Source organism: Taudactylus pleione, unplaced genomic scaffold (assembly GCF_031769625.1).
Source record: "Taudactylus pleione unplaced genomic scaffold, aTauple2 ptg001228l, whole genome shotgun sequence".
NCBI lineage: Eukaryota > Metazoa > Chordata > Amphibia > Anura > Myobatrachidae > Taudactylus > Taudactylus pleione.
Window position 1 is genome coordinate 253,445 of NW_028285628.1, and position 144,179 is coordinate 397,623.

At 43.3% G+C, this 144,179-nt stretch overlaps 1 protein-coding gene and 1 non-coding gene across 2 annotated transcripts; one reads left to right on the top strand and one right to left on the bottom strand.

Annotated features, from left to right (window-relative positions):
• The first annotated feature begins 1,786 nt into the window (after nucleotides 1-1,786).
• On the top strand, nucleotides 1,787-95,397 carry LOC148450992 (cathepsin E-like). The gene is made up of 9 exons (XM_088462408.1): nucleotides 1,787-1,842; nucleotides 3,482-3,638; nucleotides 11,118-11,235; nucleotides 32,840-32,958; nucleotides 42,570-42,769; nucleotides 43,778-43,900; nucleotides 44,715-44,856; nucleotides 60,238-60,336; nucleotides 95,218-95,397. Exons 1-9 carry the CDS (start codon nucleotides 1,787-1,789, stop codon nucleotides 95,395-95,397), a joined length of 1,194 nt encoding a protein of 397 aa, XP_088318534.1.
• A 30,789-nt stretch (nucleotides 95,398-126,186) lies between these two features.
• LOC148450993 (U2 spliceosomal RNA) lies at nucleotides 126,187-126,377 on the bottom strand. The gene has a single exon (XR_015875186.1). It is a non-coding gene; the product is annotated as a U2 spliceosomal RNA (small nuclear RNA).
• Between the last annotated feature and the right edge of the window lie 17,802 nt (nucleotides 126,378-144,179).

Sequence of the window (144,179 nt, forward strand, 5' to 3'; positions counted from 1 at the left end):
TATAATCCGGCCCTGGAAGGAGGGCCGGGAAGACAGTCACCAGTGCTGTGCTTGCGGCAGGGTATGGTCAACCTCAAGTGCTGCGATAGCATCTGATGTTACCCGATGTACCGATGGTTGCATACACTTCCTGGACATGACGTGCACAAGTGGGCATCTTAAAACAGGCTGGTGGGTGTCTGCATACACTATGTGATCGCTCTCTAAGAAATACTGGGCGTGCTAATGCATTGCTATGCGATAGCACTGCCACCAATTTGCATACACAACGTGCGAGCGATCGCATCTAGCGAGTGGCTCTGAATCAGGCCCTTAGTCTTTAGGGCATGTATGTATTATAGGGTACTAAGTGGACTAAGGTGTTCCAAATAGTCATGTTTCATTAAAAGAAGGTCAGCTTTTTATTTATTTATTTTAGTTAAATGACCAACATATCTTGAATTATAATAAACAAGAAAAAAACAGGCGCTCTATTTTAGTCTCATGTATACTACCCTAATTAGGGAATTTAGGTACATATAAAACCATCGTAAAATCCGGATGTAGTGATGTGACCGGCGGCCGCAAAGGCCGCCTGTCATAATCCCGATGCCGGAATGCAGAACGACGCGGGCCTGAGCAAGGATAAGTAAGGGCGCTTATGGGAGCCGTTGGGGGGTGGTTAGGCACCCCCCGGAGAGGGTTAGGGCTAAGCTAGGGGAAGGGGGGGTTAAGGTTAGGCACTTCCTGGGGGAGATTAATGTTATGCACCCCTCCTGGGAGGGTTAAGTTTAGGGTGCTGGGAGGGTTAGGTTTAGGCATTAACGGGGGGAGGTTAGGGTTACGCACTAGGGGGGGAGGCTAGGGTTAGGCACCCCTAAAGGAGAGTTAGGAGGGGGATAGGGGAGGAATAGCTGTACTTACCTCCGCTGTCAGGATTTCCTCCCTTCGGCCAGCTGCTATTGGGATTTGAACTGGCAGCTATACAGCCGCCGGCAATACAATCCCATTCCAGTAAACGCAATATAATTCAAATAAAATAAGTAAAACCATACAGTAAAATCGAACATCAAATCCCTTCTTAAAATTAAACAAGATCGAATTTGATTTGAAAATTGAATGCAAAATAGAATCTTAGTAAATTTGAGATTTGCTAAGGGATTTTGCTGTTCAATTTCAATTCGATTTCAGGAGATTTAAGAGATTCATAAAAATGAATCTCAAATCGAACTTTAGTAAATTTACCCCCTGGTTCTGATCTGTTGCCAGTTCGGAAATCGGATTTAAAAACCGAACTTGGGTTTTGGATTCAGATATTTAAGCTGTTTTTAATGATTTTTATCGATTTTTAATACATTTTTATCGACTTTTATCTGAATCCAAAGCGTAAACTAAAACACTTAAGAATGGTTTTGCAAATCTAAAACCAAAATACAAAGGTGAATCCAGATCCAAAACCAAAACCCTGGGGGATCCGCGCACATCTCTAAATATATAGTATTTAGGCTTATATATTTTGGACATATTGTTATTCAGGCAAATATAATGCTCTATTGTAAGAAATTAATCTACAGTACTTTGCTAAATAATATCTAGTTACAGCAACATCACCAGGAGTAGTGTGGCTCATCCTCTCACAAGCTTTTAACCTTGTGAAATGTGTAAGAACTACGGAAATCAGTCATCTGTTTACCTTGCAAACAGCATTATCTGAAGTATATGGGTTTGGTTACAACAACCAATGATATAAATAAGATTTTTGTAGCTAGCCTTATGCAGTGTGTCTGAGCTCCTGCATATGCAAACGATGAAGCAAGTACTTGGTGTCCTGCTATGTGTGGCTTTCGTCCATGGGGTAATACGGTGAGTGGTCTGTCTGTGTCCCTTTGTGATCTTTATAATTGTGCTTTGGATAATATTGCAACCACTTCATTTACTGATAGGAAGCATATTATCTACACCTTTACTTGGGTACCTTTTTTTAATTTGAGTAAATCTATTTCCAATGGGTAATAGTACATTTGAGGCTAAGGACTGTATTCCAAAAAAATAGGTCACTCTAAGGACTACTCAACTCAACATTGTATCAGGAAATCTTATGAAGCCTGTGGTGTGTATTGTAATATTGCTTCAATCCTTAAACTCTAGCTCCAAAAGCAATGTTGATCCTACAATTTTGGACACCTTTGAGATGCAGCTGTGTTACATTTAATTTGTCAGGATCATACCTCCTAACATATGGGATTCTAAAATAGGGACTAGGCATGCGTCAGATAAAGGAAGGTGGCCTTGTGGGGAAGGGTGTAGCTCTGTGCACATCACCTATTCACCATTACCTCTGCTATACAGCAGTGGAAAGGAAGTGCTCCCCCCAACCCTCCCCATCCCCTCCCCCTTGGGGCAGTGAGGCCTATGGGTGGGACAGTTAGGACAGTCCCCTAAAAGTGGGACTGTCCTGCCCAAAGAGGGACAGTTGGGAGGCATGGGCTAGATAAGTATATTGTAATTGTCTTTATTGATATCAAATACAGCTTTGCAACATATTACGATTATATTTCAACCAGCCTTTCTTACTATTTGTAAAACAAAACAGTTGAAATAAGTTCATTGTGCGCACAATAACATCGCATGCCACATTCATGCATGGTAAAGTACCCTTGTATTTCACTAGGACAGTGGCACCATAGCGAGTGGGACATACATTCCAACATCCTGCCAGTTCTATCTTGCAAGTCAAATAACATTGACTTGTAAGAAATATAAGGGCCTATTCATCATTACTAAAAAAATTATGGCAGTAATTAGGTTTAGAACTCGCATGGAGTTCTACCTTATTACCGAGGGAATTCATCATTCTTCCTCTCCATATGACAGCTTTTCAGAAGATAGATATATTTCCCTATCTGCTCTACCTTGCCGCAGCTGTAATCAGTGCAGCGCATGCATCGTTACATTCACAAAAGCGACGCATGCGCAGCACTGATTACAGCTGTGGTAATTTTGTGTCCGTCCACAGTTTAACTAAAATAATAAACAGTAATAAGGAGACTTTCAACTATTCCAATAAACCCCAGAAGAGACGTCTGAAAAATGGCATTTTGATGGCAGTACTATGAGCCTGTATCTCACACTCATCAGTGCAGGACAGATGTTTGTGGGTGGCACTAGCAATCACTGTAGAAGACATCTCAATATAACAATGATTGGTGACAGAGAGAACTTTAGGGAGTGATTCCTTGGAAATAAATATTCAAATAAAATGACTGACATGGCTGGCATGTAAATTACATTTCCCAGAAGTCCTGTATTTTTCGAAACATATATTTGAAATTTTTTTCACAAGAAGCACTTGTTAGGAATCTCCTTATTGCTTCTCATTCTAGTCAGTACGATTTATTGAAAAACAAAAAAACAAAATGCATATATAAACTTACGAAGGAAGGAAGTGTTTCTGACTTATTCCTGATCTGTGGTTTCTTAAGAATATTTTTCTACACAACAGAATTCCTCTAACGAGACAGAAGTCAATGCGGAAAGTTCTGAAGGAGAAAGGGCAGCTCTCTAATCTATGGACAAAACAGGGGAACGAATTTCTGGAGTATGGTGGCTCATGTACCTCTCCGGAGACTGCCAGTGAGCCACTTATTAATTACATGGATGTGAGTATTATGCAGCAGAATGGGCGTAGCTATAGTGGGTGCAGAGGATACCATTGCTATGGGGCCCAGGAGTATGGAGCGCCCCAGACCCAGGTCATATAGTTGTCTCTCAAGTTCCCGAAAATGTCCAATAAGCAATTAGGTATGTCCTATTGCCTGCCCTGAAAAGGGAGATTGTCAGAGCTCATATAGTTGGCAGTCTCTGTCTCTCCCTCTCAGTAAAGCTCCACACTGATACCATCCATCTCCAGCACTTCCATTTCACCCACACAACTACAACTGAGTTACTCAGTGAGCCCGGAACTGCCAGAGAATAGGCTTCTCCTTGATTACAGTCTTTGTGAAGTGAGCTGGGGGGTTAATCTCCGAGATTAGGATTGTCCCAGAAAGGGACTGTGTACTGAAATTAAGAAAATATCCACTCAAAATAAAATCTCCTTTATTAGGAATTATCCTTCCTTTGTCTTTACACTCACTGTAGACTAGAATCTTCACAGCCTTAGAGGCCCTGCAGTCATCGCGCTACCATGTAAGATTTCAAAGCCGCCAATAGGTATGGAGCACTAGATAAGACATTATCTAGTGACATTTCATTTTCAGTAAGTGGTGTGTATAGTAGATGTTATAATGCTAAGTGGGGTGTATATAGTGGATGTTATAATGTATGGGGGCAATATAATGCAGTGTAATCTAAATTGGGGCACTATAATGTGGCATAATATGAACTGGGGGCACTACAATGTGGTATATTATGAACTGAGGGCACTACAATATGGCATAATATGAACTGGGAACACTACAATGTTGCATAATAAGAACTGAGGGCACTACAATGTGGCATACTAAGAACTAGGAGCACTACAATGTGGTGTAATATGAACTGAGGGCACTTCAATGTGGCATACTATGAACTAGGAGCACTACAATGTGGCGCAATATGAACCAAGGGCACTTCAATATGGCATAATATCAACTGGCAACACTACAATGTCACATAATATGAACTAAGGGAACTACAATCTGGCATAATATGAACTGGGAACACTACAATGTGGCATAATATGAACTGAGGGCACTACAATAAGGCATAATATGAACTGTAAACACTACAATGTTGCATAATAAGAACTGAGGGCACAATAAATGCGGCATACTAAGAACTAGGACCACTACAATGTGGCGTAATATGAACCAAGGGCACTACTATATGGCATAATATGAATTGGGAACACTACAATGCCACATAATATGAACTGAGGGAACTACAATATGGCATAATATGAACTAGGAACAGTACAATGTGGCATAATATGGACTGAGGTCACTACTATGTGGCATACTATGAACTAGGAACACTTCATTGTGATATAATATAAACTGAGGGCGCTACAATGTGGCAAAATACTGTATGAACTGGGAGTACTTTAATGTAGCATAATATAAACTGGTGGCACTACATTTTGGCATGATATGAACTTGTGACACTGTGTGACATCATGTGAACTGGGGGAACTGTGTGGCATAATGTCTACTGGTAGCACTGCAATGTGGCATATTGTGAATTGGTGGCACTAAAATGTGGCATAAGATGACCTGACCCCACTGGTATAATATGAACTACACCACTACTATGGGGCGCCACCACTATGGGGCACAAAATGAACTAGGCACTACAGTGGGGCATAACATGGACTAGGGCACTACTATGAGGCATAAACAACTGCTGCAGAGAGAGGTGAAACATTAGAATGTAGGCTCCTTCAAAATGTTGCTATGGGTCCCACAAAGTCCTAGCCATGCCCCTGTGCAGCAGTGTAACTAGGACTGTGTGGATGTTACTGACTGTCTGCTCAGATATTGTTGGTGTAAATGTACAGTTTTAGTTTTAATACCAGCACAAATAACTAATTTTATATATAACTACAAATCCTACAACACATACACGTATGATAGTTGTAGTAAATGTGCAATTATCAAATTATCAAAAAACATAAAACAAAAGCCTAAAATATGACAAATTATGCTGTAACTTTTGGACCCTGTCTGGCCAATAGAGTCAGAATACTAAATGATATTATCCACGGTCAGGTTTTCCCCACATTCACAGACATGCAGGAAACACTCTCTATTCCATATAAGAACTGTTATCAATACCTGAATCTCCGCCAATAAAGAATAGGCTGACAGTCGGATCTTAAACTACTTGTGGATCATTGACCCTGAAGGGCGATGGTACTAGGGGCCTTGTCTCTACCCTGTATGCAGAATTCAAGTTGTCTGGGCCAGACTTTAGGGATCCACATGAGCTGCAGTGGCAAACGCAGGATTTCTAGAGGGGGGTTTCCAAATGCTTGATTTTAGAGTGAGTGTGGCCAGTCCATGAAGAGGACATAATTAGCACTTATCCAGCTTCAATATGCATCATACAAAGTATATTGTGTGTCATAATTCCAGCATATACAGGACCATCAATCACAGTAACCCATTAATGCAGCAGTAGGCCATCCTGCCTGAGCTGAATGTTTTTATTTTAGATGTGGGCACCATTCCAGAGTATTAGAGCATGTCTGGGGGAGCAGCAGAAGAACCTAGCACTGCCCTGGACATATATGTACATATTGGGCTCTATAGCAGCACATCCCTAACAGTGACAGTTTTCCAGATCTCCTCGTTGGTGCACAGGTTATTTATTACTGACTGATACATGTTAAAAGTTGCACAGGTGGTGCAAATTATTTAATTTATGATACTGAGAAGAAAATGCAGCACTAGTAAAATTCTGTTACATTACTATTTCTATTGTGGTCATGGTGTGGGCTGGGGAGGGGGATTTCCAGGCAGACGGAAACCCCGCTGTGTTTGCCTATGAGCTGACCTGGGAGGTAAACCTGGTTGAAATACTAGATAGTAAAGAGGACGATTTTTGCTGGATTTAGATTTGGTTATAATTAGAGATGAGCGGTTCGGATTCTGTGGAATCCGAACCGCTCCGAACATTGGGGATCAGAGTCCACCCGAACGCTGTTCGGGTGTTCCCCACCTGACTCGGATCCCCGTTCAAGGCCGAGCCACAGCTCCCTGATGTCAGATTCTTGCGAGAGAATCCGATGTCAGGGCTCCTCTAGTGTAGGGCAGACCGCTGTGATAGCGGCCTGCCCTACACAGACACAAACACACAGCCGCCAGCGGCAGATGTGTTTGTAATAGCAGCCAATGAGAGTCAGACAGACTCTCATTGGCTACTGTACGGAGGGAGCCGGTTGGAGCTCACTCATGAGCTCCGTCTTCCGGCTCCCTCCTCAGCGCGTGACAGCAGAGCAGAGCGGACGGCGGCAGGAGCTGGGATTGAGGTACGTTTTCTATTTTTTTATGCGTGTGTGTAAGGGGGCATTACTGGGGGGGGCATACTACTACTGGGGGCCTGCTAGTGGGGGCATATTACTACAGGGGGCCTGCTAAGTGGGGGCCTGCTAATGGGGGTTACACTACTACTGGGGACCTGCTACGTGGGGGCACTACTACTACTGGGGCCTGCTAGTGGGGGGCATATTACTACTGCGGGCCTACTAAGGGGGGGCATATTACTACTGGGGGCCTGCCAAGGGGGGGCATATTACTACTGGGGGCCTACCAAGGGGGGCATATTACTACTGGGGGCCTGCCAAGGGGGGGGCATATTACTACTGGGGGCCTGCCTCGGGGGGGGGCATATTACTACTGGGGGCCTGCTAAGGGGGGCATATTACTACTGGGGGCCTGCTAGTGGTGTGCATATTACTACTGGGGCCTGCTAAGGGGGGGCATATTACTACCTGGGGCCTGCTAATGGGGGTACTACTACTGGGGGCCTGCTAAGGGGGGGCATACTACTACTGGAGGCCTGCTAAGGGGGGGCATAGTACTACTGGGGGCCTGCTAATGGGGGGCATACCACTACTGGGAGCATGTTAATGGGGGCACTACTACTGGGGGCATGTTAATGGGGGCACTACTACTGGGGGGCATGCTAATGGAGGCCCTACTACTAAGGGGACTGCATAGGGGGCACCACTACTGGGGCCATTGTGTAAGGGACACCACTGCTTGGGGCATTGTATAAGTGGCACTACTACTGTGGGCATTGTATAAGGGGCATTACTACTGAGGGCTTTGTGTATAAGGGTCACTACTGTGGGCATTGTATAAAAGGGTCACTACTGTGGGCATTGTGTAAAACGGCCACTACTGTGTTCATTGTGTAAAAGGGTCACTACTGTGGGCATTGTATAAAAGGGCCACTACTGTGTTCATTGTGTAAAAGGGTCACTACTGTGGGCATTGTATAAAAGCGGCACTACTGTGGGCATTGTGTAAAAGGGGCACTGCTGCGTGTCGTAACATAAATAAGAGACACTACTTTATGGTGTAATGTGAATCAGGGCCTATGTGCGGTGTAATGTGAATAAGATTGTGCACTGTGACTCCTTGGGCCGTAGCCCACTGGGTTAACAAGTACTGTGATTCTGCTGGCCGTACCCCACTGGGTGGGTGCACTACTTTTCATTTCTGCCACTGCTGTGTGGCACACATCCCTAGTTATAATTCGTTGTTCGGTTATGGTTTTGGTCTTGCAAATACGCTGTAACTGGTTTTGGTTTTCACAAAAAAAACTAAAATCACATAATTTGGGTCTTTTTCTGTTCCTAGAGTATTATTAACCGCAATAACATTAATGTCCAGACATTTCGACTCAATTTTGACCATCTCACAATATTGTTCACCAATATAGGCCAAAGGCTGGCTGGCTAAACTAAGCAACAGAGCAGCGCACAAATACACTGCAGCTATTTCTGTTTACAAATGTTTTGCAAATTAGTAATGTATTAGCAATCACCAATCGAACCAACTCACAAGTACCTGTACTTTCAATAGAAAACAATCCAACACAGAAATTTATTAAGAATCATGTGGAATATCATTGCCCTAAAGTAGTAATAGTTAACAAACAAAACATAAAAAACCCAAAACCATGTGTAAAGTATCAACAGCAGACGTGAATGCCCCCTACACAAGTGCACATGCACCCAGCACATGCCTATTCTCAGTGCCTCCATCCTGGGGGCCGTGGACCACTGATGACCGGTACTCTGTCCCCATGTAAAGCCCTGATCAATCAGCCTTTTTGTTGGGCAGTTCCCCAAAGCTCCCCAACCATAAAAACAGCGTTCCGTACCTGCGAGTCAGATATAGTGCAGGTTACAGTGCCGGTTGGATATAGTGCTGGTCGGATACAGCGCATGTTGCATACAGTGCGGGATACAGCTTGGGTCAGATACAGTGCAGGTCGGATACAGTGTGGGTCAAATACAGTGCAAGTTGGATACAGTGCGGGTCGGATACATTGTGGGTCAAATACAGTGCAGGTCGGATACAGTGTGGGTTGGATACAGTACGGGTCGGATACAGTGCGGGTCGGATACAGTACAGGATACAGTGCAAAACGGATACAGTGCGGGTTACAGTACAAGTCAAATACAGTGTGGATTAGATTCAGTGCAGGTTGGATACAGTGCTGGTCGGATACAGCGCGGGTTGCATACAGTGTGGGATACAGTTTGGGTCAGATACAGTGTGGATCGAATAGAATACAGTGCGGGTCAGGTGCAGTGCAGGTTACAGTAAAGGTCGGATACAGTGCGGGTTACAGTGCAGGTCAAATATAGTGCGGGTCAGATGCAGTGCAGGTTGGATACACCAATGGTGCACTTACTGTGACAGAGGGTGCTGGCATTGTCCTCAGTGCCAGCAGTGTAGGAGTGCCGGTGGTGTCCTTTGTGCAGGGGTGACAGCAGTGTAGGCAGTACGTGGGCGCTGGCTGTGTTCTCAGTGCGGGGGTGCCAGCAGTGTTGGCAGTGCAAAAGTGGCAGCAGTGTTCTCAGTGTGGGGGGTGCCGGCCCTGTGGGGGTGCTGGCAGTGTTGGCAGTGCAGGCAGCGGTGTCCTCAGTGCAGTGGGGCCCGACATCTTGCGTGTGTCTGCCCCATTGGCACCCTGCTGGAGATGTGGTATAGATATAGGAACACTTCTGCATATGTGGTGGAACTGCCTGGTAGTCACTACCTTCTGGAGAGATAGTAGGCTGAAATATACCTCTCAGCCGCGAATACTCTCAAATACTTCCTCTTGCCACTAAGCATCCCAGATGACACACATAATCAACATACGTTAACTGGTTTGACACATAATATATGCAGTCACATGCCAGTTAGTATCAAAATGGAAACAAACAGAAGTCCCGAATATACGGGAGATTATATCCAACGTTTGGCACATATACACTATGGAATATATGACTAGCATTCTACATGACTCCTCAAAGAGATTCTCTAGAACATGGAAAATGTGAACTACTCATTTTAATATCCCTTTGGAGTTACTGGCAATTTTAGAATCCTATAAACCATGACTCTAGCACTCTCACACATAATAAATATCTGACATTCAGTAGATGGCTGGGTCTAGACCAGCTAGGCCGACCTCCCTATTCTTTCATAACTGCGGATGGCCACCCCTCAACTTTTACTTATCCTCTTTCTTTAAGCTTTATAATGTTTGTCTTTGTTATAAAATGTTAAAATTAGATGAGTAGACACATATACAGGTCTTTTCTAAGGAGGTTTTGGGATACTTGCTATTCAGAGGAATTTCTGCTCTATTATCGAAAAGACACTACTTAGCATAGCTCAACATGTATGGTCTATAGTTGTTTATGTGGAATCAGTATGTTTGACAGCCGGACATGAGTCCGGCGGTTCAAATCCCGATGCCGGCAGCCCAATGCAGAAGATCTTGACAGCGGAGGTAAGTTAACTATTCCTAACCCTCTCCCCCCCTAACCCTCCTTTAAGGGTGCCTAACCCTAACCTCCCCACTAGTGCCTAACCCTAACCTTCCCCCATTAGTGCCTAAACCTAACCCTCCCCCCCATTTGCCTAAACCTATCCCCCCTTCCCCTAGCCTAACCTTAGCCCTCCCCGGGGAGGGTGCTTAACGCTAACCCCCCCATCCCCGGCTACATGGATACTTACCCCTGCATTGGACGATCGATCCGGCATCCTGACGGGGTCCAGATGTCGGGACATAGGCATCGGCATTTCGACGCCTATGTTAAAACCCTTGACGGGATTATACTGTCGGTATTGAGACCGGCTGCCATGCGGTCGACGGTCTCATAACTACATACTGTTTATGTTACACATATACTGTATGTTGATGTTATGTTGGAGCCCTGCATAGGTCACTTGTGTACTGTCTCTTATCCTTTAAATACAATTTCCTTTTAAATATAAAAAAACTACAAAACATAAAGTTTATAAAATAATTGACGGTGTTAGAAGCCTGTCATAACAGAATGTGTAGTGATAAGTGTTCCTTACAATGATTACTACTTTGTGGCATCTTGGCTAAATACAGTTGTTGGATTTTCATTTCTCCTACCCCAGGTGGAGTATTTTGGGAAGATCTCCATTGGTGATCCAGCTCAGGCATTCACTGTGATTTTTGATACCGGCTCCTCAAACTTGTGGATCCCATCTGTATATTGCACAAGTTCAGCATGTAGTAAGAGAGCTCTATTACTTATTTCCTGACATATTAATCCAATGGACTGTAATGTAAAAAGCAGTCTATTCAGCTTTCATTGTGCAATCTTATATTCCTTGAGCACAGTATCTACAGTATAATGGTAATGAAACATTGGACAATGTATGTGTATATGTGATAAGAATGAATTGGGAAGGTGGATAACGAAAGTTTTGTGTGTACAACCTAGAGTGCCATCCTTTTCTACGCTTATATGTGCATGGTTCAACCATGTCTTAGTTTGACCAGCTACAAAAACACAAACCTCAGCGCCTGTTCTGCACAATTATTATCTAGTTTGTCATTTTTTCTATCCCACACCTGCAGCAGGTAATTAAGAGGAATTGTCAACCTCTAAGAAAAACTAAAATAATTATGAAAATTTACTGCGGTGGTGTGAGGAAAATACAACACATATATGATATCAAATTATTTATATTATTTATTAATAAACTAATAAAACCGTACACATATAGCTATACACTTGGCATTACTATATCTTAACTTCCTAAAAGTTCAGCAAAGATAATTTATCAGTAACAGCTTCCAATATATAAATATTAGTTACATTGTATTATTGCACTTTTACCTCCATTCATAGCTACTTACAATAAACTTTGATTGACAGTTCACATGCAGTACGAGCTTAGATATGAATGTTCTTCTTTATTTCACCAAAAAGTCTCAGAACTTAAATGGAAAGGGCCTTAGATATCTTTAAATGTTATAATGCTCATCGCAGCCGCTATAAAGATGGAGCAATAATACAATGTAACTAATTTTTATATGAGTATAATACTTTGTATAAATTATCTTTGTTGAACTTTTATTAAGATATAGTAATACCAAGTACATAGCTATAGATGTATGGTTTTATTAGTTTATTAATAAATAATATAAAGAATTTTATATAATATATGAGTGCTATTTTCCTCACACTAGAGCAGTAATCTTTCATAATTATTTTAGACTGACCACCTATATATATATATAAATAAAGAAATAGTGAACGCACAAGTGAAAACAATAATCCTGTGAAGAAAATATATATTTATTCTAAAAATCACACCTCATCTCATATATGAGTGGCTGCTAGGATAAAATAATCGAATATGGTTAGACACCATATGCACAATCCAATATATCAAATAAAAAATTCCAAGCGCCAAAATAGTGTTCTAATCATAAAATAATACGTTAAAAATATGTGAGTTTGAAATGGAAAAACAACTTGTCTTTATTAGAAAATCTTCAGTCATCTGACCAACCGTGATTCATACATTAAAAATAAAGAACAGGTAAAATATAGGGTGTATCGTTTTTAGTACTGCATCAATCAACAATAACTATGTATCATAGGAGCTGCTGGAACTACAACAAGTCCCATATATATATATATATATATATATATATATATAGTACTCCAATATTTAGATATACAACAGTTTTATTTACATAAAAAAGAAAACGAATTTTGTCCACAAGTAAATGCAGGTAGAGAATATACAAGAGTGAATTAGTAAAAAAGCTTATCTGTCCATAATGAAGGGTCCAGGATATCAGGGTTGCAACGCATTTCGTCTATCAGAAGTCTATAAGACTTCTTTAGCGTTCCCGCTAGGCTGTTTTAGCGGGGCGCGGTGCCCTGCCCTCCTTCTGGAGGTCAAAAAGCGCCCTGCCCTCACAGCCTGCGGGAGCCGTTCTCACCCGCGGGACGCAGTGTCCCGCGGGTGGAGAAACATGCGGTGACCCTGTCACCGCCGGAGAATAGACGCCGGACGCATGCGCCCGGCATCTATTCTCCCTGTCTGCAGGGCTTGGGGGCTGCCCGGCGTGTCCGTAAGTGCCGGGCACGCCCCCAAGAGTGACGAAGAGGGGACGCGTCTTATAGACACGCCCCCTTTTCCGATGACCACGCCCCCTTCTCAGACGCGCGCGCGCCGTCGGCGCGCGCACGGTCATGCCCTCTCTAGCTCCAGGGCCCTGCCTCCCGCCGGAGCTAGAGGGAACACTACTTCTTCAAGGGGATATTAAGGTAGAGACCTTGGGACATATTTATACCTTTATCAATTAAAAATAGAGGATCCACATGGGCCAAACTTAGAAACCTCACTTCCTGTCAAACACCAGACACGAAGTAAAGTGACATCTATTTACATCATACAAACTACAAACATTAAGACCTTACTAGACACATACAATAAGAATTTGACATCTATATGAGGAATTAATAATTTAAACATATATATCGGCATTCATTCTACTACTGGAACGAGTGTGTGCCGTTAACTTCATCCCTTCCGGTTTGGGGAAATGGAGAGCCTACTTATGAGTCCGCTTTGGCTGGTACGCTATAAAGGGCTTCACTTCCTATCACTCACATGAACACAGCACAGCCCGAACATCACTTCCTGTCCGGGCTTGAACTGGAATGCAGCTCTGCCTGAACGTCATCTCCTGTCTGGGCTGGAATGCAATTAGCGTACCATCACTTCCTGTCTATATATGTGTGTATGAATTATGGAGACAAAAAAATAAATATCAGAATTTTTGTTTGTCCGTTTCGAGATCACGTAAAAACTACAGAATGAATTTGGATTATGTTTTCAATATTGTATAGCTTAGGCATCTAGAAAGAAACTGAGCTATGTATTATCTCAATGTGACATCAGGGAGAGGAGCAATAAAGGAAATACCAGATGCTTGGCACTCGGCATGTGCAGTGTGCAGGCTCCTCAAGCCTAAAATTACTAGATGTATATAAATATAATTTTTTGAGGACAAATATACTTTTAGGGACAGTTTATGAACTATGGAGACAAAATAATTTTTAGCGGAATTTGCACAGGCTCCTCAAGTCCAAAATGACTATATGTATAATAAATATATATATTATATATATATATATATATATATATATACATACATACAATATATACATATATTGCACACCTCGAACACAAACAGTTATATATGTATGCATATAGAAATACATATATATATATATATATATATCTCAAGATCTATTTCACTGGAAAATCCAACTATATATTAAGCACTAATCAGGCAGCTTATCTTGACTCATGAAGTTGCAGTATACATGTCAATCCAGTAGATGGTGGACCAAGACAAATACTACATAACATAGAGTTGCACATGTTACTTGCAACCTTTTAATGTTACTGTATGTTAACTAGCAATGGATTTGGGATCTACAAGATAAAATTTGTTTGACTAAAGTGAATTTAGAGCATGATTCATCACAGATCACAATTTCAACAATGTACGCAGATCGACCCGTCTGTGTACTGCGCATGCATATGCACCACAGTACGCATGCACAGGCCAGTATTGCGATCGCACTGTTATCACATATGCAGATACAAAGCCATCGCAGAGTGAGTGATGGGATGTCAGCGTTTGGGGGTGGTGACAGGGGAGTGGTCGGACAAACGCAGGCATTCCTGTCCATTTGAATGCCATTTCCTGGGAGTGCATAAATTAGCCACTGCGATGGCATTCGCAGCTTGAGTACTCACTGCGTGCAACAAGACTTGCAATTTCTGAGACAGATAAGACCTGCTGTAATTCTGCGTGAGGGTCCAATGTTACTTGAAGTTACCGATGTATATGCAGGACTGTGAGGTCTTACGGATGTGAGAAAGTGGTAGAGGGCATCTCTATGCTGGCTGAGTAGTTGCAAACATTAGCATAGTTTTGCAGCAGAACTGTGTGTGTAATCGCAGCTGCGATAGCAATAGCGATTCATAATGAATTAGGCCCTTAGAGTGGACTGTGAGATGGATTTCCCCTTAAATTGGATTTTGTGGTTTACATAAAAAAATAGAAAATTGTGGATTCTTATTGTTTAAAAAGATATTTTGTGATAAATAAAGAAAACTAAGGTAGTGCCAATAGACAAAAATACAAACAATTTAATAAATCACAATATTAGAAACAATTGGAAATCAATGTATCAAATAATGCACAAATGTACTGGCAATATGCTGGAACTAGTCAGACAGGAAAAAAGTCTCTCTGCAGTGTCATTAATATCCCCCTAAGATGAATTTTCAATGAATAAATAGGTTTAAAATAGGTTTAAAAGCTGGTTCTCATATTGAACAGTCACACTGAATACCAAAGTGTTTGGTCCCCTGGATAAAGGAATAGTAGATGATAGTGATATAATTGCAACATGCAGGGGAGCTGGTTTTGAATCACTCCGGAAATGATAAAAAATGGAGGGGCCATGGTATATTTCCTGTCCGGTGCTACGGCTCACCTCTGATCAGCTTTCTGTTTAATCGCCTCCGCTGTGTGCTCTCAGTCTGTGCACGCTGACCACCGCATCTGTCTGTGGACGAGTGACTCGCTGTGTGGTCTAAGCAGGAGCCAACGTGGTGTCAAGGGCTCCAATCAGCAGTAACCAAATCGGTAAAGCGGTAGTGTGTAGTGAGCCAGAAGGGGGATATTGATCATCCGAATATCTCCATCTGAAAAAGCCCAATAGCCTTAACGCGTTTTTCTGGGACGTAACTCACAGTTTCTTTAGAAGGAGGGCTTGAATAGCCTACATGTCCATGATAAGTTTATATAGGCTCAACAATCACACACCTTTCATTGACAAACATTTTAATAGGCACCCGTGCTAATACCATAGTCTCACTTAGCAATTAACTAAGTAATAAATCAAAATGCAAACAATATATAAAAGTAAGAATAAACAATACAAAATGTGTACAAGAAAAATAGACAGCATCACATATATAAACAGAGATGAATGAGGTTTAAAGTAAGGACAATTGAATCTACAAGACACACTATATCCATGTCAATACATACATATATATAAAAGAATGTTTAAAAAGACAGATTAATTTATATGTATGTGAGGTGTAGCTGCATATGATGCACTGAGGATACAAATCGGAAAATACATTTATACTCATGTTTCTTTAAATATATGTATTCATTCATTTTTAAATTATCTTATTCTATAAAATGAACTACAATGATATACTATATTAGCGCAATCGTATTGAATATATCTGGTATATAGATTTTAATGAAACATCATTTTAGATTACATGGTCATACAAATGAATTACCTTATATATCAGTAATCCATTTGTCAAAGGATTTTCCCTCATATATGATTTTCTAACAGGTGATTAACACCTCAAAATGACAAATAACTGAAAATATCCAACCTTAAAATACAATCTTAAAATTTTTTGAGCACTTACTAGCAGCTTCAGTATTATACTAATAAAGCCCCCATAGACAAAGCTGTAATATTATAGTAAAAAATAATTAAATAAATCCATAAAACAAAAAATATGAAAATATTAAAAATATGTAAATATACAGTAATAAATCGAGGTATTACTTTCTTTATGCTGCTGCTATTTTCAGACGGAGATATTCTCCTTCTGGCTCACTACACACTACCGCTTTACCAATTTGGTTACTGCTGATTGGAGCCCTTGACACCACGTTGGTTCCCGCTTAGACCACACAGCGGCCGCGAGTCACTCGTCCACAGACAAATGCGGTGGTCAGCGTGCACAGACAGAGCACACAGCGGAGGCGATTAAACAGAAAGCCGATCAGGGCTGAGTTGAGCCATAGAACCGGACAGGAAATATACCATGGCCCCTCCATTTGTATAATCTCCGGAGAGATTCAAAACCAGCTCCCCTGCACATTGCAATTATATCACTAACAGGAACTATTCCTTTATCCAGCGGACCAAACACTTTGGTATTCAGTGTGACTGTTCAATATGAGAACCGGCTTTTAAACCTATTTATTCATTGGAAATTCATCTTAGGCGGATATTAATGACACTGCAGAGAGAATTTTTTCCTGTATGACTAGTTCCAGCATATTGCCAGTACATTTGTGCATTGATACATTGTTTTCCAATTGTTTCTAATATTGTGATTTATTAAATTGTTTGTATTTTTGTCCATTAGTGCTACCTTTATTTTCTTTATACTGTATGTCTTGTTTTTGGTGGGTTGCAGTTCTCACTTAGTGAAGCAGCTTTATAGACAATTTAGTTCTTAAATTGACCTTTTTTGCGCACTTGATCCCTTTCTTTTATTTTGTGATAAATGTCTACAATGTAAAATATGCATAGATGCCACGTGAGCGAAACTGTTGGCAAATGCAAATAATGGAATGCCAATCAGTACCAATGTCATATTGTACCAGTGTCTATGTAAGTGCACAGTGTATTCAATTTCTTAAAGCATATATCACTGGGCTTATTCTATAACCTTCCCCTCTTTATCGGTTTCCACTAATCGGGGTACACACTTTGTCTAGGCAGATATCTTGAATACGAACACATGTTTGAAGTGTCTATAATTCTTCTAAGAATATAAAAAATTGTACTACACTAATGTCTTTTACTGAGCCCACCAACTGAAGCGTCTGTAGTCCACATGGCCGGCGGTTCAAATCCCGACAGTGGCATCCCAGCAGCACTGAAAATCACGATTGTCGAAAGGTAAGTACTCACTAAACTATTCTACCCCCTAACCCTCCCTTAGGGGTGCCTATCCCTAACCTCCCCACTAAGTGCCTAACCCTAATCCCCCCTCTAAGTGCATAAACCTAACCCCCCCTTCCCTGCCACCTAAACCTAAGTCCCCCGGGGGGGTGCCTAACCCTAACCTCCCCCCAGGGGTGCCTAACCTTAACCTCCCCTTCCCCTAGCCTAAAGCTAACCTCCCGAGGGGGTGTCTAACCCTAAGTCCCCCCCGGGAACCCTAAACCTAACCCTCCCCTCTCCCGCAGCTGTCCACGGCCGTCGCCTGGCTTACCTTCGATCGGTAAGCCGGGTGTCGGGCTCCCGGTATAGGTAAAATGACAGGTATCGGAATTTCGACGCTTGTCATTTAACCCTTGCCGGGATTATACAGTCAGGAAGCCGGCGGTCGGGATTCGGTCCATCGGCTTCCCGACTGTTTCCCAGTCCATCCTATGGTTATGTTTCACCATCCTTTTTTTATGTTTTTGATATTGTCCCTAGTACATTTGAGCCCCTGCTCTGGATGGCACACTTAAGTCAAGAGATAAGGGAAAGGTCAGAAATAATCTTAACTGCTTCCATAAATAATATGAGTGGTGTCTCCCTGCCTGATTTTAACCTGTTTGTATGAAATGCCAGACTGGCTGGTGTTAGGATTGTGCTGTCAATACAGTTTTTGTTTTTTTTGCACTAAAAGTTTTTATTTAAATCAACAAAAAAGAAGAAACACATCCACAGTATTCCACAATGTTAATTTATTATACAACATAAAATAAATCACAAATAATATAAGACAAGTCAAAAATATATAAGAAAGCGGGGTGGGGTTCCCGACTGAATGCCTGCCGTTTGAGGGCGGCTCCACTGACATCACTCGTGATGTCAGTTTTGAGCTTCCGGCTCTAATAGAGCCGAAAGCTCACTGGGGCTTGCGGTAGACGAGATCCTACCACAAGGGTCTCGTCGCAAGCCCCGATGGTCGCGATGGTCTTGACCATTGTGACCATCAACCTGGCCGCTCGCTATAGCTGTGGGTGGTCACCCACAGCCTAGCGTGCGTCCAGGGGGCCGGCTCTGAACATTTTGCGAGTGGCTCTGAATGAGGTCCTAATTGTATACCCTCCCTTTCCCAGTCAGCTGTGAAGCGTGGCAATGTGGAAAATGTGTCTTCAATAAGTAATTTATATCCATAAGAGAGAATATGTTGGGGATGGGACTGGGACTGACACATCAATTCAAAAGTAGTCGGGAGTCTATGAGCAGCCTCTCGGATCGATTTACTAGACAGAAAATGTTGGCTAAGGAGATATCTCCAAATCTCGGAGGTCGGTAGATCCCAAGTCTCCCGAACTTGGGGCCTGTTTCAGACTAAGTAACATATTTTCTATTTAAGAATAAATAAGATTGCCTTATATTAGTTTTATTGCCCCAGATGAACGGTTGCTTTTTCTTGCTCTGTATGTTTAACATGTTGCAGGTGCATATGATTTTTAATCAATGAGCAGCTATTTAAACCCTACCTGCCATACACAGACCTTATTCGCCTATACTCCTGAGGAAGCTGGTAGCTAATACACCAGCGAAACGCGTTGAGAGGAATATCTTTGCATTGACTATTTACTGGATGTGTTTTGGACTTCACCATTAACCCCTCCTATCAAGGATTTCGGCGTTACGAGACACCTGGTTGTTTTCCATTTATTGTTCCTATGGATTGGCACTAAGGGTGCTTCAGGAACCCTTGGATTATACATCACAGACTAGAACCAAGGATGCCTAAAGGAACTCCTGGAATACATACCACAGACTGGTAATATCCCCCGCTGCTCAATATTACCCTTGGGACATTAAGGAGGGTGTCCTATTCCGGTAATTTATTGATGAGAACTATTTTTAGTTGTGCTATTGTATTTGATTCATGAATTCAATCAATACTATATAGCTATATTCCACAGCTGTATAACTGCCTATTAGGCGATTTATCCATTCATCGGAATATTTCTGAAAGTTTTACATCTATTTTTTCCATTTATTTATTTATTGTTATGTGGATGTATGTCTAATTAAATGTTAATTATTTTTTAATTACAACCGTTCATCTTGGCATACTTATTTACAATTCACCATATTTATTTGTTTATTGCCTATATATTTTTAGCGCTGGTTTTTATATTATTTATATTTTCCTATTATCTTTGGGGACTGACCATCCCTTTACCAGCTGCTTGATTGACAGCGCGTTAGTTTCATCCAACTAATTATTTTTACCCTGATTCAGACCCGCTCGCAAGCGGGTCGATGGCCGGGCAGTGCGTATGCACGGCGTGCACACTGCGCGTGCGTGACACCCACAGTAAGCGAGAAATCACTCACTGCTGGACTCACTACAAGATGGGGTGGCTGTCGATGTTGATCGACAGCTCGCCCCGTTTTGTAGGCGGGGAGAGGGGGAGGGGGTTGGCCAAACGGAGGCGTTCCCGAAGGAACACCTGCCATTTCGGGGTGGCCCTACTGACATCACGAGTGATGTCAGTAGTGAGCTTCCTACTCTAATAGGGTCTCGCCACAAGGGTCTCGCCGCAAGCCCGATGGTCGCGACCATCGTGACCATCACCTGGCCGCTCGCAAAAGCTGTGGGTGGTCACCCACAACTATGTGAGCAGCCAGGAGGCCGGCTCCTAAAAAAAAAAAATGCCATGATTCAGAGTGAGCGCTCTGAAAGAGCGTCCATCTCTGAATCAGGGCCTTGGTTAAAAGAAAGCACCCCAGATGAGGACACCAGCTGATCGACACGCGTCACCACAACCTGCATCCAATTTCGATATGTGGAGAAAATCATCCCTGGGGGTAATTCCAGATTATGAAAAAGTGGGGTCATAGGAGAGATTGTAGAGGAAACACGTTTTTTTCCTTAATGATTTCCAAAGAGTAAGAGTCGGGCCTACAGTGGGGTGAGTAATAAAGGGAAGGGCCTGTAACCACGCTGTCAATCCAAGGCATGCTGGGAGACTGTGGCTCTCAAGCCTCACCAACTGTCTGTCATAATCTGGTCGGGTCCATTTAGAACTACTGAGGGCTACCGCTTCAAGGTAAATAAAGAAATGGGGCAACTGAACCCCCCCCAAGTGTCTACGTCTGAAGAGAACTTCATGTCTAAAGCAAGGCCGTCTTCCACCCCACACAAAGTCTCTTACCAAGCAGTGAATGTTCAGAAACCAGCTCTTAGGGACGTAAATTGGGAGGGTCTGGAGCAGATAAAGTATTCTAGGAAGTATATTCATTTTGATTATACTCGCCCCAGCAACCACGAGAACGTACCCCGATGCCAGTCCCGAAGTTCACTTCAGATCTTTGTCAAAAGGGGTAAAAAGTTATCTGCATACAACCTGGACAGGTCACGGTTCAACCAAATGACTAAGTATTAAAGCTCTGAGGGATGCCAGGAGAAGGGGAAAGAGGCCTGTAAACCACTGTGGGGGGGGGGAGTGAAAGGTTAACTGCTATAAATTTGTAGTAGTTTATTTTGAAATTAGAGAAAGCACCAAAGTCCCGGAACTCAGAAACTTAGGACCTCATTCAGAGCCGGACGCTATTTGCGCTCGCTCGTTCAGGAAAAAGGGGTGGCTATTCAAATGAACCGTTCGCTCTTTGTGGTCTGTTCACGCCTCTAGGTCTGAACGAGCGAACAAAACATGCGGTCGTTTTTTGGAAAACTACGCCCCCTGGCCACTCGCATCCTACATCATGTCCGCTATTTATTAGATTAATCGAGTACATCGACCAGCGTATGAACTGCTCGCTATTCTTGTGGTTGGTTTTTCCTACCGCAATCTTGCGAGCAGTTCTGACTAAAAAATAACCCAGTGACGTGGTCAATGACGCTGCTGTATTAATTATGCACACCCTTAAAACGCCCGTTTTGACCTTTAAGCACGCCTGTGTTCTGAATTCCACTCCCCGCTTTCAAGCACCTTCCCGTTACCACCCACATACGCCTCCTCCTGTAACTCAAAATAGCAGGCATTCGCTATTTAGCGAACAAACGATTTTCGGCCGCACTGACTGGTTCACGCATGCGTATTACGATCCGTACGCATGCGCAGTTGTGCAAACATCGCTCGGAACGAACGAGCGGCCGCTTACGAGCAGCTCTGAATCAGGCCCTTAGGTACAGAAATAGAGGGGTTGGTAAGGACGGCCAGAAGGTCGTCGGCAAACAAGGCCAGCTTATATTCCCGCCCATCTACAAACCACCCAGTTATGTCAGGGTTTGCTGTCAATACAGTTTGAGTCTCCCATATCCAAATATTCCAAAAACACGGAATCTTCTGAAATACGGAATATTTTTAGCATGGACTGAGATAGTGAAGCCTTTGCTTTTTGATGATTCAAAGTACACAAACTTTATTTAAGGGATTAAAATATTGTATAAAATTACCTTCAGGCTTTGTGTATATGAAACATAAATTAATTTCATGTATGTACACAAACTTTGTTTGAGCCAAAAAATTATGGTAAATATTGTATAAAAATTACCTGCAGGCTGTGTGTATCAGATGTATATAAAACATAAATGCATTCTGTGTTTAGATTTGGGTCCCTTTCTCAAGATATTTCATAATGGTATGCACATATTCCAAAATACGGAATATTCCGATACCCAAAATACCCCTGGTCCTAAGCATTTTGGATATGGGAGACTCAACCTGTAGTACCTTTGTATGAAACTAAGGGCCTGATTCAGACCCGGTTGCTAAGCCATGGACTCACGCTATGGGTGATTATCACCCATCTGCGCATGCATATTCGGCAAAATACGCATGCGTGAACCAGTCACTGCGTCCGAGAATTGTACGCTCATAGTACAGACTGGACGCTACTTTGAGTGACAGAATGTGCCGTTTGTGAGTGGTAACAGGGGTAGGTGCTTGTGAACGGGGGAGTGGTGCTGCGAATGCAGGCGTGTCTGGGCATCAACACATCGACAGCACGCCCCCTTTGGTACGAGACCCGGCGCGACGGCTTGCCCGTCGCTATCCGGTCTCGCGCATGTGCATGACTGAGCCGGCTCCGTCGTGCGCATGCACTCTGGGCCACCATCGACCCGGTTGCGAGCGCTCAGCGCTTGTGACGGGGTCTGAATCAGGCCCTCTGGCCCTGATTCAGAGCCGGACGCTCTGACAGAGCGCTCGCTCTGAATCAGGGCCGAGCTATTTTTTTTTTGAGCGGCCTCCTGGCCGCTTGCATAGCTGTGGGTGACCACCCACAGCTATAGCGCGCGGCCAGGAAGATGTGGTAGGGTCTTGTTGCATCAAGCCCCAGAGAGATTCGGCTCAAACAGAGCCTCCGGGAACGCCTCTGTTTGGGCAGCCACTCCCCTGCCGGCCCGCCCACCAAAGGGGGCGTGCTGTCACTCAACATGGACAGCACGCCCCCTTTGGAACGAGACCCGGAGCAACGGATTGCCCGTCGCTATCCGGGTCTCGCTCATGCGCACGACGGAGCCGGCTCCGTCGTGCGCATGCGCTCTGGGCCACTATCGACCCGGTTGCGAGCGCTCAACCGGGTCTGAATCAGGCCCACTGTGTGCAGCTCCGATTGTTCTCGATGGTTCTGATTAATCATACACTTCCTGAAGATGACGTGTGTTAAGAAAGAAAAGTGGGCGTCTTTATACCTGCGTGCCTTTGCTCTGCCGTCCCTCTCTAAGACATAGATGGCGTCCTTACACCAGACAGTGCGATCGCAGAATTTGCATACACGGCCCCTTTTGGCTGCGAGAGAGCACAGCTTAGCATTCGGGACTGAATCGCCCCCTAAGTACATACACCCAACGTTATATATGACTCCAATTGTTAAATACAAAAGGACTACTCCCATATTTAACTGTTTTATCACAAATATTATCACTGTTCAATTAAAATGTGTAAATCATTTTACAGTAACTTTATAAGCAAGCAATATGGAACTTTTTAATATCACATTAAACTATGTAAAAGAATAAGCTGATTTATGCAAAATCTCCTAAGCTGAAATGCTTTACTGGATATTAGAAAGAAGTTGAACCTTACACTGGCAAATTTAATTTGTTGAAATATGGAGTGCACTACTGCGCTGCCTCCATCTATGTCCTGTTGAGATATTACAACAGGCTGAGAATTAGGGGTCTATGTACTAAGCCTTGGATAGAGATAAAGTGGATGGAGATAAAGTACCAACTGATCAGCTCCAAACTCTCCTGAATTTCTTTTATCATGAATAGCCCTGATACTTAATTCTAAAAAGTTGGTGAAAATATTTATTTTCACCTGCTTTTGTAGAAATCAAGTGATGATGAATAGACCCCCAAGGCTTAATACATAGGGGTCTATTTACTAAGTCTTGCATTGAGATAAAGTGAATGGAGATAAAGGATCTCATTCAGCCCCGCTCGCAAGTGCCTGAGCGCTCGCAAGCGGGTCGATGTTTGGCTGTGCGCACGCACAGCGGCCGCACTGCACATGCGCAAGCCCCGGAGTGAGAGAGAAAATCTCTCGCTCCGGGGCTCACTACAAAATGGGCGGCTGTCGATGTTGATCGACAGCTCGCCCCATTTTGTAGGTGTGGTGGGAGGTGGTTTCACAAATGGAGGCGTTCCCAAGCGAACGCTTGGCGTTTGTGGGCGGCCCCACTGACATCACCAGTGATGTCAGTGGGAGAGCTTCCTGCTCTATTAGAGCTGAAAGCTCTCTGGAGCTTGCGGCAGACGAGACCCTACCACAAGGGTCTCGTCGCAAGCCCCGATGGTCGCGATGGTCTTGACCATCGCGACCTTCATCCTGGTTGCTTGTTAAGGCTGTGGGTGGTAACCCACAGCCTAGCAAGCGGCCAGGAGGCCGGATCATTATTTAGATGCGACCGCCCTCATTCAGAGCGTGCGCTCGCATCTTGCGAGCGGCTCTGAATTAGGCCCAAAGTCCCAACCAATCAGCTCCTTACTGCCATGTCACAGGCTGTGTTTGAAAAATGACAGTTATGAGCTGATTGGTTGGGACTTGATCTCCGTTCACATTATCTCAATCCAAGGTAGTAAGTAGACCCCTTAGACCCCTGATGTGCTTGAGTGATTACACTGGAGAGACAGCAGGTGGCGCTGTTACGAAGTGTTGTTGTTGTGTGGCACTCTACATATGGTGATGTACTCTGTTACAGTAATCTTCCAGAACCAGAAGATGTGGTGTGAATAAGTAATGTCTGTTGTTCATGTTAACCTGTCATGTCTGTATGCTGTGATAACCAAACCAGTTTATTATAAATGCCTACTGACAGAGAATAAAGTAGAATTGATCTACTAAGAACACCTCTGCTAACATGTTCCACTTCGGAAGTATTAAGCTTCACCAAGATGGCTGCTGGTTTGGTCTTCTGCACTTCTTGTCACTGTGTTCGAGTGCCACAGTGGAATACGGACGTGTTCCACTTAGCTCTGTGAGACCCTGCTATATATCACTACACATATCCGGCTAGATCCTGCACATACTGTGTATAACCACACCACTACCCACACACATGACTGGCTGGTCTTCTGTGTCCTCCACTCCATCAGATGCTGTGTGTGTGTGTAACTGAGTACGGCTGCACAACCTGGCTGCCACACAATAAACCATTGGCCTAAGCGATGCGGTGCACTGAATTATTCCCTTGTGTATACTATTTACTCTGCTTACCACCATGGAATAGTACACACATATCAGTATTATTAAATTAGACCTCCTATTAATGCATAATAAGCTGTGAGCAGGGTCGGACTGGCATGGCAGAGGGCCAGTAATTCCTCAGTGGGCCCTACTGCAATAAGGCCCACCTCTTTCGGTGAGGGGGCTGGGCTTAGCAGCTGTGATTGGAGGGGGGTATTCGGCAGGAGGGAGGGGGTGCTGCCCAGCATGTTGTGGTTCACTCTGAGAACATGACGGTCCCAGTCTGGGCACAGAGCATTATTTTGAGTCTCTAATTTCACCGGTCCTGTCATTGCTAGCTATACACTTCCTGACTTTGGTTGGCCCTTCACCTGAGACCAGCCACATCCACCAATGACCTGCTCCCGTCCTACTCTGGTTTTCTGCATCCTCCTATCAGAGAACCAACTGTAACTTTCTGCTGGTTTCCAGACAGCAATGGTAGCACTGAAGATTACATACACCTTTGTCTCCAGTCAGCTCCCACTGCACATTACAGGATTCTGCATACAGTACAGCCTACAAGCTGAAAGTTGTAGGAAAAATAAGTGGGACTGTCATTTTTACTTTTGTAACTGTGTGCCTCATTTATCAACAAGTTTTATTATTCACAACAAGTGATAATACTTGTTGCGTATGATAATGGGTCTCCAGCCAATCAGCTCCCAACTGCCATCTGTTTGAAAAATTTAATGTTTAGCTGATTGGCTGGAGCACCATGTAGTGGAATAACATCACATATAGGGCTCTATTTACTACAATCCGCATTGGTAATGCAGATTGTAGTGTGATATTACCGAGTGAATTCGCATTGCGAATTCAGGCAATATCACAGGGATTTACTACAAAGCTCTGTCCCTGCTAATCCCCTTTGGAGCCTTATCATGGTATTTTCGCAAAAAATACCGTGATTAAGTGCCCGCACATGCGCCAACCGGCTGCTACCCCCCCTGGTGCGAAGCCCCGCCCCCAGTGCTAAGCCCCGCCCCCCACAATCGCGGACCCCCCTCTCCCTTACTTACACTTACCTGCATGCTCCAGGCCTCCGGTGATGTTCTCCATTCCTCCGGTCAGGTGATCTCCCATACTGCACTGGGCCCGATCACCTGATGACCGGGCAGCAGTGCACTGTGGGAGACCAGCTGACCGGAGGGGAGTCATCACCGGAGGCCCGATCACCGGTCCCTGGAGTCAGGTAAGTAATTTTTTTTTTTACTATTTGTTTTTTCTTTTTTTTTTACAGTAATCAGCTTGCGGTCTGTTTAGACCACACAGCTGATTACAGGGACCAACTCCCGGCTCTGCTCTCCCCGTTAGAGCAGGTCAGGAGTCCGGTAACTGGGGGAGACCCTGGATAACGCCACCTCAAGGTGGCGTTATTATCACAGGGCTTTCCCCGGTATTTTTTTCACATTTATTTTTAGTAACTATGGTCAGATCACATTTCCCATTACAGTTATGGGAAATGCGATCTGCTTACTAAAAATAAGTGATACTTATGGCTTGGAGTAGAATTTTACGAATTCTACTCCAATTGCCCTGTAATTACTATAGGCGATACTAAAATAATGTGAAAAGGGTGTGAAAACACCCTTATTTTTAGTAAAAATAATGTTGATAAATAGAGCCGATAATAACAGATATTTGGTAATTTAAAGGCACACATCCACAAGATGATTAAATTGAGCGATTGAACGATTACGATATCGTTAGATAATCGTTTGAAAATCATTTGCAGATTGCTGGTTGTTTAGACATCTATCATCGTACAGATATGTTGTACAACTTGATATCGTCAGGTTCAACATGTCTGCAGATGATTGATGTGCCTACACTGAAGGACTGCTTGTTCAGTGAAGGCACATCACAGACAAATGACTGCACAATTACAATGTCGTAATCATTCAGTCTTTTGCCTGTCGTCTAGTGGATGTGTGCCTTAAAGCTTAAACAATTTTATTGACAATGGGTAACCTGCAATCCATTAGCTGTATGATACCTATAGGTGTAATTTTGTCCGTCATTACAGCAGGTGGATAGACGTATCCTGTTACTGTTGGCGCCTAGCATTCCTGAGTGTCTGTTCCTGCACCTCCTCAGTGATCAGGAACCAGGCGCTGCACTGTGATGAAGGTGTGCAGCGCTTAGCTCCTGGTCACTGAGGAGTTTTGGTTCACCCCCTCTGAGGGTGACACCCAGTGCAGTCCACACCCCCCGCACTCCCTTAGTGATGCCACTGGATGTACATATTGTAAATAAGAAGCATTATCATGCTTAAGGAAGAATGATGTACATAATCTGATCAGATAAAGCCATGTAAATGTGAAATGTAGCAATATAATCTTAATCTGTATTTCACAATATTTCTGAATATTTCATCTAGTATGTGATTATTTGAGTATTTAATTGTAGTTTTGAATATATATTAACATTTTGTATCATAGAGGATTTACCATACTGTATATATAGTTTTTGTCCTATGTGCAAGGTATGGCTATTAAACAACAAGACTGTACTTGTAAAATATAAAACTTACTAATTGAGTTAAAAGGGAGTGGGGGAACACTGACCTTGTACTATCCCAAAATGGTTTTGCAAGTTTCACCGCTCTCGCACAGATAGTTTGCTGTAACACAGCATTCTAAGAAGTTGTGTTTTTGCCATGCATCGTAAAAATGCTTAGTTCATGGGTAAACTTAACATTATTTAATAAAATGCCCACCAAATCCTTCCGTATGCTAACTGAGGCCTACGGGGCAGATTGTATGTCACATGCACATGTGTTTGAGTGACACAAAAGATTTAGTGATGGTCGTGAGTATGTCGAAGATGATGAATGTCCCAGAAGACTTAACACATCAAGAACAAATGAAAATGTGGAAAAAAATTCAGAAAAATGTTCAAATTGACCGTTGACTCAGCATCTGAATGCTAGCAGAAATAGTAAACATCGACAAAGAAACTGTTAGGCAAGTTTTATAGATTGTGGTGCTAGAACACCCTTCATACTCCCCATATAACACTGTGTGACTTCTTTCTTTTCTCTAAAGTCAAATCTGTACTCAAGGGAACCCGTTTTGCATCATTTAGTGAGGTAAAGAAAAAAACATTTGGAGCTTTTGGGACAGCTGACAGATAATGAGCTACAGCACAGCTTTGACCAATGGAAACTAAGAATTCAGTGGTGTTTGGATGCAGAAGGAGAGTACATACTGTAGAAGGAGAATGGACTTAAAATGTACTCAATATAATCAAGTTCCCGGTTCAGGGGCTTAATGTGTTCATTTGGGCTAATCTATTGAACCACTGGATGGATTTTGATGGGGTTTTCACTATTCTATACTCATTCTATATGGTCGAGGAAGGTTTACGTGTATGAAACATTTATCTGTGACAAAAAAGGAGCATAACAGTGACAATTTTAGTGAAGCAGTCACAGAAAAAAATCTTGCACCAAGGTTCTAAACAGGAACTACCCATGGTGCTGAAACAGTGTTGTGCTGTGTGAGTGAGTGAGTGACTGCTGCAGGGGAAAGGGCTGCACTTTGATTGGCTCTCTGAGACAGCGAGAGCAAATAAGAGCTCGCATTGTGCCCTGTTGCTTACCCGAAGCATAGAAAGGGGAGACAGTCATTTAATGAGCATGATTACATCTGAGGGAGACAGAAAGTGAGAGACAGCCTCCAATGAACCCATGAAGATGCCCTAATGCAGACACAGTAGACAAGAAGGAGCCAGGGGATGCATAGCAATCAGGAATTAAAAAACACAAACAACCATCGGAAACACCATCAAATGATTTCCATTTGATGGTGGAAAACATGGGACTGCCACCATCAAATCGCAAAAACACTACCATCGGAGCAAAACATCGGATTTCGGTGTCCATCCCTACGCTGATCCTGCCGGCGGACTCCAACCACCACTCCTCCACCGTGAAGTGCTCCCTCTCCAGCGTGATGTTTCCGCTCAGCCACACACCTTCTGTGAACAGAATGCACTTCCCATGGAAGTCAGCACTGTTCTCGGACAATGGCATCACGGCAAGGAAGCTTAACAGGAAGCAAAGGCAATACAGGGGACATTGGGCCTGATTCAGATCAGGTCGCAAGCACTGAGCTCTCGCAACCGGGTCGCTGGTGGCCCAAAGTGCATGCGCACGACGGAGCTGGCTCCGCCATGCGCATGCGCGAGACCCGGATAGCAACGGGAAATCCGTCGCTCCGGGTCTCGTACCAAAGGGGGCGTGCTGTCGATGTTGAGTGACAGCACGCCCCCTTTGGTGGGCGGGCCGGGGGAGTTGCTGCCCAAACGGAGGCGTTCCCATGTGAACGCCTCCATTTGGGGCCGGCCCCACTGACATCACGAGTGATGTCAGGGGAGAGATTTCGGCTCTGTTAGAGCCGAAATCTCTCTGGGGCTTGCGGCAACGAGACCCTACCACAAGGGTCTCGTAGCAAGCCCGATGGTCACGATGGTCTTGACCATCGCGACCATCTTCCTGGACGCTTGCTATAGCTGTGGGTGGTCACCCACAGCTGTGCGAGCTGCCAGGAGGCCATTCTTAAAAAAAAAAAAAGACCAGCCCTGATTCAGAGCGAGCGCTCTGTCAGAGCGACCGGCTCTGAATCAGGGCCATTGTGCAAAGAGGACATTGCTAATCGCCATGTTCGGCAGCCAGGGAGGGGTGCTCATGGAGGCTGTGTAAATATGCACAGGTGCCCCAGCCCTGGGGACATGCTGCTGATAATGCTTACGGTAGCTGCAATACAAATCTGTCATCCATGATCCTCCTGCCCTTACCAGCACATCCCAGTGGCCAGGCCCCAGCCAACTGCAGGGTAGCAGCAGAGGGGGGTTGTGGTGACACTGGTGAGATGCAGGGGACAGGAGTAACATGCAGAGGCCTGTGGTATGATGCAGGGGACTGTGGTAAGAGGCAGGCGTGAGAAGCAGGGGCCTGTGGTGAGACGCAAGGAGCTGTGGTGTGTTGCAGGGGGCTGTGGTAAGAAGCAGGGGCCTGTGGTGAGATGCAAGGGGCCGTGGTGTATTATATGATGCAGTGGTGAAATGCTGAGGGCAGTAGTGAGAAGCAGGAGGCTGATGTAAGATGCAGGGGCAGGAGTAAGATGCAGGGGGCTGTTGTGAGATGCAGGGGACTGTGGTGACATGGTATAGGTTGTTATGAAATTTAGGGGGCTGTGGCGAGATAAAATTGCTCCTGTGTGAGACTGGGGCAGGTTGCTAGTTAAACATAAATTATAGCACTAGAGCGTACTGAAATTTTTTTTCACATCTGGGAGGGATTCATTCATTCTTTATCAGGGGACCTTAAAACTCAGTTACATAAATGTTTTCACTCCACAAGTTGGTATGAAACCAGATTGTTATCGGGAGATGCACCATTTGATATGCAAACAACGATTTCTTAGATCTTGGGGGATGTTCCGGCCGCGCCTATTGATTTTGACTTTGATTTTTGATCCTATTATGTTTCTCACTATTTTTCTGTTTTGAGAAATGTTGGTCATTTTATATTTGTATGTATGCATGTTAATATACATGTAATTAATTTTTCGATTATACAATGTTAATTGCGACACTGTTGAAGAAAGTATATAATTTTTGTATTATTTTCCAAAGTTCTGAAATAAAATTAAATTTAAATTTTTTTTTAAATATCTGTGATTAGAATCTGTGAACTGATTTTTATGGCTTGCTGATGTATTGGCACCATTAGACCCAGTTGTGAGTAACACATAGAAGTTCCATTCCGCAGTGAGCATTGGCCCGCAGCTTCGCTTGCGTGGATGTCTGTTATTGCTAAGCGGAACTAATTTTACAAAGACAGTAGTGGCGTCTATTATTGTGATGTATATTTTATATTGTAGACATTGATTACAAAATGTCTTTGTAAACAATAGGAATACACAGTTTTCCATTTTTTTTTATGTGAACCACAAAATCCAATTGAAGGGGCAATCAATCTCACTGTCCAGTCTAAGGCCCTCATTCAGACCCACTCGCGAGCGGCTGTCCGCTCGCAAGTGGGTCGATGGTCTGCACTGCGCATGCGCACGACGGAGGGAGCTCCGTCGTGCACATGCGCGAGACACGACGAGCGAAGGACTTTCCTTCGCTCGGAGTGTCTCTTCAAAGGGGGCGTGCTGTCGATGTTGACTGACAGCACGCCCCCTTCGGTGGGCGTGCCGGGGGCGTGCCTGCCAGACGGAGGCGTTTCCAAGGGAACGCCTCCCGTCTGAAGCCGGCCCCACTGACATCACTAGTGATGTCAGTGGGAGTGATTTTGGCTCTGATAGAGCCAAAATCACTCCTGGCCTTGTGGTTGAAAAACTCAACCGCAGGCTTTTGCTTGCAGTTTCGATGGTCGCGATGGTCAAGACCATCGCGACCATCATCCTGCACGCTCGTATATGCTGTGGGTGGTGACCCATATATTATTCTACAAATGCTGGCACTGATTATTATTATTAGACTAAAGAGGGCACAGATTATATAGTTTTAACTAATTTGGGCAAAGTGCTGTGTCTGGGAATCTGAGAATGCATAATATACTGTGTCCTTTGTGGGTTGGTCACGTCCCTCCCATTGATCACCACATCTACCCAAGGGTTGGTCTCACTGCAGTGGGCCCCTGTGGTTGCATTTCCCTGGTGGGCCCTTAATGCACAGGCTGACACTGGCTGTGATTTTACTGCCCAATATAACATTCAGAGAATATGTAGATCCATGATTCGCTGGACACCCCAGTTCAAATATCATTGTGACTGTAGACAAGTTCAATTTGTCTCCCTGTACCCCGCACACCAAAAATAGTCACCAAAATATAACTATAAACTTAAGGTGTCCACACACATGGCGATCTGCACACGATCAGCCGATGTGTACGATTTCCCTTGAAACTCTCCCCGGCAGCTCAGCACACGATCTCCACACGATCTGCACACAATTTGGTGTCCAGTCTTCAAACGATCTCTCCTGCAGTCAGACTTTCACAGTGCATCGCCTTCTAGATTGTCAGATCTGCCATACTGCACGGCAGATCTGAAGATGCGATGTGCGACCAGCAGGGACGCGCATCGCATCGTGATCGTGAGTGAGGACTCACGATTTCCTCACGATTGTGGCATATTTTACACGATCTGTCGTTCCAATGCGTCGGAATTGGCCAGATCGGGTAAAATATCGCTATGTGTGTGGGCACCTTTAGTTTGGCAGAAAAAATTATGTGTATTGTAAATAATGCATCTAATATACAAAAACAAGTAATAATTATGAACAATATTGTGTTATGTTTATGCAGTGAGTCACTCAAGGTTCTACCCAAGTCAGTCTAAGACCTACATTACTGATGGACAACCTTTCTACATCCAATATGGAACTGGTAACTTAACAGGCCTATTAGGAATTGATCAAGTTACTGTAAGTACTAGACACTGACATATTGCGAAAAATTAAGGCTAATATCAACTTAACAACCATCTGGTGTTATACCAATCCATTCCATTTATATGAAGGTCTAGATTTATTTCTGTCCATTAAATGTATGCAATCGTCAGATCTGGGTTACTATTAGAACAAAACATTTTTCCCATGCACATATTTTTAATTATTAATATTTCCTATATCTTCCAAAGAACTGTTTAAATTGTAAAGCAAAATCCCTTATGCTGTTCTCTTTTTAACACTATTTAAATTTGTACAATGAGCTCAGTTGTGTGTCATTAAGGCTGGGTACACACGTAAAGATTTCTGTCCAACCTTCCAACTACTTGATTGGTTGGAATGAAAATCTGGTAACGTATGGGAGTAACTGATGATCAGCAATTTGCTCCTAAATGCCAGAAAACAGATGAAAATGGTCGTCATACAAGTTTGTTAAATGTTTGATCTAAACAATTTGTTCAAACAACAGTTTTTGTCCATTTTCTGGTGTTTGGGAGCAAATTGCGGATTGTCATTTGCTTTCATACCTTACCAGATTTTCATTCCAACCAATCAACTAGTTGGATGGTTGGACAGAAAATCTTTACGTGTGTATGTACCTTTTGTGTTTACTACAGTAAATCTGCAACTTGTTTTGAAATACTTTTTTGGATCTTTTTTCATATTCATTTCTATACATTTAATTTAAAACAACTGTTACATCCAAAGTATATACCAGAGGTGGGGAACTTTTTTTCTGCCGTGGGCCATTTTGATATATATAACAATATTCGCGGGCCTGGTGCGGTCCATGCCTCCTCTGTGTGACGCCACATGGGACGGGGCCATAATCACCGATGATTATAACAGTGCCCAGAGCATCCTGAGGATGCTACGAAGAGCTGTAAGGGCAGCAGTGTGACCGTCTGAAGCATCTTAAGGACGCTCCAGGTAGCATTGATGCATAGATTCTTGCTACAGTGTGCCATTCTAGGCACCCTGCTAGCCAGATGAGGCTAGCAGAAAAAAGCTCAGAGGGCCAGACCAAATGATTCTGAGGGCCTTATATGGCCCACAGGCCTGAGGTTCCCCATCCCTGGTATATACAGTATATTAATGTAGATAAAGCTCACATATAATCATGCAATCATGTGCAGTTTTTAAATGTATGTGATATTTCATCTCTTGCATAGAATTGTTTTTACATGTATAGTCTATATTGTTCAGTGAAGCATAGTTTATGGTATATATCTGGCCTGGCTTTTGCTCCAACTCAGAGCAAGTTATCTCCTTTGATCAGCAGAGCAATTAAGTCAGTTGTAGCCTGTCTTAATCAAGGATACCACTCCTTTATATTCAGTCTAGGGGCAGCTGGAGCTGTTTGCAGCTGGGGTTAAAAACACCAAGTGTTAAATGCACAAAGTGTGATTACATAACAGTTAATCAAACAGTTGAACAAACATTGACCAACATCTAAGGTAATTTCAGATTAAGAAACTGATTGCTTTAAAATTTGACTAAAAATAACAAACCTAACACTCACCATGTACTACACATTTCTTTTTATCAACTCTTTCCTTTGTATTTTCTCTAAGGATATAACATCCCTAACTCTCCCTGCATCTCCCCTCTCTGGGCACACTGCCGCCCTATTGAGTCACTCACCTCCTCTAAAAACTAATGAGCTTTCTTTTCATCAAAAATTGACAATTACAGCCTCATTGTGTCACTATAAAAAACTTTTACACACCTACAACTATATCTACTTCTCCATCCTTCTGCTTTTATTATCTGGTGACATATCACCAAATCCAGGCCCCTCACACATACAGCGGATTTACTATGGAATATATATCCTGCAAACCTCACATGTCTCCCATCACCCTCCAAATCAATAAATGTGCCTTATAGAATTCACACTTGATCACAACTTATTATTTTACATCTGAACATCTCTTTACAATAACTGCTTTCACCAATTTCGATATTTACCTGAGACTGCTGGTTCACACGTTAACCACACTCTCTAAATAGCCCTTCACGAAGTGGCTTCTGCCACCCGTCAGACTTCACGTAAACTGATATAACAGCCATGGCTCTCCACAAACACCTACAAAAACTGCCTCTTAAAGTAGAATGTCAGTGGCGTAAATCTTAATTCAAATGACTTCCACACATACTGTAAAATAGGAATCCAGCCATCTGTCATCCTAACCCTCTGTCCCACGCTCACTGTCTACCCCATCTGTGTCACCCCTGTCTGTCTGCCCATCCCCTTTAGAATGTAAGCTCTCACGAGCAGGGCCCTCTATCCTCTTGTGCTTATCCTTTCTTTACTTATACTATCTGCTCTATACTCAAAAGCACCTAAACCATGACTTTTGCCATCCTGCTTCTGTTGCAGCAGTTTATATACCATGTACTTGTCTTGTAGTGTCTTAAACTGTATGACACTGTTTTCTTGTTCTGTTCAATTGTTTATGTACTATGTTTCTGTACTATGTAAGGCGCTGCGGAACGCTTGTGGCGCCATATAAATAAAGGATAATAATAATATAATTTCATTAATATACTAATCACTATCTAAAACTGCTGCACAGTATTAGAACTACTATAAACAAAAAGAAGGTGCAACCCCAACTAAGAGCAGCCTTGTGGACAGAGCCCAGGTGAGAGCTAAGGAGGCAAACCAGTCAAGTTGCCAGAGGAGACTGTGGCAGCTATAGAGCCAAAAGTGCCTGGAGGCCAGTGGGGGGCCAGGAGGCCAGTGTCTTGACCTGCAGGAGGCAGCAAGGACCACAAAACTCTGAGTGTGTTTGCGTGGAGCTGTAGCAGCCAACCTGCAGGCCGGGAGACTGGGTCCATACTTGCAGGATCCAGGGAGAACCATAAGAGAGACTTTGTGTGAAGGCCAGGAGGCCGTGTCTATACCTGTGAAAGTCAGGACTGAGACTTTTGAGAGACTGTGTTACATTTGCAGACTAGTTGCCTATTATTGTCAGGGTTCAAGAAGTGAGGTAGTGCCCTGCAAGGGGGCTAGGTTAGTATTATGCAGCTCTAAAGGTCATAATGAAGATACATTTGGAGAACAGGTACTTCAGAGAAAAAACAACAATATTAGTTAAAAATATTGTCACTAGGTGGCGATGTGGTGATACAAAGCATTTGAAGAGCGCTACAGTTGCTAAGGTAACGCTTTACCGAAAAACGGTTCATCAGCCGCACTCTGATCACTGGACTTCACCACATGTTTGTGGGGGGTTTTGAAGATCCTGTTGTATCAGGAAAGATGTCATACAGTACCTTGTCAGATCTGAAACACAGCATTAGATGTCATGTGTTAGCTGTTGCACCTGACATGTTACATTGTTCCATGAAGAATGCTATTCTTTGAGTGGAAGCTGTTGTTGACCAAAATGGAGGACATATTGAGCAATTGTAACTCTCTTTGTGATTTGTATCATTACCTGTTGAGAAAATATGAGATATGGTAAGAACTTACCCTTGTTATCTCTATTTCTACGAAGTCCATAGGGTTCCACAGGATACCTTGGGGTATAGGTGTGACGTCAGTCGCAGGGCACCAAAGAGTTAAGCTTTCAGCCTCCCAGGATGCACTAGGTCCCCCTCCTATACCCCGCCCCCGGGCCAAGGCACCTCAGTTAGTTACCAAGCCATAGGCCGGAGGAGGAGAAGGAAGAGAGAGAACAAAGATCTGGACACATACAAGAATCACATTCTCACCAGATGGAGACGGAAAACCGGTGACCAGAGCAAAGCCCATCTGCAGCACAGGTGCGACAGGGCGGGAGTCCTGTGGAACCCTATGGACTTCGTAGAAATAGAGATAACAAGGGTAAGTTCTTACCATATCTCATATTTTCTACTTCAGGGTCCATAGGGTATCCACAGGATACCTTGGGGATGTCCCAAAGCAGTATCCTTTAAGGGTGGGGACGCTCCTGTGCAGAAAGGAGAATCCGCCGCCCGAAGGAAGCATCCTGAGAGGCGAAGGTGTCAAACCTGTAATACCTCACGAAGGTATGGACAGAAGACCACGTAGCAGCCTTGCAGATCTGAACTGCCGAGGCACCACGTCGAGCTGCCCACGAAGGACCCACAGACCTAGTGGAATGAGCCTTCAGAGAAGGAGGGACCGGTAGGCCTTCATGAAGATAAGCTTCAGAAATAGCCATACGGATCCAGGCTGCCAAAGTTTGCTTTGAAGCAGGCCAACCCTTTTTACGGAAGCCAAAGAGGACAAACAAAGCGTCCGACTTCCTAAACGAAGAAGTGCGGTCAACATAAGTCCTTAAGGCCCGCACAACATCCAAAGAGGCCTCACCCACGGAAAGACCCGGTGAGTTAAAGGCCGGAACAACTATTTCCTCGTTAATATGAAACTGGGAAACAACTTTGGGAAGAAACTCGGGCCGAGTGCGGAGCACTGCCCTGTTCCCATAAAAAACCAAGAAAGGGGGTCTACAAGAAAGAGCCCCTAACTCAGAAACACGTCTGGCCGAAGCAATGGCCAGAAGGAAAACAGTCTTAGCTGTTAGCCATTTAAGATCCACTGAGCCCAGTGGTTCAAACGGCGGTCCTTGGAGAGCCCTCAGGACCACAGCCAAATCCCAAGGCGCCACAGGTGGAACAAAGGGCGGCTGAATGCGGAGAACACCCTGCATAAAGGTGCGCACATCCGGGATTGTAGCAATCCTACGGTGAAACCAGACAGATAGGGCCGAAACCTGTACCTTCAAAGAAGCAAGGCGAAGCCCATGATCTAGTCCCGCTTGCAGGAAGGCGAGAATCCGAGACAGACGAAACTCCCGCGGTGCATAACCTCTCGGTCGACACCACTGGAAGAACGTATGCCACACGCGATGGTATATCCTCGCGGAAGACGGTTTCCGAGCTCGTAACATGGTACGCACCACAGAGCTGGAAAACCCCCGGGACCTCAGCATGGCCGTCTCAACAGCCACGCCGTCAAAGACAGCCGAGTCAGGTCCGGGTGAAGGCAAGGACCCTGAGACAGAAGGTCCGGTCGTAGCGGCAACCACAGAGGAATGTCCACGGACAGACCCTGAAGGTCTGAGAACCAGTGCCGTCTGGGCCACGCGGGAGCTATCAACAGGAGCGTCCCTCCTTCCTGTTTGAATTTCCGGATTACCCGTGGAAGGGAGACCGGAGGGAACAGGTATGCGAACCGGAACGTCCACCGGACGGACAGAGCATCCACCAGAGACGCCCCTTCGTCTCTTGTGCGAGACCCGTACACCGGCAACTTGTTGTTGTGCCGGGACGCCATGAGGTCGATTTCTGGAAGACCCCACCTGTCCACCAGTAGTTGAAAAACGTCCGGGTGCAGGGACCATTCCCCCGGATGAACGTCCTGGCGACTTAGAAAGTCCGCCTCCCAATTGAGCACTCCCGGGACGAAGACCGCTGATATGGCCGGAAGATTGCGCTCCGCCCAAACCAGGATCCGAGAGACCTCTACGAGAGCCGCCCGACTGCGAGTTCCTCCTTGCCTGTTTATGTAGGCCACGGTGGTAGCATTGTCCGACTGGACCTGCACCGGGCGACCCTGGAGAAACCGCTGTGCCTGCTGGAGAGCATTGAAGACCGCACGGAGTTCCAAGATATTTATTGGAAGCTCCGCTTCTGTCGGCGTCCACCTGCCCTGGAACAAGTGTGGACCCGAAACTGCTCCCCAGTCCCGAAGACTGGCGTCCGTTGTCAACAGGACCCAATTTGGAACCCAGAACGGACGTCCCTTGTTGAGGTGGGTCGTCTGTAACCACCACATAAGGGACAGGCGAACCTCCTGGGTGAGCACAATCGTCTGGGACTTCAGAGACTGAGTCAGCCCGTTCCACTTGGACAGGATCAGGTGCTGCAGAGGTCTGGAGTGAAACTGGGCGTATTCCACCATGTCGAACACCGACACCATGGAGCCCAGTAACCTCATCGCCGAGTGTAAGGACACCCGGCGGCTGTGCAGACAACTGCGCACCCTTGACTGTAAAGCAGAGATCTTGTCCTCCGTCACGAAGATCCTTTGCTGTCCCGAGTCCAATAAGGCTCCAAGATGCAGAATCCTCCGAGACGGGATTAGAGTGGACTTCTGCCAGTTGATTAGCCAGCCGTGCCGTTGCAGCAGTGCAATGGTCAGGTCCAAGTGGCGTAACAGGAGCTCTGGAGATCCTGCCACCAATAACAGGTCGTCCAAATACGGCAACATGCGGACTCCCTGCAGCCGCAGAGAAGCCGCCATGACCGCCATCACCTTGGTGAAAACACGTGGTGCTGTTGCCAGGCCAAAAGGTAACGCCCGAAACTGGAAGTGGTCGCTGCTGATTGCAAACCTGAGGAACTGTTGATGGCGCCAAAGAATAGGGACATGCAGGTAAGCGTCCTGTATGTCCAATGACACCAAGTAGTCCCCAGGTTCCAGCGCCAGAATGATGGACCGTAGGGTCTCCATCCGAAACTTCGGGACCCGCAAAGACTTGTTGAGTGCTTTGAGGTTGAGAATCGGACGATATGACCCATTGGGTTTCTGTACCAAAAATAGATTTGAATAGAAACCCTGGCCCCTCTGGGAGAATGGAACCGCCACTATAACTCCAGCCTGGAGCATAGTGTGCAATACCTTCCGCAGCTCCGTAGCCTTGTTCCGGTCTGATGGGAGACCCGTGGTGAAGAAGCGAGCCGGGGGTCTGTGCCGGAAGGAGAGGGCGTATCCGTGGGAAACCACCTCCAGAACCCAAGTGTCTGTCGTAGTGGTCGACCAACACTGGGCGAACTGTAGCAGGCGGCCTCCCACCCTGGGATCCCCCAAAGGGAGGCCCGGACCGTCAGGCCGCAGGCTTGTCATCTGGCTTGGGGGCCGGACGTCTGGTACTCCATGCCTGCTTCCGGGGCTTGACCGATTTCTTAGGGCCAGCCTGTCGAGGAAACGACTGTGGTTTGGGCCTGCCCTGGGCCCTAGATGACCGAAAGGACGATGGTCCCGAACCAGAAGGAGCAGCGGCCGACGGGAGACAGGCAGATTTGGCTGCCGCCAGCGTGGCCACAATCTTATCCAGATCCGGACCGAAGAGAACTTCTCCGGTAAACGGCAACGCTTCCAGACCTTTCTTGGAATCTGCGTCCGCCTTCCAGGATCGCAGCCACAAGGTGCGACGAGCAGCTACCGCTGCTGAAGAAATTCTAGACACCAGAGTACTAATGTCTAGAGCCGCCTCGTTGATGTAGGTGGCCGAATCACGGAGATTGCCAATCAACTCCGCCTGATCGGCCGGACAGTCGGATTCAAAAGAAGCCTCTAATGAATCCGCCCAGCGCTCCATCGCTCTGGCAACCCAGCAAATGGCCATAGCCGGCCGTGCTGCCCCCCCTGCAAGGGAATAAGCGGACTTCAGGCAGATTTCTACCTTGCGGTCCGTAGCATCCTTAAGGGAGGACATGGATGGCATCGGCAATGTGGCACTACGGACAAGACGGGTCACGTGAGAATCCACCTGTGGAGGGGATTCCCACTTCGCAAAATAATTATCCGCGAACGGATAAGCCACCGCCAGGCGTCTCTGCGGCTGGTATCTTTTGCCAGGTTGTTTCCACGCCTCCTCTAAATGGTCCACCAACTGACCCGAAAGAGGAAAGACTGTGGCATCGCCCTTCACATCTTTGAAAAAGGCATACTTAGATTTAGCCGCTGGGGGAACTTCGTCCTCAATCACCAAGGCTGTGCGGACCGCCCGAATAAGTCCAGGAATATATACTTTGGACTTAGCATCAGCGTCCTTAGTATGGAGAGGTTCCTGATCGTAAGGATCTAGAATCTCCCCATCATCAGACGTCCCTTCGTCATCCTCATAAGGAGCGGACAGAGACGCCACCGGCCTTTTATGAGACCGCATCACAGACTCCCCTTGCAACACATCCGACAAGTGCTGTACAGAACTCGTCAGGGAGTTAACCCACGCTGGCTCCTGAGAACCCGGGAGCGGGGAAATAGGGAGACTGTGGGGTACCACCAATTGTCGTGGGAACCCCTGCATGGGTGACGACACCACAGACTGCTGGGACAAACCCATCGGAGTAAACGCGGGCTGCGGAGCTAACTGGCCCACTAAAGCTGTTAACGCCTGAGCGAAACAAGCCCAGGGTGGCTCCTGTACCGGTGCTGTAACCGTAATAGGCCGCGCCATGGACAAACACTGCCGGCAAAGGCCCTCCGCGCTACCCTCCCCCTCCGCTAACGGTACTTTGCACGTGGTACACTGTAGCCGGAGGGGAAAATCACTTTCAGACATGATGGCACCACGTATGTGACCTCTCTCACCAATTAAGTATTAAATAGGCGAGAGACCACCCTGCAGCACCGCACCGCAAGGGCTTTAGCAGAAAGAACAGGGACAGTAATAAAGCTGACAGTTTAGAGAAGAAAAGATTACAGGCAGCAGCGCTAGCACAGTCACATACAATGCAGAAAAATAACAATTCCTGCACTAACAGCGCTGATCACTCAACTACACAGACACAGGGCCTGGTAGGACACAGCGCTGCATACACAGACCTGACCACAGCGGAGGAGAGGTATGCGGGGGGACCCAGACCACGATGCTTCCGTCCAGCGCTTCCAGCAGCGTTCACCATGCGTTCTGGAGAAGATGGCCACCGAAGAGCAGAGAGGAGGCTGGCCTGGGGGAGGAGCGCTGCCACAGGACCAGTCGGCAGCATGCAGAGAGGGCTGTGTGCAGCGGGGGAGGCGCCGGCTGTGAGACAGGGAAGGCGCGCTCCCCTGGCATGCATTTAACCCCTGGGACGCCGCAGCGCTACCGCTCTGCTGCGGTCCGCTGTCCCAGGGGGTAGTGGAAGCGCAGGTTGGTCGCCTGGCTCCACGCTGCAGCCAGTCCCCAGGGAGCCCCCTGCCTGGGGACTTAGGACCATGTGATCAGCGGGGACCCACCGCGGGACCCCGCTGCTTACCTCTGTCCCCCTTGAATCCGGCCATGGTCCGGAGCATCTGGGGTCACCGCTAGCTGTGACCCCAGACGCCCACCAGCATCCCCGGATCAGTACCGGCGTTCTGGTACCGGCGGGGTGTAGGGAAGACAGCATGGACGTCAGGACTGACTGTCCATGCTGTTCATCCAGTTGTGCAGCCACAGCTGCATGAAGAATAAGCTTCAGGGGCTCTTCTAGCCCCCACTCCAACAGGTGCACCCGACTCCGGCCGGGCACCAAACTAAACTGAGGTGCCTTGGCCCGGGGGCGGGGTATAGGAGGGGGACCTAGTGCATCCTGGGAGGCTGAAAGCTTAACTCTTTGGTGCCCTGCGACTGACGTCACACCTATACCCCAAGGTATCCTGTGGATACCCTATGGACCCTGAAGTAGAAAATGTTAAACTGATAAAAATATTTATTAATGAAATGGCTAAGGCATCCACTGAAGTACATGTTGTCCAAATATCTCTTCAACACGAGTCTTAGAACTTGACTTCATAGTGCTGTAAAAGTTACTGTACTCTTAATTTAACACTAATTCTTGTAAGGTAAAGTAGGTTTCATTTGTCATTATTTCCTGTCTCCTAGGTTCAGGGTATAACTGTGCAGAAACAGATGTTTGCAGAAAGTGTGTCAGAGCCAGGTAGCACCTTCCAAGATTCTAATTTTGATGGGATTTTGGGCTTGGCATACCCTTCACTGGCTGTGGACAGTTGCACTCCTGTGTTTGACAACATGATCGCTCAAAATTTAGTGGAATTGGCAGTTTTTGGTGTATATATGAGCAGGTAACATTAAAATATTTTATGATTTTTGGCTTAATATACTGTAAATACCAGATACATTAATTATATTTTGCAACTTAGACTAAAATATTCTATTCCAATATGCATTTGTGGAGGGTGGGAATTGAGGAAATAAATGATCAGTTACTACAGTTGATGCCGCTATATTGCTGACAAAGATATGAAAGATCTATATGGCCACTCAACGTCAAGAAAAGTTCAGATGAGAAAATTAATTTAGACCAGAGTTTTCCCGTCCTCACCTGCCCCATGACAGTCCAGGTTGTAAGGATAAGACTACTTGAGCACAGATGGTTAAATCACAGTGACTTAGGTACTAATGAAATGACCTGCTGTAATCGAGCACAAATATCATTAAAACCTGGAGTGTTTGTGGGCTTTGAGGAATAAGGGGGTGATTCAGGTTGGGACGGAATTGCAAAGCTGCACGCAAACAGATTTTCAATTCCGTCCTTGCAAATATGCAAATGCAGCAGGAGGTGTATGATCCCAGCACTGCAAGTAAGGTCGCAGGCTGGGATAATTGATGGTGGACGGCGCCAGCAAGCTGAGTAAGCCTCAGCTTACTCAGGCTGGCCGGCTTGCGAGGCCAGGGAACTGTGTCCTTGGGTGCAGATCCTGGCCTTGCCACTCGCCTTTCTGGGAGCGCTGGGTGTCACCACCCCTGAAATAGAAGGGCTTGCATGCGATCACGCAGGATCCGATCTGCACATTCGCAGAACAAGTCCTGCACTCGTGCAGAATGATGAATCAGCCCCTAAGTTTGGGAAACACTCATTTAAACTGTTCACTGCTTTTTAGTTTTTTGTGTGACATCACAAATTGACTCACATTGATGTTAAATACTCAAAGATCCAGGAATTTATATAAAGTGAAAACAGTTAGTATAAGTATTTTCATTTTGTTTACTTACAATTTATTCCATGAAAGTGTAGTTATGTAGATATGCAAACTTTCCTTTTAATAACATATATATATTTAATTTCCCAGGGATTCTAACTCCCCAGAGGGTGGTGAACTAGTACTTGGGGGCTATGACACATCTCGCTTCTCTGGTCAGTTAAACTGGGTGCCAGTTACGGTCCAGGGCTACTGGCAGATCCAAGTTGATAAGTAAGTACAGTACATGGTTAATAAAATCATCACTACAAGCTTATATTTATAAGGGTGTCAAAATGATCTTTATGTCACTATTCTCTCATTTAAGTCTCTCAGTTTTTATGCTCTTTAAGACCAGGTGTAGTATTTTATATAATAAGGTGCAAAACATTAAAGATGGTGATATGTTCACACTAGAGCTAAAATGCAATAGGCTTATTTGTGTTTCGTTCTAGTTGTCAGCAGCCTTTGATGAGGTGCAGTGAGATCGTCTCCATTATATCCATATCCAAGAGAAAATAACATGAATAGTGCAATAACTTATAAAAGGTTTGTATAGTACAAAAAAAAGGGGAATAAAAAGGCGTACATAAAAGAAGATAAAAACAGTCTTATTTGTAGAGACCCTAATAGGGTGTCTGGAAAGAATCAGTATGATGGAAGGCGCTTTCTCTTTGGATATAATGGAAATAATCTCACCGCACATTATCAACGGCTGCCGACCCCTATAAAGAAACACGGATATGTCTATTGAATTTTAGCTCTGGTACAAGCAAACTGTATCACCATTTATGTGTTGTTGATGTTTTGCACCTTACTATCTAAAATACTACACCTAGTAAATGCCTGTCTTCCACTTTCACATATTTTTACCATGATCTGGTGGCTATAGTTGTTTCAAAACCTAATATCAATGGGTAGAGCAAGAAGGCAAATCAATGTTCTGTTTGATTTATGTAATGATCTGCATCATACAATGCATAGTAATAATAATAATAATAAGTTAGTAATTTAAAGTGAGTAAATTCCTATCTCAATTTTCCTCCAGCATTCAGGTAGATGGTGTAGTGATGTTTTGCAGTGAAGGTTGTCAGGCTATTGTAGACACTGGGACTTCTATGATAACAGGTCCATCTTCTGATATTCAGCAGCTGCAAAATGACATTGGAGTCACTGGGTCAAATGGAGAGGTAAGAGATAATAATACATAGTCCCCTTATTCCTGTGTTTTGTTACTATTCTCCATTCCTGTTAAGGTTTTGGAGGTGATTCAAATTAGCGCGATGTCGAATAGCCCCAGGAAGGAGTTCCCAAAGCTATCACTTGACTTAATTAGTACCTCGATCAATTTGATTTAACCACCTGTGCTCAACCATGGATATCTTTAAAACCTGTACTGTTAGGGAGCCTTGAGGACAGTGACTTGGGAACCTCTGTATTAAGCATCAGTATTACCAAACCACATGCTTTTTGGTGCTATGATGGGCTGTTAGAAAATAGCACAATTTACTAACGTTCAAACAGCAGATTAAAATATATGAATCAAACCTATAAGGTCTAAAACCATAATCCTGATTTTTAGATCTGGCAGATAAACAAACTTTCCATTCATTAAGCAGATACCAAACCGCATGGCAAACTGCTGCTTTTCTGTAAAAAAAATAAATTAAGAGGAGGCTGTGACAGATGAGGTAACTCATGCTGTTTGCGCTCTCATACCTGTATAATGGGAACAAAAAGATTTTATTAATAAAAGCATCGGGCCTGGTCCTTCAGGGGGAGACCTGATCAGTTTCTTGTACCTAGAGAGGACCAGCCCGATGTTGGGTAGCACAGGTGTCCTTTTGTACCTTTGATCAGTGGATAATGAGTAATTTAGTCAAAACATAGTTCATGGTGTTGTATCATAACTGTGCCAGCATGCACTGTTGTTCGACGCATATTAGGGGATGTAGTCACAAACCCGGCACATGGGATGCCGTTGCTTAGAATACCAGCGCCAGAATCCCGAAACCTGTCAGAATCCCTACTCCAGCATCCCGACCGCCTCTCTTCCGAAGGTAAGTAGTGGGGGGGGGGCAGGGAAGGTTAAGCTTAGGGTTAGGCACTAGGGGGAGGGTTAGGCACTATGGGGGATGGTTAGGTTTAGGTACTAGGCAGGAGGTTAGGTTGAGGGTGTGGGGAGAGTTAGGGGTAGAGGAAGGGTTAGGATACCTACCAACAGGTGTCGGTATCCTAAACCTGTCGGGATGCCGATGTCGGGAGTTTGATCACTGGATCCCAAGCGTCGGCATCCTGTACCCAACCCTATATTAGCACTGTCCTAATGCCAGAAGAGAGTGCACTACAATCACTAAATAAATACATACTATTGCCCACAGTAGAAGAAATCATTTATAGTACCCATGGTATATAAACAGTTATTTATAATGCACCCAGTAATATTATATTTCTTTGCTATTGCCCCAGGAGATAAATAATTTATAGGGGTAAACAAACATAGAAATACATACAGTATAAATGTTCTTGTGCCGAACTTGTTCCAACGGAATAAAGTCTGTATATGACCGTCCTTATAGGTGAGTGATGATTAATACTCCTCGTTGTAAAAAATCCTCAGTGGATAATATGCAAAAAAAACACATAAAATCTCCATGTTAATAGGCAAAGATGTACTGATCAAAATGTGCTGTTAACCCAAAATTGGGTAAAAACTCCCCAAAATATGGAAGATACCAAAACGTGTCTAATTAATAGAACAACATCAAGTCCATAGGACCATAGTGCAAGAACACCTCCGTGGTTAAATGGGTGTAATGACACTCGTATGGAAGCTAAATATTCAATTTAGTGGTGACTTCATATATAGAGGTATCTTTATATGACACACGTGTAGATAAATAGCATGCAGGAACCTACATAAAGTAGATGCTCACATTTGTAGCTTACATGGATAAATTCAATTGACGCATATCAAGGTATCTTTGATCTTGAAATAAATCCCTCATAAAGAAATTCCACTGTACAGTGTCTTCATATAACGATATCTTAATGTGTCACCCATGAGAGTAGATGGCATGCAATAACATACATAGAGTTGATGCTGACGGTTGCAGCTTACATGGATAGATTAAATTGAAGCATATCAGGGTATCTTTCAATCTCAGGGTGAATCCCCCATAGGAAAATCCAACATATGGGGAAACAAAAAACTTCCAATAGTGTAGTACCTCAGATTAAAAACAGGTTTAATCACAAAATAACGGATGAGATGATGAATGGCACCCGGGTGTCTCTTGCACTGTAAATGTACTCAAGGTCCTGCTGGGACTGGAAAGCTTTTCCCTGTCACTCCTCCGACATGTTTCGACACTGGGTGTCTTTTTCAAGGATGGAGTGTGTTATAAATGAACGGGGTTTATATCCCCCAGAGGCCGGAAGTACCGGACCGGAAATGGCAAGCCTCTCTTACTGATCTATGTGATCATAACACATAGTAGTATCTAAATCGATTACATAAATATAGATGAATACTTACTGGCAGGTGGCCGACAGCAAACTGCGGGGATGCCTTCTGACACAGACCGTCCATATCGCGGTCATGTGTCTCCGTGATCAATAAAGAGTTGTTGAAACATGTGACCAGATGGACCTATCAGAGGCCTGTTTGATGATATCAGTGAATGGTCACATGTCCGGATCCAGTGATGCCATGTTGCTAAGCAACATGCAACACTGATAAAGCTCTACATGCTCAAAGATGCAAATGCATTCTGTCACATATAATCATTAATAGATTAATATAGAAACCATTAAAAAAAATGGGATACTACTATTGGATAATCAGGAATAAAAACTGCTTGCACTGGACGATGTGCCGCAGGGTAGATCTGGATATACAAGACTACACAATGAGTGAAAACACATGAAAACATGGAAAAAAGAAAAAGAACACAGGTGGGCCTAATATAATCTTGTGCGGAACATAAACTGACAAGAGACACTCGGATGTCACTTTGCAATCACAGATATAACCATAATATTTACAAAACAACATTTTAACTCGAAATCATGGTTTAAACCCTGTGGTTTAAGGGTGCCCAAGTCATAAATGCACCTCATTTCTCTCTGCGCTAAATAACTATCTTTGTTATTGGTTCTCCAATTGTCTTTTACTATTGCAACTCCACAAAACGTTTTGATACCTGTGAGTGACATGATGTTTTGCTTTAAAGTGGTTCAAAAAGGGGTGACTGTCTAAACACTTGACGATGTTCCTAACGTGTTCAGCCCACCTAACCTTCAATTGACGTTTGTTTTACCGATATAGACCATATCACATGCACCCTCAATTGCATAGATAGCATAGCGAGTGTTGCATGTGATAACGTCAGAAATTTTCAGTGTTTTCCCTATGGTGTCAAATTCAGTAATTTTGGAACACGGGCTATGGCAGGTCTTACATAGTTTGCATTCCCCGCATCGGTAGAACCCTTTGTTCCTGGGGAGTGATCTCTTCCCGTCCATCGGGAGAGCACTTGAAGTAATATTGTCTTTCAATGTTGGAGCTCGTCGGTAAATGAATTTGGGTCTATCCAGCAGCATCTTGCATAATACCTAATCCTTCAATAAGATTTTCCAATTTTTCTTAATAATAGTTTCCACTCTTTTATATTGTGTATTAAACCTTGTACAAAAAGCCATATTATAATTGTTTGTATTAGACTTCTTATCTTTATACTCTAAAAGTTTGTCTCTATCTAAATCAGTAATTTCTTTAAGATTGGAGACCAAAACATCATTTTTGTAGCCTTTATGTCTAAATTTATCCACAATATCTTGTGCCTGATTTTGAAAAGTATCTCTAATGGTACAATTGCATCGAAGTCTAAGTAATTGACCTCTAGGTATATCTTTGAGCAATTGTGGGAGGTAATTACTAGTTCTATTAATATACGTGTTGGAATCTGTGTTTTTTTTTAAATTGTACGTAACTAATTGCCCATTTATGATCTTAATTGTGAGATCCAAAAAATGTACTTTAATTGGATCACATACAAACAGAAATTTGATGTTTAAGTTATTGGTGTTGAGATAATCACAAAATTTACACAAAATACTTAGATCCCCCTTCCAAATAAACAGAATGTCATCTATATATCTCCACCACTGCACCAGGTTTGCGCCCCAGTCATGACCCGTCCAGACTTGGGACTCCTCCCATTTGGACATGAAAAGGTTGGCATAACTGGGCACGAACCTGGTGCCCATGGCGGTGCCGACCCCCTGTTTGAAAAAATGGCCATCAAAATTAAAATAATTATTTTGTAAATTAGAGGATCCCCTCCAACAGAAACTGTTGTAAGCCTGAATCCAAGTCAGTTCCCAAGAGGGTCTGTTCTACTGCTTTGATGCTTTCTTGATGTGATTATCATGTATAAAGATGTAACGTCGGCTATTACTAGAATACAATCATCCTCCCACATGATATTTTTAAGTTTATTAAAGATATCCTTAGTGTCCCTAAGGTGGGATCTTTCCTTGTAGACTAAAGGTTGAAGACGGTGGTCAATATAAGCCGATAAATTGACTGTGATAGAATTCGTCCCTGTGACTATGAGACATCCAGGGGGGTTAATGGTGCATTTATGCACCTTCGTTAACAAATATAATACTGGTACTGAATATTTCTCATTAATGGGAAATCCAGCTACTTCCCTGTTGATCACACCCCTCTCTGTATATTGTTGTATAATAGCTTTTATAGCTTGTAAAATAGTCTGTGAGGGATCAGATCTCAACTTATGATATGTAATACCATGATTTAATTGCCTATAACATTCATTAATGTTGTTGTCCCTATTTAAAACAACTACACCCCCTCCCTTATCTGCCTGCTTAAATGATAAGTTCCCCATTTTCTTGTAAAGTTTTAAGAGTCAATTTCTCATTGGCCATAAGGTTATTGGTATACTTCTTCTTATTGTTGTTCTTAAGGTCCTCTATATCCTTTATAATACTTTGGTGGACAGATTCCACAAAACAGCCTTTAGCATAAGAGGGGTAAAACGTTGATTTCTTTTAGAATTTAGAAATTCTTAGATCCTCATCCTCACTGTCCATGGATCAAAAAAACTTTTTCAATGTCAGTTTGCATACAAACTTTTTTATATCAATAAATAAGCCAAAAATATTAATGTCATTGGAAGGAGAGAATTTTAGGCCCTTAGATAATACTGATATTTCAGTCTAATTTAATATATGACCACTTAAGTTGAAAATCTTGACCATCCCATTGTTCTCCATATTCCTGGAGACTCCATTTTTCTCCTTCTGTGGGCTAACATGGGGGGGTATTTGATATCTCCCTAATTGGTTTATTAGGAATACCTACATAGAACCTTATCTATACTTCTACGTTTAATTTTAGATTTTGGTTTTCCCGACCTTTTTCCCCTTTTAGTTTTTATATGAATATTATTTTTTATGTATGTATTGCCAGAGAATATTATCTCAATCTCTTTGGGAACCTGCCCTTCTCTAAAAAATTATCATGGTCCTGTAAATCGTCAAATCTATTTGAAGTGGGGATTTCCCATCTTCTACGGTGATAAGGTGAACTATATGGATTCCTAAAAGGATGAGAATAATGAGGATTCTTATTTTTATATGAGAATTTCCTCTTTATCGGAGTCCAATTATATTCGGATTTAACTGGTGCCGGTGTCTTAAAAGGACGGTCCGATCCAGACAGTAAAGGTCTCATAAAGGAATAATTTCCTTCTGCTTTATTGGAGGCTTTTTTTTTAAATAAATTTTTTGGTTCTATTGTTGTTCTTTCTGAATGTTTGTGAATCAATCCTCACTTTATTGGATGGTAAATCCCTATATACCTTATTAAGGGTGGGGGAACTCAGACATAAATTCTTGTCCCTCAAAAATTTATTTTTATTTTTGATTATGTTTCTTTTATTCTTTGAACTATACGTACCTCAATTCTCTTATAGTCCTCCATGTCTGTGAATGGACTCACTAATAATTCTAAATGGATGATCTGTTCTTCGAAAACTGTTAGCTCCTTTGGTCTCACTCACTGTGTAGTCCGGTATATCCAGATCTACCCTGCGGCGCACGGCCCAGTGTGAAGTTTTTATTCCTGATTATCCAATAGTAGTATCCCATTTTTTTAATGGTTTCTATATTAATCTATTAATGATTATGTGACAGAATGTATTCGCTTCTTTGATCATTTAAAGCTATATCAGTGTTGCATGTTACTTAGCAACATGGCATCAATGGACCATTCACTGATATCATCAAACAGGCCTATGATAGATCCGTCTGGTCACATGTTTCAACAACTCTTTATTGATCACGGACACGCATGACTGTGATATGGACGGTCTGTGTCAGAAGGCATCCCAAAAGTTTGCTGTCGGCCACCTGTCAGTAAGTATTCATCTATATTTATGTTATCGATTTTAGATGATACTATGTGTTATGATCACGTAGATCAGTAAGAGAGGCTTGCCATTAGGGATTGCCATTTGCGGTCCGGTACTTCCGGCCTCTGGGGGATATAAACCCTGTTCATTTATAACACACTCCATCCTTGAAAAAGACACCCAGTGTCGAAACATGTCGGAGGAGTGACAGGGAAAAGCTTTCCAGTCCAAGTTCCAGCAGGACCTTGAGTACATTTACAGTGCAAGGGACACCCGGGTGCCATTCATCATCTCAACCTGTATTTTGCAGATCCTGCTATATCCAACTTCTGGTACGGATGCTATACTCCCATTATTTTATTATTGATGTGATTAAACCTATTTTTAATCTGAGGTTCTACACTATTGGAAGTTTTTTGTTTCCTCATATATTGGAGTTTCCTATGACCCTGAGATTGAAAGATACCCTGATATGCTTCATTTTAATCTGTCCATGTAAGCTGCAACCGTGAGCATCAACTCTATGCATGTTATCGCATGCCATCTACTCTCACGGGTGACACATTAAGATAGCGTTATATGAAGTCACTGTACAGTGGAATTTCTGTATGAAGGATTTATTTCAAGATCAAAAGATACCTTGATATGCGTCAATTGAATTTATCCATGTAAGCTACAAACATGAGCATCTACTTTATGTAGGTTCCTGCATGCAAGTGTGTCATATAAAGATACCTCTATATATGAAGTCACCACGAACTGAATATTTAGATTCCATATGAGTGTCATTACACCTATTTAACCACAGAGGTGTTCTTGCACTATGGTCCCATGGACTTGATGTTGTTCTATTAATTAGACACGCTTTGGTATCTTCCATATTTTGGGGAGTTTTTACCCAATTTTGGGTTAACAGCACATGTTGATCAGTACATCTCTGCCTATTGACACAGAGATTTTATGTGCTTTTTGCATATTATCCACTGAGGATTTTTTACAACGAGGAGTATTAATCATCACTCACCTACAAGGACGGTCATATACAGACTTTATTCCGTTGGATCAAGTTCGTCGCAAAAACTTTTATACTATATGTATTTCTATGTTGTTTGACCTTGACAAGTTTTGGTGACTTGTCTTTTAGTATAGCCTGCTGCCTAATTTGTTGCGCCCAAGTGTGGGTCAACCATTTATATATTAGCTACAATTTATAGGGGTATATTTATCAAAGTTAATTTTTCTGTTCGATTTAGCTCACCTCAAATCGAAAGTACAAATCCCTCTTCAAACCCACATTTACTAAAATTCGATTTTACAAGCGTTTTCTAAATTGAATTCGATTTGGTTCGTTTTTGAACAGTGATTTGATGTTCAATTTTGCATGTTCATGTACAAATCGAACACCAAATCCCACTTCAAAAGGAACTTCAAAGCCCCAATAGAATGAATAGAACTGCTTCATGCTTTAATTTTCAGCAAGAACAGTTCGTTTTGAGACAGATACATGCATACATCAGTGAGATGCATGCATGTATCTTACTGTAAAAAGATTAGAAAGAGTTAAAGTAAAAACAAAAGTGACATGGGTCCACCCCTAAAAACACAATCAGCCCCGGACTTTTCATAGCCAGTCCTGGTTGTGTAAGTACAGGGAAAAAATTGCGTAGGGTTCCCCTGTACTTAGAACAACCAGCACTGGGCCCACGTCCTGTCCTGGTTCTGGAATTACAGGGGAAAAAATGGGTAGTGTTCCCCTGTAATTTCCACAACTAGCACCTATCACCGGATTCCCCAGCCGAAACATTACCCCTGACCGCTAGTCAGCCCAGGCCATGGTTCCCTGGGAAGTTGGGGACTCCCCAATAAAGGGGTCCCCCTCTCCAGGTCACCTCAGGCGTAGGCTGATAGCCCGGTGCTATCCCCGCCACTCCTGGGTGGTGGGTTGATAGTGTAAGTGTAGTGTAAAATAAGATAAGTGTAAACATTGTCTTTACGAGTAGAACTGCAGGTCCCAGAAAGCCTCCCCCACATGCTGGTACTTGGAGAACCACAAGTACCAGCATACGGGGCATTAAGGGCCTGCTGGTACCTGTAGTTCACCTGTAAAGAAATGTTTAAATAAACACAATACACACACACCGTGACCAATACATACATACAGTCAGGTGCATAAATATTGGGACATTGACAGAATTTTCATATTTTGGCCTCTATTCACCACCACAATGGCTTTGAAATGAAACAAATAAGATGTGCTTTAACTGCAGACTTTCAGATTTAATTTGTGGGTAATTACATCCAAATCAGGTGAACGGTGTAGGAATTACAACGGTTTCTATATGTGCCTCCCACTTTTTAAGTGGCCAAAAGTAATGGGACTACCAACTCAAAATGTATTTCATGGACAGGTGTGGGCTATTCCCTCATTATTTCATTATCAATTAAGCAGGTAAAAGGTCTGGAGTTGATTCTAGGAGTGACATTTGCATTTGGAATCAGTTGCTGTCGACTCTCAATATGAGATCCAAAGAGCTGTCACTATCAGTGAAGCAAGCCATCATTAGGCTGAAAAATCAAAACAAACCCATCAGAGAGATAGCAAAAACATTGTGTGGCAAAATCAACTGTTTGGAACATTCTTAAAAAGAAAGAACGCACCGGAGAGCTCAGCAACACCAAAAGACCCAGAAGACCACAGAAAACAACTGTGATGGATGACAGGAGAATTATTTCCCTGGTGAAGAAAAACCACTTCACAACAGTTGGCCAAATCAAGAACACTCTCCAAGAGGTAGATGTATATGCGTCAAAGTCAACAATCAAGAGAAGACTTCACAAGAGTGAATATAGAGGGTTCATCACAAGATGTAAATCATTGGTGAGCCACAAAAACAGGAAGACCAGATTAGAGTTTGCCAAACAACATCTAAAAAGCCATTACAGTTCTGGAACAACATCCTATGGACAGATGAGACAAAGATCAACTTGTACCAGAGTGATGGGAAGAGAAGAGTTTGGAGAAGGAAAGGAACTGCTCATGATCCAAAACATACCACCTCATCAGTGAAGCATGTTGGTGGTAGTGTCATGGCGTGGGCATGTATGGCTGCCAATGGAACTGGTTCCCTTGTATTTATTGATGATGTGACTGCTGTCAAAAGCAGCAGAATGAATTCTGAAGTGTTTCGGGCAATATTATATGCTCATATTCAGTCAAATGCTTCAGAACTCATTGGACGGCGCTTCACAGTGCAGATGGACAATGAACCAAAGCATACTGCAAAGGCAACCAAAGAGTTTTTTTAAGGCTAAAAAGTGGAATGTTATGCAGTGGCCAAGTCAATCCCCTGGCCTGAATCCGATTGAGCATGCATTTCACTTGATGAAGACAAAACTGAAGGGAAAATGCCCCAAGAACAAGCAGGAACTGAAGACATTTGCAGTAGAAGCCTGGCAGACCATCACCAGGGATGAAACCCAGCGTCTGGTGATGTCTATGCGTTCCAGACTTCAGGCTGTAATTGCCTGCAAAGGATTTGCAACAAAGTATTAAAAAGTGAAAGTTAGATTTAGGATTGTTTAGTTTGTCCCATTACTTTTGGCCCCTTAAAAAGTGGGAGGCACATATAGAAACCGTTGTGATTCCTACACTGTTTACCTGATATGGATGTAATTACCCTCAACTTAAATCTGAAAGTCTGCAGTTAAATCACATCTTGTTTGTTTCATTTCAAAGCCATTGTGGTGGTGAATAGAGGCCAAAATATTAAAATGCTGTCAATGTCCCAATATTTATGCACCTCACTTTATGTATTAAATGTTTACACTTATCTTTTTTATACTACAGCCCAGGGGTGGTGGGCATAGCCCCGGGCTATCAGCCTAGGCCTGGGGTGCCCTTGGGAGGGCGACCCCTTTATTGGGGGGTCCCCAACTTCCCAGGGATCCCTGGCCTGGGCTGATTAGCAGTCAGGGGTAATGTTTCTGCTGGGGAACCCGGTGATAGGGTTTCCCTGGCTGTGACATTACCCCCATGCTAGTAAGGGTCCGGTGCTGGTTGTGGAAATTACCTCCGCATTATTTCCCCTATAATTCCAGAACCAGATCAGAGTCCAGTGCTGGTTGTGCTAAGTACAGGGGAACCCTACACAATTTTTTCCCTGTACTTACACAACCAGGACTGGCTATGAAAAGTCCGGGGCTGGTTCTGTTTTAGGGGGGGACCCCATGTCATTTTTATTTTACTTTAACTCTTTCTAAGCTTTTTATAGTAAAATACATGCATGCATCTCACTGATGTATGCATGTATCTGTCAATCTCAAGCTAAGGCCCTAATTCAGAGCCGCTCGCTAGATGCAGTCGCTCGCTTGCCCAGCAAGGCAGGTGATCGCATGGCAAAGCATTAGCATGCCCACTATGTCTAGGTGTGCGATCACTTTGTGTATGCAGACGCCCACCAGCCATTCATAAGATGCCCACTTGCGCACGTCATCTCCTGGAAGTGCATGAAAACATTGGTACATCGAGCACCATCGGATGTGCTTGCAGCACTGGAGGTTGACTATATCTTTCCGCAAGCACTGAGAGCACTTCAGTGTGAAATACAACCAGGTTACGTGTACTATGATGCTGCCTTTTAATTATGCACGCCTCTGAAACGTCATTAAGATTCTCAGGCAAGCCTGCGTTTGCACCTCCACTCCCCCGTTTCCAGTGGCCTGCCCCTGTTACCACCCACAAACGGCCTCTCCTTTCACTCATTCCACTGGGCTGTCTTTGCTGGGCGAGCGCTTCCCGATTGCTCGGACTAGTTCGCACACACGCACTGCGATGTATACGCATGCGCACATTAGCAAACATCGCCATCAACGAGCTATCACTTGCTAGCGACCGGGTCTGAATCAGGCCCTAAAATCGCAAGCATAAAGCAGGTCTATTCATTTTGGGAATTGAAGTTCGATTTTGTGCTCGATTTCAAACCGAATTATAGTAAATAAGGGATTTGTGTGTTGGTCTATGTAAAAGTAACAATGTTTTCCTGATGTTCCATTTTGAGCAGGATTTTAGTGAAATTCGGATTTATGTTCGATTTTACATTCGATTTTGCCTTTAGTAAATCTCCAAATGAAAAATCTATGAAAATTGAATGTGAAATCAAAAAATCAAAATCGACCTTTTGTAAATATACCCCATAGTGTCCCAGTAGTTTAAAAATTCATGTAACTTGCTGCTGGTAGATATACAATTAATATAGTGCCCCCAGTTGTATTATACACAAAATGGGAGGAGTCTGTTTCTATATTGTGTGTTTTATTTTGAATTTCCATATGGATTTTTGATTATGTTGGACCAAGAAACAAAGATTTTATGTAAGTATTTGGTATGGAGACATCATTTAATTAAAATTATTGGATTATATTAATTTCTTCATAAAGACAGTAATAATATTTTATTATTTATACAAGAGGCACTACAATTCATTATACTGTAATACTGGGGGTGCTATAAATTATTAATCTACCAGGCCCAACTTAGATTAATTAAAATACTACTAGGGGCAATATAAATTATTCATCTACTAAGGTCACAATATTTATCTAACGATAACTATTGTGGCATTACAAATAATTTATTTACTGGAGGCAATATCTATCTATATATATATATATATATATATATATATGTATATCTATCTATATATATATCTATCTATATATATATCTATATATCTATATATATATATATATATATATATATATAAAATCAGATGTCCAGACTGACTGACTCATCAATGCCCAGGCCAAACCCCTGGACATAGAAACATGAAATTGAGGAGTATATTCCTTCCATGACGTACAGTAAGTATTTTTCAAAATTCGACTCCTAAGGGGGTGAAATGGGCTAAAATGTTTCCTCCCCCTGTGCAATATTCTGCCCGACTTTCTCATTGTGGATGTAGCACAGTTCTATATTTAAACACCAACTGTCATCCCAAGTGCTGCCAAACATCCTTGGCAGTTGTTGTGGCTTCTATATTTGAATTGTGAGGGAAGGGAATGTGTTACTAAAGAGGTGAGAGAGGAAAATGTGTTACAACACAGTTGAGGGAGAAAAAACTTGTTATTACACAGTTGAGGCAAGGGAATGTCAAATGTGTTACTACAGGATGAAGGAAGGGAATGTGTTACAACAAGGGTGAGGGAAAGGAATGTGTTACTGCAGGGGCGAGGGTGGGTGATGTGTTACTACAGGTGTGAGGAAGGGATTGTATTTCTACACAGGTGAGGGAGGCGAATGTCGAATGTGTTACAACAAGGATGAGGGAGGGAAAGGTGTTACTACAGAGGTGAGCAAGTGGAATGTGTTAGTACACAGGTGAGGAAAGGTAATGTCTTACTATAGCAGTGTTGCATTACTATAGAGGTAAAGGATTAATGTGTTATTGGAGTGGTGAGATGGAAAGGAAACCATAATTATCTAAGGTCTACCCGGGTGAAACCGGGTTCATCAGTTAGTTATTTATATATCTACTGAGGTCAATTTTATTATGCATAGTTGCAAACTGTACCTAAATTTTAATGACAATCCCAGGGTTTAAATAAAGTAATGTTTCCATTTTACACAGGGTTAGAATCTAGTGGAGCTTAGTAAAGCTGGCCAAATACAGGTCATAGCAGCTACTTGGCCCATCCACCAAGCAGTCATATCTCTTTGATGTGCCCAGAGGGGTGGAAACACTGGAGATAATGGAAGGCGATCTCCTCTGGGCACCAACCCTGATGGGGGCGCACTGACCTCCATTGCTCCAGGTTCTGCTTTATGTGCCTCAAAGCAGGAATAAGCAAGGAGCCCAGGGGACATGTGCTGCAATCCCCCCTCTCCCAGGGCCGTCACCCTGGAGTCTGGTCTCTAGGGACAGATCTCCAGCAAGGAAACTGTATAAATGTACATTAAGGAGGGAGGGGTTATGCACTCTAGCCTCTGTCCTACCACTTTTGTTGGTTCTTACCTCTCACACACGTGGACCTGCTTCCGTTGCTGTTGCTGAAGGAGTAGCAAATAGCAAGAACGGAAGACCCTGATCATCAATAGGTAGTGTTTGTGTTCTGGAGTGTTGGTAGTTAATTAGGGGAGGAGTGTTGGTATGTGTGCTACTGCTGGGGTGTTAGTAGTAAATGCAGGGGGGGGGAGTGTATGTCTTGGTGCTGATAAGGTGTTAGTATTGAATGCAGGAGGGTGGGGAGAGGGAATTGGTATGAAATACCAATGGCTGAATAGCCGGCGGTTCTCATACTGATGATGAAAGCCCGATCAGCTACAATCCCAATTGGGGCTTGTAAGTAACTTAACCCTCCCTGGCTCCCCCTAACCCTAACCCACACTTGGTGGTGCCTATCCCTAAAACTCCCGGGGGGGGGTGCCTAACCCTAGCCTCCCTCCGGTGGTGCCTAACTCTAACCCCCCTCCCTGCAGCCTAACACTCCCAGGGGGTGCCTAACCCTAAGTCCCCCCAGGGGTGCCTAAAACTAACCCTCCCGCAGTGAACGCTAAACTGTCCATGCTTACCTTCATTCAGGATGCCGGCTGTCGGGATTTCGGCATGGGGTTAAAAATAGGCGCCAGGATTTCGGCGCCTATCTTTAAACCTGGGTCAGGCTTCCCTTGTCTGGATTTAGATGGCCGGCATCCTGGCCGCTGGTAATGTAACTGCATCCCGGGGAGAGTGCATCTGGCTGCTGCTGTAGTGTTAGTAGTGAATGCAGAGGGGAGAGTGTTTGTTTAGGTGCTTCTAGGGTGTAAGTAGTGAATGAAGGGGGGAGAGTGAGTGTCTGAGTGCTGCTGAGGTGTGAAGAGTTTGTCTGGGTGCTGCTTTAGCATTTGTCAGTGAATGCAGGGGAAAAGTATGAGTCTGAGTGCTTCTAGGTTGTTAGTAAATGCAGGAGAGCAGGGTGTGTGTGTGTGGGTTCTGCTGGGGTGTTGGCCATGAATGCACGAGGGAAAATGCATGTACGGTTGCTGCTAGGGTGTTGGCAGTGAATGCAATGGGGGATAAGTGTGTGTCTGGGTGCTGCTGGAGTGTTGGCAGTGAATGCAGGGGGATAAGAGTGTGTGACTGGGTGTTGCTGGGATGTTGGAAGTGAATGTAGTTTAGGTGTAGTGTGTGTGTTAGTGATGTTGGGACTGGGGTTTTGGTACTGCATGTGAGCATGACGGGGAAGTGTGCAACAATGACTCTTTCTCCTCCAGGCTCAGACTCTTACCACTGCAATTAAGTGTTGCCGGGCAGCAAAATATCACTGAGCTGCTCCTTCAATATTTCCTTGTTAAGTAGCAGCAATAACTGATTTTGTATTGGCACAAAACCTGCAGATTCAAAATTTGTTAGCCCCACTTCTTAATGAATAGGGGTCTGTATGTCTTTATTTCCCTTTATTTCCCAAATGAATACTGGACTGTTATTAACCCCACTAAAAAAGTTGAATTGGTTAAAATTAAACTATCTCTATCATATAAAAGGCACAGATAATTGGTGAGAGAAAATTTTAAAAGTTTGATTTTCAGAGCTTTTACACATTCTCCATAGAAAGCTACGATTACAGCTTTTGTGTGCAGTAAAAGGGGGCCTGCAGCAGATATCGGCAACCCTCCAAAACCAGACATTTTCAGAGGATTATCCATTTTTTATCATGATAAATTGGCCCCTTATGCTGGGTACACACTAGACTAGATGATATGTCATCCGATCCCGCAGATCGGAGCAACATAGCGGGTACATCGTCTAGTGTTTACCCATGCGGGGTTCTGCGGGTCGTTAGCGTCAACGCCCTTCAGCCCTACTGCAGGGCCGATGGGGGATGTCGCTAACGATGTCATGCAGAATGCAACATGACATGTCCCCCCCGTCAGACCCAGCATCAGCAAGCATGTATGTACATGCCGCGTGCCGGGTCCTGCCGCTGGCAATGCTAGGTACACATTGTTTAATGTGTACCCAGCATTAGAGTTAGGAGTAAATTAATCTAGAAGGTTCTATTTTTACAAACTGAAAGGGAGCAAATTGTAAATGTGCAGACAGAGAGCCTAGATTGGATACTTAATTCTTGATCTGTATGTCTATTTTTCAGTATGAAGTTAATTGTGATGCCCTGAGTACCATGCCCAATGTCACATTTGCAATCAATGGTATTGCATACACACTCTCAGCTGATCAGTATATGCTTGAGGTAAGTGTATCTTCCATATAAACTGCACTTGAATGTCTTACTATTCTTATGAATTCTTAGGGTCCCAGACAGTAGAACTAAGAAATGTCATTATTAAATATTATATGACATCGCTAGCCATTCATAGACTTGGTTAAACATTGCTTCTTATTCTCAACGCATTGACTGCAGCCACGAGAATCTTAGTAGGGCTGCCCGAAAGGGCTGTCTGTCCTGTGCATGACTGCAGGTGGTGCTTCCAATGGGAAGCCACCTCCAGTCACAGTGTAGCCAGTGCAGTCACAGACTGCACTGACTCACTGAAGTGGTTAAGTTTACTGGGAGGGCTGCAGCCTCTAGGGAAAATCCGTGCAGGGGTGCTGCCTGTGTCATTTATCAAGGGGCTGTTGTCTCGTTCAGGGGTGCTTAACCCCCCTCCCCCCCGAGTGTGAAAAAAATAGTTTTTTTTTTTCTGTGTGTGCGCGTTAGCCACATTTATCAGCAACGAAGGTGCACAGGGGTGCTGCCTGTGTCATTAATCAAGGGGCTGCTGCCTCATTCAGGGGTGCTCCTCACCGCCAGTGAAAAATTTTTCTTCTGTGTGTGGTTGTGTTAGCTGCAACTTAGCTGCACTATAATTGCTTGTAAACTGCTGTAAGACCGCAGAGAGTATGGAGGACAGTCACATGACAGGAGATCAGCATCCACATACCAGTCTTGTAGCTGCCAGCAGCAGTCATGATGATGATGCAAGGCCATCAACGTCATCTATGAAGGCTGATGCACCAGGGCTTAAGTCAGGCCAGGTAAAATCAACTTTTATTCTGTTAAAGAAAAAACAAATCTAAAGCTAAGTTAGTTTTAGAGAAACAAAAAATTGGCAATATGCCATTCACTGCACAAAGATGCAAGGAAAGGATAAGGCCTTGGCCTTTATGTATGACTGGTGGTTCTAGTGTTGATGATTTAAGCCCTTCTGCTTGTAGGAGAGGTCCAAAAAATGTTAATTATTAAGACGAGTAAGACACGGGAACCAACTGTGTGCTCCAAAAAGTCACAGATCCCCGAGGAGAGTCCAAGTATGTCCACGGTTGCCATGTGTGAGCCGGACCTTTCTAATACTGTACTTGAAGAGGAGCTTCCTTCCACCATTTGTGTGCCCTATCCAAATGTGGGGATGAGCAGCACAAGTCAACATGCTGATGTAGAAATAGAGGATGCTTCTGTGGAATTGCACAAGGAGGCTGAGGAGTATATATGTAGTTGGTGATAACAACAAGGATGATGAGGATGTTGATGAGGATGTTGATGCCGAGGATGTTTGTGTAAAAACTGTAAATCAGGCAGCAGTTTTTGCCTATGGTGGGAAAAATCCCATTGTTGCCATGCCTGGGCAAAGGACCAAAAAAATCCACTTCTCATGTGTGGAATTATTTCCACCCAAATCCAGACAACCTTTGCCAAGCCATTTGTAACCATTGCCATGTAACAGTGAGTAGAGGTAAGGACCTTAACCATCTAGGAACCTCCTCCCTGTCATGTCACTTGCAGCGCTTTCATCAAATTGGAAAGGGTATTTCAAATTCTAAAACTTTGGGGACAAAAAAATTAACAACAATCGGTCCAGTGTCACCTAGCTGCTCCCTTCTATCTGGATCCAAGTACCTGCAATCTCCACCACCAACACCTGCATCATCATCAACATCCTCATTCATGTTCGGAAGTAGTCCTGCATCCAATTTCATAAGCATGACTGACTCCTCTCCTATCCGTGATTCCTCAGAAGGATCCTTCAGTGCTATGCCTGTTGCTGCTGCTGGGGGTTGATCTTCATCCCAGAAAGGGATCAAGAGGACTACTACTAGTAGCAATTTAAAAAAACAATTGACTATGAAACAGTCCTTTGATAGAGGAAGTAAGTATAACAGCTGTCACCCAGTTTCACAGCGGATCACTGACGACATGACGGCTGTGCTAGTATTAGATGGTGAAATAATAGAAAATTAGTATGATAGTGTGGAGGAAGTGCAAAAGGTGTCCTATCTGACGGTAATGAGGATGTTGATGATGAGGATGTTGTTTGCTTCAATCAACCACCAGTGGTAGCAGTTCTTGTTCATGATAAAAAGAAAGCCAGAAAAGCCACGTCTTGGGTGTTGAATTATTTTAATCTAAATTCTGACAACAGTTGTGAAGGCATCTGGTCAATTTGTAAAGCCAAAGTTAGCAGAGGAAGGGACGTTAACCATCTAGGCACCTCCTCTCTGTTACGTCATTGCAGCAAGTTCATGCTATTTGTTTAACAAAATTATAATAATTTGTAATTTAATAACAAGCAGTCTAGTATCAGCTACAAGTGGTTTGGACCAGCACATGCAATCTCCGCCACCAACACCCTCATCATCAACCTCCTCCTTAATAATTGAAGGTAGTACTTCCGAAAAATGTTTTATGGGGGCCCAAACAAACCAAAGAGTTCAGCCACGAAAGTGTCAGTCCTAGTCACTAAAGTACTTGTTTTGTTAAACTGTGCATGTCCTTTTTAATATCCCACATAAGAGTGGGTGGGAGGGACATCTTGCACCTCTTTTCTTTACATTTTGCACAATTTGGGGCATTGCCGACTGACATTATTATGGTTTATTAAACTGCCATCCTGTCTGCCACTACTGTGTGGCAATGTTTCATAGATGTCCTATATTTTTTTTAAACGGCCGTGCATTTGTGCCGCTGCTCTGTTGCTTACTTTAGCCAGCCAGCTCGCTGCAGCCTTTGGCCTATATTGGTGAAAAATAGTGAAATCAACATTGTGAGCTGTGAGGTGGTTAAAAATGCATAGAAATGCCTGAAAATGATTGTTGTTATTAATGTTAATAATACTGTAAGAACAAAAATAAGCCCAAATTATGTGGTTTTAGCTGTTTATATCATTAATTTGGAAAAAGTACAGATCCAAAAACCAAAAACAAAACCTAAAAACAAAACACCAAGGAAAAATTATCTACAACCAGATCCAGATCCAAAACCAGGAGAATCCAGATCCAAAACCAGGGAAGATACAGATCCAAAACCAAAACACGGGGGTTGGCGCACATTTCTAGTTGCTAGTAGTTCTTCATTGTATGCCAATCGCTATTGTACTAGTCAACTTTAAAGATCAATGAAATCATCAGGTATAAAAATGTTTGCATTAGTCTCCTCTGTATTTTGTCTTTTAATATAGAGAATACTGTACAGTAACAGTAGTAATAAAAACATCCACATATGGAAGCATGGACTACTGGCAACTAATCTGTAATTACTTATTTCCTTTTTTTCTGTGAAAGAAGTAACTGAATTTCCAATGCATGTGTGAATAGTACAGACAGCAGGAAGTAAAATATAAATAAATAAATAAATACTGTTTAATGGTAATTTATCTCCTCTATAAAAAAGGGATAATTTTCTAAATCTGTTTACATACACTAATAAATGCATAGGGGTTTGGGAAGCAGACTTAGATAAGGCAATTGATAAACACACAAGCAATAAGATATTTGTAACTTGCATATAAGCATGACTCTGAAAGGGGCTTACGTTTAGATCTGATACCCCGTATCTGGCGTACCTATAATTGGTGCAGAATGTACAGTGCATAATTATATGCACCTCTCGGAGCTGCAGTAGCAGAAATCACTGGGAACAGTGTGGTGGCCATTTTCCTAAAGATTATCACATGCGCAGAAGAGAAGTCACCGGTAACATAGTACGGTCGCCATGTTCCCAGAAACTTGCACATATGCAGTAGACTCTAGCACTATGCCAGCATGCTCTTAATTCCAATTACAATTGAATATTCTCCTTCCTGGGGCTATTCAACATCTAACTAAACATACATCTGCCATGACCCACAAATTCGTAACCTGTTTCTTTACTGCATCCAAGTAGACTTTAGCTTAAAAATCACTGAATACAGACCTACCTACCTATATACAAATGCTCACACCTAACTTACAAAATCTAAAAAACATATAAGGGGTCTATTAATAAACAAAGCAAAAAAAAATTCCACTTTTTGCTTTTTTTTTAGCTCCATATTTAAGTGCTGAGACAACCCTTGTGGTAAAGGGTTATCACAGCAAGTAGATTTCAAACATCTTCCGTATTTGCAAAAGATGTTTGCATCGTCTGCGCATGTACCAATCAGCGTTGGTGACGTCAGCCCGACGCTGATCGGAGAAACGTCTTGTGGAGCAGACTGTAGAGGAAGCTGGCAGGGGAGCAGGAGCTGCTGGGTAAGCAGACGTGACGGAGCCGGCTGGGGCAGCAGAGGAAAGCTGGAATAGAACGCCTCTTCCCTGCTTTTCTCCATTTCTACGGGTATGAGGGCACATAACACCATCTAGAAATGTTATGTTCTCAAAACAGAAGCTTCTCTTCTCTCATCTATATAAATACAATCCCTGCACAGCCCCCATTAAATCCAATGGGAGCTGCAGATATGTGTTTGAGAAATGAAAAGGGGTAGAAATCAGTGATTTTTTCACGTAATTAAATACAGAGAAAAAAAAGTATGGCTTTCTCCAGCTAAAATACTGGTCAAATGTCATGTTTTTGTTTATTAAATAGACCCCTAAAATCCATACTTGCCCACAGGGAGACTCTGAAATAGCAGTAATCTCCCTGTCTCCCTGAAGAGTCTAACAATCTCCCTGATTGCACCTTACCCCCATTATGAAGCGGTTATATTAAAAATAAATATTCAAATGTGATCATTAGTGTCATTTCCCTGCATTGGTTATGAGGCACAATGATCCCTATAGCTACATGTATTTTCTGTAATGTATCAGTGTGTTTTCATCAACAAATAGATCTTACTAACTGCTTTTGGGTGCAGTTACATTTGGATGTAAGGCAATGTTATGACACACCTCAGATGTAGCAGGACACACCCACTTTATCGTGCGCTCATAGGTGGTGCTTTCACAATCTCCCTGAAATGCTTTTTCAAAATTAGGCAAGTATGCCTAAATCATAATCTGAATTCAGATTCTTCGATGATCACTAAGGAAGTGGAGGAAGGGTGAAATTAGAAGTAAGGTAATGCTATACCTCCCAAATATCTCACTTTTGGCAAGACAGACCCCATTTTTGAGTACTATCCCGTTGTCTCATGATCAGGATGCACATCCCGATTTGCAGGGGGCTGGATTTTGGGAGATGTTGCACTACCACACACTGTGTAGGTGTCTCCACAGAGTTCTGCATAAAAATTAGATTTTGTTTAAAAAACCCACCCGTGGTCATGTCCAGCAGCTGAGACCCCGGCATTGGGAGGTATGTAACTCTAGGGTCCCAATGTCCACATTTCTAAACATTACGGTACAGGAAACATTGCTCGTGTTTGCAAAAATAATAATGTGTCAGAGATGCATTGTGCAAGACGTTTACAACAACATACCGGTATGTGTTTCTGCACCTTCACATTACTTTATTTGATTGGTTTCTACACTGCCTTCTGCAACTTCAATAAATGTTTTCATTTACCTTTCTGGCCTGTTGTTTTTTAACCATGTTGTTATATAATCCAATAAATGTCTTTACTTTTGTTGTCCTTTGTGTGGGTAATGTACAAGGGACAAAGGCCCTCATTCAGAGGCGGTCGCTAGAAGCGATCGCTCTCTCTGAATGAGGGTGGCCGCTTCTTTTTTTTAGTGCGGCCTCCTGGTCGCTAGCTAAGCTGTGGGTTACCAGGGTGATGGTCGCGATGGTCAAGACCATTGCGACCATCAGGGTTTGCGACGAGACCCTAAGGTTGGGTCTCGGCAACCGCATGCCCCAGGGAGCTTCCTGCTCTAAACGAGCAGGGAACTCCCCACTGACATCACTGCTGATGTCAGTGATTCCACCCACAAAACGGCAAGCGTTCCGTTAGGAACACCTCCGTTTCTGTTGCCACCCCCCCGCCCCGCCTACAAAACGGGCCGAGCTGTCGATCAACATCGACAGCCGGCCCTTTTGTAGTGAGCTCTGGAGCGAGAGAGTTTCTCTCTCGCTCCGGGGCTTGCGCACGCGCAGTGCGGCCGCTGCGCGTGCGCAGGACCAAAACATCGACCTGGTTGTGAGCGCTCAGCGATTGCGACAGGGTCTGAATGAGGTCCAAAGTGTTTTTTTATACGAAGGCCCCTACACAATAGACAATATTTTGAACAGTTTGGCCGATTCCAACACATAGGAACGACAAATCGTTCGAATTGTCAAGTGTGTACGCACTATGCATGCTCCAGCGGCGTCGTTTTTAGCATCTTCAGATATTGTGTACATGCTGGAAGATGTGTCAATCTCATTAACGATTCACTGCAGATCGTGCAGTGTGTGCGCAATACCAAACGATGAACTATATGTCGTTCCGACCTGGCCGATGCAGACGTCACTTGACTGACACTCCCCTCCTTTATTTTGTGTCCGGATTGTCGGTGGAAAGAGCAGCAGCAAGCAGCATCCAGGCAAGATCACCACACAGCATCTATATCGGTAAGTATATATTCCTGCCTCTATACTGCTGGTGACATCCTGCTGACCACCAATGTGTATTATATGCCACTAACCACCAATGTTTCTTATATGCCACAGACCACCAATGTGTATTATATGCCACAGACCACCAATGTGTATTATGTCACTGACCACCAATGTTTCTTATATGCCACTGACCACAAATGTGTATTATATGTCACTGACCACCAATGTGTATTATGTCACTGACCACAAATGTGTATTAAATGTCAATGACCACCAATGTGTATTTTGTCACTGACCACCAATGTGTATTATATGCCACAGACCACCAATGTGTAAATATGTCACTGACCACCAATGTTTCTTATATGCCACTGACCACCAATGTGTATTATATGCCACAGACCACCAATGTGTATTATATGCCACAGACCACCAATGTGTATTATGTCACTGACCACCAATGTTTATTATATGCCACTGACTACCAATGTGTATTATATGCCACTGACCACCAATGTGTATTATATGCCACAGACCACCAATGTGTATTATGTGACTGACCACCAATGTCTCTTATATGCCACTGACGACCAATGTTTCTTATATGCCACTGACCACCAATGTGTATTATATGCCACAGACCACCAATGTGTATTATATGCCACAGACCACAATGTGTATTATGTGACTGACCACCAATATTTATTATATGCCACTGACCACCAATGTTTATTATATGCCACTGACCACTGTCGAAGCCGCATAATTGGTTGAGACAGAATCTGTTAAAATTAAAAATCTGCACGATGCCATTTTGCGAATGGCAACAAGACCCCATTTTGCGAATGGCCGCACAACGCCATTTTAGTGAATCCCACAATATCAGTACATACGGCGATGCTATTATTTAGCGTCGTGCGATTCCCACGCAATAGAACAATGTTAAAAGTCCTCATTATATAAATACATACATTTACTAAAACATTTAATATGAACAACCCTGCAAAACACGTACCACGGTGTACTCCACAAACACGTAGTCGCACAACGCTAACTAGCGTCTTTTCTTAATATCCTTACCGTTTGCACACTTACATAGGAAGGTTCCCTAGCATTTGAGGTTAATATCCAAGGTTTTATTCATTATTAATTATGTAATAAAGCGACTGTATATAAGATCTCAGGTTTAGTACATGATAAGCAGACCGTGTTTGGTGCCATTCTGAACCACTGTTTATTTGTAGATTTCCATCGGTTCCATCGGCAAGGAAATCGCAACATGCGTCTGCAAATTATGGATCATAGAGAGAAAGGCATTGAAATGTACTCTGTAAATGTAATGTAATTAGCCAGTTTAGACTTGTTCTTTGGCAGGAAAATAGAAACAAAAAAGCTATTGGAGGCTGAACTATTGCAATATAAACTGACCTATGAACTACATCTTAACAGAAGAACCAGGAAGAAGAACCAATGGGATTATGCAAACTAGTTCTATTGTATTGCCTATCTCTGTAAGGGTATATATGCAAGCTCTCTGAATCTGTTAGTTAGTCATAATTTTCTTGCTATTGACGGAGGCTTCACCTTTGATGCCGGAAATCTGGATCCAGAGCGCATGCATTTGTATTCGACTGTACCTTGTGATTGTATAATTTGTTTGCACTAATTGTATTTAGATCACATTGTGTAACTATCTGCTTTTTGGTGAATAATATGTTTTTGTGCTTTGGAACCACAATCAAAGTCTGGAAAGCAATTATTTCTTGTGCAACTTATAACGCTAAATAACGACTTTTAGAATGTATAGATAGGTAGGAATCAATACCACCAATGTGTATTATATGCCCCATTCCACCAATGTGTATTATGTCACTGACCACCAATGTTTCTTATATGCCACTGACCACCAATGTGTATTATATGCCACAGACCACCAATTTCAACAAGAGCCACCACAGTGCAGCCTCCATCGACTAGGTCCATAAAAAAAATCCAGAATTTGTGGACAGTGTTCCTAAAAGAGCACTAAATAGTCAGTGGTGACAGGCAACATCTACCATTCAATGCTCTGGTGTTATGAGCTGTTACGCTTCACCCTGGACCAGGACCCTCAGCGCCCATCTTGGAGCTCTATCGATCCTAAGCTGGAAGGAGAAGCCGAAGATTTTGGGGAAACATCCAGTGTTGATTTGGTAAGTGGAGACACAGTGGAAACACACCATGCCAAATGTTTAACAATCCATAATAAAGATCACATTTATCCTCCCTAGTTTATTTGAGGCAGTCTTCCTGCCATGGCACTGCTCCCACTCCATTAAAATAGGTCAGGTATTCCTCCCTGACCTGTTTTGCGCGTGCTGTGCCCATTTCACAAGCCACTGTTGATGCAGCAGACAACCACCGATCCAAGTCCCCTGGTTGTTCTGAGTCACCTGGCATAGTTGTGCCTGCTGTCCTATGCTGGATGGTTTTCTGCCTTAGAAAATTATGCAGGAGACAGCATGCCAAGACGACCCAGTCTATCTTGTCCACACGCACACCTTTGTTCATATTCGTAAGCAATACTTCTTCAGTCCTCCACAATTGTAGGGAACTAGAATAAAAAAAAAAAGACTTCAACCCTTGACCTGGACAATGATGTCACCCAGGATCTCAGCAGCATCATGGAGAGTGAGGGGAAAAGCTCAAGCCAAGCAAGATCACACCCCCCCCAAAAAAAACAGTGACATGTGGCCAGCAAAAAGAAGCGCAAACTAGCACCGCTGTGGATCAATTTCTGCAAAGGCTGAAAAGATGCTCCAAAGCCCTCCCGACCAATTTGACATCCTAGCCTCACATTTTTGGAGTACCATACATCAAATGGTCCTGGAGCAACAGCTCCAATTTGAGAGGCTGGCCTATGATTTGGTCATTCGTGGGAAAAGTGGGCAACTAACGCCACATACATTTATAAGTGAGCCTCAGCAACATCAAATTGCCCCTCCGAGTAGAATGATGGCTCCCACCTCATCAAACCCTAGTCCCCCACCCACATATCAATCCACATCTCCCATTGTCATCCATTAATGGAGACACAGGAGGAACCTTCTCAGTTTTATAATTTTTAAGAAGTGTGTTATACTTTTGTACCCCAATTATCAACAAGTTTTATCATTCGCAATAGCTGATTTTACTAGGTCAATAAACGCATGCATAAGGGCAGCTTGAAAGTGCTGTAATTTGAGCTTACGGCACGTGTTTATTGACCTATTCAAATCAGCGCCCCAAACACCATATATCATAGAGCACCAAAGTTATTGGGACTGATAAAACGTGTTGATAATTTAACTTATAATGTTGTTAACATAAAAATAGATGCACATAATTTTTGTTTTTAAATGCGCACATTAGGGTGGTCTAGTTAGTATTCTACAATTGAAAGTTTTACTCTATGAATATGTAAGCACATAGTTTTCAATAAAATGTGCATATGATGATGATGTTCGTCCAAGTAAGATGACGTTTAGCCTCTTTCTGAGATCCGTTTTTTTGGAGGGAAAAATCCGAACTCAACGTGCAAACTCGAACCTATCCGAGCCTGCACATCCCTAATATATATATATATATATATATATATATATATAAAATCCAGAAAACCCGGCACTCATAACCTCGGGTCAGGGATACTTGCTAGGGTGCCTTTCCAAAGGTGCATAACGCTTCCTCCACATAGCATAGAACAAACGGACGGCACTCCATAGACTTGGTTAAGATGAATAAATTGGACCATTTTATTCATCTTAACCAAGTCTATGGAGTGCCGTCCGTTCGTTCTATGCTATTTATATATATATATATATAAATATATATATATATATTTAAAGCACTAATCCACAGCACTCACCATTCCTAGATCTGGGGTGCAACATGGTATGTGACCACATTGTTTAAATAGAATATATATATATATATATATATATATATATATATATATATATTATATATATATATATATATGTATTGCGTGACATTTTATACATATATAAAACATGAAAAAATGCAGCCATGATTTAGGATGCATAGTTTGTACGTTTCTATTAAAAAAAAAATTCTTGCAGTAGAAATAAAAGTGTGTTGTCTTTGCTTACAATAAAGTACTGCTGCCTCAGGACAGTAATGATGGCTTTGCAGGTCTCTTGTATGACGAGGCCCAAAGCTTGGGGGCAGATGAGGGAGCCAAACTTCAGGTCAGCAAGGGATCTTCCTGTAGCCAGGTACCTCAGGATAGCAATCAGCCTCTCCTCAGCAGAAATGGCCCTCCGAAACTTGGTATTCTGCCTCCAGATGTAGGGAGTCACCAGACACAGCAACTCCTGGAAGGTGGCGTTATCCACGCGCAGGAAGTTGCGGCATACTTGCCTACTTTTGAAAACTAGTTTCAGGGAGATGGCAGTAAAAAGTACCGCTCTCTGCGATGCGCGCCGTCAAGGGGGCGTGGTCAGCTCTGCCCAAATGGCGTGTCTAGCTCCACCTATGGGCGTATATATTGCCAATCGGGTGTGTTTTTAAATTATTTATGGTCAATGCTGTAGGCAAAAACCAGTGCTGGTGGCTGTCAGTCTACTACTTTCCAGTCTCATTGCATGTTATTATGTTCTAATACCTCTCTTTAAAGAATGTTAAACCCTTGGTATATGGGAAAGTTTCTATCATGTCTCCCCCTTTCTCATCTCTAATCCAAACTATACATATTAAAATCGTTTAGGGGTTTATTCATGTAAATCCCGGGAACCCATTTGTTACTTTACACTATATATAGCATCAGTTTGATGGTACATTACCTGAAGGGGAACTATACGTACACACCTCTAATGCGATCCCTTCACTTCTCGATTAGCCCTACTACGCATGAGTGGTCTGCGCCAAATGTTAACTTGCCTCTGGGCCACTGGGAGGAACTTATGCCACTGTCATGTACAGTATGGGGGAATGAGTCCTAAATGTGGAAGCTTCTTCCTACATTATCTGTGATCTGTGCATGTCCTTGGAGTAAAAAAGTGAAGATCTGTGTAAACTGTGCACAAATTAAAATACATTAACTATTTAAGTATATCTATTCATCGTAAATATATATCTTAGAAAGCTCAATTGATCGGCCAATATATTGTCCACTGTGTATCAAGCATAACTCTCCTGAACTACTAATGGTTTTTCTATATATGGCTTTCATTCAATCAGCAATACGGATTACTTTGCACAGATCACTTTATTCATTCAAAGTAATAAAAGTAAAATGCGGTCAAAACTCTGAAAACTCCAGACGGCCGTGCATGCGTAAATGACCGTTCACAATTATACATGTATTTGGTATTAATAAATGTCAGTTTGCATGCGATTAGTGGTTGGATGTATTGCATGCAATATGCAATGCATGATACTTCCTGCCCATAGTCAGTTGAAGGGAGGAGTGTATAGGGAAATGTTAACAGATCTAGTACAAAACCTGGGAGCCAACTAAGCACCCCCCATCACACACACACACACACACACACCCATACTTGCCTATCCTCCCAATTTAGCCGGGAGCCTCCTGAATATCAGGTGCCACTACCGGCCCCCCGAAAAGGCAGGCAAGCCTCCCGGCAGCCATCAACCCCTCCACCCCCCCCCCTCACAATTGAATGAGAATCCCCCGCAGCGGGGGTGGTGACACAATTCACGCCAAATCACGTCATTTTGGCCCCACCCCCTGCTTCATAATCCCAGGATTCTTGGCAGTGTAGCGGGGGCGGGGCCAAAATGACGTGATTGCGTTGCCATGCCCCACTCCACCCACAAATGCCAGCTACGCCCCCTGATATTACCGATTTTGCCGATCTGGCTGCCCCCTCCCGGAAGGTGCAGCCAGACTGTCGGCATCTTTGATACACACACACACATTTACCTCTTGGAAGTGGGGCCCTCCTCCTTGGTATTGCACTTGCTCCCCCCTTGCTTCTTGCCCCACCCGAATTGCTACTTAGCTGTCAGATTGTTAATGTGGCATCTTTGGCTCCTCAGTCTGAGAGTGTGGGCATGGCTATAGATTCAATAAAAAATAGTCGTACAACACCTTAGCGCATCCAGGTAAGGCAGCCTCTAGCAGACACATGTGGGTTCCTTATACCCCTAAAAACAGACTTGTGACAAATATACAGTATATCTGTGACCACCAGGTTGCGCTCAAACCATAAAAGAAACAAAAATCATTTTACTTTTTTTGTTGGGTCCCTTGTAGAGCAGTGTAACAAGCAGGTTTCAATATATGGGGCTCTATTTATTATCATCATTTTTACTAAAATAAAGTGAAAAAGGGTGTTTTCACACCCTTTTCACATTATTTTAGTATCACCTATAGTTTTTACAGGGCAATTGGAGTAGAATTCGTAAAATTCTACTCCAACCCCTAAGTATCACTTATTTTTAGTAATCAGATCGCATTTCCCATAATTGTAATGGGTAATGTGAACTCGCTGGTAGTTACTAAAAATAAATAGTGAAAAAAATACCTAGGGAGGCCCTGTGATAATAACTCCATCTGGAGGTGTTGTTATCCAGGGTCTCCCCCAATCTCTGTTAAAAAAAAAAAAAAAAAAAAAATTTACTTACCTAACTCCAGGGACCGGTGATTGGGGCTCCGGTGATGTTCTCCCTCCGGTCAGATGTTCTCCCATGGTGCACTGCGGCTCGGTCATTAGGTGACCATGTCCCAGTGCAGTATGGAATGTCAGCTGACCGGAGGCATGGAAGACATCACCGAGCACCGATGACTGTAGGTAAGTGCTATTGAGGGAGGGGGGGTCGCGGGGGGTCTCAGGGGGTCTGCGATCGCGGGGCATGAGGCTTAGCGCCGGGGGTAGCAGCGGCGGCCGTTCGGCGCATGCGTCGGCACTTTGTCACTGTGTTTTTTGCGAAAATACCGTGACTAGTGTGCACAGGGGATTCGCAGGGACAGAGCTTTATCGCAAGCTCTGTCCCTGCTAGGGATTTGTAGTAAATCCCTGTGATATTGCCTGAATTCGCAATGCGAATTCAGTCGATAATTTCACACTACAATCTGCATTACAAATGCGGATTGTAGTAAATAGAGCCCATGGAGAGAAAGTGACAAAATCCAAAATAGTATAATAATGCTAACATAGACACATTTATTATATCATGGATAAAAAAGTAACATAAAAACACATAATCATATAATTAGGCTCTAAATGGCCTTCAAAACAAAATAAACTTAATGAGGCTATGCAAGAGCCAGTTATTAAAACAATGGGGGCCCCAAGCCCTGCGTACCTGAATAATGATGTCATAGGCGTTGTTTTTGCACTGCTGACAATCCGGATAATGCCAAGCAGTGACTAACAAACGGGTACCGGTTGTCAGGTTCCAGGGTCCCTCCTTGTAGTGGATATATCCTGCTATCATTGTTGCGTTTCGGGCATACCACACTCTTCAGAAGAATGCAGAATGTGTTCCCTAAGTGGTCTTATATACCCCTATCCAGGAAATTGGTTTGTCCCTCCTCTGACCCGAAAATGCAGCAATCGGAAGTGACGTGGCCCGCCACTTCCGGTTTGCGGCTCCCAGCGTCTGTACAATCTTAAGAAGATCTTTCTTCTTAACCCTCATTCTTCAGCACTTCTCTTTATGCTTCCATACCAGAGGGATGCTTCTAATGTAGTGCCACAGATAGCGCTGTTTGCCGGAGTTGTAACCGGAAGTAGTCGGATGTAAACATCCAGTTTTTCTCTCAAAACCGGAAGTGGATGTCTCGTTGCCATGGAGAATGTGTAGCATCATTTGGAGTGCCTGGAAATGATGGCCTTCATTTTAGTAATCCACATAGATGGATATAAGAGAGAAGAGGGTATGAATAAATATGTAAACATGTAAATAAATATCACTTCCTGTGCAAAATAAATGGTGAATATCCCAAAAATTGTGTATTAAACCTAAAAATATATAAGAAATATAAAATATAAGAAATATATATATTATGCATAGAAAAATATATACTTTATACATAAAAAGCCGCATCTAAAAATATATGTACATAAAAAGCTACGTATAGTATGTATAAAATATGTATTAAAACATATATAGAGATATAGGAGAATGAATGAATGTAAAAGTGCAAGTGTGCCCATTAAATTAACCATTTAAGTTCAAAATCCTTGTTCAGTCCATCGGGTATTAATCATTAATGAATCAATTCGTTCTTTGCAAGGTTGGTCTCCACATCCCTATCTTTCCACGTGGGTTTGATATGTTGTATGCCTATAAAGTTAATAATATTTCTTGGTGAGCAGTTATGTAGTATTTTAAAATGCTCTGATAGGGAATGTGTTTCCATTCCTTTCTTGATATTACGTATGTGCTCTTCCATACGTGTGTTCAAACCCCTCGATGTTCGTCCAATATAGTGTAGTCCGCATGAACATTCAATAAGATAAATTACATTAGTACTTCATGAGCCACAGCGGTGGAAGCCTTTAGCACGTATTGGGTTATTAGTAGTTAAATCTAAAGCACTCCATATCAATTTACTTTTCAATTTGTCTGCTCTGCAGTAAATAAAATGCAGTTTTTCTGCAAGTGCGGTTTTTAAAACTGGATCTTTCTTTAAAATGTGCCAATGGCGATTAAAAACTTGTTCAACTTCTTTATAATGGCTTCCAAATTTCATAATAAATGACCATTCATTGCTCTTTTTCAACTGTTCGGCGTCTTTGGGTCTCAAAACTTGGTCTCTTTCCAGATTTTGTACCAGATGTTTAGTTAGTTTGATTTGATCCTTTCCATAAGTTCTAGCCAAAAAGTTATTCTCCATTTCATTCATCTGTTCTTCAACGATCTGAGGGTTACTACAATTCCTTTTTACTCAAATGAATTGGCTTTTTGGTACCCCGTTGAGCCATCTACTGAGATGCTTGCTGTCTCTATTGATAAAACTGTTAGTGTCTGTCAGTTTTTTATAGCATTTTGTGTGAAGGTGGTTGTCTTCTATGTACAGGTTCAAATAAAAAAAATTACATGTATTTTTATCAATATGGAAGGGTAAATTTTATGTCCAATGAGTTGGAATTGCAACCTGTGCAAAAGTTGTTCAAATCCTCCAAATACCCCTTCCAAAAGAAGAGGACGTCATCTATGTATCTATGCCATTGCACCAAGTTCGTCCCCCAGTACCTGCTACTCCAAATGTTGTCTTCTTCCCATTTTGCTAAAAACAAATTAGCGTAACTGGGGGCATACTTTGTGTCCATGGCCGTACCGACTCATTGTAGATAATAGTTGCCATTGAAGAAAAAGTAGTTATTATTTAAAATAAATGTAATACCTTCTTCAATAAAAACTATGCATTGTGGATTCATGTCTGTTTTTTTTAAATGCCATATGGTGGCTTTAATGCCTTCATGATGATCGATAACAGTATATAGGGAAGTGATGTCCGCAGATATCATAAACATCTTTTCACCCCACTTAATATTTTTAATCTTAGTAAGGGTATCCATAGTGTCTTTTAATTATGACTTAGTGTTCTTCACAATTGGTTGCAGATGATAGTCTATAAATTCCCATAAATTGCTGGTTATACTTCCTGTCCCACAACTATTGGTCATCCTGGAGGATTGGGTTCACTCTTGTTGATTTTCGGTAATACATAAATGGTGGGCATCAGTGGATTAGTAGTGTCTAGGAAATCCTTTCGTCTTTTGTGATCATATTTTATTCTTTACTTTCTTCAAGGAATTTGGTGAAAAGATTCTTGGTTTTGTTTGTAGGATACGATTTTAAGTTTGGTATATGTGGTGGTATTGAGCTGTTGGTAAATTTCCTTTTCATACTCACTTTTATCCTTAATGATAATACTTACACCTTTGTCCGACAGTTTTATCACTATGTTTTTTATCTTACTGCAAAGTTCTAATCACCATTCTTTCTTTTTCACTTAAGTTACATTTACGGATATATTTCTTATTATTGATCGCTTCTATATTGTCCAGGATACGTTTAGTAAAGCTTTCAATGAAGTTACCCTTCACATGTGTGGGATAGAAGGAAGATTTTTTCTTGAATTTAATGGGAACTGGTTCGGGAGTCATCTGTGTATTTAGATTCCTGGTTAAGGAAATATTTCTTCAGGGTAATTTTCCTAATAAATTTGTGGACATCAATATATGATTCAAATGGGTCGATCTTGCACGTAGGGGTGACCTTGAGTCCTTTTTCTAACATTTTTTCTTCAACTTTTGTTAGAGTTCTAGAGTTCAGATTAAATATTCTGCAAGGTTGCTCTTCAGCAACCATGTTGTTAGGATCTTTTCTTTTTCTTTTTTTTTTCTCCAATGCTCCCCCTCTCTTCCCTCTTTTTGTTTTCTTCATTTGTTCTAAGGTCTTCTTCCCCTTCTCCTTCCTCCCCGCAAAAAAGGAGATGTGGATGTATATGGTTCTTGGTCACCCAAAAGTTCATACCGATTTTTATTCTCATAGACAGGGTGTGCATAATTGAGTGTTCTTCTATCATATCTCTTTGAGGTATTCCATACTTCATATTTGTAACTTGGTTTGTACTGTTTCTCCTGATAATTATTTTGATATGTTCTTGGTGGGTATGTATGGAATTTATTTGTTGCCCTGTATAGTCAGAATGTTCTTGTGAAACTCTTAGTTCATCTCTAAAATGGAAATCTTTATGGTAGGGGAATTTATTCTTCATCATCGGTCTATGTTCAATGAATCGCGCTGGACTCTCTTCCTGTTTTCGTTGGTTTTTATCAAGATTCCTCTTTTCCTTCTTCTTTTCAGTTTTCTCTTTCTTTAGGAAGTCAAGTCCCTCTGAAATTGTGGTCACACATATACTGTATATTTGTCACGATGGCTATAGATTGTAAGCTTACGAGCAAGGCCATCTTACCTGCTATTACACAGTCTTCTTTTATCTTTCTTTAGGAAGTCAAGTCCCTTTGAAATTGTGGTCACACATATACTGTATATTTGTCACGATGGCTATAGATTGTAAGCTTACGAGCAAGGCCATCTTACCTGCTATTACACAGTCTTGTTTTATCTTTCTTTAGGAAGTCAAAGTCCCTCTGAAATTGTGGTCATATACATATACTTTATATTTGTCACGATGGCTATAGATTGTAAGCTTGTGAGCAGGGCCCTCTTACCTGCTATTACAGTCTTGTTTTATTACTTTTTGCTTCAATTGTAAAGTGCAATGGAAAATGCTAGCACTATATAAGTAACTGTTGATAATAGTAATAATAATAATAATGACTGTGACATCGTAATGTAGTCAAACGCTACTCATCCAGTGTAACTCTGATAGGGATAAACACCGGGTGTTCACATTTGTATGAAACAAGGCAAAACAAATTGTCACAAGACTCGCAATAATAGTAGATTTGGAAATTGCAACATTTAGGCTATAAAAGTAATCATGCATGTTATAAGAAATAAAAACAATAAGCTGTAAGTAAAACTGTATGTACATAAGTGTACAGAACTCAAGCTAAGTTGACTTCCCCTTTTAAACATAAACAATGATATTTTATTATTTTCCCTGCATTACCTCACAGCACTTCTAGATGGTGACAAGCTTCCATGCAGATTTATTTCATTTTCAGCTACAGTGCACACACAATGTCAGATATTTTGCACGATTTGCTGATTTTGACGCATCAGAATGACAAATCCTGCAAAATATGTGCAAATTCGTAAGTGTCCACTCACGAGCACGATTCCGATGCGCGTACTAGGGGTTGTACATCGCATCTTCAGATCTTCGGTCCTGCTGGTAAGATCTGGCAATCTCATTAAGGATGCACTGGAAATAGATAAGGATGGATGATAAGTTGTTAGTAGATCGTTTGTCAAAATGAACACTTTATGCACAATATTGTCAGTCCAGGGCTGCCAGGGAACTGCCGGTTAGTTCATGGGAAATCGTTAATGACATTGCATCGTTTGCGAGTCGTCACCTTTAGAATGTGATCACAGTGACAGATAACGAACCTTAAAGATAAAACAATGTGGGGTCGTGGCTTGGCAGCCATACTGAGAGGCCGCATCCTTTTAGAGCTCCTGGTCCCAGAGCCTATACCCGGCTGTAAAGCAGTCCCAGCAGGGTTAATTGTGTTCCAGTTACATCAACAGGGTGCCCGAGTTCAGTGATGACGGCCGTGGAACCTCCTGGAGTCTGAGGCTCAGCCTGTTACAGTGCCTGGACACCGTAGTGTGGATCTGTACTTGCCGCCTCCACTTCCGGACCAGACAGCCTGTCTCCGGCGACCTCCCCGTGACTACCCGAGTCGGCGTCCACACGAAATGCCCTGCATAGCTGTGCAGCCTGCACTTCTTTGTCTGATCTGCCGCAGACCTGCACTGGAGACGGTGGGCACTGAAGCAGTCTCCCCTTACTGCAGACCAGCTCCATTCTTCACCACGGCAGCCATCTTGGAGAACCCTGTACGGCCTGCTCCACACCATCTAGCTCACGGAGCCTCCAGCAACGGATCACACGGGCACCAGGTCGGTACACCCTCACTGTATGCTCCTGCTATACCTGACTTAATTCCGACATACTCCCTGAGGGTCCCTGAGTTCGAATACCACCTCCCCTACTCAGCCCTGTATTCATCCATAGGCATCACGCTCATTCTCAACTTCTGGATACTGGGGCTGTTTACAAAAGGAGAAGATCTCAAAGTGTATATTTTTTCTCATCACACAGCTCCTATTTTCTAATTAATGTCTCCAGATCTTATATAGAGCTCCAGAATATAATACTGTGTGTTGATGCCATCTAGTGGTTTTTTCTGCATTACTGCACTCTGTGGCCTTTTACATTGTTTTAATTTCTATGGCTCTGCAGTTACTGTTTTAATGTGTTAAGGTTGTTACAATTCTACTGTCCACCCAAATTTTTCTTTTTCTGCCTACAATATCTGTCCTGTTCATATTTAAATTTTCTATACAACATGAACCGCAAAGTTAACAGAGGGAGAAAGAGCACTCAACAGGGTATAATACCGCATCTATCCCGTTCAAATTCCCATCAACACTCTGTGTCTCCACCAGCCTCTCCTTCTGTTTCGCCATGTACGGATCTACCTTATGCAACCAAAAGTGATATTCAACTGATGCTTGCAGAATTAAATAAAACCCTTACGTCTAACTTTCAACAGCTATCTGCTGATTTACACAACGAGCTCGCCTCTCTTTCAAAATGCACCTCTGTAATGGAGAATAAAGTAGAATCACTCTCCAGAGGATAACAAGAAGCCTCGCATGATGTCAACTTTTTATATAAGGAGGTGGAATTCCTTAGGGATAAAAACGAGGATCTTGAAAATAGAGGCGTATCAATTTGAGAATTCGTAACATACCAGAGTCAGTATCTCCCCAGATTATGGAACCTTATTTGCCAAGTCTCTTTTCGATGTTGGTACCTTCACTATCTGAACAATCGATAATTATTAAGAGCTCATAGGACCCTCAGACCACCTAAGGAAGGAGACCCACCTAGAGATGTAATCCTGAAATTCTCGTCCTTTAAGACTAAGGACCATTCAATTAGACGCAAAAAGCCGAGATCAACAGAAAAGTATCACCGATCATGGCTTTTCGCATGGCGGAAACTTATCTCCGTATTCAATTCCAAACGCTTTTCGCATACGCGGAAAGTCAATGCAATGTAGTAGGCGAAAAAGATTTGCCTCTGAATAGCAGGTGAAAAGAAGTGCAAAATTTTTATTTTGGGGTGCAAAGGTGGGGAAACCACTCAGAACCCTTGGGACAGTTCCCCAAAGGACAACTGAGTCAAAAAATTCCAAAAAAAAGTTAAGAACACCCAAAAAAAAGTACCTTCATTTTGATGGCAAAAAAAGTAAAAAGCGGGGGGACAAGCCTAAAAACTAGCGAAATAGACTTTTTGGGGGTCTGCAAGGATGGGTCAGATGTTTTTTTTTATTGCAGGTGCTTGCAACAGGTTCATTTTTCATGATTTTTTTAACTTCACCTTAGCGACTTTAAAATATGGTAGCACCCATTTTTACCCAAAATTTGACAGGACTAGTTATTTTCACCAAAACATACTGCAAAATGCCATTCTTTTCCACTTGTGCAAAGACGCTAATAAGAAACTATTGAAACAACTTAAGTACCCCAAATAGTTTTATTAGGGCTATTCGGACACATCTCTATTGATCCCCAATGTTAGTACATCTTATTGGGGGGTTCAGGCTGATTTCCGCATTTCTTACAGCACACTCCACCTGTTTCGATTTCGCAGCTTGCCGTTTTTGCGTGGTTCGGAATTGAGTAGGACGAATAGTAGGGTCTCCGCACGATAAGTTTCTGCGTCCAAAACACGCGAAGTAGGCGGAAAGTCGGGCAGGCGAAACTTTATCGCGGATGTGAAACTAATTGAATACCGCCCTAAGGATCAAATTGCTGCTGCCAGCAGGTTTATGCCACAGATTTCATTAAAGGGTACACAATTACAAATTTTTCAAGATCTAGCTCCAGCGACCATCATTAAACGCAGGGACATGCGTAATATCAGCAAAGTGTTACTACTACAAGTATAGATGGGGTTTTCCTTTCCACCTGATTGTGGAGGTGAACGGCCGTCAGGTGTCTGTGCGTGATGCCAAAGCTAGGGCAAAGATCTTTTGCATAGACTCCAGTTGTCTGAAAGTGAAACCGGGACTAGCCTTCTTGGGCACGATGATTCTCGTCCTTGACTATTAGGCACGTATCTTGTTATTGTTCAATTTATATTGCCAGGCAGCCCCTTGAGGCATACACAGCCTATTTACTGCTGACTCTCAATATGTTATTCTGATTTTCTCATATCATGGTATTTTAAATGTTTCACCATGTTCCATATTTGCTCAGTTTATGTTTTTCTGGGACAGTATTGTTTATGTTTAGCTGGATCACATGATCCATATTAGCTCCAGGTGGATGGGGTTTGGTTTTCACGACTTCCTACCATCCCCCCCATTACGTGGGATTATTGAGAGGCTCCCCTGTGGTATTCCTCTCATCAGTTATTTGTTTAGTAATTTTAATTGATTTCAGCCCTCCCAAATTAGGCGCCAATTTGAATTTACTTCTTTTTTTAAGTGATTTTTCTCTCCTTTCCATTTCTTTTTTTTCCCTATTGGGCACACCCATTGTGAACTTCGACCTACTTCTGAGGGTATTGAATTGTTCACTGATTACTACCCCCTCCCCCCTTTTTTTCTGTTTATTTTTTCTTATAATTCCTCTTTATTCTCTCCTTTTTTTTCTATAATTTTCAATAAAGTACTTTGGTTTATTGTCGATGCTGAGCCTGTAATATTGGATTATCCCTCTAACAGTACTGTCAGTCAACGTAAAGAGTCTCAATACCCCACAAAAACACTCACTTCTATTCAAAACCATTCAAACTTATCAAGGTGACATCATTTTCTTACAGGAAACTCACTTTAAAAAGAATTCTCACCGCTCATAGACAACAAAACACTTCCCCCACGTTTTTCATTCCGCTCATAGTTATAAAAAACAGACTGTATCCATCATGATTCCCATTCCAATTTCTCTCATCTAAAAGTGACACAGAAGGGAGGTATATAATTCTAACAGCTCGAATTGGTCACCAGGTCATGACCATTGTGAACTTATATGCGCCCAATGTAGGTCAGGCCAAGTTTTTTTTGTGCTCATTTAAAGAAATTCACAGATTGCGCAAGGGTGTGGTTCTTGTAGGAGGTTACTTCAATGCAATCCTGTCCCCAGAGCTGGATAGAGGTTCACTAAGGCACGCTCCCTCTTCCCGCTTGCCCTTTGGTACTTTACGTAAGACGGTTACCGAGGCTGGTCTCTTTGATACATGGAGGGCCCACAACCCAACTTCCAGAGATTATACATTTTATTCGACTCTCATGATTCTTATTCTAGAATAGATATGATACTTGGTTGTAGTGGTACTTTGGATACTTCAGTCAAAGTTAATATTATCCCCATGGCCTGGTCGGATCATTTCTTGGTTCTGGCAATCATAGACCCACCGTTTTTAAGTAGGGGACGCACTTCATGGAGGTTTAATGAGACTCTCCTTCATATCCCTCAGTTCAAAGAGTATCTTCCCACCCAAATTAAAGACTACTTCGAGTTTAATGTTTCCCAGGACATCCCTTATCCCACTGTATGGGAAGCCCATAAAGCTGTCAGAAGAGCGGTTATCAAATATGCTACACATAGGAAAAAGAAACAAACTAAAATAATTGCACAATTAGCACAACTAGAATGCTCTCATAAAAATACCCATTCCCCCTCTGTACTTAGACAGCTACAAAGTGTTAGAGGCGAGCTCCAATTTGTATTGGCAGAACAGACTGAAAAATCATTGCATTGGGCGCAGCAGAAATTTTATGAAAAAAGCAATAATACTGATACTCTACTAGCGTCGCAATTAAAAGCTAAAAGAGCTTCTCAAACTATTACAGCCATCCATGATAATACTGGAGCTATTATTTATGACCTGGTTGCTATTAATCGTTCCTTTTATGATTATTACAAGTCACTATATAATCTCAATAGCCCTCATCAAGACCCAGTTCCTCCTTCCACGTTAGCCCAGGAGTATCTCAACTCATGCAAACTTCCTAAACTTTCTGGATCTGCCGTTTCAGAACTTGATTCGCCTGTCACTAATGAGGAGCTGAAATTGGCTTGTAAATTGCAGAAATCCTCTAAGGCCCCTGGACCTGATGGCTTGCCCTCATCCTATTATAAAATATTCTCTACCTGCCTTTCACAACATTTGATCTCTGTTTTTAATAAGATTCTGGAAGGGGAGCATTTTCATCCAGATCCCCTGAAATCAGTTATTGTTGTAATACCCAAACCACAAAAAGACCCCACTTGTTGTACCAACTACAGCCCGATTTTCCTAATTAATGCTGACATTACACTGTTTCCTAAGGTTTTGGCTAAAAGGTTGAATACACACATTACATTTTATTATTATTATTATTATTTATTTATATGGCGCCACAAGTGTTCTGCATCGCCTTACAAAGTACATAGACAAATAAGTAACCATTGACTTACAATACAATACAATTCAGGACATGGATAAACATTGCTATATTAGCGACCTTTACGCCCACATAAGCAGCCAAGTGTTAGTTACCCTAGTGGGGAGTAAGAGTTAAATTAAATTACAGAAGGGAGAAGCACAAGAGGGTAGAGGGCCCTGCTTGAAAGAGCTTACATTCTTTAAGGGAGAGGAAGACAAACAGGAGTGACACAGAATGGGGTAGGTGGGGAGAAAGGAAGATGTAGCAGCAAGTTAGCATGAGAGCTGGAAGGCTTTAATGAAGTAGTGGGTCTTAAGAGCTCATTTGAAAGATTGTAGAGAGGTGCAGAGTCAGAGTTTGATTGACAATGATCAAGTTGGATTTGTACTCACGAGACAGGCTTTGGACAACACTAGGCACACGATTAATATTATCTCCTACATTAATAAGAACAAGTTACTGGCTGTGTTGTTATCACTCGACATGGAAAAGGCCTTCGACAGGCTTAATTGGTCTTTTATGTTCCAGACACTATGAACACACTTTTTGTCAGCATTACAGGCCCTATATTGTGGTCCCATGGCCTTGATCTCGACTAATGGACTTTGCTCTCCGGTTTTTGGATTGGGTAATGAAACGAGACAAGGTTGTCCTTTCTCCCCTTTGCTCCATGCCCTTAGCATCAAACCTTTAGCGGCTAAAATACGTGACAATCCCAATATTAAAAGTGTTTCAGTACAAGGATCATAATATAAATTATCCTTGTTTGCGGATGACGTGCTCCTAACTCTGACGTCTTCCTTATTCTCATTTTCTAATTTACAAGTTGAGCTACAAGCTTATGGTCCATGCTCTGGGCATAAAGTAAATAACACCAAATCAGAGGCTTTAGCATTTAATCTCCCAACACACACAATGCAACTTCTGGAGATCAATTTCACTTATCTTTGGCGTCCAAAATCCTTTTAGTATCTTGGGATACATATTACAAAGACCTACGACCAACTCTATTAGGCTAATTATACCCCCTTACTCCACACAATTAAAAAATATTTGCTTAGGTGGGCTCATCTTTGTATCTCGTGGACTGGCCGAATTAACGCAGTCAGGATGAATATACTCCCTAGGTTGCTTTAACTTTTCCAAATGGTCATATTGTGGTCCCATCCTCCTACCTCCATGAAATTCAGTCATTGTGTGGCTCGTTTGTGTGGTCCAATAAAAAACATAGAACGCGCAGAGCTTGTTTGGCCAAATCTGCGGTCAATGGCGGTCTTGGACTCCCCATTTTTGAAAGGTATTGTTTTGCAGAACAACTAAGCCACATATCTTCTTGGTACATGGAGGAGGGATGTAAAAAATTGGCACTACTGGAAAATTACCTGGTGGATGATCATCTTGTATGTTTTCTTCCATGGCTTATTTATTTATTACCAGTAATTTATATAGCGCACACATATTCCGCAGCGTTTTACAGAGAGAATATTTGACCATTCACATCAGTCCCTGCCCCAGTGGAGCTTACATTCTATGTTCCCTATCAGATGCGCACACACATACATACAGGTTAATTTGTGTTGGGAGCCAATTAACCTACCAGTATATTTTTGGAGTGTGGGAGTACCCGGAGGAAACCCACTCAAGCACAGGGAGAATATACAAACTCCACACAGTTAGGGCTATGGTGGGAATTGAACCCATGACCTCATTGCTGTGAGGCAGTGATGCTAACCATTACACCGTCTGTGCTGCCCTAATCTGAGACCAACCTCAGTACCGGATGTCCCATGTGTAAGGGCCATCTTATCTGTGTGGGACAAACTAAACAAAAGGCTAGAACTAGCACACTCTGTCTCCCCTGACCCCCCTGTGGCGCAATCCTCAGTTTCCTCTAGGTTGCATGTCCTCTTACAGACGCCCTTGGGTGTATGTGGGGCTCACAAGATTCCTACATATTAAAGGTGACTTTGCACCCCGAGTTTTGCAGACCTCTGTGACAAATGTGTTATGTCCCCTAATTTGCATTTTGCCTACTTGCAGATATGTAGCTTTATTCAATCCCTCAGTAAATCTAAGAGAGTGAGACAATTTCATTAATTTGAGCGTCATTGCATCTATAATCCAGGCTGTAAGCACTCTATATCAATTTTGTATTCATTGCTAAACCCCTTACTTCCTGAATTTAAAGAATCATTTGAATTAGCTTGGGAACGTGACCTGGGGGTGGGTTTAGATGCGGAAGATTGGACGGATGTCAGACATGGGTGGCCAAATCCTCCATCAGTACTAATATAAAGGGAAATTCGTACAAAGTGTACTCCCGCTGGTATATGGTGCCCGAAAAGCTGCATCATATTTTCCCAGGTTCATCTGACCTCTGCTGGAGACAATGTGGTAATGTGGGTTCTTATTCTCATATATGGTGGGTCTGCCCCTTGATCTCTAAATATTGGGATGAGGTCATATACTTGGTGTCCAGAGTGATTGGTGTTTCTCCTCCTAAGAACCCTTTGCATATGCTTTGGTGCAAACCCCTGGGATCCCTTTCTAAATTTCAAAATAAATTCTGTGGTCACATCTGCAATGCAGCAAAACTTCTAATTGCTTCGGATTGGAAACAACTCGCAGCTCCATCGCTGAATGTTTTGATTAAAAAGATTTGGTACCTAGCCTCAATGGAGTATATAACTGCCCTGCTCCATGACAATGTGTTAAATTTTCATGCTACCTGGGACTCTTGGTACTCTTTGTTTAATAGACAGTAACCTGGTACAGAGTGAAGGTGAGGCTGGTTTTCACTTAGTAGTGCAGTGCTCTGCAGGATGGTTCTCCCACTCCCCCTCTTTTACATTTTTTTTCTTTTCTATAAATTTTTTGTGCTCCAGTTTATAAGTTTTCTTATAAATGTTTTTGTTCTGTTATTATTATACTAAACTCTGTTGATAATTTACTGTGCTGTACAAACTATTTCTATGGTATAGTGTATTGTTTGTACTATGCTGCATATGTTTTGTGCATTTTATGTCAACTATTCTAAATAAAGAGATTAAAAAAAGATATAACAATGTATCTAGATGCAAAATGTGCACTGAACCACATCAATTACAGAGATCAGCAACTAGATGTTATTTGTTTACAGTAGACTATATGGGCAATTTATAAAGCGCAAAATTGTCAAATTGTAGTACGAAATTTATTATGGCACTTTGCATCTCAGTTTGCACGGGTTGCCTATGTTTCCACCACAGCGTACCAGAAAGGCAGAGATTTGCACCAGTCAATAGGAGGAGTTGGGCAAATTGAGTATGATCCTTGTTAAGATTGCTGTTAGTGTTCCACTCAATTTACCAGTTTAATTTTGCAGTGCAAGATCATGGAAATGAGATACAGTACAGAAGTGGAGAGGGAGCACACTTTGAAGATTGTACCAGCTCTAAATCGGCAGTAGTTGGTAGTGATAATTGCAGGGGCTGGCTGGCAACTTTTAGCCTGGGGGGCAATGCATGCAGGTGGCCCTGGCAGAGTAGCATGTAGCCAGGGTGCCCGGAGCATGTGTGTGCTTCGGCGCTCCCCCCCCTCAAGTGTTCCAGGGAGGAGGCGGCTCCATATGGTATTAATGTAAAGTAAAAATAAAGATATGGGGCAGCCCCCTGTAGTGGTGCCCATATGCAGTTTCCCCTGTACCCCAGGAGAGGACCCCCTTATGCAGGCCACCAGTAGTGCCCCTAGGAGAGATCCTCCTATGCAGTGCCCCTTATACAGTGCCCCCAGTAGTGGTCCCCCCTGTGCAGTGCCCCTTGTGCCCCCAGTAGTAAGCCCCTTATATAGTGCCCCCAGTAGTTGTACCCCCTATGCAGTGCCCCCAGTAATAGCCCCCCCTTTTAGCTTATAGTGCCCCCAGTAGTAGTCCCCCCCTTGTAGTGCCCCCAGTAGTAGTCACCCCTCGTAGTGCCCCCAGTAGTAATCCCCCCTTGTAGTTCCCCCCCAGTAGTAGTCCCCCCCTTGTTGTGCCCCCAGTAGTGCTCTCCCCCTTGTAGTGCCCCAGTAGTACTCCCCCCCTTGTAATGCCCCAGTAGTAATCCCCCTCTTGTTGTGCCCCCAGTAGTAGTCCTCCCCCTTGTAATGCCCTCAGTAGTAATCCCCCCTTGTAATGCCCCAGTAGTAATCCCCCTTGTAGTGCCCCCAGTGGTAGTCCCCCCCTTGTAATGGCCCCAGTAGTAATCCCCCCCTTGTTGTGCCCCCAGTAGTAGTCCTCCCCCTTGTAATTCCCCCAGTAGTAATCTCCCTTGTAGTGTCCCCAGTAGTAGCCCCCCACCCCCCAGTAGAGAGACACGTAATAAAAAAAGAAAAAAAAAAACCCGCTCCTGGTCCTGTAGCTGCTATCGGCTCTTCCGTCCGTCCTCCCGGGCCGCTTTGCATTATGGGAGAGACGTCATGTCATCTCTCCCATTACCCACTGCGGAAGCCGGAAGATGGCTCCGCAGTGGGAGCAGCAGCAGCCGATGAGAGTCTGAAAGACTCTCATCAGCTGCTGAAATAAACACACAGCTGCCGGAGCCAGCGGCTATGTGTTTGTCACTGTCTAACGCTGACCGAACTCCGTCCGGTCAGCGCTACACGAGCGGAGCAGCTGTGTCACAGTGATAAAGACTGCCCGCAGCCCGCATGGTGCTGCGGCCCGGGGGACACATGGCATCCTGCCCCCTGGCCCAGCCCGCCACTGGATAGTTGTACTGCAATGCAGAAGCACATTTCTAGTCCAAACGCAAAATAGTGACACATACACTAGATCAGTGGTTCTCAAACTCTGGGTCTCATTCAGACCCGCTCGCGGGTGCAGGACGCTCGCAAGCGGGTCGATGGTAGGCCACTCCATTTTCAGGTAGGAGGGCCTTGATTCAGAGCAAGCGCTCTGGTCAGAGCGTCCGGCTCTGAATCAGGCCCTCTGTCCTCAGGACCCCATACAGTTCATGTTTTCCAGGTCACCCAGCAGGTGCACAGGTGTATTCATTACTCACTGACACATTTTAGATCCACAGGTGGAGCTAATTATTTCACTTGTGATTCTGTGAGGAGAGCTGTAAAAATGGGATTTTGGTACCTACCGGTAAATCCTTTTCTCTGATTCCACAGGGGACACTGGAGGTTGCTTACGCAGGGGTATAGAGGTGTGGATAACTGGAGCCGACACTTTAAATAATTTAGAAGTGTGAAGCTCCTCCCCCTCTATGCCCCATCAGCCCTCAGTTTAGACATTGAATACCAAGAGGAGATGGAGAACAAGCTGAGTAAAAGGGAGAGAAGAACACACAATAATCAAAACATACAACATATGGAACAAACCGAACAGGCAAGCAGAGAGCGCTGAGGTGGGCGTCCAGTGTCCCCTGTGGAATCAGAGAAAAGGATTTACCGGTAGGTACCAAAATCCCATTTTCTCTTTCATCCACTAGGGGACACTAGAGGTTGCTTACGCTGGGGACGTCCCAAAGTTCTCCCCACGGGCAGGAGCGCTCTGCAGAACCTGTAGAACAAGGCAGCCAAAACGTGATGCCGAAGCAGCAAACGTGTCAAATCTGTAAAATTCTACAAACGTGTGAACAGAAGACCAAGTGGCCGCACGACACAAGTGTGACATGGAGGTAACCCTACCGGTCCGCCATGATGCACCCACCGAACATGTGGAATGAGCCGAAGTGGACGAAGGAGGCCGATGGTCAGCACTAACATAAGCCTGATGAATAGTCAGCGTGATCCAACGTGCCAATGTCTGCTTAAACGCTGGCCAACCCCTCCAAACAGCATCATAGAGGACAAAAAGCGACTGACTACGGAGGGACGCTGTCCTGGCAACATAGATGCGGAGAGCTCTAACCACAACCAAGGTAGAATAATCACCCGAGTCTCCCACCAATGACGGAACCACCATAGGCTGGTTGAAATGGAAAGCTGACACAACCTTGGGAAGGAAGGCGGCTACCGTCCGGAGTTCCGTCCTATCAGCATGAAACACAAGGTAAGGTGGCTTATAGGACAGAGCACCCAATTCCGAAACTCTACGAGCCGAAGCTAGAGCCAGAAGGATGACAGTCTTCCAAGACAAACACTTAAGATCAACCTCTTCCAAAAGGTTCGAACATGGCCGACTGAAGGAACAGAAGCACTAAGGTCAAGTCCCAAGGAGCTACCGGAGGTACTAAAGGAGGCTGCACATGCAAGACCTCCTGAAGAAACGTCTACACCTCAGGAAGGAGGGCCAATTTGCGTTGAAAGAAAATGGAAAGGGCAGAGACCTGCCCCTTTCAAAGTTCCAAGGCGAAGGCCAGAATCCAATCCCTATCTGGAGGAGAAAAGAAAAAGAAAAAAACAGAAACCGGAACAAAGGAAAAATCCTAGACGGAAGACACCAACTGGAACACCACGATATATAAGAACGCCAGATACGATGATAATGCGCAGCCGTAAACTGGCTTCCTGGCGCACAGCATGGTGGGAATAACCGAGTCTGCGATACCTCTACGTCTGAAGATATCGGTTTCAAGAGCCACCTCATTAAATGCAGCTGCGTTAAGTTGGGGTGGACAAAAGTACCCTGCTGTAGAAGATCCGGCCGCTGAGTAAGGGGCCATGGGTCGTCTACCAATAGGGACCGAAGGTCAGAGAACTAACTTTTCCGAGGCCAGTTTGGAGCCACTAGAATGAAGGAGGCCGACTTGTGTTTTATTTTTTTAAGATGACGAGGCATGTATACTGGGAGCTGATGATTCAATCGGGACGCCATGAGGTCCATTTGAGGACACTCCCATCGACTAATAAAAGCGTTGAACACGTCTGGATGAAGCTTCCATTCCCCGAGATGGATGTCCTGGCAATTTAGATAATCTGCTTCCCAGTTGTCCATACCCGGCATGAATACTGCTGACAGGATTACAGACTTATTTTCGGCCCACCGGAGAATCTGAGTTACTTGTCGCATGGCCATGCGACTTCGAGTCCTACCTGTCGGTAGATGTAAGCGACGGCCATTGCATTGTCAGACTGAACTCTCTCCGGACGAGACTTTAGAAGCTCTGTTGCTTCTATCAGAGCTTGTAAATTGCTCTGAGTTCCAACACATTTATGGGCCACTTCTGTTCCAGTGGGGACCATCGACCTTGAACGAGATAATCGAGGACTACTGCTCCCCATCCCTGAAGGCTGGCATTCATTGTTACGATGATCCAGCCCCCACACTTCGAATCTTCGGCCCGCTAAAAGATTGTTGGATTGGGTCCACCAGAGGAGAGCCACTCTGGTAACCAGGTTCAGACGGATCTGTTGATGTCAAAGCAGATGAGATCCTGAGCCTTGTGAAAAGAGGTCCAGTTGAAATATTCAGGAGTGGAAATGTCCGAACTGTAGTGCCTCGAAATCAGCTACCATTTTGTCCAAGAGACGCAGACAAAGAAGTAGGGAAACCTTCCTTGGTCTGAGGACCAACTGAACTAACAACCGGAAATCCCGGGCTTTGTCTATTGGAAGGAAAAACCCCTGTGTCGTATCCAAGATCATGCCCAGAAACAGAAGTTTCTGGGATGGAATGAGATGTGATTTCTTGAATTTGATTATCCAACAGTGTTGGATTAAAGTGTGATATGTCAGTAACTCCTGGTCTGAGAGAAGGGTTACCGATGTAGCCTTGAGTAATAGGTCGTCCAAATAAGGGATTATGTTCACCCCTATTGACCAAAGGAGTGCAATCATGACTGACATGAGTTTTGTGAAGATGTGGGGAGCAGAGGATAACCTGAATGGCAATGCTCAAAATTGGTAGAGATCCTGCAGTATAGCAAACCGCAGTAAGGCTTGATGCGGTTCCCAAATGGGAACATGCAGATAGGCATCCTTGATATCCAGGGATAATAGGAACTCCCCTGGTTCCAAGCTCGCAATGACGGACTGTAGAGAATTCCTTTTGAAACAATACATCTTCAGATATAGGTTTAAAGACCAGAGGTTTAAGATGGGCCTGACCGAACCCTCTGGTTTGGGCACTACAAACAGGCTTGAGTAAACCCCCATACCTCATTGATGCTCTGAAACCAGAACTAGCACAAATACTATTAGAGACTGTATAGCTTTCTATAGAACCCTGGCCTTGTCTGCAGGTATTGGCAGACTCATAGTGTAGAGCCGAGGTGGAGGGGGGACTTCGAAGTCTATACGGTAGCCCAGGGAAATTGGTCTGCGAATCCACGGTACTGAAGAGGTTTGGTTCCAAACTTGTTAACATTTTTGCAAGCGGGCTCCCACCGCAGGGGACCCCAGGTGGGACAGGAGACCGTCATGCCACCTATTCTTCAGCAGGTTTAGGCTCCTGTCAACGTGCAACAGTGTACCTCTGCCGCCTCTTGCTTGCGTGGGAGCACCTCTGGCTCTACCACAAAAGTAATGTGGCGCAGGAAAGTAATGAAACGAAGGTCCAGTGTAAGAACTTCTGGGAGCCGGAGCAGTAGACGGGAGGAAAGAAGACTTACCTCCCCGTGGCTTGGGATATCCATTCGTCCAATTCCAGGCCAAAAAGCATGTCACCAGTGAATGGTGAACCCTCCCCCGCACGCTTGGATTATGCGTCCGCTTGCCAAGCGCGCAACCAGAGGGCTCTGCGGCCCGATTAGTAGACGCAGAAATATTGATGATCAATATCCTTAGAAGCTTCTCCCAGGTAAACTGCAGTCTCACGAATGTGTTCTGCTAGTAGGTAATTCCCAGAGCAGAATTACGTCCAAGTCCAATGTAATCAACTGGTCAGCCCAGCAAACCACAGCCTTGTTAACCCAGGCGGTAACAAGGGTGGGTCTAAATTGAGCTCCCGCTGCAGTATAGATAGATCTTAGTGTTGTCTCCAACTTATGATCCGAAGGGTCTTTTAGTACAGTAGCTCCTGGTATTGGAAATGCTGTTTTCTTAGAGACGGGAGATAAACGCATCTACAGGAGGAGGTGTTTCTCACTTTTCCAACATGGATGATGGAAAAAGATAGCTAGACTGAAGCCAACCTGGAATTTGGAACTGCCTATCCTTCCAGACCGCTGAAAGCTCTGTTGAAGGTGTTGCCCATGAAATATTTCTCACTCCTGGGAAGCAGGAATTATATCCTCAGGTAGATTGAGGATATTTCTGACTGCCAAAATTAGAGATTCCACTCTGTGAGAAGCAGACTCTCTTGAGGAGTTCCGTCCTGTAAATGGTGTGAAGTGGGGGATGCAGACATCGCTGTACCCATAACCTGTACCAGGGTGTCTAGAGACTTTGCCTCAGCTAACTCTGACGTTAAGTCCGTCATAACTCCTACCATGTCAGCGGCCCATGGAGGAGCAGGTGAGTTAGTAATAGCCATAGATGGATCCATTGTTATACAAGCATCACATAACGTGGACCCAGTGGCATGTTGTTACACTTAGAACAGACAACCAGCGTTTAAGAAGCCCTTTGTTCTGCTTGACATTGATACACACAGTCACTCAGAGGGACACAGTATAAACAGAAGTTAATCAGAACTGAACAGAGCTGAGACCGAACTGAGACAGAACTGAAAACAGAAGGCTGGTCTGGGACACAGAGGAGGAGATACACCCCACTCCCTTCACACAGATTTTACTCCCTGCACTTACACCCCAGAGTTACTCACAGCCTTTTGTACCAGGGATGTAGCCATATGGATGTGCAGGAGTCCAGCCTGTTGTAGCCTAGCAGCTGCACTCTGCCTTCTGGAGGGAGAGAATGCAGGCATGAAGTACAGACATTGGCAGGCACGCTGTTTTTTAACAGCCCTGTGCCTTAGCAGCGGAGAGACCGCGCTGTGTAGGCTCCGCCCCATTTTTTATGAAGGCTGCCGTCCAAAATGGAGGAGCTCACTCCTGATAGCCCCACTATACGCACTCCCCCATCCCTCTGCAGCCCTTAGTGGCGAGCAAGTACCGAGGACAGTGTATGCCCCCACCAGAAGCAGCAATACACACTGGGCGGTCGGCGGGAGGGGGAGTCAGAGCGGGGGAATGCACAGCCATACCGACTGCTTCCTCAGAGGCTCTCACAGCTGCAGCACACACTCTTCTCAGTGCTGTGATAACGCTGGGTAGCGGCGGGGGTGGGAGCCGGGGGATGCGCAGCTGGTTACTCACTGCGTGTCCCCTTAGAAGTCTCTCTGCAGCAGTCTTCAGCACTTTCTTTTTTCTATTAGAAATGTGCTGTGGCGGTAAGGAGCTGTCAGTGCTTTTGTAATAAGCACTGTGCACTCCTTCCTGTTCTACTAAGAACAGGGCGCCAGGTACCCGGACCCCACCTTTAGAGAGGTGGCGAAGGGTACCTAATATAGTGTAAAAGATGCATAAAAATAATAAAACCTAAATAAACAACAATGTAATGCTGGAGCACAGCATAATGTGACCAGCTCCTAGTAGGCACATTTTCTAAACTGAGGGCAGATGGGGCATAGAGGGGGAGGAGCTTCACACTTCTAAATTATTTAAAGTGCCGGCTCCAGTTATCCACGCCTCTATACCCCAGCGTAAGCAACCTCCAGTGTCCCCTAGTGGATGAAAGAGAAACATGCACTGTTTGGGGTCCTGTGGACCGAGTTTGAGAACTTGTGCACTAGATGCAGCCACATTGTTCCTTCACTCCCTTGATACATTAAAGCCACTTGTGAGACTAAAGCAAAAGTAATTTTAGTGAAAACGTGAGCATTTCAAATAATGAAAGCAGTTGTTTTAAAGTGTTAGGAGGATGAACTTTGGTGCGACAATCATACTTGCATAGTGAATTTCTTCAAATGTTTACACCTCTTCTTATCCCTAGCTGCAATTCTGAGGGGTAATGTAATAGCCTGCAACTCACAAAAAACATTGAGATTCCGGCGAGTCTGACCGGTGTTTTAAAGTGGCAATCATTTAAAGGGCAAAACCAGGTTGTTACATTTCCCCCCCATGTTTGGAAAGATTTCTTCTGACATTAATAGCGCACCATGGTAAACCAACCAAAAATCACCCAATTATATGCAGCCAGTATACTTCATAAATACAGTTCAGTGAGATATTGTCTGCTTTCTATGTTTCAAATGTTTAATCAACCCAAAAAAAATAATGACCATTTATAGATTTCAGTAAGTGCTGGATGTCTAATAACAGGACAGAATTTTTTTCCATAATTTATTTCTACTCTTATTTTATATTTAAATATATCTGGTTAAAAGTTATATACTCTGGTTAAAAGTTTTGTAACTAAACAAACAATTAACATGCATTTGTCCTATCCTACATAGGATGGAGGAGGTTACTGCAGCAGTGGCTTCGAAGGTATGGACATACAGCCCCCTTCAGGACCCCTGTGGATTCTGGGAGATGTTTTCATTGGCCAGTATTACTCTGTATTTGATCGGGGTAACAATAGAGTGGGGTTTGCTCCAGCGCTTTCCTATCCATCTGCAACAAATGGGGCGTGAGCTCTTACACTGCTTCTGGAGTTTAATAAAGAACTTTTTAATCCAATAATTTTATTACAGTTTTTCAAAATTCCTTGAGGGGAACCTGGCAGTATAATTGTTACATGCATGTGTGATTAACCATAGACATTATAGACATATCTATGCATTAAAGTAATGCTATCATATTAACTATTGCTTATTAGTTAATTGTGTGATAAGGAGTAGTAGAGAATTAATAATGGAGAAGCAGTTGATAGTTTCACATAATAAGGCTAATATCACAACTAATCAAAATTTGTATGATGAAAGGTGGTCAGTAATATTTTTGTAGCATGTATCATTGCTGAACTTTTTGATAACTAATCACTGTAGTTTACAAAACTATTCACCTAGAAGTGGAATTCCTTAGCTGCCACATAGTTTCTTCTGTTTAGATCTCTTCCTACATCACACATAACTGCTCTCCATAAATAGCTTAATTGCACCATAAAACTCCATGTAAACGTTCTACTACTTCACATAACTTCACCCGAGTAGACCATAGGTATTTACGGTTTCCATTTCCATCTCACCATTCCAGTAACACATTAATTCTTCACCTCTATGTAACACATTCCCCTCCCTCACCTCTTTAGTAACACATTACCCCTGCTCACCCTATAGTAACACAATTCCCTATCACCCATGTTGTAACACATTCCCTTCCCTCACCCCATAGTAACACATTTGACATTCCCCTCCCTCACCTGTGTAGTAACACATTCCCCTCCCATACCTGTGTAGTAACACATTCCCTTCCCTCAACTCCATAGTAACACATTCCCCTATCTTATCTGCATAGTAACACATTCCCCTCCCATACCTGTGTAGTAACACATTCCCTTTCCTCAACTCCATAGTAACACATTCCCCTATCTCATCTGTGTAGTAACACATTCCCTTCCCTCACAAATTCACATAGTGGAGCCACACCAACTGCCACTGATATTCGGCAGCACTTGGGATGACAGTTGGTGTTTGATATGAACTGTGCTACAGCCATGATCAGTCAGTCAGTCAGGACAATGCACAGGGGGAGGAAACATTTTAGACCGCTTCACCTCCGTAGGAGTCACATTTTTTAAATTCCCTGCTTAGTGGGCACCTATGTCATGGAAGGATTTGGGCTGGGCACTGATAAGTCAGTCAGTCAGTAAGTTAGGACATCTGATTATATATATATATATATATATATATATATAATATATATATATATATATATATATAAAGATATATATATATATATAAAGATATATAGATTAAACTTTAGTTTAAAAAAAAAATACAATGCTTCAATGCAGGATTGCCTTCTAGCCAATTCATCCTACATTGTTTTTAATAGTTCTTCAAAATCCTCATGGAAAAGCTAAGTACTTCAGTAGTCTGGCTTGGACAACCTGTCAATCTCCATATATGATTAAACTACTCATTACTTTTGACTTTGACTGTATGTTTTCCAAGTAAATAGTAAATATTGTCTCTTTAGTCCTTAGTTCACAACTTATGCTGGCCATACACTCTGCAATTATCGGGACGATCCGCCCGATATCGGCGGATCGCCGCGATAATTGCAGCGTGTATGCGGGCGACCAAGGGTTAAATATTGCTCGGTCGGGCATGCTGGATTGTCCAGCATGCCCGTCCGATGCGATATTTACCCGGGAAACTGTCGGCCGCATCGGGCAGTGTATGCCCAGTGCGGCCGACAGACAGACATTTCCTGTGTTCCTTCCTACTGAAGGAACAGGGAAATGTCTCCTCCCCCGGGGGCGGAGCGCGGATGTCGGGCTATACACTGTGAGATTTCTCTCACAGTGTATGCCGGCGACATCTGCGGCTGGCAGGCAGCCAGATAAAATGTCTGTCGGTCTGACAGACATTTTATCTGGCAGTGTATGCCCAGCATTAGTGTTTAAATAAGTGTATCATAACACACTTATGACACATGAATTGTCTCATAAGACATTATTATTGCCCTTTATTTACATAGTGATAACACATTACGCAGTTCAATACAGAAAATACTTAATTAATCATAAAGCCCTTACATTATCTGCATTTTTCTCAATTACCTTTTATGCCAATTAACACTTTGATTTTGCACAGTTGTTGTGGCTTGCTGATAGCTACAGAAAAAGATCCATTTATCTTACATTTAATTGAGTATTTTTATGTGTTTTCCACAAGGTTAAAACATGCAAAGTAATTGTTCCATTTGAAGTAAGTTTTTAATAGTTTGTCAAGACTGTCTGTACATGTGCAGCAGAATGAAGAATACATATTGTGATTTAGTTTACCACTCTTTAAAAAGTTGTTAATAAAATATTTTAATATTTTCCTTCAAAAATGAAATGTGCTGAAATCAATTTATTTTCTCAGAACTTAATAATATTGTGTTACAAATCTTAAACTTGAATCACATTTTCAAATCATTATTTCCTCTTTAATGGGCAAATCTACTGAGAAAACTATTGTACATCATTGTTTTGTCTTACTGTGCGGTCTCTTGCCTTTTTCTTACACTGTCATCTTAAGCTGGGTACACACTTGGACAATGGACCGCCGACCTATCTAACGATTGGTTAGTGCATACATAGTTACCAATCGTTCTGCCAATGTGTCAGCGCTATCAGCACTGACAGCATTACTGGGCAGGCATTTGAATTTGCCCACCCATTTGAGATGTCAATCACCACCGGTTCCCTGCAGAATGTGTACAGGCAGTCGTTCATCTGCTGTGCTGCCCAGTTGATGCGATATGTTTGTGAACTACGTCATTTACAGACATATCGGGGGTACACACACACTGAAGCACTCGCAATATATATATTTGGGATGTAGTTATTATTCCGGCTGTCAGGATGACGGTGTTCAAAATGCCGCCACAGGAATCCCGACACCACTCAGATTCCCAGCACTGGCATCCCGACTGCTGGCATCTCGACAGTATGTATTGGGGTTAGGGGGAGGGTTTGGCACTAGGGGGAGGGTTAGTGTTAGGCACTAAAGAAGGAGGGTTAGGTTTAGGCTGTGGGGAGGGTTAGGTTTAGGCTGCTGGGAGGGAGGGGTAGGGGAAGGGTAATATACTTACCTTCATCTGTTGGCATTGTGACCCAAGTGGGATGCCGGCGTTAGGATTCTGACCGCCGGGATCCAAAGTGCCGGCATCTCATACTCAACCCATATATTGAATGGCCAATATATTGCCCAGTGTGTACCCAACATTACACACCTCAATGGCACTTACTTCCTACCTTGACACTGCGAACAGTCCTTCCCATATTTGCTACACTGCAAAAGATGGTGCAAAATGTGTCTCCATGGCCATCCCACATTTCTTAAGGTAACATGGTTCTCAAATATAAAATATTTTTTATTGTCACTCAAAATAAACTAAATAAATCTAAAATAAACTTAGGAATAATCACCTATAATCAGTGAGATAATTATATTGCATTTACTACTCTATTAAAGATTGTTGTACTTTTTTTTCTCCTTTTAAGTACTGGTAAATTATACATTTACTATATTTCTTTTAAGACCAGAGCACAATGCTTGTGTTGTGCAATTCTGTATATTACTGTTATTAAAAGCAATGTAAGCACTTATCCTGCTGAAAACAAACAGGAGATACACTGGCCCAGTGTAATCAGGTTGACTGAATTATCTGGATCCCTTCTACCCCCATTGCAGCCTGTTATTGAGTTTGAAAGATAATAGTACAACAGACCAGCATAATTTTTGTTTTCTGTGCAAATTCTGCAATTTTGTGCCAACTGCCTGGTATTGGCTGCTATATTGCAGTGAGTATAGGCACATATAGTCTCAAAAGTTGAAACAGACAGACAATCACACAATATATAAAGTTACACATGGGAACAATTTATTCATTACAAAGACATAATCATAGCAGCCCCACCCACTCAAACATGCTGCCACCCCTCCACTCTCATCCAAAGGCTATTATATATATAGGGTTAAAAAGACATGTACCTGATGGTGTAGTAAGTACTGTAATAAGTGCTTTAAAGTGCTCAAATTATAATGTGCTTACCAAAAGAAAATCCTTGAATGCTTATCTGAAATCCAACCGTAAAGTTCATATTCAGTAGAATAAGGTCAGGATTCCCACTTGCTTGTATAGCCTTAAAGGGGCTCGATTGTGCCCATGAAAATAAAAAAGCAACATAATGTAGTACTTCGTATAGTAATGTATAGATAACAATGGAATGCGTACCAGATAATGTAGAAATAACAGCATTTAGTAATATATTCCCAGAGTACTCCTCCAGATCCCTCTAGTATTCCAAAAGTATACGTGGATGGGGAAGGTGGCAAAACCTCAAACTAAACAAAGGTGTACTCCCACCATCAGCCAATTTTTTTACAATTCTGGATACAATAATAACAAGTAAAAATAGGGGAACAAAGGAAGAAATTGATTTAAACGTGCTTATCTTTGTCAAATGGTAGCCAAGTCCTTATAGGTATAAAAGTGAACAATTTGTAGAACTGGGCCAGCGGTACTGATGTGTTTCATCGTTGTGGACTTCTTCAGGCGTGATGTTATATCTCCAGATGTGCTCCTTAAATACCCTCTATGCAGGGGGTGGTTCAGAGCGCAATTTGCGCCAAAATCGCAGGTCTGTGCATGCTCAGTGTGTGGCGGCCATCTTGTCTGTTGTCATACATGACAGCGCTATCCCAACCGCGTATGTGTAGTTACCGGTGGCCATCTTATCACTAGGTGCGCATGTGCGGGTCTATGTAGAAGCCGCTCGGCACCAAGCTAAACATGACAGGCTAACCTTATTTAGGAAGAAGCATTAAATGTACCAAGTAGGCAATAGAGTAGTCCTATTCTTGGATAGTTAATAGTATAGGTGGGATCACATGGCGGTGGCCATTTTATTGAAGTCATAAAGCGGCGGCCATTTTCTTGTAGGTAGCAGCAGCCTAATACCCTACTTGATAATCTACATGTCAGCACACTTTAAATACAGTGATAGCCACTATGTACAATATACAAGCCATATGATAAAAATAATAATAGTAATAAATACATCTTGATAAAATGTGACAGCACAAGTACAAAAATTAAAATTGATACAGACAAATAAAAAAGCAAGTTGTGGTGTACAATTCAGAGAAGCAGGCCTTATATAGATAAAAGAAGTGATATAAGAATCGGCATAAAATCTATAAAATCAATAGATCGTGAGATGCAGGCTGGAAAATTAGTTCATAAAATACATTAAAAAATTATAAATAATAATAATCATAAGATTAATTTTGTAAAAATAATCCAGGTTAAACAGTGATATATAAATAAATGTTAGAGATGTGCGGTTCGGTTTTACTCGGATATGTTCAGATCTCAAAAACTGCATCATACTGGCTATCTGGATGTCAGGTGTTTTGGATAGCCAATAAGAGAAATCCAAACTAATCCGAAATTGCAATAATTTGAAAAGTTCGAAAAGAACTGAATAAAACCGAACCCACACATCTCTAATAAATATTGGTTACAAAAAGGGAAAACTAAGAACATTATTTATAAAAAAGGAGCTATGCCATAGCTCTCATTGAGGCCATTTGGTACAAGAGTATTTAATTAAAAGAGCCAAAATATTTCTCTTTATGAAAGTTTCACTGCAAGGTCTCTGCTTCATGGACCTAGTTTGACATGTTTGATTCCTTTATATGATAAGTGTTCTGGATTGGAATCATGATACATTTTGAAATGTCTGGATACTGAATGGCTGCCAGTTCACTGTGGAGGGTCCGGACAGCCACGCTCTGGTGCACTGTACACTGTGTCCGCTCTCCCCGCAGCCGTAATCAGCATCCGCCGCACGAGTCTCTCTAGCTCTGCTGGGGAGATCTATGCTCAGCCCCGCTACCAGCTGCTGGCCCCTGCTTTACTTACCTGAACTTGCCTCACAGCATGGCACTGCTCCACGATGTCAGCCCTGGCTTCACCGGTCCATGGGCGCAGCCATCTTGGTCTGGTCACCTGATCTTGAATCAGTCAATCCTGCTCAGCTCCTGGGTCAGCTGACTGTAATTGTCCAACCAGCAACAGGCACTGGGTATATAAATCCTTCCTGGACTCTCAGTCAGTGTCTGTGCAACGTCTCCTAAAGGTTTCCTTTTGGCTCCTGCTGGATCCAATTTTTGTTCCTGACCCAGTACACCTTGTTGTCTATTTACTGAACCCGGTTCAGTACTCCTAAACCAGCTTCCAAGTCATAGTTTTATTGAGCATAGGTCAGCACCGTTGTTCTAAGAACTTTGCTATCTTTAAACTGAGTCTGTCTCAGTAGGGACTTTGCCTTTTTATCTGGACTGAACCCAGTGTTCCAGTATACAGTATTCAGTCTCTGGTACCATTCGCAGATTAAGGTCCACAGCATCTATCCAGTGAACTATTCTCAGTAATGCCACTATGGATCCCTGCTGTTCTCGCCTGAGTTCTATTCTACGCCAGGACTGGTACTCTACCATTACCACTACCTCTAATATTTTCAATAATTTTGTCATCATTAAAATTCTATACCTCATTCTGACCATCTCGTATCAAGTTCCAGCTTCTATGCAGTCTGCCTTCGTCTGTTGTTCCTATAACCAGGTCTCCTAGCTCTGTGCCGTCCTAAGAGGAAAAACATATCTCAGACCTCTTCAGTTTGTGCTGCCTGTATCCCAGCCAGCAAAGCCTGTTCCATCACTGGAGGCCAATTTCCCTAGAGTCCTGACACTTATTCCTTATGTTTCTTCCACGTTCCTGTATTCTAAACTTGAGAATTCTTTTTGTTTTTCCCACATATTTTAAAATGCATGGGCATTACGTAAATGACAGAGCAGGTGTTACAGTTGATGAACTGTTTCATATTGAAAGACCTTTAGTCATTAAAATTGGAAAAGGATTTTCTGTTTGGGTGAAGATACAGTATTTATACATGTTATCATCCACATTTGTAGGAGCCCACACATTTCTTAAGGTCCATATTGATAGAACTGGCTTATAGGCATGTGCGCATTACTTACAAGAAGTATAACACAGTGTCTCTGAACAAGCCGGCCTGCCTGCTTGCTCTCCCCAGGTGTGAGACTCTGAGCCGTTCCATGACACAGCTTATATGAGCCTCTTCCAGGTGCTCTCAGACTGAAAGGTCCAAACACCTCAAATGGACCTGTGGGTGGAGCCCTCCTTTCTCTTCTAACATCCACACCCCCAGGACCCTTTTTCCAGCTTTTACTAAAAGCCCTAAACTCCAACAATAAGCACAGACTTTTCCTGAGGGTTTCAAAACATATATGTCAAGAATCCGGATCACACATATAAACCATCCAGCACTTTTCCAGTGCTTCTATCACATATCCCCCCTTTGTTTCGACCTGGGGGGTGGAACAGCTGCAGCCCCAAACAATAAACATGTAACAAAATGTCTGCATTGGCCAGTTGGCCTGTGCTCTACTGTGAATTTAAAGTTTTGCAATGCCAAGAACCACCTCGTTATTCTCCCATTGCTCAATGTATTCTCTGACATCCATTTCAAAGGGGCATGGTCAGTAATCAACCTGAACTTCTTTCCCATCAAGTAGTACCTGAGAGTTTCTAAAGCCCACTTTATGGCCAACACATCTTTCTCAACAGTAGCATAGTTTGTCTCATGTATATTCAATTTTCATGTAAATAACGGGGGTGTTCTTCACCTTATTTGCTCTGGGACAGGACTGCTCCTATGCTTACATCTGATGCATCAGTTTGCCTGCCCCAAAAACTCCCTGTTAAAATCAGGTGTCATCAGGACTGATTGGTAACACAATGCTACCTTTAACTCCTAAAAAGCCTACTCTGCTTCAGGACACCATTTAACCATAACTTTCTGTTTACCTTTGGTAAGGTCTGTCAGTGGGACTGCAATGGTGGCAAAATTGGTTATAATTCTCCTATAATACCCCATGATTCCTAAGAATGCTCTCACCTGCTTCTTATTTAGGGGTCATGGACAATTTTGTTAAGTCGGAGCTTTACCAAACTTCTGCCTATAGTGTATCCAAGATAATTTACTTCTTCCTTCCCTAGACATTTTTTGGGGTTAGCTGTTAATCCTGCCTTATAGATGGAGTCCAACACTACTTGTACTCTGGGTAAGTGAGACTGCCAATCAGGACTATAGATGATTACATCATCTAGGTAAGCAGCAGCATACTGTCCATGGGATCTTAGAATTCTATCCATCATCCTTTGAAAGGTAGCAGGACTCCATGTAACCCAAATGGCAACATCTTGTATTGGAACAACCCTTCTGGTGTAGGAAAAACTGTCTTTTCTTTCGCATTCTCAGTTAACAGCACTTGCCAATACCCTTTGGTTAAATCTAGAGTGGTTAAATACCTTGCTGTTCCTAATCTAATTAGCTCATCCACCCTAGGCATTGGATAGGCATCGAGCTTTGACACACTGTTCAATTTATGGAAATCATTGCAGAAAAGCAAACTCCCGTCAGGATTTGGAATAAGCACAATGGGACTTGACCACTCACTATGTGATTCTTCAATTACACCCAATTCCAATTTTTTTTACATTTCTTTAGACACTGATTCACTTTGGGCATCTGGCAACCTATAGCGCTGTAGGTTAATCTTAACCCCTGGGCAAGTGATTGTCATGTTTAATGACTGAGGTTTTACTCAGTATGTCTGAAAACAAAACCCTATGCTGTTGAATGGCCAACAGCATTTTTTCTACTGTCACTTCGGGAACCAACAGCCCTGGGTTTACTGGAGGGGCTGGGATGTCTGACAGAGCTGCTCTATCCTTCCAAGGTTCTACAAGGTTTACGTGGTATATCTGTTCTGGCTTTCTTTTCCCAGGCTGTAACCTTCCCCATGTTTTCTAAAATTTCAAAGGGCTTGTCACTTAGACAAAAGTTTGTTTTCTACTGTGGGAACCAACACCAGCACTCTGTCCCCAGGAGCAAAGACACATAACTGGGCATTGCGGTTGCACACCTGCTGCTGTGCCTGTTGGGCATGTTCCAAGTGCTCTCTCACTATGAGGCACCACTGCAGCAATTTTTTCCTGCATTTGAGAACATGCTCAAATGGGTTTCTCCCGTACAACAAATCAAAAGGTGAAAACCTGGTAGAGGATTGGGGAACCTCTCTTATGGCCAACAACAAATAAGGTAACAAGTCTTCCCAATATCCACCACTGTCCTTATCATGTGTGTGTTTTTCTTTCTTAATTAAGTATTTTTTATTGAAGTTTTAAAACTTACACCCAAAAAACAAATATAATAAACAAAGCAATTGCATCAAGACAGATGTGAAAAACAAATACATTATATTGTAAGCAAAAGCATATATCAATACACTAAAAAAAAACAGCATATGGTATATCGAGTATAGGCTATATGAAATGCTGCTCAATATATAAATTTAAAGCACAAAAAGACTGAAAGGCACCATTCGAGCATATGAATCGGGAAATATGAGAAGTATTTTATATAATTATATACATAGTTACAACAAAAGAAAATAGTACAGATAACCCACCATTACTAACCTATACAGAATATTCACATACCAAAACAGCGGAAAATAACTAAGTAAATTAATAATTAAAAAAGGGAAAAATGGAAATAGGCAGTCACATCTATCCAAGTATCAAAATTATACAAATATCCCTAAATAAAAACAATAAGAAAACAAACCTCCCCATAACACCCCACCCTGTATATCCTAACCCCAACTCAGGCATACTTGGATCCCTAAACCTCCCTTATCCCTCGAACCTACACTAAACTACCATAAAGCTCACTCTCCCTCCTAGTGAAAGATAATAAAAACACATCACTAACCAGGGCAATTTACTAATAACCTTGAGATTAAACCAGCTCTCCCACTTTATAAACAAAAAATGGTGTTCCTCTCATTTATAACACTTGGTACCAACCTATTAGCAGTATTGCAAAACAATACATTTGAAAAGTATTAAATGCATTAATCCGGCCAGGTCTCAACGTCCCTCAAAAATACATGGACAGTGCCATCCCCGACCCCCTAAAAAAATAATGACAAATACACAGAAAACATTAACAATGAATCCTCCAGATTTCAAGCCGTCCAAGGACACACAGAATATAACAAAGAGTATTTTGTTGGATCCAATATCTTCAAACCAACTGAACAAATCTTTAGAGAAATCGCAACAGGGTCATGGCACCCAGGAGTTGAGAATGTTGTAAGCTCAGGGGTAGGCACCATTAATGAACAGAATAAATCCAGATAGTGTTCCTCCATATATGATGTGAAGACAGCTGTTACAGAATACTGGGGTACAGTCATCATGTCACCAATCTTAAGTAGCGTCTGAGTAGATGCATTAATAGCCCACAGATTTTTACTATTTTCCAACAGGAATATTCAGGTTACAGGTGCAGAATATAGAATGAATCCTGAAAGCTGCCAAACTTCAGGGAATTGGAGGTCCAACACAGAAGGGAAAGTGAGATATCGATCAGGAGGGAGACCAGCGGCAAGATGGCAGCGGTTAGAACACCACCAGGGCTCACCCACAGATGGATAGGAGATAACAGGCAGCAGTTATAGAGAAACAGCACCAAATCAGATGACTGCTGGATCCAGAGACACCAGGGCAGCGTAGCCGCAGCACCTGTAGTAATAAACAAACAGGGAGAATCTTCTTCACTGATCCAGGAGCAATCATCCAGGATGATCTATGCAGCAGCCAAGGAGAACTTCCCCAGCAAGATGGCGGTGGTCCGGGCTAAGCACTCCCCTAACGTCGCAGCAAGTGGACAGGATCCAAAGAGAAGATAGATACCAGGACTCTGGAGCTCAAGAAACTGGGTAAAGTCCTCAGGTAAGTTCAGCGCACTATACAGCCTCAGGAGCCGGAGACAAGGATGCCACACACCGCATGATTAGGAAACGGAGTCCACGGATGCGGGATAAATCACAAGCATCACCAAACAGGATTCCACCTCAGAGTCCCGGTATTCAGAGGAAGGTGGCCCAAAGTAATTATTAGCTTGGAGAGGAAAGAAGCCACCAAAAACAGGATAATTAGAAGGATATAAGTGGGAGAGCCGGCTGAACGCACCCTTCTCCTAGCTACTTGCCATATAATGTGTTTTAAAGTTTTGTTAAACCTCTCTTCTAACATATTGGTCTGGGGGTGATACACAGAGTTTCTTAACTGATCAATTTTAAACAGGCAGCATAACTCTTTCGTGATTTTTTACATAAATGGGGTACCTTAGTCAGTAAGGATTTCCTTAGGCATTCCCAACCTGCTAAAGACATAGACTAATTCTTCAGCAATGGTTTTATTGACGTTTTGTGCAATGGTATCACTTCGGGTACCTGGTAGCGTTATCCATTATCACCAGAATATATTTGACTTTAAGATCAGGCAGACGATCAACTGGTTCATTTCCTATCTCAGTGAAAGGCACATCATTCGATGACCCACCATCACTCCCAGCATTCTACGGTTCACCAATCATGCTAGAAAAAGGGAACATCTCAGACTCAGAAGAAACCCCCAGTGCTACTGTTTCAGTAACATTCTCAAATGAGTCGGAGTTACTGTATTTACGTCTATAACAAATTGGCTTTCCCAGAGCTTCCAGTAGTGAGGAAAGTCTCTCCCCAATATTGCATTACACATCATGAACTAAACCCACAGAGACTACAGCGGTACCACACTGCGCTTCTATTAGGGATGAGAGGGTTCGGATTTTCGAAATCCGAACCCCCCCGAGCCCTCCCCGATCCGAGCCGGGAACCGAGTCCGGCTCGGGTTTTCCCACCAGACTCTGTTCACGGAATGAGGCAAAAGGTCATCATCCTGGTGTTGGATCCTCGCGAGACCCAGACTTTGCACATTTCGCGCCTCCCGCCCCGCCATCTTCACTGCAGTCCTGGAGAGGGTAGTGAGAGGACGTGTCTCTCTAGTGTCTGTGGGAAAGTGGCATGGCGACCTGCTCTGCTGTATCAGTCTGGGGGTACCTGCTCTGCTGTATCAGTCCAGTCCAGTGGTGCTGCTCTGCTGTATCAGTGTGGGGGTGACCTGCTCTGCTGTATCAGTCCAGTCCAGTGGTGCTGTGCTGCTGTATCAGTCTGGGGGTGACCTGCTCTGCTGTATCAGTCCAGTCCAGTGGTGCTGTGCTGCTGTATCAGTATGGGGGTGACCTGCTCTGTTGTACCAGTCCAGTCCAGTGGTGCTGTCCTGTGCTGTATATTCAGTCCAAATAATTTTTACAGGGGCTGCCCTGTGTGGTGTAGGGCTACGGTTCCCTGTGCTGTGTAGTCACTCCAGTCTCCAAATAAAAAGGTTGATTTAATTCATCCAAATAATTTTTACAGGGGTTATTTAATTAATCCAAATAATTTTCACAGGGGTTATTAAATTCATCCAAATAATTTTTACAGGGGCTGCCCTGTGTGGTGTAGGGGTATGCTACCCTGTGCCCTGTGTATATTCACTCCAAATAAAAAGGGGTGATTTAATTCATCCAAATAATTTTTACAGGGGCTGCCCTGTGTGGTGTGCTATGTATTCACTCCAGTCTCCAAGTAAAAAGGGGTGATTTAATTCATGCAAATAATTTTTACATGGGCTGTCCTGTGTGGTGTAGGGGTACACTGCCCTGTGCCCTGTGTATATTCACTCCAAATAAAAAGGGGTGATTTAATTCATCCAAATAATTTTTACAGGGGTTATTCATTCCAATAGGGATAGATCAAGAACCACTTCCTCCTAGTGCTGTAGCTGCTGCCACTAGTCATGACATAGACAATGAAATGCCATCAACGTCGTCTGCTAAGGCCGATGCCCAATGTCATAGTAGAGGGCATGTAAAATCCCAAAAGCCAAAGTTCAGTAAAATGACCCAAAAAAAAAATTTAAATAGTCTGAGGAGAAACGTAAACTTGCCTATATGCCATTTACGACACGGAGTGGCAAGGAACGGCTAAGGCCTATGTTCATGACTAGTGGTTCAGCTTCACATGATGATGGAAGCCCTCTTCCTCCCGCTAGAAATATGAAAAGTGTTAAGTTGGCAAAGAACTGTGTGTTCTAAGAAGATATCACAAATCCCCAAGTGCGTTGGGATGCCTGACCTTCCCAACACGGGATGGGAAGAGGTGGCTCCTTCCACCATTTGTACGCCCTCTGCAAGTGCTGGAAGGAGCACCCACAGTCCAGTTGCTGATATTCAAATTGAACATATCACTGTTGAAGTGCAACAGGATGAGGATATTGGTGTAGCTGGCGCTGAGGAGGAAGTTGATGAGGAGGATTCTGACGGTGATGTGGATTGTTTAAATCAGGCACAGTTGTTGTCCGTGGGATGAAAAACCACATCGTCATGCCTGGGCAGAAGACCATAAAATCCATCTCTTCGGTCTGGAAATATTTCTATCCAAATCCGGACAACTGTCTTGCCATATGTAGCTTATGTAAAGGTGTAATAAGTAGGGGTAAGGACGTTAACCACCTAGGAACATCCTACCTTATACGTCACCTGCAGCGCATTCATAAAAAGTCACTGTCAAGTTCAGAAACTGTGGATAAGACTGTAAGCAGTCCAGGGACAGCTAAATCCCGTTGTCCTGTTGTATCCAAGCGCCTACAAACCATACCAGAAACTCCCTCCTCATCAATTTCATCCTCAATCAGGATTGGAAAAAAGTCCTGCAGGCCATGTCACTGGCATGACTGACTCCTCTTCTATCCAGGATTCCTCCGGAGGATCCTGCATTGCTACGCCTTCTGCTGCCGCTGCTGCTGCTGTTGCTGCTGGGAGTCGTTCATCATCCCAGAGAGGAAGTTGGAACACCACTACTTCTTTTACTAAGCAATTGACCGTCCAAAAGTCCTTTGCGAGGAGGATGAAGTACGACAGCAGTCATCCTGTTGCAAAGCAGATAACTGAGGCCTTGACAGCTATGTTGGTGTTAGACATGCATCCGGTATCCGCCATTAGTGCAGTGGGATTTAGACAATTGATGGAGGTAGTGTGTCCCCGGTGCCAAATACCGTCTAGATTCCACTTCACTAGGCAGGCGACATCGAGAATATACAGAGACATCAGAAAAAGTGTCCTCAGTGTCCTAAAAAATGCAGTTGTACCCAATGTCTACTTAACCACGGACATGTGGACAAGTGGAACAGGGCAGGCTAAGGACTATATGACTGTGACAGCCCACTGGGTAGATATATTGCCTTACGCAGCAACAACAGCAGCTTCACCAGTAGCACCATCTCAGAAATGTCAGCTCGTTCCAAGGCAGGCTATGCTGTGTATCACTGGTTTCAGTAAGAGGCACACCGCCGACAACCTCTTAGAGAAACTGAGGGAAATCATCGCCCAATGGCTTACCCCACTTAGACTCTCCTGGGGATTTGTGATATCTGACAATGCCACCAATATTGTGCTTGCATTACATCTGGGCAAATTCCAGCATGTCCCTTGTTTTGCTCACACAATAAATTTGGTGGTGCAGAATGTTTTGAAAAATTACAGGGCCGTGCAGGAAAATTCAGCGACTGTGTCCCGAAGACTGGAGCACCAGCAAACACTCTTGAACCTGCCCTGCCATCACCTGAAGCAAGAGGTTGTAACACAGTGGAACTCAACCCTCTATATGCTTCAGAGGATGGAGGAGCAGCAAAAGGCCATTCAAGCCTATACATCCACCTATGACATAGGCAAAGGAGGGGGTATGCACCTGACTCAAGTGCAGTGGAGAATGATTTCCGTGTTGTGCAAGGTTCTCCAGCCCTTCGAACTTCCCAAAAGTGAAGTCAGTTCAGACACTGCCAGCTTGAGCCAGATCATTCCCCTCATCAGGCTTTTGCAGAAGCAGCTGGAGAAAGGCTGGAGGCTTTACTATTTAAAAATCTCAGCGGTGGACTTGTTAGGCACGAACAAACACTGTGACTGCCAATCGAGTTAGGATCATAAGTTTATTATAGTCTTTAGCCAGGGCCGAAACTAGGATATCTGTCACCCGGTGCAAGGCAGCAATTTTGCGCCCTCTCCCTTCCCGTACCTGGATTTTGTCCTTGTTCCTCCATAAGGCAGTGCACTAGTCAATCTTCCCTGGTATAGTGACTTACATTATTCCACACACCATTATGCCCATTACACATTATGCCACACACTGTAATGCCTATTACCAAAGTGCCACTTACAAACTTGCCCGATACCATTTTATGGGCCACAGTAAGGCTTCTAATTAGTTTAAAATTACCTGCTCGTTGTCAGGGGTTTTATGCTCATTACCAGGGGTTCCATGCTCGTTGCCAGGCAGGGGTTACATGCTTGTTGCCAGGGGGTTTCAAGCTCATTGCCTGGGCTTTCGTGCTCCTTGCCAGGGGGTTTCATGCTCATTGCTATGGGGTTTATGCTCATTGCTAGGGGTTACATGCTCATTGCCATGGGGTTTATGCTCATTGCCAGGGGTTACATGCTCGTTGCCAGGGGTTTCATGCTCATTACCAGGGGATTTCATGCTTGTTGCCAGGGGGTTTCATGCTCATTGCCAGGGGGTTTCATGCTCATTGCTATGGAGTTTATGCTTGCTGCCAGGGGGTTTCACGGGAGAAAATGCAGCTTTCAGCATCTTCTACCAGCACTTCCGGGAATGCTGTGTGCATTGTGCTGGCCTAACAGACACTAGAGGTCCAGTAGGACCACTAGTGTCTGTCTCCTCCTTGGTGGCGGCCATTTTTGGATGCCTGTTTTCAGTAGAGTCCATGCGGACGGCTAGTCCGCATGGAATCTGCTGAAAATGGCCATCCAATAATGGCTGCCGCCAAGGAGGAGACAGACACTAGAGGTCCAGTAAGGACCTCTAGCATCAGTCTCTTCCTTGGCGGCGGCCATTTTTGGATGCCTTCTATTAGAAAATGACTAAAAAGTATGGTGCGCAAAACCTGCCACCCCTGGTTCAACACAAAAAATGGCGGCTCACCCGACTCCAATACATATAATCCAACAAAACAAAATTATTGTGTCATCCAGTGGCGCTGGATAAAAATAAAATAGTACAAAACCCCTCTGGTTACCCTGCAGGAAAGCAGCCTCAGAACTTAAGCACAAGGAAACATCATATGGGAATTTAACCCTGAGGATATTCCGGGGAAATATCCAAAAAGAAACCATTATATGCAGATTACAGCATCTATATCATGTGAGTAGGGTACGCATCATTTCACCCCTCATATTTTTTATGTGCTATGATATAAAGGATTTGTTTGGAATAACAACTGGGAAGGAAGAATAAAGAAACCTTTTTAGGAATTTAACCACACTTCCTAATGTGAGTGGGGTACGCATTGATTATATGTGACTATTTGACAAGAAGAACGTCATTTTGCCTATATAAATTTTTAGGAATACTACATCAGACTATTAAGACATTTTTCTATCATTTATTTGTTTGTTACATGTACCATATGGATAAAGTATGACGATTTTGAGAACTCCAGATATAAAAGGATAACCATCAGGATTTCCAACTGACGATAAGGATTAAGTACTATCTCAATACCCCGTGTTTTGTACTATTTTATTTTTATCCAGCGCCACTGGATGACACAATAATTTTGTTTTGTTGGATTTTTGGATGCCTGTTTTATGAATCTGCAGACCCCAAGCCACCGTGAGTCAGTCAGTCAGTCCTTTTTCACCCCCTGCACTCCGGCACCCGGTGCATGTGCACCTCTAGCTCCCCCCTAGTTGCGGCCCTGCTTTAGCATCAGTCAGGCACAAGTCAAAGTATGCTTTTTGTGGTTCTCCAGACAGGAAGGGTCCCACAAAACTTGCCAACTGCTCTTTAAGCCAATTCTCTCTTTCAGCTGCTCCTTCAAAAGCCGCAAGATACGCTTCAACATCGTCACTCTGGGTCATATTTTTCAGAAAGTGGCCAGCCTGTATGGAGCGAGTGTTAGTTGGCACATCATGGGAAGCATCTCCAGACCTGGCTGTCAACTGCTGTACCATCTCTCTTAAAGCCTGGTGGTTCTCCTCTATGGCCTCTTGTTGTTGCCTCTGGACTGCCTCAAAGGACAACAGTTGTACACTGGTGGATTCTTGCTGAGCCCTGGTAGCTTCCATGTTGTCTTTGAGTGTAGGTTTGAAGCAGAATCGGGCTTCAATAAGCATTTGCCGATGCCAACTCCTTGCACTTCAGAGAACACAAGTTGATATCCAAAATGACAAATTGGTGTCTGTCTCTTTAAATTTTAAATGTGGAACCTCTTTCTGCAATTTTTAGTGTCTGTTGCCCGCATTCTCCACCACTTGTGATAAGATCGGGGTAGGAGGTCCCTCTCCTGGGGTAGTTGGACACCTCCTAACACAGCAGCCAGGAAAACAGAACACTCATCCTGGTTTATATATATACATACATACATACATACATACAGCATATAGGCTAGCTGATATACCCGGATAGACTTTAAATATTTACTGTTTGATTTCCATTTCCATCTCTCCACTCCAGTAACACATTAATCCTTCACCTCTATAGTAATGCATCACTGCTATAATAAGACATTACCTTCTCTCACCTGTGTACTAACACATTCCACTTGCTCACGTCTGTAGTAACACATTTCCCTCCCTCACCCGTGTTGTAACACATTCAACATTCCCCTCCCTCACCTATGTAGAAATACAATCCCTTCCTCACACTTGTAGTAACACATTAACTTCACACACACTTGCAGTAACTTATTCCCCTCCTTCACCTCTGAAGTAACACATTCCCTTCCCCTTGTTGTAACGCTTTCCCTTCCTTCTCCCTGTAGTTAACACATTTGACATTCCCCTCCCTCACCTGTGTAGTAACATATTTTCCTCTCTCACCCCTGTAATAACACATTCCCCTCCCTCATGCTTGTTGTAACACTTTCCCTTCCTTCACCCTGTAGTAAGACATTTGACATTCCCCTCACTCACCTGTGTAGTAACACATTTTCCTCTCTCACCTCTGTAGTAACACATTCCCTTCCCTCACTATTCAAATAGAGGAGCCACGCCAACTGCTAGTGATGTTTGGCAGCACTTGGAATGACAGTTGGGGGTAAATTTACTAAAGTGAGAGTTGTTAGAAGTGAGTTTTAGAAGTGATGTTGCCCATAGCAACCAATCAGAATCTACTTAACAGTTAACTAGCACCTTCTAGAAGATAATAACAAGAATCTGATTGGTTGCTATGGGCAAAAGCACTTCTAAAACTCACTTCTGAAAACTCTCACTTTAGTAAATTTACCCCTTGGTGTTTGAATATACCAGAACTGTGCTACAGCCATGATGAGTTTCACTCAGGACATCGCACAGGCGGAGGAAACATTTTAGCCCTTTTCACCCCCTTAGGAGTCGAATTTAAAAAAATCCCTTCTTAATGAGTCATGGAAGGAATATGCTCCCTGATTTTCACGTTTTTAGGTCCAGGGGTTTGGGCTAGGTGTTGGTGAGTCAGTGAGTCAATTAGTTAGTCAGCATGGACATTTAATTATATATATATATATATATATATATATATATATATATATATATACACACAGGTTGAGTCTCCCATATCCTAATATTCCGAAATACAGAATTTTTTTGGCTTGACTGAGATAATGAAACCTTTGATTTTTGATGGTTCAATGTATACAAACTCTGTCTAAGGCACAAATTATTACAAATATTGCATAAAATAACCTTCAGGCTTTGTGTATAAGGTGTATATGAAACATAACTGTATTTTATGTATGTACACAAACTTTGTTTGAGACACAAAATTATTGAAAATATTGTATAAAATTACCTGTAGGCTGTGGACCTCATTCAGAGTCTCTCGCTAGATGCGATCGCTCGCCCCCAGCGTATGCAAATTTGTCAAAGTGACGCCTACAGGTAGCGATCGCTCGCCAAGGCATAAGCACGCCCACCATGTCTTAGCGAGCGGCCAGCGTATGCCCAATTGCACAGGCAGAGCCGCCCATCAGCACACGTCATCTCCAGGAAGTGTATTAAAACATTGGTACTTCGAGGACAATTGAAAGCGATTGCAGCGCTTGTTGTTGCCTTACCCTACCGCAAGCACTGCGAGAACTTCAGTGTAAAGACAGGCATTTGACGTGTGACGCTGCCTGTTAATTATGCACACCTCTAAAATGGCGTTGAAACACTCAGGCACGCCTGCGTTTGCACCTCTACTCCCCCGTTATTAGTGTCCTGCCCCTGTTACCACCCACAAACGGCCTCTCCTGTCACTCATTTCACTGGGCTGTCTTTGCTGGGCGAGCGAGCTGCATGTGCTTGCACAGAACGAAGCGTGCACATGCGCATACACAAACCATCGGGCACCTTGCGAGCGCACAGCGCTAGCGAGAGACTCTGAATGAGGTCCTGTGTGTATAATGTGTTTATAAATCATAAATGCATTCTGTGTGTATATTTGGGTCCCATTCTCAAGATATTTCATTATGATATGCAAATATTCCAAAATACGGAATATTCCGTTATCCAAACCCCTGGTCCCAAGAATTTTGGATATCGGAGACTCAACCTGTACATATATATATATATATATATATATATATATTGTCGAAGCCGGATGATTGGCTGAGACCAAATCTTGTAAATAAATATCTAGCAACACCATTTTGCGGCGTCAGCACGATACCATTGTGTACGACGCTATACTTGGTTATTAGCGTTGTGAGTCTGTTTTGCTACTGCATATTGTTGAAAGTCCAATCAAAACCTATACGCACATTAGATAATACATGTAAAATATACAAGACGCACAACGCACAATTGTGCTGTACATCAAAGCCTACAGATAAGCACATAACACATATACGCACAATACATACTAGCAAAAGTACACAATATTCTCACACTCACACATGCACGCACTTATAAAAAGGTTCCCTCACATTTACCTTAATATTAGAGGTTTTATTAGCAAATGCTTATGTTGAGAAATGTAATGTATATGATATTTAAGGTACAGAAACATAGTAGACATGTCATGTTTGGTACCATTCTAAATGCCTGTTTATTCGCAGATCTCCGGTTCTATCAGCAAGGAGATCACATCATGCGTCCGCAAGTTATGAATTATAGGGAATTAGTGATTAGAATGTATACCTCTGTATGTAGTGTCTTTAGCTAGTTTAAACCATTTCTTCGGCGGGAAAACCACACAAAGCAACTTCTGAGGAACTGGGACATACCCCTAGTGACACTGTATGAACTGACCTATGAGCTGCATCGTACCAGAATGTCCACGAGCAAGAACCAAGGGAAATCTGTCAACTAGTTTCTTAGAGCTGAACTCTGTAAGGTATATAACCTGCATGCTGATTCTAGTGTACAGCCATTCTCCTTAGATGAACACAGGCTTCTGGATTGATGACTGTATACTGGGACCAGTGCGCACACGTATGTATCGGCTTGTACCTTTGTATTTACTTGCTTTTGGTGCTAATTGTTTAGATCACAGCGTGTTATACTTTTTCTTGAATAATATAACTTTTTGTGCTTTGGAACAACAATTGGATTGGAAAGCAATTATTTCTTAGCCGACTAGCAGCGCTGATAGCGACTAGCGACTGTTAGGATTCAATAGTTGAGGGCTCGTAGTTTTGGAGGTCACGCTACCAAAAAGTCGCATGATAGCATATGGATCTCGGTTTCCAACAAAGGGTGGAAGGCGCCATATGCAGGAAAGAATGTACTGTGTTCAAAACCTGTACCATCTAGTGTTGTGAAACCGATATCCGTCATTGTGTGATTTCAAGGAGCTCTGGCCAGGACCTGGGGACATGATAGGAAAGTCTGTTTCTTTCAGTGTCTGTCTTGGCGCTAAAGTGTGATTTGCACAATAGCGTACACATGTTTTCTATATTGCTGCCACTTGTTTAAACAATCGTTTAGCTAGTATTATTATAGTCATAACGTGATTTCTTGTTAACCTCTGAATCGTACTGCTATAGTAGCGGAAGGTTTATTTGCTTTTCTGCGCAGAAAACAAAAGGTGCATGATAGCGAACGTATGCATGTGATGTGAATAGGTACTGTGTGTCAGGCCTATAATAGGTTACTGTGTGTCAGGGCCTAAGGAAACTTGGTAGGTGTCTGACGAGGCACGAAAGCTACTTCGCCAGTGTACAGAGCAGGTACATTGTGGTATTCAGGAGAAAACGGAAGTAGGTTCCCGTGTGTCGGGGAATACGGAAGTTAGCTCTTGATTGGCTCCCCAATAGTAATCGGAAAGTTCATTAATTAGATAGGTTCTCTGGGCATCGCGATTGGACCGCACGGTTGGGTAGACCGTGATTGTGAATTGGGGTGTGGTGGAGGAAATCACTGGAAAGGGTAAGTGTTATTGGAACACTTAAATTCTACTAGGGGAGAGTAACTCAAAAAGGGAAGCTAGCGGACAAAGCTTGTATCAATTGTGTCCGGAAAGGTAGAGTAAGTGCATAGGCAGTATTCTGCTCCTCGTTGTGCACGCTGTCCACCACACTTAGTGAGCTGATTGTGCACAACGGGAAGGAGTGCGTGAACGTAGCTCGTGAAATCATTCACCGGTTGAAATTCTCTGGTGATAAGCTGCTTAGCATTTTTCCCAGTAATGGTTGATGATAGGCTGCTTATGGAAGGACCGACAGGGTTGGCAAGGCATATAATGTATACAAAATATGGTGCGTATGCTACTGCGTACTGTGATGTATGGGTTAAGATGACCGAGGGATGTGTGAAACCTTTCCCTAAGATTGGCAGTTTTGATTTGGAGGTGTTGAATAATGTTAGAGATAGTATCTGTGTGGTGAAATCTCTAAAGAAACGAGTAAAATACAATGACTGTTTAAAGTTGTGGCAGCACAAGGGGAACACGTGGATGCATGATGTGCACGCGACGCAAATGAGCGTCATGTATGCGCTGCATGGGAGCATGCACGCCCCGCAAGGTAGCGCTTCCAAAGGTAAAGGGGATTGCGCATGCGCACCTTCACCGCCTTATGTGGTTGAAGGTGATGGTACAGCCAATACCAAAAATTATAAAAATCATAACATGTAACCTAATACCCTGTTTAATTCACCTCTAGGAAAATGTAACTGAAAAAAAAAGGTGTTTTAAGTCACCTCTAGGAATTGCAGCACTAGGAATTTTAAGTGTGTGCAAGCTTTAGTCATTGTGCAGTGTGGAAAAGATCAGGTGTCCTTGTTTACAGTAAATATTGAGATTGAGAACTGAGGTCAGAATAGCTACTATATATGTTAATTTTTCTTTGAACTACTTGGAAGTCTAGACAACAGATCCATTATCTGCAGTGAAACTTATGCATTAAGGTACATGTACAGCAGTGGTGTCTCTCCCCGCGGTGACACCCGGTGCGGGGAGGGACGCCATGCACGCGACACCTGACGAAAAGGGGGCGTGGCCTTCGGGAGGGGCGTGACAATAGGCGAGGGGCGTGGCATCGTGGCCCTGGTCTTCAAGGAGGGGGCATGACACTGAGTGAGGGGCATCGTCCCGCAGCCCGAACCCGGCCCGTGGCCGTGGTAACCAAAATCTATCAATGGGGTGGTGCCAGTGGGGTTGCAGGAGGTGCAGGTGGTGCACTTAATACTACAGTGCACCACCCAGTTCCTGTCACTGAGGGGGAGCCTGCACCTTGGTGTCACCCCTCGGCGGGTGACACCTGGGTGCGGGCTGCACCCCCCTTGTGATGCCACTGATGTACAGTGCATGTTGTAAAAGTACTGGAGAATTCATCATTAATCACAGGAAACCCAAATATGAAAGCTCTATATGTATAGTTTGTACATGCTGCATTTTCTGTGTGGAGTTTTGTATGTGCTCATTTGTATGTACTTCTGAAAAATCCTTGCAATACAGCAGTTAAGGAATTCACTTCTGAGTAGGGTAAAATGTGGTGTGTTATACTGTATTATCTGTGTATTAGATCACATGTAAACCACATATAATATTGCAGTTATAACTGAGTATGATTTGAAGGTTTGCTGAATATGTGTTGTGCTCTAATTCATTTAAGTCATGTTTAAATAATATTAAATTGTTGCTTCGTCTCTCACAGACAGGACACAAGGTCACAAAGGACAAGTTACAGCCATGCCAGACTAAGGTTAAATACTTGGGACACTGTCTAACCCAGGGGCTACGAGATTTGACAACTGACAGAATACAGGCCATACAGACCGTGACACTGCCGCGAAACCAGCAGCAAATCTGTACCTTCTTGGGCATGTGTGGATAATGCAGGACGTGGATTCCAGGTTTTTCTATTTTGGCATTATCATTGCAGAAATTGGTGTCAACCTCAAAACCCGACCGTGTCACACACACTGAGGAAACGGAGCAGGCTTTCCTTAACCTTAAGGATAGTCTGACAAGAGCACCTGCCCTGGGAATACCAGATTATGAAAAACCTTTTGAGTTATATTGTACAGAGGCTGATGGCTGTGCAGCAGGTGTCCTCACACAAAAACATGGTGATGCTAGCAGACCTGTATCATACTACAGTGCACTATTGGACACTGTGGCAAGATCACTCCCAACGTGTTTAAGAAGTGTAGTGGCAACCGCTCTTTTGGTCGATAAGAGTGAGAATGTAGTATTAGGTCATGATATGATTGTTTATACACCACATGCTGTATCTGCTTTGCTGAATTCTGCCCAAACCTGACATGTTTCTTCAGCTAGGTTCACGAAATGGGAACTAGCTCTAATGGCACCTGCAAATATTACCATTAAACGGTGCAATACGTTAAATCCAGCAACGTACTTACCATATGTGCCTAGGGATGCACAAAGGGTGCAGAGAGGTGAGTCGCTGGTTGAAGGTGAGTTTTGCAGGTATACTGACACACACAATTGTATGGAGTATTTGAATCAGACCTTTACTGCTAGACCAGATATATGTGACATACCACTAGAAAATACAGATTTGACGTTTTACATGGATGGGATTTGTCATAGACAAACTGACATAGGAGAATTATGCACAGGTTATGCTGTTGTAGATGATGAGGATGTTGTAGAAGCTGAACCACTTGGTCCACCTCACTAAGCACGAGTGGCTGAACTGGTGGCATTAAGGAGAGCGTGTGAGCTGGCAGAAGGTAAGTCAGCTAATATCTACACTGACTCCAGGTACGCCTTCGGGGTAGAACATGATTTTGGGGCTCTTTGGTACCTGAGAAATTTTATGACAGCAGCAGGCATACCAGTCGCACACTCACACCACATAAAAGGACTCTTGACAGTGATCCAGCTCCCAAAGGCAGTAGCTGTCATCAAATGTAAAGCCCACACATGTGAAGAAGACCCGGTGTCATTGGGCAACAACAGAGCAGATGAAGCTGCCAAGTGAGCAGCAGGGTTACGCAGAGATTTAACAACTGATAAAATGATAGTCTTCCAGACAATAGACATGCAGAAAATTAATTGAGATGCAAAATTTGTGTTCCCTACAGGAGAAGGCGGTCTGGAAATTGAAGGGATGTGGTCAGGAGTCCTCTGGACTCTGGAGAGATAGACAAGGTAGGCCGGTTGCTCCCAAGGCATATTACCCAACCATGGCTGAGGCAGCACATGGTTTGACTCACCTAGGAAAAGGAGGTATGTGCAAGTTAGTCAGAGCATACTGGTGTGCACCTGGATTTTCTTCTCAAGCTGAAAAGAGGACTATGTCCTGTTTGACTTGCTTGAGGGAGAATGTCGGGAAGACAATCCCTACCAAACCATTCCATATCCCTCCGACAGACGGACCTTTCCAGGTAATAAAAAATCTATTTTATTCAATTACCACCCTGCAGGAATCTCCAGTATGTATTAGTTTGTACTGATGTATTTTCTAATTGGTTTGAGGCATATCCAGCTTCCACTAATACTGCTGGTTTTACTGCTAAAAAGATTGTTCAGGAATTTGTATGCAGATACTATAGGGGTACTCATTTCACTGGTGACGTCTTCCAGAACATGTGTAAGCTCATGGGTATCAATAGTAGGCTTCACACCCCCTACCGACCACAAGCCAGTGCCAAGGTGGAGAGGGTAAACGGTACTATTAAGAATAAACTGAGTAAGATCATGGCTGAAACTGGGTTGGGATGGCCAGAGGCCTTACCTCTCGTCCTCCATAGCATTAGGACCACTCCTAGACCTCCTCTTGATCTGTCCCCCTTTGAGATACTGTTTGGGAGACAACCTCATTTGATTATAAGTCCACAGGATGATCTGAAGAGTAATAACGAGGTTACTGTGAAATATCTTATAAAAATGAGTAAACAGCTGAAACAGCAGCAACAGAAATTGAAAGTGTTGTTACCTGACATGCCTGAAACAAACTGTCATGATGTTGAACCTGGAAAATATGTTATGATCAGAAATTTCTTACGCTCAGGTTGTTTGACAGAGCAGTGGGAAGGACCGTATCAAGTGTTGATGACAAGTACGACATGAAAGTAGCAGAGAGAGAGACCTGGGTCCATTCCACTCACTGCAGAAAGGTCAACCACCCAGAGGAGATACAAGGTGGAGTCTAGACAGATAACGTGGACCTGTCGTATGTGAGCCTGTTCCGGGAGAGTTAGAAACTGCAGTGGAACACCTGAGCCAGTGTTCTCATCATCCTTATTTGTTTCGGGATTTTGTGTTTCTGTGATGGAGGACAGATGACAGAGAGGGAGGTTGATGGTGATATCGATGGAGTGGGGTCAGGAGGAGCGATAAAACAATCAGGGTGGTATATGGCAAAACTCAGTACAGTAATTGTTAAGAGATCTGTTATCCTAGAAACTCAGGTGTCAGTGTGAAGGTCTATTGTCTGATGAATACTGTATGTGTGCGACCTGTGGATCCCTAATTGATGAAAAGTGCATCCAACGATGCCAGTCCAAGAGTAATCTGTATTTGGGTAAGCATCCTTTAGAGGATTACCATTCCTTAGTGAGTAAGGTCTTAAACCAGACTGAATGTTCGGTGTGCACTCACGTGCTTCAGGGACAACATAATGTAAGTTTAGTACCATTCCCATTAAATGTCTTGGAGGTTCTTGGATTACAAAAGGGGAAAACGCTGGACGGGAAATTCAGTATGTCCAAACCTCCAATTTTTAAGCTCCATCCATATCAAGTAGATAGATCTCTCTTATGTTTAAACATCACCAATTTCAACAAACCAGGAAGATGGGAGGTGACTGGGAACAACCTGACAATGACCTTTTCATACAGAGCTGATAACGAACCACTAAATGGTAAACTTGTACGCAACATTACTACTAGTGGGAGATATTTCCGGTATAGGTATACACATAGTCCCATCAAGGAAATGGTTGGCAGAGTACCAGTAGGGTACTGTGCAGATATTATACAACCGGAGACATGCATCAGTCAAATGGGAGGATAGGATCCTTTGTCAGAGAAATGTGTTTAATGGTAATGATGCATTCTATTCCATATGTACTCCCAGACGATGTGTATTTTATATGTGGAAGGAAAGCGTACAAGTGGCTCACTCCGAGTTCTGAAGGTTTATGATATCTGGGAAGAGTACTTCCAGAGGTTATGACCCTTACACATGGTGAAATGCTGGGTATTCATAAAAACACACCATCATCATATCTTCATATGCAGTATGAACACCGTGACAAAAGAAACATGATACCTGGTGAAGTACATACAGCCACACAGTTAATTAGCGAAACAACCGGTTTCCAAATTTTGGTAGTATTAGATCCGACCAAGATCACTCAGGGTACTTTAAATTTTAGATACATCCAAGGAGGTGATAGACCTGAAGATGGTTGAGATTCTGCAGCTGAAATGGAAATTTTGAAAGAACCATAATACCTCATTGACTGAGGTGGAGGAAAAATGGGATTTTGGTACTTACCGGTAAATCTTTTCTCTGATTCCACAGGGGACACTGGAGGTGCTTACGCTGGGGTATAGAGGCGTGGTTAGCTGGAGCTGGCACAAATTAATTCAAAAGTGTGAAGCTCCTCCCCCTCTATTCCCCACCAGCCCTCAGTTTAGAAAATGAAGACCGAGAGGAGATGGAGAACAATAGGAGTGAAAAGGAGAAATATCACACAACAAAACCATACAACATACGGAACTAACAGGCAGGCGAAGAGCGCTGAGGTGGGCATCCAGTGTCCCCTGTGGAATCAAAGAAAAGGATTTACCGGTAAGTACCAAAATCCCATTTTCTCTTTCATCCACTAGGGGACACTGGAGGTGCTTACGCTGGGGACGTCCCAAAGTTTTCCCCATGGGCGGGGGCACTCTGAGGGACCTGCAGAACAAGGCGGCCAAAACTTGTGAACCAATGACCAAGTGGCATCATTGTAAAGTGGAAGCACCCACACCCACAGAATGTGTTGACTGACGATCATTACTGACATAACTTGACTGCGGGGAGCTCGAACCACATCCAGGGTAGAAGACACACCCGAGTCCTCCACCAAAGAGGCACCACAAAAGGTTGGCTTATGTGGGAAGCCGACCCCACCTCAGGGAGGAAAGCGGCTACCGTCCTGAGTACCACCCTATCAGCATGAAACACAAGGTAAGGACGCTTATGGAACAGAGCCCTCCCATTCCGAAACTCTGCATGCCGAAGCCAAAGCCAAGAGAAGCCCCAAGGAGCCATAGGTGGTACAAAAGGTGGCTGCCCCCGCAACACCTCCTGAAAAAACGGCTGCATCTCAGGAATGAGGAGCAACTTACGGTGAAAGAAATGAGAAGAGCAGAAACCTGCACTTTAGAAGATCCCAATCGCAGGCCAGAAACTGATCTGGTCTAGAGAAAAAAACAAACAATGGAACAACCACAAAGTTCTAGACGGAAAGCCCCGACTGGTACCCATGTCACATAAGAGCGCCAGGTGCAATGATAATGCGCAGCCAAAACCGGTCTCCTGGCGTGAAACATGGTGGGAAAGAAAAAATGAGTCTGGGATGCTTTTGCATCCTAAGATATCATTTCCAGAGCCACCCCGTAAAATGCAGTTTTGCTAAATTGTGGTGGACGAAAGTACCCTGTTGCTGAAGGTCCAGGAAAGAGGAAGGGGCCACGGGACTTCTGCCAGGAGGAACTGAAGGTCCGAGAACCAACTAGTCCGAAGCCAGTTCGGAGCCACGAGCAGACTGAGGTTGACTTGTGTTTTATCCTATTTTGTAAACGAGGAATTAGTGGAATCGGAGTAAACCGGTAATCCAAGTTATAGGACTGGTAGAGTGTCGACTTCCCTTGCCTGCGGATCCCGAGTACTTGGCAAGTGTGCTGGAAGCTGATTATTCAATATGGACACCATGGGGGTCCACCTGAGGATGACCCAATCGACTCACGAGTAATCTGTTTTCCAGTTGTCCACTCTCGGGATGGATACTGCCGACAGGAATAATGACAGACTGTCGTCCTACCAGAGAATCTGAGTTACTTCTCGCATGGCCATGAGACCTCGACGGAAGCGACTGCCTTCGCGTTGTCTGAGTAAAACCTCCCCAGAAGAGACCTTATCAACTTTTCTGCTTGTAGCAGAGCATAGTAAATTACTCTGAGTTCCAACTCACTTATGGGCCACCCTGTTTCCAGAGGGGACCCACGAACCTTAAAGTGATAGCCAAGAACCACTGCTCCCCAGCCTCGTAGGCTGGCGTCTGCAGTCACTTGTAGAAATTTCTGCCCGCCAAGAGATTGTTGGATTGTGTCCACCAGAGTAGACCAGTAGCCGGAACCAAACGGATCCGTTGATGTAGATGCAGGCGAGTCCCTGACCTCTGTGATAGCAGGTCTAGCTGGAACACCCAGGAGTAGAATTGTCCGAATTGAAGTGCTCCGAAAGCAGCTACCATCTTCCTCAAGAAACGTAAACCAAGAAGCATGGACACCCTCTTTGGTCAGAGGACTAACAACCGGATATCCCGGCTTAGTCTTCCGGAATGAAAATCCTCTGAAATACCGTATCCAGGATCACCCCCAGAAACTGGAGTCTCTGGGATGGACTGAGGCTGGATTTCTAGAAATTGATTATCCAACCATGTTGGATAAGAGTCTGGTATGTCAGGTAGGCGTGGTCCAAGAAAAGAGATTCCCATGGAGCCTTGAACAACAGGCTCTTAGGGGAAAATGCGGGGAACCGAGGATAACCCTAACGGCAATGCCCAAAATCGTTAGTGATTTTTCAAAATTGCAAAAACGCAGGAAGGCCTGGTGCGGTTCCCCATATGGGGAAATGAGGAACTCCGCTGGTTCCAACTTGCAAGACAGACTGAAGTGACTCCATTTTGAAATGATACATCCTCAGATACTGGATTAAAGACTTCAGGTTTAAGATGGGTCTGACTGAACCATTCGGCTTGGGCATCACCCAAAGATCTGAGTAAAGCCCCATACCACGTTGATGCGCTGGAACCGGAACAAGCACAGCAGATTGTTACAGAGACTGCGACCAAGCTGTTGAAAGACCTTAAGAGAGTTCTGTACCTGTTGTGCAACCTTTTGTGGACGACCGCTACCTCTGCCGCCCCATGCCTACTTGGGAGCACCTCGGGCCCTACCCTGAAAGGGCTGTGGGTGCATGAAAACACTGAAACGAGGAACCAGAGTAAGGTCTCCTGGATCCAAAGCATATCACCAGTGAACTGTAAATATTCAACAGCCCTTCTGGATTCTGCGGCCTCCTGCCAAGAGCGCAACCAGAGAGCTCTGCAGCCAGAAATGGCCGAAGCGGATATGCGAGTCATGATCTATGCAGTCAGATCAGTAATGTGTTCCGCTAATAGATGCAACTCTGCTCTGGATGTACCGGAGTCCAAGCTCGTATTCAAGTGGTCTGCCCAGCCAGCTGCCGCTTTGTTAATCCAGGCGCTAATAAGTTCTAAGTTGAACCCCCCTGTAGTATAAATAGATCGGTCCAACTACGATAAGAAGGGGGTCCCCATGGTAGATCTAGGATCTGTCGGACAGTCAGAATTAAAGGCTCCCCCACCGTAGAGTATTAAGTAACATAGCACCCGGCATTGGAAGCATTGTTTTCTTAGAAAGACGAGCACAGACGCATCCACCGGGGAATATGTCACCCACCTTTCCATCATAGATAATGGAAAAGGATAACTGGGGGGGGGGACGACGTGGAATCTGTATCAAACAGATTAAAAATCTCTAAGTAGCAGGAACAGATTTTAAATTCTGATTCACGGATCCTCATGAGCGTGGAATTCCCCGTCTGACTTCTCTGACTGTAGGACAGTCATCAGAGGGCGCTTTGAGTATTATTTTTTTTTTTTTGTAATAGAAAATGGAGGGTACAGTAGCCGCAGTACCTATAACCTCGGGTATTGATAGGTAACGCCCTATGATGGCGGCAGGGGGCTTGTCTCAGACCTTCCCAGAGGGAATAGCATTAGACCCCTTCAGCTGTACCTGGAAGAGATGTGAGTGAAGGTGGAAGATGAGGCTTCTGCCCACACTTTCCAGGAAAATAAGAAAGTTAGCCCCTTGCGGGCTTGCATCGCTCGCCACAAAGATATATTTCCCTCTCACTTGGATGGTAGGGAATGACGTTGGACACTGGTAGATGACGTCATCGTACATCTATGGAAAGGGATCTCTCTTTTCCCCTTCCCAGAGGCATGGAGGAAGTGACCTCACATGCGTGTGACACACTCAGTGTGTAATCTTTTTTAGGTGCACCGGTCCTGGCATTACTGCAATACCAGGTCAATGCGTGGAGTGGACAGAGCAAGCTCTTCTTCCATCTCCCTGTTCTAAAAATCCATTTAATCTATGGCCCCCAGATAGGGGGCGGATCAGATATTAAACTGATAAGAACAGATACTACACTTGATCTTAGCCAAAAGGCAGAGAAGCGATTCAGCACTGAGCTTCCCTTCCGCTCCCAGAGAGGTTGAGACCTACTCATTTCTGCTATCACATCAGCGGCCCATGTAGGAGTGAGTGAAGCAGAATTAGCCATAGAAGGGACTATTAAACAAGCACAAACAAACATCTTTTTTTGTTTTAAATATATATATGTATATATATATATATATATATATATATATACACACACATCTTTGTCCAAGGCAGGACTTGATCCTGGGACCTAGTGGTTCAGGGATGGTGGAGAAGCCTACTGCCTGTCATTTAAGACACACAGACAGTATCCAGACTACAGAAAAAAAACAGAAGGCCAAAGGAGAACAACTCCCAGCCCACAGATTAGCTCCTTTCAAGGAGAATCCAGCCTTTACTAAATCAACTGCAACACTAACAGGGAGAGATGCAGGCATACAGTAATAAAGACAGCAGATACGCTGTTTATAACAGCTCCATGCCGCCTAGAGAACGCTTCTTTAGGCTCCGCCCCCTTTACATGCTAAAAGCAAAGGTGGCTTCTATGTAGCCATAATCTCAGCCCCGCTCTGCTGCCTCCGCAAAACACGTGTCCAGCGGGGGGCGTTGAAAGCTGGGAGCAGCGTGAGCTATGTATGTACACAGCCTGTACTACAAGCGCTGGGCAGTAGAGGTTGCATAAACCTTGGAAATGGCAGACACGCTGTTTGCTACAGCTGTATGCCGCTAGTACTGAGAGAGAGCCCGAGCGGATATAGGCTCCACCCCCTTCTTTATGTGAAGGTCTAAAATGGCCTCTGCATTTTATGTCAGCCCCGCAATGCTGCGCTATCCAGTGGAGGCTGAGAGCTTTGGCAGGGAGCACCGCTCTGCGCTAATAACCCAGGCACTCTGTAAAAAAAACAGAATGTGTCTCCCACTACAAGCGCTGGCAGCATGGGGGAGCCAGGGGATGCGCAGCTACATACTCACTGCACTCCCATGGAAGTCTCTCTCAGCAGGTCAGCACTCTCCTCTTCTTGCTGTGGAGATGTGCTGTGGCGATAAGGAGCTGTCAGTTGCTTTTAGAATAAGCACTGTGCACTCCTTCTTGGACTTTAGAAAAGTCAGGGCGCCAGGTACCCGGACCCCATCTTTGGTATAGGTGGCGAAGGGTACCTAATCGTGTAAAAGATGCTATAAAATAATAAAATAAAATAAATGTATTGCTGGAGCACAGCATATAGTGACCAGCTCCTAAGACACATTTTCTAAACTGAGGGCTGGTGGGGAATAGAGGGGGAGGAGCTTCACACTTTTGAATTAATTAGTGCCAGCTCCAGCTAACCACACCTCTATACCCCAGCGTAAGCACCTCCAGTGTCCCCTAGTGGATGAAAGAGAAAGGTAGAAGAGTGGTTCTCATGGCTGAACCCTGTAAAATGGTTCTCCGATCTAGGAGAGTGGGTCCAGGAAATGGTTGCTAGTGTAGGTAAGCTCCTGATCCTCATATTGGTTGTCATCTTAGTAATTGGCTCATGTGTCAGTTGTGTTCCTACTGTGTTGAAGTGTGAAAAATGTACTACTAAGGCAAACAGGGAGAATGAAATTATGATGGTGGTTAGTAGTAATAGTATGGATATCAAGGTAAACGAAGAACTGCATCACAATCCTGAACTAAAATTCAGCATCAGATGATGAAAGTTAGATAGATTCTGACGTGCATGAAAAGTATTATTGAATATTACTTTAAACCTCTTAAATAATGCAGTCTCTATCCCCTTCAAGACTTCCTTTATAGGTTAGGTAAATCCCCACATCTTTCCCATGATCTTTAGAAATCTGCGGTGTGCATATAAGGGTAGCTTTGTCCCTCCCAGGGGTGCATTATTCATGGTTTAATGACCGAATTGTGCCATCCCATAATATAACATTAAATACTATTTTATAGTGTATGACTGACTAGATTAAGACTAAAGTGTGATAGCACTTTGGTTGCTATCAAAGGGTGGACTGTCGAAGCTGGCTGATTGGCTGAGACCAAATCTTGTAAATAAATATCTGGTGATCAGCATGATATTCTCACACTCACACATGCACGCACTTATAAAAAGGTTCCCTCACATTAAGCTTAATATTAGAGGTTTTATTAGCAAATGCATATGTTGTGAAATGTAATGTATGTGATATTTAAGGTACAGAAACATAGTAGACATGTCATGTTTGCTACCATTCTAAATCCATGTTTATTCGCAGATCTCTGGTTCTATCGGCAAGGAGATCGCATCATGCGTCCGCAAGTTATGAATTATAGTGTCTTTAGCTAGTTTAAACCAGTTCTTCGGCAGGAAAACCACACAAAGCAAATGCAGAGGAACTGGGACATACCCCTAGTGACACTGTATTAACTGATCTATGACCTGCATCGTACCAGAACGTCCAGGAGCAAGAACCAATGAAAATCTGTCAACTAGTTTCTTTGTTAGAGCTGAACTCTGTAAGGTATATAACCTGCATGCTGATAGCGACTAGTGACTGTTAGGATTCATTATATATATATATATATATAGATATAAATATATACATTGCGAGAGATCGCAGATGCGATTGCATTTGCTTAAATCTCTGAATCAAGTTAATTGTTCCCATCACTATGTTCATCGTTTTTCGGTTTGTTCTATTCTTGCTGTAATTCTAAACAGAGGCGTATTAAGAGAGGAGGGGGCTCGTGTACATTCCCTGTTGGGGACCCCCTCCTCTCTTCCCGGCAGCCAGCTGCCTTACCACAGCAGTAAATTCTAGGCACTAGTCTGCACCAAGAGTCTACTGCGCATGCGCAATTCACCGGGAAAATGTTACAGCCACCATGTTCCTGGCATCTTCCCTATTTTGCATGTGCAAAATGCCGGGAAAATGGACATGGCAGCCATTTCCCAGGATTTTTGTGCAGTGCTCTACAGCCGACGTGGGATTTCGGAGGGGTAAGTATTAAAAAATATGTGTGCAGGGTGTGCGGTGTGGCCACCCCTGGGTGCACACCCTGCACCCATTATAAATATGCCCCTGATACTAAACCTCTGTGCTATGCTTTTCATGCTTGTAAAGCGACTTTGAGTTCTGCTGGAGAAATGCGTTATATAAATAAAATTATATATATTCTACAGAACCACATATACACAAAGCCCCGGAAGAAATCCTGTTTGCCCATGCCAGACACTTCAAATAAGGGGATATCTGAAATGCAGGACAGGCGCTTTCACTGTACTCAAATGCACCTAGACAAGTACACTTTTCCCAATGACAGTAATACATACACATAAACCCAGGCACATACAGGTCAACCTGGGCCTTTGTTCAGGGAAATGTCTGTATACTTATATTTATCACTGATTCTTTGAGTTAATTATTATTGATTTCATTATTCTGTTCTCAATTCTTTCATGCAAGAGTTCTCATACAGAGACAGTAGGAGCTATTCATAGACTGGGAGAAAATGAGGCCTCATTTTAAGTATGTGTAAATTCATCTCTCTTTTTCCCCCTGGCACATACATAGCTGCACTCCACTCTCCCATATAAAATGCATTTGGACGGAGATGAAGCCATCAAAGCATAGGCAAAGACAAAGCCTTGGCCATGTCTGAGGGACAAAAAGGCTCTTCATGGGCTCTTTCAGCCCTGTGAATTTCATTGCAAACTGGAGTATCCCTTTTGCATGTGGGACCAGTGGAAAGAGCACAAGTGTGTCTAACCCAGTTTATCTTTATGAGAAGATGCAAAATCATGCACCCCACGAGGTCAGGAAACACATCACCCAGCTGCATACACTTACATGCATATACAGCATTACATACATACAAAGGAACATACACACTTGCCACTTAATTTATGTGATACATCCCCCACTTATCTTAAGCATATCAGTGTTTATTAATGCCATATGTCCTTTGCGATGTGAAGATGGTTTATGACCTGGGAGTCCTACTGCGCCTACGCAGCCATCGGCCTGCACATGTGCAAGCAGCAAGAAACCCATAGGCTTCTATAGGCAACGCCATCTACAGATACACATCATTGCACACAAATATATAAACAGCAAAAATTATACGGGGCCCCAGAGTCTCAGACAGTTGTTTTATTTTTTTTAATTCTTTCAATATAATATTTCACACAAGGCAATGCTTGGAAAACTTTTGTTAGTTACTTAATATAACGGCTTCCTAACGATCCATATGCTTTAAAAATGATTATATTACTCCATATATCCGCTTCTTCTAACCTCTAACCATGCTTCTAAAAAGCAGAAGTCAGGTTGCAGTTGACTCACAGATGGTATTGTTGAAATATTGCCACTAACATAATGTTTTTCACGTGTTTGTAATTTTTTTGGATTTGTCCAATAGTCACATGACAACCTGGGGTAATGGAAAATAACCTTACCTCAACTTATGTAGAGACGGAGAAGTAATAGTAATGACGTGATCAGCTCAAGTCTTTCAACAGTGTTTATTATATGCCCTATGCACAGATATATGACTTGCTACAATGCAGAGGACAAGTAATGATTTCTTAACATTTTATTATGATTATTTTAAAGTGAATTTACCGCAAAGCTGTACAGTCAGTGGGCGGAATTCAATTGTTTTCATCCCCTATCGCGTCCGACGGAGCTATTCTATTCTTGCTCCTGTCGGACGCGATCAGCTGCCAAGCGCTACATTTCAGCTCGCAGCCCCTGGGGGATGAGAGCTGAAATGTGCGAAAAGTGACATGTTTGGGCGCCCAAACATCACTTTTCGTGATCGCGCCCAGCACTTTGGTCAGGTTTAGCTGCTTTACGCGGCTAAACCTGACCTCTATGGGCGCGATCAGCGCGAAGAACGGCAGCAATTGAATGGCGGTCCGCGATCTCCTGTCACTTTAGACTGGAGATCCGGACCGCGTAATCAATTGAATTCCGCCCAGTGAATGCTATTTAGTCATATTATTCCATGCCTCCGTGAAGTTTACAATCTATTTTACCTACTATAGATAGGAAAAGCACAGCGTGACCAACTTAGGACCTCATTCAGAGCCGGACGCTATTTGCGCTCGCTCGTTCAGAAAAAAGGGGTGGCTATTCAAATGAACCGTTCGCTCTTTGCGGTCTGTTCATGCCTCTAGGTCTGAACGAGCGAACCAAACATGCGGTCGATTTTTGGAAAACTACGCCCCCTGGCCGCTCGCATCCTACGTCATGTCCGCTATTTATTAGATTAATCGAGTACACCGACCAGCGTATGAACTGCTCGCTATTCTTGTGGTTGGTTTTTCCTACCGCAATCTTGCGAGCAGTTCTGACTATAAAATAACCCAGTGACGTGGTCAATGACACTGCTGTATTAATTATGCACACCCATAAAACGCACGTTTTGACCTTTAAGCACGCCTGCGTTCGGATCTCCACTCCCCGTTTTCAAGCACCTTCCCCTGTTACCACCCACATATGCCTCCTCCTGTCACTCAAAATAGCAGGCATTCGCTATTTAGCGAACAAACGATTTTTGGCCGCACTGACTGGTTCGCGCATGCGTATTACGATCCGTACGCATGTGCGGTTGTGCAAACATCGCTCTGAACGAACGAGCGGCCGCTTACGAGCGGCTCTGAATCAGGCCCTTAGTCAGAAGTTAAATTATCCTAGTGGAGCACATTGTGGGAAGATATAAACCCCATGCGGATAGCACATTGGTTAGAATTGAGCCATGCAGAGAGCACGTTGGTTGCAATTGAGCCATATAGATACCACATTGGTAGGACTTGAATCATGTAGAAAGCACATTGGTAGGAATTGAATCATGTAGATAGCACATTGGTTGTAATTGAGCCATGCAGATAGCATGTTGGTTGCAACTGAGCTGTACACCTAGCACCTTTGTAAAATTGAATCATGCAGATACAGATAGCACATAATTGAGCCATACAAATAACACATTGGTAGGAATAGCACATTAGTTACTTAGCTGCATCGTACCTGCGCTACTGTCTGGAGTCCCGGCTGCCCTCAGGACCGCTGACCGCCGGCTCCTCCATGTCCGATTGCCGCTGGTTCCCCGCTGACACAGACGGAGAGAGTGCCAGGGGCAATAGAACCCTGCTGTAGCGGCGCACCTGTCTGCCATTTTGGATTGCTAACTGTGACCCTTAGCTGCCAGATCTTATTGCAGTCAGGGTTCAGAGCCAGATACTAAGTGATTGTGACTCCTACAAGTCCTGCTTAGTTTTAGATGCCATACAAGGGCTGCTCTGCCTCTGAGGTTTTATTTTTCTGGTGTTAGGTCTCATTTATCTACCTGCACTATTTGCATCAAGACTGCTTCCTCTCCTACACAGCCCTGTTTATCTCCCCCTGGAGGATGAATACGTTTGGATACAGCCTTCTATAGTATCCTAGAGAAGATTTATATTATTACTGTATGGCTCTATTATTACTGTATGGCTCTTAACCTGACAATTGCTTGTCACTTGAGCTGTAATGATCTCTTACAGCATGTTTCCCTTTTAGGGATGAAGACACCTTCCCCCATGCAGTAAACTACAAGTTTTTCTATCACATCACTACCAACCGCCACCTGCCTAAAGGTCACTTACGTGTTTATTTTTTATTACATTCTGCACTGCAATGTCGCCTAAACGTGGAGGGAAATCTCAGCGATTGCCATCTCCTGTTCAGTTTCCTACTCCATCCTCCACTAAACAGAAACCATCAGTTTCGGCTCCACTGAAGACCGCCCTGATTTCTGTTACGACAGTCTCCAAAAGCTCCTTGACCCTGGATGATTTGGGACTAGATCTGGATACATCAGCTCCTCTCACTACACAATGTTCCAAATGTTCGCAGCTTTTCGCACTGACATTCTCTCTGGTGTGGAATCCTCAGTACAATCGCTTAGAATGGAGCTTGTGGGAATAAGTGGTCGCACAGATCATCTGGAGGGAAATATGGGCGAATTGGTTTCCTCACATAATGACCTTATTACTGCTCATTCTGAGCTGCAAGCAGAAGTATCGTCTATTCGTGATAAAATGGCAGATATGGAGGACAGGTCGAGACGGAATAACATTAAAATACGGGGTATCCCTGATTCAGTTGCACCTACAGAATTACAAGAATATGTGACCAAGCTATTTCAAAAGCTCCTCCACAAGACCTGCTCATTGACAGAGTTCATCGCCTATAATAATATCTATATGTTGAATAGTGATTGTTTATATTCCTAGACTGGGATTATTATGTCAGATATATTTAGGATTTTAATAACTGTCCAGTCTTTCTTTGATATTGTTGGGTGACTGCATGGCTGGGTGGTTTTCATGCTGAGCCACCTCCCCAATGTTTTTTGTTTTGCCGTAATTTTTCCCTGTGGCAAACGTTCTAGCCCCAATTTTTGGGCTAATTCTTTTCAATTTGTTTTAGTGCTTTTTCTTTTTTTTGCCCCCTCTTTTTCTGTCAATTTTTAGGAGTCTAGATACACTGTCTCATATATGCTCTTTGGAGATTTGGGTTTACATGACATCAAATGGTTACATTTTATTCTTTAAATACACATGGGCTTAATTCCCCTAATAAGAGAAGACTAGCACTGGCCACTTTTCATCAGGAAAAAGCAAAAGTGATAGCATTGCAGGAAACCCATTTTTCCTCACTAGCGCCACCTTTTAAACGCAATGGGGTGGTTATATTATTCCATTGTTCGATAAAATTTACACTCTCCTGCAAAATTATAGATAGAGATGGTAGATATCTAATTTTAGTGGGAAAGTTGGAGGACAGGGAAATAACTTTGGTTTCCCTCTATGCTCCCAACTCGAGACAAGTACCCTTTTTGAAAAAGGTGTTGGAGGACATCCATAAGGTTCAAATAGGTAATCTTGTGGTCATGGGTGACTTTAATTTAGTCCCTGATGCAAGACTTGACAAGTCATCAATTGTGGGAAATACAAATTTGGGATCAGATCCCTCTATGGGGTTCCGTAAACTAATGGACGATCCCCAAAGGGTAAAGATTTTACTTATTTTTCACACGTTCATAATTCTTCCTCCCGAATCGATTTCATTTTTTTAGATAAATGGACACTACAGTTTACTAGTCAGTTCAAAATTGTCCCAGTAGTATGGTCTGACCACGCAACTGTAATTTGGGAATAGGATTATGGTGACTCTTCGTTCCCTCCTGGACCATCGAGATTCCCAGAGTATCTATTGTCATCCCCTGAAGCAACCACACCTCTTTCAGAGGCCTTTTCAACCTATAAAACTATTAATTCCCCAGAAGACACATCTATTTCTACATATTGGTGCGCCCTTAAGGCAGTGTTGAGGGGAGTAGCTATCCAGACGGGCTCTAGGCTAAGAAAGCAATATATTCAACAACAATCTGACTTAGAACAACATCTCGTACAAGTAGACTCTCTGAACCATTCTAAACCATCCCGTATCCTTAGGAGAGAATTAGGAGGTTATCCGAAACCAGCTTCAAAAATTATTTATGACTCGTTTGAAGGCTGCCCTGTCCAAACTACAGCAGAAATTTTATACTTTGGGCAACAAATTTGGTATATTTTTGGCTCGTAAGCTGCGTTTCCATCAAACAAGAAATAGAATAAAAGCCATTGTTACATCAGATGGTCAGAGGTTAATTAACCCATTGTCCATAGCAAATGCATTTGCCAGATACTATGAGAAATTATACAATTTGAATAAAGATCCTACCACCCCTCAACCCACAGAGGATCTTATTTAACTGTGTTTGGAAAAATTGCAATTTCCTAAATTGAAAATTGATGAGTTGGAGTCCCTAAATGCCCCGTGGACTGAGGGGGAAATTTTAGCTGTTATCAAAGCTCTCCCCTCGGGGAAGGCTCCTGGCCCGGATGGCTTTACCAATTCCTTTTATAAACACTTCTCAACTGTAGTTGCCCCTGTTCTTACTATGCTTTTTAATTCTGCTACTGCTGAAATGTTAGAAGACCAGATAATTACTATTTCTAAACCGGGGAAGGATGCCTCTTTATGCCAGAATTACAGAACCATTGCTCTCCTTTATTCTGATGTGAAGATTTTTTCTAAATTGATAGCTAACTGGCTCTCTCCATTAGTGCCCCAACTTATCCACCCTGACCAGGTAGGCTTTGACCGGGGGCATCAAGCCTCGGACAATACCCATACAGTCTTTGATTTGGATGAATTTTTGATTAGAAAGATGCAAGAAACCCTTTTGCTGTCCTTAGACGCCAAAAAGGCATTCGACTGTCTTCATTGGAAATTCCTTATTGCCACTCTGACAAATTTTGTTTTTCAGGGGGAAATACTATCTTCTATCTCTGCTTTGTATAATAATCCAACTGCTAAAGAATTGAGTAATGATTTTTTATCATCTCCATTTGTTATTTCAAATGGTACGAGACAGGGATGCCCCCTTTCACCTTTGATGTACGTTTTAGCCATTGAGCCCTTTGCAGCTTCCATTCGGAATTTGGTATCTTTTCCAGGTATTTCTGTGGTCTTATCCTCCCATAACTTGAGTTTATTTGCCGATGATGTTTTGTTATTTGTTACTAGTCCGGAGACCTCGTTGCCCGCCCTACACGAAGTTATAGATCTGTATAGTAGTGCTTCTTTCTATAAATGAAATACCACCAAGACAGAAGCATTACCCTTCCATATGTCCCAGAGGATGTTGTCCCGTCTTCAAAATATCTATAAATAGCAATGGAAGAAAGATTGCCTCTTATACCCAGGTATACATATACCAAATAACATTTCCACTTATGCAGAGATTAGTTATACTCCAATTATTATGCATATTGCTGATCTTTTAAAAAGCTGGATGAGTTTTGAGGTCTCCTGGCTGGGTAGACTGGCATCATTTAAGATGATGGTCCTACCCAAATTGATGTACTTGTTCCGCACAATACCTTATTTAGTTCGTCAGCGGTATATAGGCCAAATTCACAAATTAATTCGGAATTATATATGGAAGGGTAAGACTCCACGAATTGCTTATCGTCGATTAACACGACATAGACACATGGGTGGCCTAGATGTTCCTGACATTTTGGCATACCATTATGCATGCTTGGTTGCCCAGATTAGTGACTGGGCACTACCTCCTAACTCAAAACCATGGGTTGCTCTGGAAACAGTTCTGTTACCACACTTTCCCTTGGAAGAAATGGTCTGGACACCTGAACAAATTCGTCCAATATAATTAGAATCCCCTAAAGCAATATTAGATTCCCTTACAGCTTAGGATACTATTATTGGAACTTCTTGCTGTTTGATTTTACCCACCCGTAATCTCTACCTTTTGGCTCTTTCCCGCTTAATCCCAGATTTGCAAATTTCATTATGGCGCTCTTGTGGTATAGATATAATTGCCAAAGTACTCAGTAATAATTCTATATTTCCTTTTTCATATTTGCAGATGCAATATAAGCTACCCTCAGGAGAATTTTTTACTTACGTATAAGCCATTGGGTCTCTGCTATGTTTCATATAACTGGCTCTTTAGCACTGCCTCCTCCTCTCATTTTAGCTAAAGTGTCGGCAGGTAATTCTAGGGGAGCTATAAGACTCGTCACCTACTAAATCTGCTGCACAACTACAGTGTATGTATTTTAATGAGTATACTAATAAAATTTGATTACTTAACCTAATCATCATTACTTACCATTTTGACATATACTAATTTTTGATTAAGAGTGCCCCACAAAGGAGTCATCTTCACTTGCCTAGTCAAGGATTTTTGTTGTACATTCTGACCTTTCTGACTCCAGGGTGCACCACCAACTATTATCTGAACTTAAGATAGATGCTTTGAATCTATATGATTATACTACTGTTTGTTCTCTTTCATACATTTCTAAATCAACACTTATTCCTGTGCAGAATCATTTTTCCAAAATTCCCTTTCCTCTATACTCTGAGCTATAAGACTTATCACCTACTAAATCTGCTGCACAATTACAGTGGGAATGGGATTTACAGATGACTTTTACTTCCCAGCAATGGGAAGAGATTTATCTAACAGCTCACTGTTTCTCTAGGTGCTGCTCTAACCACTTGGAGATGCAATTTAAGCTGTTACACAGGTTATATTTTACTCCAACTAAGCTACATAAGATATGGCCTTCACAGTCGAAATTTTGTTGGTGGAGTTGTTCTGAGCCTGGTGATATGGTTCATATATTTTGGAGTTGCCCAAATATTCACACTCTTTGGCATGAGATATTTGCGCTGGCCTATAAAGTTCTCAAAATTTGTTTTCAGGAGTCTCCTTCCATAGCTCTTTTCCCTATTTACCCTTTGGAGCTGTCTAATACTGGTAGATATATTTTAGGTCACATTGTGATCGCCACCAGAGCAGCCATAACACAATATTGGAAATCATCATCCCTCCCGTCCATACATAAAATTATATGTAAAATTCAATATGCTTTCCAAATGGAGACTCTAGGTGTTCCATATTCTTCTGCGGCCTCTTCCCCATTAGTTAAGTGGTTCAAATGGCATGAATTTGCCACTGATGGAGATGGTGCCACATTGCTTATTGATTCTAATTGATCCTTATTTATGGGGTAATAGTTGTTATTATTAAAGGTATTATATATTTGGTATCTGATATATATATATATATAATTGTGTATATTTTATATGTTTTTCTATTTTATTTTTTTTACAATGTTAATTATATTGACGTTGCTTTCTGATTCCTTCCCCCCTTTTCCTTTGTTTTCTTAGTTTTGTTTTTGTTTTTCTTTTCCATGTTGTTAATGGAACAAAACTTTAATAAAAACTATTGATGATAAGAATTTAATTACACATAACTTAGCCATATATTTAAGTAGAGTTTGGTTCTCCTGTAAATTGAGTTGATAACCTTTTGCACCACATTTCCACATTTGTAGAGTAAATAGAATAAATGCTGTATCTTAACAAAGGTGGAGTGGAAGTAGTTATCTGTAGCTTTTCTTCTTGTGTTTTCATGTCCCTTTTCATTGTGCTGCAAAATAATAGGTAACTATATACTATCAATCAATTAGACGATAGGGTTGTCAGTTATCATTGGTAGCCTGAGCCTCATTTAAACTGAGTAAATTCTATCATCAGTTGATACCAAGCTGCTATGAGAGGTTGTACAAGACCTACAACAATACCAAATCTACACAATTTACAAATAAAGAAAATGACTGATATATTATTTGCATAACGGATTGAAAGATATGCTTCATATAAAATACAGAGTATTTTGAAAAATAAAAAAGTAATACTGCCAACAACTGTGCTAAGCAGCACTCAGGACAGGGCCAGAATTTTTATAAGCAGCTTTCCTTGAAAATGAAAATCATTGTCTTACATAATGTAGTATACATCATTGTCTGGCTTCTAGAACTTACATTGTTAACATAATTGTGGTAACTTAGCCTATTTTAAGAGAATCTGTTTCCTCATAGTTGTACACTCACTGCCACAATGTTTTCAGATGCAATTCCATATGCGATTACAGTTGGCTCTGTGAGCAAATGACTCAGCTGGTGTTTCTATGGTGTACAGAAAACAAAACAAGACAGATTGCAACACTGAAGAGAATGCTCATTTGTTCTCATGTAATAGTCTTATTAGTAGGACAATAGTCACCAAACAGTGTATCAGACCAGGGTAATTTTATCTATTCAGAACCACGTGTTTCATGTGTTGTTGCTGAGAGTTCCTTTTTTTTGTTGCTTGGGCATATATATTTGTGTGTATGTGTTTTTTAATTATTATTTATTTATTCATTTTTATTTTATTTTTTTTGGGGGGGGGAGTTGTGTCTGTTGTATTACAGAGGTGTTTTACGGATGCCTAATAGTGAATGCATGTTACACCATTAACACAAATGCTTACAAACAATGGCATACATGTGTATGACATATGACTGGTGTAGGCCATGTGTAAATGCTGGCTATACGGTGCCATACACATCTCCAGATGTCTACAGCTCAGCCTGTGGGTGGCAATATGCTATTTTTCTGGTATTTGTTTTCTTTGGTAAATTAAACCCAGTTTGTGACCAACTCTGCCTTATAAGGACCAGTTGAATTGTTACATTTTCTCTATGCCAACTTCACCAAGAATATATTTATTTTTATTTTGTAGTCTACTGAAGCTAGGCGCGTACACACAGGACGATTTTTTGTCATTTTTTTGTGCATGTCTCGCTCCCGAATAGGGGGTGTGGCTTTGTGACATGCCCCCTGTTCTTTACTTTAAGAAACACGCCCAGCAGAAGGTGGATGCACTGCTACTCCATCTTCTCCCACAGCCGCTCCCAGAATGCCATGCGCGACGACGTCACGCCCAGCACCACCAGCATACTGGGAGGTATTGGGAACAGCAGCACAGTTTGTGAATATACAATGTGATATGAATGTTGCAGCAGTAATCACAACCCAGGCTGTTGAACAAGCAGGGACTGGAGGGAGCCGATGAGTGAGTGGTGGTGTGAGGACCTGCAGTACTGTGTGCCACCCCTAGATCAAATGACCCAAGTTCCCTGACATGCTGCCATACCAGGATGACCTGGCATGCTCCCCTTAGTGTGAATGACCAGGGTGCCCTGGCATGTTGCCACCTAGTGGGATAACCTGGGAGCCTTGGCATGCTGCCCCTAGTGTAAATGACTCGTGTGCATTGGCATGCTGCCCTAGTATGAATAACCGGGTGCCCTGGCATGCTGTTATTGTATGAATGACCCAATGCCCAGTCATGCTGCCCTAGTTTGCATGACTCAGGTGCAGGTTTTGTTGGTCTCACCAGGGCCACTGCAATGTGTTGCGGCACCCTAGGCAAATCTTCTGCCTACCCCTCCCTTCCCCCTCCAATGTCAAATAGAGAAATGACCCCTCCCATAACAACTATGTAAAGAAACACTGCGTGCAACATTTTTGGGAACCCCCAGACAGGTTGTAGTGTAGGGTGGGACACAGACAGGATATAGAGAAAGATACGGTGTAGGCCACAGCACCAGTACTTACTGACACTTGTCACAGGGATGACTGATTAATTCACAGTTCACTTGTAAACAAATGAAATCAAGCTGGCCCATCAGCGCTGACACTGACAGGCAGCCTGGTCACAGTGGGCAGACGCTGCGGCTGCAGGGAATGAAGAGACGTGAACAGTGTGCAGCACTCAGAGGCGTATCGTGGGGCCATGGCGCCATGAGCATGTGCATGCTACGGCGCCCCTTCCCCATACTTCACCTACAAAAGTGAAGTTTCATAGGGCAGGACATATCAATGTAAAAAATGCGGTGAAACCTCCGAAAACTAACATTTTCGCAGGTTTACCGCAATAATTATGGATCCACTATGTATTAAAAAGGTCCATACAATATAATTGTATGGGGCTGCAATGTGCCCATATGCATAAAGCTCCAGAGAGCGTAACTTTTCAGAGTTTATGCCATGTCTAGATGGCATTGCCTATAGATGGCATTTCATATAGAAGCCTGCAGGCCGGAGCTGGATCAAAAGGATCCATAGATTGCATGGTGAATCTTACTGCCATCAGTTTTATCGATGGCGGTAAGATTATTTGGCTCTATCGGGAAAAAATATAAAAAATGCTGCTGGCAGTACTTCAGTAACATCAGCTAATGGGGAGGATGGAGGTAAGGGATGAAGAGGGCATACATGGCAGAAGGATGCAGAGCAAATGGGAAAGTGTGTCATGATGGGCACAGGGGATAGACTGATATCAGGTGTAAGGGGAGACATGTAGAGGAGGGGGGGCACCCAGATATTGATTAAACAGAAACAAGGGGTTTGGTGGAGGGCACACATATACTAGTGAGACCTAGAGACAAAGGGGGGGGTGACACACACACAGGAGGGGGGAAGGTGCACATAGGTAAATAAGAGCAGCAAAATTAAACTAAAATAGACTAATACCAGTATACATGACAAACAGCAAAACAAAAACAAAAAACAAATGTCCAGAAATAAATGCAATCAGTGATAAATCTTAGTGGTGTATTTTTCTGTATTGAAGACTATTCCAAAGTCTGTATAATAATTGTTGATGAAATAGATTAAATAATTGTCCAGATTCTAAGTTAATGAACCCTTCCAAATGGTGCATCATATAACATATATGAAGAACTTGAAGATGTACTCACCATCTGGTAACTATTAGCCTCTTCTCTAGCTCGGCCTGAGTGACTCCATTCCACCAGTCACTCACGGAGTTACAACTGCGTGGAACACAATATGCAGGGTGGGCTTCAGCAGAAAAATAGGGCCGGCACTGACCAGGGATTCCTGGACACTACACACTACGCCTCCGTCACCCCTGTTCAGCTGGGATTTAGCCCAATCAAGCACATTTATCAGCGACCAATGGCGCCCTCAGGTGACACTCACTGCTGCCAAGCTGATGCTGCTGCTCTGTGTGTCCCGGTGGGTTGCCTGCCTTTTCCCTGCGCATTCTGTGACGTTGTCGCGTCCGCCAGCCGCACCTGGCATTCTCGAACTCCCAGAATGCCATGGAGGGTTTCTGCACTGTAGAAGGGAAGGGCAAGCACAGGTGGGTGCTGTCTAATTAGACTGCACCGGCGGGGACACCTCTGCTGTGCCCTTAGGCTGCAGCGCCCTGGGCAATAGCCCTGGTTGCCCGCCCCTAGAACCGCCACTGTTCTCCATCCTCCAACACCAACCTGTCTGACCACCATCATTGCTAAAGATCTTACTTCCTGCTTCAAGGACAAAACTAAAATTATCCATCATGAAATGGTATTCTCTTGTCCGAGCATCACCCTGCTCAATTCCTTCCCTGCATCCTCTGTCACTTCTTTTGATCCCACAAGTGAAGAGAAAGTATCTACACTTTTTTAACTCTATTAGCTTTCCACTTGGCCCTATCCTCTTACACATAGGTTCCTTGCTATACAGTATATACACCACATAACTGAACCTAAGGATGACAGGTAAGCACAGTTTACTTCACTTTACTACTTCACTACATTTTTTTCTGAATTTCTCAATAACAAACTTTTGGCTTAGGGGTGCCGTGAAAACAATGCTGATACTCTAGGGTGCCGTGATTCAAAAAAGTTTGGGAACCTCTGGCCTGCACTGAACGATATGTCATTCAGTGCAGGCAGCCTCCCTCATCCCTGAACATGGTCAATCTGTCGTTATTGGAGACGACCAGCGGGAGCGTGCATCGCTGGACGTTTCCGACATTATACTGGCCGATTTATGTACGATTAATGAGCAATTGAACGATTATGATGTCATAATCGTTCAATCGCTCTGTTTAATCGGCAAGTGGATACGTGGCTTTACAACACATCACATTGTACAATCACTGATAAATCTAAAGACCACTACTAATTTTGTCTGATTCTGTCTACAGCATGTCAACCATGCTGCAGCTTGGGGGCACTGCGTGCGAGCTCACAGGATCCGTTTAGCACATGCACAGAATGGGTTATGCACATGCACAGTCCTTTCGCCATCAGAGTTGTAAGCAAACCATCAGGTTTGATTACAGTACATCTCGGAATCAGGCCCTCAGGTCACTAGCAGTTTCACCTGCCTGTACTGGCACCAATCCACCATCAAAAACAGTGTAAACATAGTCTAATTGGCTGTTCTTAACCAGGGTAAACATTCCCGTGTTTTGTCTTCTCACTCTCTAAAAAAAATATTACAGTAGCTTACATCTGTCCTTGGCACTCAGACATCTATTCTGGCACCAATTACAGAGCACCAATAGCACTGGGCCCTGAGAATGCTTTCTCAAGTAGTGAAACATAAAATAAACATGTTTTAAGAACTAGGTGCCCTTTTACAGATACCAGAACAGGAAATTTACTTTGTGTTTTCCCTGTACTGGATGCAAGAATTGGCACCTAACTCTGGGCCTGATTCAGAGCCGGACGCTATTTGCGCTCGCTCGTTCAGAAAAAGGGGCCGGATATTTAAATAAAGCGCTCGCTCTTTGCGGTCTGTTGACGCCTCTATGTCTGAACGAGCGAACGAAACATGCGCTCGCTATTTTTTATAAAACGCCCTCTGGCCGCTCGCATCCTACATCATCTCCGCTATTTCTTAGATTAATCGAGTACATCGAAAGGCGTATGAACTGCTCGCAGTGCTTGTGGTTGGATTTTCCTACCGCAATCATGCGAGCAGTTCAGGCTAAAAGACAACCAAGTGACGTGGTCGATGACGCTGCTTTGTTAATTATGCACACCCTTAAAACGCCCGTTTTGACCGTTTGGCACGCCTGCGTTCGGATCCCCACTCCCCGTTTTCAAGCACCTTCCCCTGTTACCACCCACAAACGCCTCATTCTGTCACTGAAATTAGCAGGCATCCGCTATTTTGCGAGCACACAATTTCCGACCGCAATGACTGGTTCGCGCATGCGTATTACAACCCATACGCATGCGCAGTTGTGCGAACATCGCTCAGAGCGAACGAGCGGCCGCTTACGAGCGGCTCTGAATCACGCCCTCTGTTGTCATCCTAATCTTTTTGCCAGAATAGACATGTACAGTCAGACAATGGGCAAGATTTGTTTACTCTGTAGTACTTTGTTTTTTGGCAGTTCCTAGTGGGATACAATTTACTAAAGCTGCATACACACTGACCGATATATTGACCGATCAATTGATCGACCAATATATCTGCAGCCTGTAGGTCAGTGTGTACCCGCGATATGTCTGTAAACGACGTCTTTGGCACCGGCCGCACTACCCTAGCTACGACCCTGATGAACACCCTGGCACCATATGGGCTAAATGAGTCC

Bases quoted from the DNA above. Each gene is read 5' to 3' on its own strand.
- LOC148450992 (XM_088462408.1), top strand. From the start codon at position 1,787: ATGAAGCAAGTACTTGGTGTCCTGCTATGTGTGGCTTTCGTCCATGGG. The intron at 1,843-3,481 runs GTGAGTGGTCTG...TCTACACAACAG, and splicing joins TTCGTCCATGGGGTAATACG to AATTCCTCTAACGAGACAGA. The intron at 44,857-60,237 runs GTAAGAGATAAT...TCTATTTTTCAG, and splicing joins TCACTGGGTCAAATGGAGAG to TATGAAGTTAATTGTGATGC.